This window comes from Hydractinia symbiolongicarpus, chromosome 7 (genome assembly GCF_029227915.1).
Source record: "Hydractinia symbiolongicarpus strain clone_291-10 chromosome 7, HSymV2.1, whole genome shotgun sequence".
Taxonomy (NCBI): domain Eukaryota; kingdom Metazoa; phylum Cnidaria; class Hydrozoa; order Anthoathecata; family Hydractiniidae; genus Hydractinia; species Hydractinia symbiolongicarpus.
In genome coordinates, this window is record NC_079881.1 from 12,157,608 (window position 1) to 12,301,786 (window position 144,179).

Genomic DNA, 144,179 nt, shown 5'->3' on the forward strand with positions numbered 1-144,179 from the left:
CATACATAGAAGCTGAGTCATCATCAGACGTGCCTCAAAACATAAAATTAAGGTAAATTTTACTCAATTTGACAGGTTGTAAAGTCTTCTTTTACAAGAAACACGAATCCAACAAAAGGAAAGGACCTGGCACTGTAATAGGTCAAGATGAAAAAATTGTCTTTGTGCGACATGGAAATGTTTATGTTAGGGTATCAACCAACAGATTGATTAACGTTGGGCATGAATTTCAAGAGCCAACAGAATCAGATCCTAGCCCTGAAATAAAAGTTACCTCAGGTGAGGCGAATTACATTCGTGAATCTTCAGACGAAGAAAGCACTAATCAAAGACAGCATGACGATGCTGCTACACACGATGGAGTACAACTTGATGATGCCACCTTGGACTAAAACATGACTGACAACGTTACGGGTATGCCAAAGAAAAATGATGAAATTCGCTACAAGCAACCAGGTGACAACATTTGGAGAGAGGCAACGATAATCAGCAGAGCTGGCAAAGCAACTGGGAAGTATTCTTCCTGGTACAATGTGAAACACCCAGATGAAGAAAATCACATTTGTATAGATTTTCAGAGTATTGATAAATGGGAAAAGGTAGAAAAGGGAAGAACTGAGGAAGTAAACATTGTCTTAGTTCCACAACAACGCCATTGTGACAAAGATGTTATCACTGCCAAGGAACAAGAGATTAAGAACTGGAAGGATTTTAAGATTTTTGAAGAAGTGAGAGATTCAGGACAAAAGACAATTTCTACTACATGGGAAAATTTTTGGACCAGAAAATTGGTCTAAAAAGTTTTGTAAAAGCCAGACTCATTGCAAGAGGCTTTGAAGAGGAGCAAATTTAACAAGTTGACTCGCCCACTGCCTTGAAAACACCCTGAGAATTCTGATAGCAATCTCTAGTATAAAAGAGTGGCAATGCAAAACCACAGATATCAAAGCTGCTTTTCTTCAGGGATGCGAGATCCAGATAAATGTATTTTTTCAGCCACCAATTGAAGCAGATGACCAAGGCAACCTTTGGAAACTTAAAAAGGTTGTGTATGTATTAAATGATGCTGCATGACGCTGGTTTTTTACTGTGCAAAAAGAAATTGAAAAGCTTGGATGTGTACAATCCAAGTTCGATCCAGCTATGTTCTATTGGAAACGTGAGGATATTCTAGAAGGGCTTTTTGTCATCCATGTCGACGATTTTATTCACTCTGGAACAACATCTTTTGAGAAAGAGGTTGTTTATAAACTAAGAGATGTCTTTCGAAATGGGAAAATTGAGGAAAATTATTTTAAATATGTTGGCAAACATACAGCATAACAATGGTAACATAGAAGTGTCCTAGAATGATTTTATTGACTCGATGCAACTTATACTGCTATCTCCGAAACGTCAAGCAAATAAGTTGGAGAAACTTAATTCCACTGAAATTGCCAGTTTACGGAGTTTGGTTGGTCAAGCAAATTGGGTGGCCAGTCAGACCAGGCCTGATGTTAGTTTTGATGTTTTGCACTTTAGCATGTGTATCAACCAGAGTCCAGAAGTAAGACATCTCATTGAAGCTAACAAAATGGTAAAGAAAATTAAGTCTGATCAGTTTAAACTGATATATCCAAAAACGAATGTCAACCAGGAGCTGCGATTAGTCGTATTCACAGATGCTTCCCATGTAAATTTGCCAGATGGTGCATCTAGTGCAGGTGCACATTTCATTTTATTAGTTGGAGGAAATAACAATTGTTATATACTAAATTGGTCATCAAACAAAATTAAAAGGGTACTGAAGAGTACCACAGCCGCAGAAAGTTTAGCACTATCAAATGGATTGGACGATGCACTGTACCTATCTGAATTACTGGCGGAATTGCTAAGAAAAGTCGGAAAGAAAATCACAATAAATGCCAAGATTGATAATAAAAATCTACATTCACTTATATATTCAACGAAAGTAATTAGTGAAAAACGACTGCATATTGATATTGCAGGAATAAAAGAGATGCTAATTCGTAAAGAAATCAGTACAGTGGAATGGATACCCACCGAAAGACAATTGGCTGATTGTCAGACAAAACATGGTGCTAGTTGTCAGAGTTTACAAAATATTCTGCCGATTGGAAAACCTGATGTGTGACATTTTAAAATTGACTATTATCAAAGTGTTTCATTTTATTTTATTGTGCACACAGGTTGTGTACCTTCTTTTGTTGCAGACATTACAAACATTATGGACGTTCTACGAACTACAAGAAAAAGGGAGGCATGTGTTAGTGTTGATCATATGTTTATTATTTGTTTCTTTATAGTGTAGCATTATAACTGGTGGGTGTAATAAATATTTGTGTACATCGTTTCCCTATCCATGGTTATTATCAATTTTACACCGTACATCGCTGCTAAAGACAATCCATGATAAATATTATGTTGTTTATTTTTATGCCAAAAAACTGAAATATACATAAAAACAGAGATTTTACTTTAGATTTATAACCTGATAGCAAGGGTTTTTTTATTTGTTTGTTTGTTTGTTTAATTGCAGGAAGCAAGAGTTATTATTGGTTGAAACTAATGTTTACAAATAAAAGGAAAACAGCATTGTCAAATTAATTTTAATTCATTATTATATCGGCAATCGGAGGTTAAGACTGAGAGAGTCACTATTTCAGACACTCGGTTGTTGTGTTTGAGGTTCACGAGTTTAAACGTCCCTCACTTGTCTACACGCACATGTTTATAAAATGATTAGGGTAAGTAAAAATACGCTGATAGCATGTAGTTTATAACTACCTAAAAAAGCTGAGCTGCGGGTTATATGATGTGCGGGTTATATACCAGAAAATATGGTAACATTCACTACCTCATATTGCATCCCTGCTAAAAGGAAATTGAACCCTGGTCTCTCCTGCACTAAGTGCAAGGAGTTATAACCACCAAGCTATGGCACCACAAATATAAGTCAAATAGATGACTTGCTAGAATCTTTGTTTACATTTTATTTCGGCAGGCAAATAGTTTTTTAACCAATCAGATCTTCTAAAAAGAATTATTAGCCAATTAAATTGCTTTATTTTGCCTGCCAAAAAATAAAAACAAAAAAATTATCAAGATAGCAAGTCATCTATAATATTTTATAGTTTGGGTTCCCTTTAGGAAAAAAAATTTTACTGGGTGCAACAAGATGCAATCTCAATTTGCAACTGAAGAAGAATTCAGCAGAGCTTGATCTTTCAGAGTTTATGATTCCGCTACACAGCTATAAGAGGGTCAAGAGGTGAAGAACATCAGTGTAGAATATTGTGAACTAAAGTAATGTGCAGAATAAAAAGAAATAAAGGAAAAATGTTTTTCTCCCGACCGTGGTTCCTCTTCTTGTACTCATCCCTTCATCCCTCTTAGCAACATGTACTCTGTGTAAAAGTGCGATTGTCACTTTCAGTAAACTTCTATTGGCTGCAGAAAAAACAACATGGTTCTCAACAATTAGTGTTATATATAATGTCTTCTCTGATCTTTTTTAAAAACATTAACATTAAAATCGATTCAATACGGGCAAGTAAATGTTACCCATAGCATTCATTAAATAAAACGCTCTAAGCCATGGACATAATAGACAGGGTATATATATACCTCAATATTTGTAAAAAAATAGCTATAAAGGAAAATTGTGCTTTCATAAAAAAATAAAAAATCATAAAACGACAAAATTATAGCCAGGTAAAACAGTCGGACAAAACAAAATCAAAGTAAAATCCCTGCAAGAAACGTGATAACTTCAAACAACTATGTGTGACGTACGGAGTGTGGTTTCTATACAGAGTAATGCTCCGTATAGCTGCTATACGGAGTCTGCCAACGGCAATGACTTCATTTAGCACCGGGCTAACTGGTCCCGACACACGACGTACAACATAATTAACACCCCTTTATACTTTATCGACATAAAAAACCGACAGACGTTCATTCACACTACTCCAACCAATGGACCCGACATATGAACCCTCATTGTCCGACATTCTCTCTATCGCTACACAACAAATACGTATTTTTACTGTCAATAATCCATAACCAACATAATATCGCATAATACTGCATAATACCTTCATAATTCATAAAAAGTACATATTTTTTCTGTCGATGGCCATACCAACGTAATATCGCATAATACTGCATAATACCGTCATAATACTCTCTGTCGCTACATAAAAAATACATATTTTTTCTGTCGATGGCTATACCAACGTAATATTGCATAATACTGCATAATACCTTCATAATACTCTCTGTCGCTGCATAAAAGTACATATTTTTTCTGTCGATGGCCATACCAAATTCGATCTTTGAAAAAAACACATTTAGGAGACAATTTACCCGTATTAGGAAGCGAACCATACATATTAAATTAGCCTGATTTAACAACTTAGACCTTTTGCAAAGAAAACTTAAGAAAGTTTAATTAATCCATGCAGATGTGATTAGCTCAATTTTGTAAATTAAGCATTTACAAAACTAAGGAGAAAATTTCCACATCAAAATCCATACACGCGACATTAGCCCGATTTTAGACAAAAAGCAATCTATACACATGAAATCAGCTTACATTTGTAAACTAGGCGATTACAAAACAGAGAGAGAATTCCCAGATCAAGAAGACATTCATGCACACGAGGTTAGGCCGCTTGAAACACGCTTTTGATCGATTTCTCTAATTGAACAAGTAATCTATGACACACCAGATTAGCTTTAATTTGTAAGTTGTGCATTTTCAAAAAACAGTACTCTAAGGGTTAAAAAGAGATTTTCCACTCGTTTGTCTTGTTTCGTTGAATTTGGGGACTGATAACAAATTTTTAGAAGAAAAAGTTCCGAATCGAATACTAGACCGTGATATTATTCGTAATGGGCACTCTGTTTGTCTTGTTTCGTTGAATTTAGAAACTGAAAACAAATTTTTCGAAGAAAAAGATCTGAATCGAATACTAGACCATATTATCATTCGTAATATGCGCACTTTGTTTAGACCAAAAATTTTTCGTTGATGTTTTTAACTTAAAATACAAGTTAGTTTATTTAGATTTTGACCTGAGCTGTGGCATACGGAAATTTAATACATACAGTTTATATTTTTACTCAATGGTGCTTTAATTAGAATTTAGGAAAAAATAATTTTTTGAGGAAACTAAATTTATGCACTTCGTATTGAACTAAGAAAGGCGAGTAAAACAAAGACGTTAAAGTTCGTAGAGAAGCGTATATTTTAAATTCTACGTAAAATTACCAAATACTTGCGGTTGATTTAATCAGTTTTCGTTCCCCAGAGACGCAATTCTTTGTCGTTTTTTGAAACTATATTCTTTCGATTTGTTCCACTGGTAAATGAAAAATTGCAGATAGAACATGAAATGTGCTTGGCTCATCAATCTAACTGAACTTTTTATCTGATGGATGAAGCTATTCACAAATCGACGTAACCACGCTCGCGAAACCAAGAATGGAATTTAAGTAAAATGGAGTGGTACACTTATGAGTGTACCCCTGAAAAAAGCGCGTGTGTTGGTAGATTCCTGATTTTCTGTTCTTGACGTATTTGCTTAAAATGCACGCCTCTTCTAGATGTATATAAAAAGAAACAGGTGCATCTTTTCGGCCTTCCTTACTAGGTATGACGTGAAATCCACAGCAGTGGCCATATATTGAGTAGAACCAAAAGAACACAAACTTCATGATGTAGAAATGACTTTTGACAAACTTCAATAGGGACGTCGTCGTATTTGCTTGAGTTGCTGGAGTCGGCAGAAAATATCCTAACTTGCCGAATTTGTTTGGCACAATTTGAAGAACGATAGAGAGTATTATGAAGGTATTATGCAGTATTATGCGATGTTACCTTGATATCGCCATCGACAAAAAATATATGTATTTTTTATGTAGCGACAAAGAGTATTATGAAGGTATTATGCAGTATTATGCGATATTACGTTGGTTATGGCTATCAAAAACAAAAAATATGAATTTGTTATGGAACGATAGAGAGTATTATGAAGGTATTATGCAGTATTATGTAATATTACGTTGGTTATGGCCATCGACAAAAAGAATATGTATTTTTATGTAGCGACAGAGAGTATTATGAAGGTGTTATGCAGCATTATGCGATATTACGTTGGTTATGGCTATCGACAGAAAAATTATGTATTTTTTATGGATTATGAAGGTATTATGCAGTATTATGCGATATTACGTTGGTTATGGATTATTGACAAAAAAAATATGTATTTTTATGTAGCGACAGAGAGTATTATGAAGGTATTATGCAGTATTATGCGATATTGCGTTGGTTATGGCTATCGACAAAAAAATATGTATTTTTCATGGATTATTAAGGCATTATGCAGTATTATGCGATATTACGTTCGTATGGCCATCGACAGAAAAAATATGAATTTGTTATGGAACGATAGAGAGTATTATGAAGGTATTATGCAGTATTATGTAATATTACGTTGGTTATGGCCATCGACAAAAAGAATATGTATTTTTATGTAGCGACAGAGAGTATTATGAAGGTGTTATGCAGCATTATGCGATATTACGTTGGTTATGGCTATCGACAGAAAAATTATGTATTTTTTATGGATTATGAAGGTATTATGCAGTATTATGCGATATTACGTTGGTTATGGATTATTGACAAAAAAAATATGTATTTTTATGTAGCGACAGAGAGTATTATGAAGGTATTATGCAGTATTATGCGATATTGCGTTGGTTATGGCTATCGACAAAAAAATATGTATTTTTCATGGATTATTAAGGCATTATGCAGTATTATGCGATATTACGTTCGTATGGCCATCGACAGAAAAAATATGAATTTGTTATGGAACGATAGAGAGTATTATGAAGGCATTATGCAGTATTATGCGATATTACGTTCGTATGGCCATCGACAGAAAAAATATGAATTTGTTATGGAACGATAGAGAGTATTATGAAGGTATTATGCAGTATTATGCGATATTACGTTGGTTATGGCCATTGACAGAAAAAATATGTATTTTTTATGGATTATGAAGGTATTATGCAGTATTATGCGATATTACGTTGGTTATGGCCATTGACAGAAAAAATATGTATTTTTTATGGATTATGAAGGTATTATGCAGTATTATGCGATATTACGTTGGTTATGGCCATTGACAGAAAAAATATGTATTTTTTATGGATTATGAAGGTATTATGCAGTATTATGCGATATTACGTTGGTTATGGCCATTGACAGAAAAAATATGTATTTTTTATGGATTATGAAGGTATTATGCAGTATTATGCGATATTACGTTGGTATGGCCATCGACAGAAAAAATATGTATTTGTTATATAGAGAGGATGTTGGATAATGAAGGTTCATCCGTAGGGTCCATTTCGTTAGAGTACCCTGAATAAACGTCTGTCGGACTTTTTATTATAGATAAAGTATGAAGGGGTGGTAATTATGTTGTACGTCGTGTGTCGGGACCACTTAGCCCGGTGCTAAATGGAGTCGTTGCCCTGCCAACGAATGTTCTTAAAGTGAAATATCGCAATATATGACTGTTTAAAATTATTTCCGAAAAAATAAAAAATAATCACCATAAAGAACAAGTTAAAAAGACAAGTACGTCATTTCCTACTCTTTTATCCCAACCTCGTCCCCGGGTCTTGTGGCCACTGAGCCGTTATTATGGAGTTACCAACAATTTCGCCGATATCAATTTTATTCAACAAGGCAAAATGCCCTGGGAACGAGGTTGCTTTTATCCATCATAAGCATGCGAAGTATATTGTAGTTATACGGAGTGTGGGAACGTTAGTTTGATTGCAAAAAAAGGATTATGGCATACAGATTGTGAGATAACGAGAGTATGTTATGCAGAATTTGCTATGTGGAGTATGTAGAATGTGCTATAAGGTGTATGCCATACGGAGTATGCTATACGGATAATGTCATACGGAGTGTGACATGCTTCATATACGAAGTTTACTATACGGAGTATGACAGGTTTAGTATATGGAGTGTGTCATGCTGAGCATGCGAAGTTACATAAGAAAAAGTCATTGATTGTATGGTTAGTTTTATTGCATATGGGACATAAAAAACAAAGTTATAAAGCTTAGAATAAATATAATGGAAGCCATAAAAATAAACTTCATACAAAACGCAAATATTATACTACATCATACAGTAGACTCCCGGTAACTCGAACACCGGTTAACTCGAATTTTCATTAGCTCGAAATGTTTTCTACGTCCCTTGGATATTTCTTAAAATAAATAATTGTAATAATTGTAAATAATGGTACCTTTTTCAAGGATACACAAAGAATGTTGAACAAACCAAGAGAAGGACAGTTTAGCAATTGATATTTGTTTTTGGCGATCCTTCGTGAAATCGCTCTATCCAGCTCTACTTTGTTGCTGTCTTTCACGGCGATTAGATGCGAAACAATGTTATTGTACGTAACTTTGTCCAAAATGGCACTGTTTTTGACCGGACTTCCCCTTTAACATTGCTTTTCACCCAGCCTTCAAAAGCATTTTTTTGCTGATTTTCAGTTTCCATTCCTAAAATTTTACAATTTTTCAACATAAAAATACAACGATATACTTAGCTAGTCATCAGAACAAAAAGACAAAAAAAGAAATTCATAATTACCTTCTGATTTTGGTTAATTGCAACACCACGTAAAACAACAGAACTTCACATACTGACAATCTTCGAACGTTTTGCACCACATGCTTTGATGTACAATTCGTAAAGTCTCCCCATTTTTCTAAATTTATATTTTTTAGTTCAGACAGGAAATTTGTCTGGTGACCAACGTGTTCATTCATTGGTCCAAAAACTGCCACGTAAAAAAACACCAATTTTTGAGACTCGGTTTGTAATGTTGAAGAGGTTAATTAATTAGGTTCGTTGTTTTATCAGCTAAATACTAAGCTTGGTGGCAGTTCTTACTAAAACTAATCAGTACTCTGCATGCTTGTCTCATGCTTTAGACTTTTTTCTTCTCACACAAATTATTTGCTTGTTTTAGGCACGATTTTCTAAGCTGGAATAGCTCAGAGTAAATTTTTTAATAAGAATGCTTAGTTTTGACTTCGACGCTCATGCTGCATTCGCTAATGTCTAGCCAAACAAGTGTCGGCATTATAATACTCTCAAAGTTTTACTTCTTTTGCCTTAAGTGAACCACACTGATTAATTAGCTTTAGCGGTCCCTCTTATTTGCGGTTTATATCTGCAATAGGTTAGCGGGTCTTTAAAATACTTAGCGTTCCGGAAATTATGAATCTGTTCTTTTAATCTATTGCCACATCAATCAACTTCCAAAACAAAATTGTACACAGCACCGTCTACAGCTCGCGAGCTAGCCCTAGTTTTCAAAGTTGTGGTTGAGTTTGACAAACAGATGAGGGAAACTGTACAGCTCTCTTCAAAAATGATGTCTCCTGGTTATACGTAGCTACAACAACGGTTAAGATGGCGTGTACCCCCTTTCGTTGCACTCTTATGCATAACATGTGTACTGATAACTGTTCTCCAAAAACTATATAGCAAGAGACTCGTGTCGTTTGTTGTTTCTTAGATATAGAACAAGGATTAGGCCACTATATCGCAACTTAGAACTTTTAAATTTTATGATCTGATCATCCTTTAAAATATGCACCAATCTTAGGCTGGTAGATGTGGTCTAATTAATTTACCCCTCCTTGTCAAATTAATTCTTCTTGGTTTAAAATCTATTCACTTTCACTCTCTAATGATTTGCAACTGACTTTTCCTTTCAGGCTCCATCAGCTTTTGATATGCAACTAATTCTCATAAAGGAAGCATTTCATATTGACAACTACTGATCCTGTATTTTAAAATTGCACCCTTTTCTGTGTTTTTATGATATATATATACTTCTGTGATTTAAATTTACAACAAATTTCCTATAACAAAATATCATTTTTCCTTGCTTCCTTCTTTCTTTTTTTCTTATATAAATGTCTTCTGATGTCCTTGTGTCTGCCTTAGTTTGTATTATCCATCTTTCTTTTTAAAGTGGTGAGCACCTTTGCTTAAATTTAATGCTTTGTGTCGATCTCCTGTCACTAGTTAAGTGTTTACACAAATTTTTATTTATAAACATGTCATTATTTGTGGCAAAATTCCAATAATGCACTGTATTGTTGTATGGTTAAAACTAATATCAATGTCTATCTAAGGTAGTATGTAATATATACACATACATCTAATAAAAGTACATAATTTAAAAATTAGGCAATTATAAGTGAGTGAAGAGCTTCACATAGAATTAGTCAACAACCAACACCAACAAAAGTCAATGTAAAAGCTGGGAATATAGCTTGTTTGCTTAAAGGAGAACTAATGAAAAAACTTTCATACAGGTTCTTTAATAATAAAAACTTTTTTAAATATCCCGAAAACAACATGGCATAAAATTCTTTTATTTTTTTTATGTTTTTATGTATATACAAATTTTGTCCCTCTGAAACGATAACAAAATAAAATCACTTTCAGTACACATTATTGCAGCCCTTGAAATTAGAATTTTTTTACGTTGGCAATTAAACTGCCGACGTGAAATACATTTCAACTGATTTGCGTCAGCAATTTTTTTTGTAGTGAAATTTTTCAGCTGGCAATAACTTTCGTCATTCACCTTTTGTCATTCACCTTTTATTAGAGCTAGACCTCTCATAATTTCGATGCATCAATCTCCTAAGACAAGGGCAAATGCGAATGGACAAATGGGAATTGGCAAACCTTCCGGATGGTGAAATTCGTTAGTTTAATAGTTCACTGCCAACTGGCTTTTTAGGTTTCGAGATAAATTCATTAGGTTGTATATCGCAGAAGTTGCTGATGATATGCTTCATAAATTCTTGTCACTGGCACAATTTAACATGAAGCAAAACTGTAAAGGAGACTCAATTATTAGAGTCTTCGGAGAACATCTCTTCTCACAAAACCAAGGGCAGGGATGACTTATTGCCTGCGGTGTCATGTGGGAGAAAGAACTTTTGGACTTCTTTTAAATATGATATATATACAATCTTTTCGATTATTATTACTAAACATATTTGATTTCTGTTACCCTTTTTAACTTACTAAAACTCGAATGAAATTATTTTGTAGTTGCAATGAGTAAGTAGCTCAAACAAAACCGAAAAAATATTGTTATTTAAAAATTTCACACCAAAATTACATCAGCAATTTTTTTGCCGATGCAACTACGGTATCTTTGTGTTTTATTTCGGCAATTACGTCGGCAGTGCTGAATGCTAATTTTAAGGGCTGTTATTGTGCATAATATTTTAAAGTTTAGTTTTCAAGTCTAGCAAATTAAATGTGTTGTAGTCTTTCAACATGTTTTGTTGAAAAAATAACACAAGAAAAATTTCATAATAAAGTTAAATACACATAAAACTTATTTTTCTTAAGTGATAACTCGATTCTAAAACTCTAAAACTATATTTATATTTGTGAAACAATTATTTTATTCTGATAAAGATATTTATTTAAAAACATGATAATGTCCTAAATCGACAGTCATGGCGGCAACCTTAAGCTACTTTGATCTTAAATGTCTCGAGAACCAAAATTCACAAATAAATAAGAATTTAACAAAGTTCATATTCACACTATTTTGAACATTTTAAGCGCAAGTTGTTATCAATTGTTAGTTCTTTAAAACACAGCTTGCTTTGCTTATTGATTTTTTAGTTTGGTAAAATTTACCTGTATGTTTTTTTTCCTTATGTGTAGGCAGAGAAACTGATGTAATTTCCCTAAACCCTAAAAATTCTAATTGTCACAGAATTTACCAATTTTAAAGCATACATGTAACAACCTAATGTTATTTTTGTCCAATTCTTGATTTTTATATTATTGAGAAGCCTAAAATTCATAGAAAATTAATTTTATATAAAAAATATAATTTTTATGGAAAAAAGATGAAAGAATGAAAAATATAAAACACAATTCTTTTCCCCAGTTCTTTGCATTGAATTTCAATTTGTTTACAAAGTTTAAATCTAGATATCTCAAAACAATGGTTCTTTGATACACTCTACGTTTTAGGAGAAGTTATACAGTTATACAAACATTTTTGAATATAAAGATAGAACTAAAATATTAATGTTCTAGGCATACAAGACTCTTAAACAGTGTCTGTTTTTTTTCTTAAAAATGAATTGTTAAGGTTTTATTACATTGTAAAGATAAAAAAGTGCAATACAGAAGCATGCTAGGGTGCTTTTTATGCAATAAACCTTGAATGCTGTACCTCTTAGACTTAGGGTCAGCAACTTGAAAAAGGTGTTTAGAAATCCAAGTGTATCATTTTATGACAAAAATAGCACTATTTGATAGAGATTTTATTTGGCTTTTAGAAAATATACTTTTATATTGACACAGTATTCTCAACATGGGTAATATGTGTTAAAAACTTGGATGTATTAGTAAGGCTAGACAATCTCACCACTTTATGTGATAACCTAGAAATACACAAACATACATAAACATACTGTATTGTCAGTGTCAGTGTCAGTAGGATGTTGACTTTTCCATTCTCTCTTTTCTTGTAATATAAACATATAGCTGCAAATACATAGTGACACTGTAATGTCCTGAAACAAGATCAAAAAATAACCAAAGGTTAATAGCAAAAGGGTATCAAGATTATCTGTGTCCATTAATTCCAGTTTCCGAAGCAGGTGTTACTTTGTTGGGTCTGCAATAACTTTTGTCAATTGGTCTGCAAGTGGCATGGAAGTTTGAATCCATTTCCGGTATAAGTGTTGCACACACACAAGTCGATACTATTGCTTGGGTTCAAACAGATACGAATTAATGCCACAAATGATAGGTTTTAAACCATAAACGCTAAATAAAATACAAAACTTTACTTAAAAAAATACAAAAAGAGCGAATAATAAAAGAAAGCAAACAAGAACGCACGAACAAATTACTGAACCACTTTTACGAAACCACCACCACTAAACAACATCACATGCAAGCAATACACGCATACTAAGTAAAAACACACAAATGAATCACGCTCAACAGTTCTTTTATTCAAAATTATTTCTTTTACAGACAGCAATATCAACTCTGTGTCCGCCCTCTGCAGCAATTGTTGTCAAGTATATTTCAGAAAAGAGACTTATTATAGATAGACAGATGTGCATATTTACATAGCTAGCCTCATAAAGGGATATACTCTGTCTATTATTTCCAGGAGGGGCCATGGTTTATAGATAGGGAGTCCTAGTGTATTTAATTCTCATTACGCTATACAGGCCCAATTAGGGTCAGTGCTCTACCAAACAACTTTTTGCAACATCTAATGGTTCACACAATGTGTGCCATCTCCCCAATTTCCCTCACATGGCTTTGATGGACCTAGAGCTATGGTAACATCCACTCGCCCATATTGAATTGCTGCCAAGGGGAGTCATGCCCTGGTCTCCAACAAAAAGTTCAAGGGTTATAACCACTAGGCTATGACACCACAACAGCGCCATTATCAGTTAATTTATGAATCTGAATGTGCTTACGTTGTCTGCTTGGTGCAGAAATCATTTCAGTAAGAAATGATGTTACTTGTGTTACTGTGTTACTTGTGTTGACTTTCGATTAAATCATCAAGCTAACAATGGGTTGTCACCTTTAGCAAATCTTCTCCCTCCAGGATTCCAGCCTGAAATGAACGCAAAGGGTACAGCTAACACTCTTTTGGGGTCTAAGCATTGTACCTTGTCCACAATACTGTTTGATGTAAGATTTGTGTATGGATCATTGGGGATCAATGACAGGAAATTATCCAGCTGATTTTTGAAACAACTTGTAGTACATTGAGTGATTTATTTGATCTCTTTCGGCAATTGGTTGAATTAACGAGATCCATTGGTTCGATAGCTGGTAAATTTCAGGGATTGAATAGCTTTAGGTGCTTTTGAGGTTTTCGATTCTATATAACAGGAACGCCCTTTTCTGTTAGATGATTTTACAATTATGGACACAGAAAGGTTGGGATCTAGATTTTCAAGGATTTTCTATACATATATAATACAGTATTGTTCTCTTCTTCGTTTGAGAGAGTACAAGTGGAAGTGACATATACCATTGGTATATGATAGTCCATATGATTTTGGCAGCAAGTGTACTTTTAATATACCTTTCCTTTATTATTGGAGAGGAACACAACTTATTATCCTCCTGAACTTTGACCTGATGGGTACTTTGCCAATGATGCATCACTGCAACATACAATAGAGCAATTTTCCAATAAAAATCACCATAATAGATAGTTGATCTACTACATCCTAAATTTTGTAATGCCTCCCATATTGCAAAATACCACATGCAAGCAACAACATTTTATCGGTTGTACACCACATATGCAATAAACAAACCTTCCCCGGACTGAAAAAAGAAGCACATTGGAAGCTATTAGTCGAAAAGGACTGGCATTTTTTTCACCAACTGAAAAGCCCAATCGTAACATAACAATTGAAATCTCCACCAAATATTCTACATATAAATGAATGTTATTATATACAACTAATTTACTGCAACAATCAATCCCAATTTTCTTCTCTGATCACCCATGCCATGTCGAATTCATTCACTGTGTCTGCCTCTCCATTTCTATAACCAACATAGACGACTCTTGTTCACGACACAACTTGGTATTATGCGCTAAAACCTTTCCTATTCGCATATATACCCACAATTAGGGGGTAAAGTAAAGCGTATTTACGATTTTTTAAAAACATGTGTTGTGTCTAAAAAATATATGCGACCTAATGACGTCAACCCCTACAATGTTTTTAAATGTTTTATCAGTAAACATCATGGTGGGAGCAAAAAAGCTTCTTCCTGATATGTTTTTCAAAACTTCAGAGCATAATATCTCGTCATAAAGCTGGAATAAATATGAAGTGATGTTCTTTGTAACTACTGCAGTACTTGGAGTTGATTTTGATATACTTGTTTCGAAGAACGCTGTAAGTTTTAAATTTGCTTTTACTATCAAGCTTTTTGACAGCATTGAACATATCAGACTATTCCTGCAACATTCTGTGGGCAGCCTGTATCAAGAATCGTATAGTTAAATGCAACACCACCTGCCATATTCACATGAGATGCTTGGAATTTAATAACATCAGAGTTAACAAAAGCAACCCATGAGTGGTTTTTGGAACCATTCTGTTGCTGGTTGTCTTCCAAGCCTTGTTGTTTCTCAGATCGATGTGAGCAATCTCAAGCAAAATGTGCAATTGAACAACAAACACGACATGTTAGTGGTTTCCTATCATCATTCAGGGGGTTGCAGCAATTTTACACAACCTTATCCACTGTAACTAGTATTTGATGAATTGGTATTGTTTCCATACAACATATGTTTTATACTCATCTAGTGTGGCAAAAAAGGTCTTGTTTTGCAACACTTCCAAAATATTTCTTAAGTGCCTTTTTAGCATGTTTGTACATCACATATGGGTATGGTTCCCATCAACTTCCCTCATTGATAGTGGGAGGTTGTAATCATAAAGATTTGCACCACAAAGTAAATCAAGTCCATGAATCTGTATATCCATCCAGGCCATGTCAAAGCAATCCATTCTTACTTTATATTTCTCATAAATATTGAAGAATATATCATGTGATATATTCTTCAATATTTTTTATCTTCTTTTTTACATAAAGTACGAAAAACTTTTCATATGTCAAATGTTGAGGTGTTATAGTCCTTAATATAGAAGTTTTAATCAATTCTTTCACCTTTTTTACCTATCACCTGCCATGTCCTCTCTATCCAGGGTATTGACGACATATTTTGCTTCAATCTGAAAGATGTAATGCTAATTGTAAACCAATAATATCTTTCAATCAAGCTACACTAGATGTGGCAACTTTTCATGCCTTGGCTTCTCGGTGTCATAATGAAAATTATTTGTTTTCCTCACCTCACTGTGGTGGGTTTAAAAATCCACTAGCCATTGTCAAACTACAAACCAGATTCTAATTAGTAAGAATGTTAAAAGGACAAACTCAGCAATACAGAACTTTAACAATTATTAAGAACGGTCTCCACCATTTTTTTATATTTTATATGAATTGAAACAATCATTTCGTTTTAAGATAGTATCATTATTTTTTAAAATTGTTTACAGATTGTTTCATGAACCAAAAGTGTAGCGATTTAGAAACGATTATAATTTATTTTATTTTTTAAGCTCAAAATTGATAAAGTGGAAGCAAATAGAAAACGATTGGGAATTGATTTTGAAACAATTTTAAAAGGAATCTAGAAACAAAATTTGAGACTAATTACAGAGCGAATTCTAAAAAAATGGTTTTCCTAAAGCTATTAAAAACAAAAACTAATAAATTTATTACGTAAAATTATATTTAGACATTCCTTTCTCACTATAACAGATATGATAAAAATTTACACAAGGTTACTTTATTTGAAAGGACTAACAAAGAGGAGTATTTATAGTTTCGATTTAAAGCAAAATTTTTGATCTCTACAATCCAGTTTTTGAATGATCTACAACGATCCCTTCGCTTTCTCTGATCCTGTTTTCATGATTTTTAAACGATCCATGGCGATCTTTTTTTTCTTTGATCTTGTTTTGTTATTTTTTCGACAAAGAATGCAGATATTTACATAATTTAATAGTTCTTTATAAATCAGCGATATGTGATATACATGCAGTCTTTTTCAGGAATATTTGAGTAGGTGTGTGATGATTCGCATGTGTAAATCAAGTAACACGTGCGATGTAAAGCGCACGTGCAAAGAATGTTACGCATACGACACGGGCTCCGAGGTTATTTTTTGTTGCGCATTCATTTTGCGGTAGAAAAGTGGGGGACGTTATAAATCGTGAACCCCAAACACGATGATCAAGCGTCTACTGGTAAAGAGACTCTCTCAATCTTAGCTTCCTTTTCTACATGTCCGAAATATTATGCATGACTATATTGTCATTTTTATATTTATTGTTCACTTTTCAGGTCATCACAAGCAAATAGGCAAAAATATGCTTTGTTTTCAAGTTAAAAAAAATCTTTATCCAAAAAATTTACACCGCACGTGGGTTTCGTTTTTACAGGAATAAAGAAAAAATCCATTAAATTCGGACCTGAAGAAATTATCTACAATTACATCCATGATGAAATGTCTATTCCGCCTGTAAGTGCAGTTTTGCAGACTTGCTTCATCCATGTTCCGTCGGCGTTCACCTCCGCATTAGTTAAGAACCGCATGGCTGGATTTCTTGTGTAAGACCTGGTTACCAACGATGAAGGGGCCAGGCAAAAGAGATTTATGTCTACGTAGTTCTTTTAACTAAGTCAGGAGTCGGTGAATTAGCTAGGATGGTCAGGTTGGCTATGAATAGGCTTGCTCGTGGATTAAAAGGACCAGGACTATTCAATAATTTCTGAGATCTAAAAGTGTCCGAACATGACAGAAATCTATCAGACGTTTAGTCTGACGAGTGTCCAAAAATTCTTTCAAGGGCTGCCATCGCACACTACAAAATGGATTTTAAAGGTTGATTTTGAAAACTCAATATTTATTTTTCAGGCGTGCGATTAATCACACGCCTGAAAGGATTTAGGTGTGTGCCAAGGCGTGCGCGTGCGATCGCACGCCTCTCCTGAAAAAGACTGTACGTGTGTTATATTAGAAGCTATTTGGAAAAGATTTGAACTGAAACGAGTTTAACTAAGTGTTTAAATAAATTAAAGGGATCTTGAGGTATAAAATGGGCTTATATTATAGAGCTTAAAAAGTTGGTTAACAAGTCTTTTTAAATTTTTTAAAACGCTCTTCTCGTCCTCAAGATATTCACATAAAGAATTTCAGATTTAATTATGCTGCATAGATTATAAAATTTTGATATTTTCTGTCATCAAAAGTTTTAGACTTGTTAAGGGATATTCATTCAAACTTTATCAATGCATAGATATTATAAAGTTGAATTGATTAACCAATTGGGTTAACCAATTTTTGCTGAAATAACTCTCGTTTGCTCGTCCCAGTCCCTAAAATTCCTTAAATGTGAATATCCTAAGAACAAAAAAAGCTTTTTACAAAATTTAAAAAAAACTTGTTAACCAAATTTTGAGATCTAAAATATAAGCCCAACATCATTTTATACTTCGGGTTCCCTTTAATTTTTTTTTCTGAAACAATTGGGAAACGGTTATGAAACAATTTTCAATTCAACGAAACAATACGAAACTGTTTAGAAACAAATGATGTTTTTAAAATTTCTTTTAAAATCTTTAGAGATTGTTTCAAATGAAATATACGAATTGAAATGATTATTTTTAAAAAGATTGTGGAGTCAAGTCCTAAGTATGATACATTTGTTCCAAGAAAAAAGCAAATTACAAATGCATTTGCAAGTTGTCAATTGCATAATAATTAAAAAGATCAATATCTAAAAGCATTTAGAAGTAAAATTACAGGAGTAACCATGGGTAAATAATTTCAAAACAATATTTCTAATTAAATTTTGTTTTAGACAATAGTGTAATAAATGTTTTTGCTTATAGCTCTTCCATATTGCAATAATGTTGATCCTCATTGCCTATGCAGCCTCAATATCTTTTCGGATAGGAAAAAAAACATTAGTTTTGCACTGCAATATATGTGTATATTTTTATATTCCATTAGGGCTATATATGAAAATGTTTGTATGTAGCAAGTTTTAAGTTTCTATGCTGTTTACTTAAAATATGGGTGCTGCCGATAGCAAGTTGAATTTCAGACAGGCTGTTGTGCAGTTGACAAGCAAGAAAACGGTAGGAATTTTCTGTATGTAATTTTTTATGTTATGTGTTTTACCGATAAGTTAAGAAGTGGTTTAATTCTCAGAGTAAATTTTGTGAGTGGTTGTTATTTGTGAATAAAAACATTGCATGTTCACATTTTTATTTTATTCTTTCCAATTTGAATCAGTAAAATGTAATTGTCCTCATTAAACCCTTTAGATGATTTTCTTTAAATCCTAATTTAAGGTGTGAAATTGTTATTCTCTTGTTTCAGCCTGTGGAAGTTAATGATGAAGCATTCTGGGAACAATTCTGGATGGATTCTATAACAAATGTGAATGACATATTTGCACTAATTCCTGCTGCAGAAATAAGAACATTGCGTGAAGAATGTCCATCCAATCTTGCTACATTATGCTATAAGGTATCAAACACTACTGCATTTTTTCTTTTACTCTGTTATATATTTTTAATGTCAAACAGTATTTCAAAATAAGTTGTATGTATATGTATATGTATGTGTATTTCTTCAGTTAGTTACACTAACTATTAAAAAAAAAACTAATACAATGTTAAAAACATTTTCAAATACATGCATCTTTACCAACAAATATAGGACTGACAATATATGCTCGTGTTACCTAACAATGCTTTAAACTCATTCAAATAATAGGACACATTTTTTATGGAAACAGACACGTGGTTCCATGCCTGTGCCACTCTGACATGGAAAGAATTTAGACCATAATTGTTGCGGACCCTAGGGATTGTAACACTGACTCCTCTTCTGAGCTTATAAGGATGGGATACTTTATCAAAATTAGACCACATTAAGCAGAGGTTTTTCTGGTGAGTGAGTCCTGATTTAATGGAGTCAAATAGTCAGAGTTTTTAAGAGAGAATTCAATGTATCTCACTGATAAAGCCCAACGGTGAATACTTGTAAGGAGTTGATGAGAGTTTTTATTACAAAACATGCACACAAGAGGGCAATAGTTAAATAGTGACAGAATATATGCATTAAATAAACGATTGACTTGCAGCGGATTAAGAAAATTATGTATACGTGCAAAAGCTTTCGTTTTTTGCGAAACTTTTTCGCACACTTCTAAAAAGTTTGACGCTATCAGAATTCAAAATATCAACCATTCCTACAGAAAGAGATATACTTTCAGGTTAGTGTTGTGATTGTTGATTGATGATTGTTTAAAATTTGTTAGGATTTGCAACCATTCCATGCTGACCAAACCATTCAATAATACTCTTTACATCAAGATTTAGCTTTCTAAATACATTACCTATAGTTATGTAACAAACATATAGGGTGTTGTCATTTGCAAAATTACAAAGTGAAGAGTGAGAAACAATAAAACATATGTCGTTGATGAAAATATGAAACAAAATAGGGCCTAGTAAAGAACCTTGAGGAACTCCTGAAGGAACTTTAAGCTAATCACTAAAAAGACTCCCCGTTTTCAGTCTTTGTTTCCTATTTTGTAAATAAGAAAAGAGAAATCTAACACTATCTACGCCTAGACCATACGCTTCAAGTTTGGCAATCAGTAGGTCATGAGAAAGACAATCAAAAGCTTTTGAGAGGTCCATAAGAACACCACCAACCTTACCAGAGCTGTCCAAGCAACTTTCCCAACTTCATAACATATTGAGCAAAGCATATTGAGTACTGTGTCCATTTCTAAATCCATAGAGGAATTTAGAAAGCCGAGGTTCCATAAATTTAATGCCTCGTTGAAGCAGTTTGTTAACACATAAACATAATCATTACAGGTAGTTTTAAAATTTTAATTGGAAGTGGACCACTCACTTTTTCATCACTCAAGTTTCAAAATCTCTTTGCGCACTACAGTGCGTCTAAAGTAAACTGAGAAAACCCGAATTTATTATCACCCAGAGCACATTTTTCTTATACTGGGATGAGAAGAGAAACTTTCTAGGATATTCAGTAATGTGGTGCTATTTGTGGACTTTGATTTTGGCACTGAAGGAATATTAAGACTGTGAGTAATGATGTTAAAATATTCATTAAATATATTAGAGATGGTCACTTCATCTTCGACAATTTCACTATCTTCAAGCAACTGCAGCCTTTCCAGCAATAGCTGATTTATCTGAGAAAAAAGGCTTACATGCCTTCCCTATACTGCACAACAGAAAGTACAGTCAATTCATTATAACAAGTAAACTAAAAAAACAATGTTATTAAAATTACAGAGTTCCAATTAGAAATATATAGTCAGTTGGCAAAAATTTGCTAGATTGTAGAAAAGAAAGCCCATTTGCAGCATTATATTGTTATTTTTAAATTTTGATTTACGTAGACAAATATTATTATTAAGCTCAATGTAAGTTCGAAGGGGTATGACACATATAACAAAAGTTACATTTCAGATCAGATTAAGAAACACTTTTATTCTATGTTTTAGTGTGTGGAAAAGTTGGTGAATGCAGCTTCAACAGGATGCTCTGGGCAGTCTGAACATTTAGCAGGTATGTATGTGTTCAATTTGTCGAATTAACTTCCTTAAGTGTTAATAATGAGTACAGCTGTAATAACGATAAAACTTTATGAAATTCTGTAATGATAAGTTAACTCACAAAAAATTGCATCATGGTTTGGCCAAACTTAACCATTTTATATTTTAGGCAAATTAGGATTCTAAAACTGCTTGCTTTTTGAACTAAAAACTACGAATTGTACTATATGTAGGGAAAACAGGAAGGGTATTTGGCTGTAATCAATAGCTAGTTACTTATATTGTACAGCCACATACAGATTTACCATATTGTTATATAGATACTTAAACTGCACAAGGTTGTGTGTGTATTTGTGCTAACTAAAAGGTTCAGAAATTATTTTGATTTTACCAAATAAAATATTGTAATCAATTCTGATTTTTTTAATCAACTAACCTTCATTACTATGAAAGCTTGTCATTTTGTATTTCTTTTTTATGTTACGTTATTTATTTAATTTTTTTTTAGTGTTAAACTGCTGCAGATTATTAACCCGTGTCATGCCGTATATTTTTGAAGATCCAGATTGGCGTGGGTTTTTTTGGTCAACAGTTCCAGGCCAGGTAAATCCAAAATAGACCATATTTTTTGATAATGACAATGACGTTAGTTTGAAAATGTCCTTGCAATTATATAAAAAAGAATGACATTTTAAGTATTTTCATGACTGATGGTAAAAAATCACGTGGTAACCATGTAATATTTTGCATTTGTTTTTTTTATTGCAGGGTGAGGCTGAAAGGAGCACAGAGGTATCAATAATTTTAGTTAGAGTTGTCCAAAACAACCCTTTATGAAAATTCAGGCATGTGTCTGCATATTTTTTCTTATACTTTTAGAGTCAAGAAGAAACTGCCACACCATTGGCACAATCTTTAGTTGCTGCAGTTTGTGTAAGTGTCATGTGAGTTGTCAGATGAGAGTACAGTGGAAAATTAAGGGTCTTTTTGTTGCATTTGAAAAAGCCTGAAGATTTATTATGAAGAGTTTTTAAATACTACTCTTAAAATTGTCATACAATCTGTTTTGATTTGACAATCAGCTGTTGAAAGCCTATAGCAAAATTTTATGTTTAATACAAACTTTTTGTTGTTGGCAATATGCTGGAAGGAATCTTGACTAGTTTTGATGCTGAAATTCTGAAAGCAGTGACTACTGCATATTTAACATTGTTTATTTGGTTTTTGACATCCTATTGCCTGTGGAGTATTGGCCAGATGATGCTATTGATCAAATTTTAATAAATTATCAAATCTTAAGGGTTTCCATTATTTGTTATAACGTTAAGGGTGACAAAACCTTATGGCAAAGAAAACAATGCATCAAGTAAAAATTGAATCCACCTTCTCATTAATGTATACCAAACATTTTTATTGTGCAATATCATGTGTGTTTGTTTTTAGGACCTTTTATTTTGTCCTGATTTTACTGTTTTTGCGAAACGATCTGGTCCAGTGAGTATATTTCTATATTTAGAAGTACTGTCATAATGTATTTTTGAACAGAAACCATTGTCTATCTAAGTGACAGAAAAAGTATTTTTAAGAAATTTTTCTTTTTTTATCCCTATTCTTGATGGCTATTTGGAGACTTTAAAATACTGTAAGGTCAGAGGTAATTCAGCTCTTATGTAATTTTATTGGTAAAACTTACCACAAGTATTTTGACCCTTGAGTAACAAACTATGAAAAAAAATCAACTTTTTTGTCAATGACATTATTGATTTTAAAGTTCTTACAATATTTATATAATTGCTTGAAATTTAGTCACAGTAATATGAAAAATGGCATAAAAAATGGCTAAAAAAAAGTTTGGTAACAAAATTTAAAGGTGTAATTGTGAACACAAGCTGAATAAGCCCTTTTAATGAATAGGCTTTATACATGACAAAAGCAAGTTAATAGCAGTGCTGAAATTGAAGGACGTTTTAATAGTGTTGCTTTGTTATTTGAAAATACTTTCCAATGTTTTAGGATAATCCAGAGGACCTTGCTAATATTGATAGCTGTGCATATATTTGGTACGTTTATAATGTTAACAAATCTGTTTAACAATTCAGTTAACAAGCCTGCATTGTATTAAGGTCAATAAAAAAATTATTATGTAAGATTGAATTAGGCAGATTAAACTATTACTAAGGTACTTCTGTCATTTTGTTTAAACGTTAGCAACTTTAAGTCTCCCTCTTATGGAGCTAATCTGTCGCAAGCTGGTTTTTTTTTCATTTAAACCTTCATATTGAACTGGTGTATATTGCTTTTGTTTACAACAACTTCATATGTCTGTGACTAAAAGAGTCCAAGATGTATGCTTAACTTTTTTATTTTTCAATAGGGAAGCTGGAGTTGGTTTTGCGTCATCTCCCCCACACGTAGCTGCACACGACCTAAACAGGGCAGAATTGTTGAAATTACTTTTGACATGTTTTTCAGAAGCTATGTATCTTCCGCCTGCAGGTAAAAACTTTCTTATGGGTCAACAATTATTTCATTTCTTTTCTGTTACATGTGTCTTATTGTTTTTTGTTTTTTTTTTGCATTATGCATTGTATGCATCAACTTTGTCATTTCCAAAATATTTGTTATTACCATGTTTTTATGTCGACTAAGTAAGACAACCAGAAAGTTAAAAAAAATTAACAAAACTATTGTTTTTGTAGTTTAATAGAATGCTATTTGTTTACATTAAAAACTTTTAATTTTTTTTATTTCAGAAGCACCTAATACACCAAATAAATGGCTGCAGTACTTCGCTTCATCTGAAAACAGGTAGAAGACCATGACATTTTACCGCTGTAATAATCTTGCTTTAAAAGAACTTTCTAAATATTCAGTGTTTTTAATTCTAAAAGAGAACTATTATTTTTGTTCTTTTACAACAAATTGTTTTCTGTGAATTAAAACAGTTATTTTCTTGTTTTCATTTAAAGAAGGAGGTTTTCTTTGCATATTTCTATTTTAGGCATGCCTTGCCACTATTTACATCCTTACTGAATGTTGTATGCTCTTATGATCCCGTTGGATATGGAATACCGTAAGTTTAATTCCTGAACTTGCTAATCAAACCATATTGGACTTACATATAATTTCCTCAAAAATTGTTGTAAATTGAATGTATGTTAAATCTGCTCTATGTACATTTGTTGACCAGAATGAGTAGAGTAAATACTGTTGCTGCATTTAGGTATAACCATGTCATGTTTAACGATACACGTGAACCTTTAATCGAAGTGGCGCTTCAGTTGTTGATCGTTGTCCTGGACTATGATATGGAACAACAACAAATTTTAGAAAATATAAACAACCCAGACCAGTCTTTCGAGGTATTCAAAGTGTGACTATTGTATTTATAATGCTTTTAACCAAATTTTTTGACCCTGTCTAAAAACAAACTGTTCTGTTAAATTTTAATAGGGTACTGGCCCAGAAAATTTGTTTTGTAATTACTTGACAAGAATACACAGAGAAGAGGTAAAAGTCATATTGTGTTTCTCTTGCCATTTCTTTTTCGCAGTCATCAAAACAAATCAATAAAAAATATTAAATAAAAAAAACAGCGTCAGTATAGCATGGTTAAAAGATTTTTGCATTTTCAATTTTGAGTTTGGGCAAGCACAAGTTTGGTGAGAAAGGTGAGAAATTTTGATTAATTTTTCAGGATTTTCATTTCATCCTTCGTGGCATTACACAACTGTTGCAGAATCCTTTAATTCAGGTACCCAATTTTAAAATAGGCACCCAATGTAGTTTAATACAGGTACCCAATGTAGTTTAATACAGGTACCCAATGTAGTTTAATACAGGTACCCAATGTAGTTTAATACAGGTACCCAATGTAGTTTAATACAGGTACCCAATGTAGTTTAATACAGGTACCCAGTGTAGTTTAATACAGGTACCCAATGTAGTTTAATACAGGTACCCAATGTAGTTTAATACAGGTACCCAATGTAGTTTAATACAGGTACCCAGTGTAGTTTAATACAGGTACCCAATGTAGTTTAATACAGGTACCCAGTGTAGTTTAATACAGGTACCCAATGTAGTTTGATACAGGTACCCAATGTAGTTTAATACAGGTACCCGATGTAGTTAATACAGGTACCCTATGTAGTTTAATACAGGTACCCAATGTAGTTTAATACAGGTACCCAATGTAGTTTAATACAGGTACCCAGTGTAGTTTAATACAGGTACTCAGTGTAGTTTAATACAGGTACCCAATGTAGTTTAATACAGGTACCCAATGTAGTTTGGTGAAAATCCAGATCCAATTTATATAGGTGAAATCCCCCTTTTATATAAATTTGTTGCTATGTGTGATTTATTGCAGACCTACTTACCAAATTCATGCAAAAAAATTGGATTCCATCAAGAATTACTGGTATTGTTTTGGAAGTTGTGCGATTTAAATAAGGTCAGCGTTTTAATTTTTTTTAAGTTACTATTTTGTTTTTTTAGTCCTAAAAGCAGAAGCCTTTTCTGCTCAATATTGCTACAGACTTGACTAACTAATACTAGTACTATATTAGTGGCTAATATAGTACTGATTTTCCAATTGATTTTTTATCCATAATCCATAATTTGGCCGAAAAGTAAAATTACTCTGCTTCCAGTCTGTCGGAAAGTTTTTGTTTACAATATTGTAAGTGTGAAAAAATTGATACAATGGTCAACTCTTAGTCACTTCACTTGTCAATATATATTTGGTTCAATATGAGAAATCATCTAGAGCAAATGAATTGTGTATAAGACAGATTTCTGATATGCAGGTGTTTGTATTTTAGAAATTCTTGTTCTATGTGTTGAAAAGTAGCGATGTCTTAAACGTGCTAGTGCCGATACTCTACCACCTGAACGACTCAAGAGGAGACCCTTGTATGTATTCATTTATTTTAACTAAATATGTCTGAGTAAGTATGCTAGGTATACCGTAATAACATTTGAAATTTACACAACATCATCTTTTTCTTAAAATTTTGTAGCTTGTCACATTGTTTTCCCCTAGCTCGTATTGGTTTGATGCATATTGGTGTCTTCATTCTTCTTCTGTTAAGCGGCGAAAGAAATTTTGGTAAAGAAAATATTTTTACCAGCTCGATAAGAGTTGTTAACTTTTGCTATGCATTTTTTTATTTGGATTCCTCAGCTTAAACCTGAATATACCGATCTTGAATTACTTGCAAGCAGTTTTTCTACATACTAAACCTTTTGTAAATCATTTACATTTCTTTTATTTTCAGGTGTTCGACTGAACAAACCATATTCTGTACGCATACCGATGGACATACCCGTTTTTAACGGAACACATTCTGACCTGCTTATTATAGTAAGTACTGACACACAGCTTAATGTTTTTCTCCATTTTTATCAGCCAGAGTTACCTTCATAAAAGACAAATCAATGTCAACAAGGAAATAAAATCTAAATTTGTTGGTGCTTTAGGTTTTCCACAAAATAATAACAACGGGTCACCAAAGACTACACCCCTTATTTGACTGTTTACTGACCATCATTGTGAACGGTGAGTTGCAACTTATGGTTAGCTTACAAACATAACACATGTTTTTGCATAAGAGCTAAGAAACAGCATAAAAGGGATATATACCTTAGATTCATATAAACAACTCTATTTTCCGCCTTCTATTGTCTGCGTTAGTTGTTAAGGGCAAAAATTTTGACTTCAGCCTCATAGTTAGAAATTGATCTACTAAACAGTTCATTCTTTTAAAGAACTGTTTTATTGATTGCTTGGTAGATTATCCTGGTTGCGTAATTTTCCCATTTTCAGCCCTGCAAGTTGCTTAGGAACTGCTCATGTTTGACCCAATTCTCGACCTCAGCCCTTAGCATGTACTGTGATTGTGACAAATTTACTACTTTCAGTGTCGCCATATTTGAAATCACTGTCCATGGTGGCAGCAAACAAACTTCTTCATCTGCTGGAGGTAAATTTTTGTTTGTTTAGGCAAACTCATTTTCGAACATTCTGAACATTCTTCTTTTTTTTTTGGTCTGCATTTTTTGAATTGTTTTTTGTTTGTGTTTATAACTAATTAAAGCCTGTTTTAAATGCGCGATTATTAATACAGACTTCCTGATTTTCTGTAGGCTTTCTCAACACCATGGTTTTTGTTCGCAAACTCCACGAATCATCATTTAGTGTTTTTCCTGTTGGAAACTTTCAACAACATCATACAGTATCAGTTCGATGGTTTGTTTGTTTTAGCATTTAAAACTGCAAAATGTTTTTGTTGTGTATGTATGCGTGTTAATGTCTAAATCCTGTTTTTGTGGCAACGACAGATTAGGCTACAGTTTAATTACGTTAGTGATTTAAGCGACAATATCTCCAAAATTCTTTCTTATTCACCAGGGAACGCGCATTTAGTTTATGCCATCATTCGTAAGCGTAATGTTTTTCATCAATTGGCTAACTTACCCACTGATCCAAGCGGTATAAAAAAACCTGGAAAACATGAAAGGAAATCCTCAGAATCCTCAGTCGATGAAGGGTATGTCTAAACAGTGCATATATGTGTTTTTTTACTTGTGGTTAGGTAATGAAGTTGTTACCCAGCATCTTGCTTTAAAAGCTGCAATGATTCGGCAATTTGTACGCAAAGAACTAATTAATTGTGATCAGAAGTGTGTCCAGTAAGAATTTTATTACCGAATGCAGTTACTTTGATTCTAAAAAATACTGTTTTTTTAGGAACATTGTTCAACCAACGTTGGCCAATATACCTACAACGACTAAAACAGGTAAACCATGACTTATTTATCTCACTTTTCTTGGTTAATGAAACCATAGAGGTTTAAAATTAAAATCATGAAATACTTATTTTGCTTTACGTCGGTCACATCGAAATATAAAACGTGGTGTATTTATTGTGTGTAAATATCATGTTAAGTGCAAAACCCGAATGCAGCCGAAGAAGCGACAACTAGTCAGAAAGAACAAGACGAGACTATTGACGCATCTTACGACGTTACAGCACCTGTTAACAGAGAAGGCAACATGCGAAGAGCAAACATTGGAGAGAAAGGCGTAGGCGGTGGCTTTGCACCAACTTCAGAATGGGTATGTTTGTATCTTGTATTTTATTACAAAGTTTGTAAACGGAAGAAACATGGTTTGTGAATAGTGAACGTTGTACTCTATGGAGAGTTGATGATTCGTGAAGAACATATTAAAAACATTCCCAACTTGAATATCTTGAATGTAATGTAAAATGTGCTATGCTTGTCTTAATCGGAAACACAGTTGTTATCATACGTTATATGTAATTGTAAACCCCGTCCAACTGTTATAGACAGCCCATGTTATACTGCCAGCCAGTTGTGTTTGAATAGCACGTAGGTTTTATGTAAAGCTCTCTCGCTAGTTATACAAACTTTTAAGGCCTTATAGTGTGTTTTCTAACGGTTCACTATAAAAAGCAAAATGAAAATGTCCCTCATGTTTCAATGCAGGTTCATTCGTGGAAGCAGAAATTACCGCTGCAGACAATCATGAGACTGCTGCAAGTTTTGGTGCCACAAGTGGAGAAAATTTGTATTGACAAGTAGGTCTACTTTGTAACTTATAGTTTTATCCCCTTATTCAGTTAGTAAAGAAGGATTTATTAAGTATATGCATAGATACGGACATGTATTTTAAGAAATCCTGCCATGTGTTGTTAAACGTTTTGTTTGATTGTTATTTTCTGTTTTAGAGGTTTAACTGATGAATCAGAGATTATCAAATTTCTTCAACATGGTACCTTGGTCGGGTTATTGCCTGTACCGCATCCTATACTAATACGAAAGTACCAGGTAAGTAAACATGTGGAAATTAGAAACCCGAAAAAGAAACATCGGTGAATTTGTTAAACTACTATCCGTTGTATTTGCTTCTCGCTCTCTGCGATCAAAAATTTCAGGTCAAAAGAGTGTAGAAAATTTAAAAGTTTTTGTCATGTTATAAACGTGTATGTAATTTCTTTTTGTAGGCGAACAGTGGAACCCAGCTTTGGTTTCGTACATACATGTGGGGCATTATATACTTAAGGTTCGTTAAGTTTTCATCGTATTAAGTAGGTGGTTACGCGTTCAAGTTAACCTTATCTAGTAAACCCTTGCTTTACTTGTAGTAAATTACTTTTCGACAGCGAGTTCGTTCCAACATGTATTCACACGAATGTTTTTCTTATAATACGTATAACGCTATTACATGAATTTAACGCAAACTGTCATACTTGATAATTAATTTTTTGCCACTAAGTTTATCGGTGTTCATAATATTACTACTAGTACTCGTATGTAAATTAAAAGAGACAATGAAACCTTTGAAACTTATCCGTTGAACCTGATGCCAAATGTGTTTGAACCTAAAAGTTGGTTAAAAAAAATTATTATATATGATATTTTTGTCGTTACCCAAATTTTTTGCTGTTGCTACCCCTTTAATGTGAATTTGCTGAAAGTTTATTCCCTTTATTACTAAGTTGTTAATAAGGATGAAACGTTTCGAGAAAAATTTACGTTTGTTCTTCTTGCTAACAGCGCAACTTCGAATAAATACATTTTTTTATAAGAATACCAAATCTCTAATCAGGCTGATCAATCATTATTCTTATTTCTTTAATTTTCTAAACAATAGACTTATTGTTTTTAACCTGAAATCCCAACATGATATTCTTATAAATCATATTCTTATAAAAGAAAAAAGATCTTTACTACTATCATACAATTTCTGTGTTTTCGTGTTCTCATTAGAAACATTGATCCACCGATATGGTATGATACAGACGTCAGGCTATTTGAAATTCAAAGAGTATGAAAATTCTGACAAGAGAAAGAGTGATTTACGTCGGTAAAAAGTTCTTATTCCTCTACTTTCTGGTAATATGTTCTTAAAAATATGTTTGAAGGATGTAAAGTGGAAAAAAACTTTTTCCATCTTGTCAAGCTTGTGTTAAATATAAAGCAGAAATAATTAATGATTATGAGAGCATATAATTTATCATTTGTGCAACAATTTGGAAACTTTTTCGTACTTTAAGGCGGCTACGAATGTCTTTGCTACTCTCTATCAGAAAGACTTGACACTGTTAGCTTTTTGACCGCCCGTGTGCATCAAATTTCATGTTGGCCACTAATGATGAAAAGTAAAGCCACATTTCGTAGCCGCTTTATTACTTTATTCAGATAGTAATTATTACAAAGTATAAAAAATAGTATTTTAGCAAAAGCAGGGGAAAGAGCGGCTTAGAATTTTGAAGCTTAACCTTATATTTTAAAGAAATCGTAGAATTGTTTCTTCGAAGAAGCCTGTGTTGATAGAAGCCGTAGCTAAAAAACGTCTACTTTTTCGTTGTTAAATGTGTTGTTTTTTACTTAATTACTGTTTTTTTCTAAAACTTAATTCTAAATGGTCAATTAACTTTTAAAGCATTTTTGTACCCGCGTAAATTCGTAAAAGCGCTTCTCCATTAGGCGGAATATTCTGAGCCTAATAACTTTGAGCTTTAAAATCTCCACTGCTGGGAGTAGAATTCTTTTGGCGACACAGTATGTTACCTCAGTCAATTAGAATGCCGACCAGAATATTTTGGCTAGTGGAGACGAGCCTTAAACAGGATTTCGTTTGTCTACCAACTTTAAAATCATTCTCGCTTCGTAGACAACTTGGATTAACAAAAAATCGTATTAAGAAGCCTTAACGCTCATTTCCATTCGACTGCGTTTTCCACAAAAAGCTCACGTGTTTGTTCTTTTTAGGGCGTGCGCAGTTACACATCTCCCGCGATAAAAAAAAAAGACTCGTGAACTTATTTGCACTATAGTGTAAAATGCAGTCAAATGGAAACAAGCCCTTACGGTGTTATTTAAACAACCCTGCATATTATTCCTTATTTCTGGAAATATATCCTTATTATACAGTCGTTAATGATTTTGGCCTAAATAGCCTAACCAAAAACTTCCACGCTTTATGTGGCTGGCCTAATTCTTAAACACAGTTCGATGAGATAGCTGTCGTGGGTTCACACAATATGTCAGGTTTAGCATTCTGAAAATAGTTTTAATTTTAGTGATTCGAATTTTCTTAACAACGAAGTTTCGTTCTGTGGCCGAGTTTTTTAGATTTTTTTGTTCTTTGTGTGTTTGAGTAATTTTCTGAGTTTATTTAAAAAAGGGGAAAGTTATTAGCAATTTCTTTTTTTCATTTTTATTAAGAAATGTAATTATTTATTAGTAGTATTTATTTAAAGGGAAGAATAATTATAAAACTTATTTCCTTCGTTTTTTTTTCTTAATATATCCTCTCTCTTTCACAAAGCATGTAATACGAACACGAAGTACTTATGGCTTATTGTGTTTATAAGAACAAGTTTACAAGAACACGAGAACAAAACTGCCTGAGGCTAAAATCATTTATTTCATAACTAAAATCAGCTCGAGTATAAGAGTTGCTATAAAATGAGAACAAATAAGCTCTGTACAACTCTTTATCTTTCTGTCTTTCTCAGTCTCTCGAGCTACCGATATTTGTTATACATTGCGAACGTTTCTTACCTCATTTACAATAACTACGAAATAATACTCATTGGCGTTATGGCAGGCATTTATGAAGCTGTATCACCAACAATAACACCCAAATTTCTCACATAAATGCTTAAATGTCGGAGAACTTTATAGGAATATCCATAAATAAGGCTGAAAGAGGCTAAAAAATAGAAGCCTCGGGTCAGATTTTACTGGTTCCTGTAAAAAACCGTGTATTTTTTTCAGTAAAGAAGTCAGTAAAACTAAATTCGGTAAAATAGTCACTTGTCTAAAATGTATCACTCTTTCACAACTACGTTAGTAAAACGTCCTTTTTTTAAAGCAAGCACGGGGTGAAATAAAAATTCTTTTTTTATTATTCAACAATTTTAACTCAAAAAACAAGAAGCCCGATGGCTTGAAGATTTCCGCCATTAGCATAGATAATAATAGTGCCAGACTATCCTCAAAGAACAAAAACGCAATGCATATTATCTGCAACGAAAGTTTAACAAGTTGAAAACAAAAAGAAAACAATAAAGTCAACCCAGCGTAAATATCTTTCGTTCTGAGGACGAAATTGATTTAAAGTAGCCCTTTTAGAAGATTTTGTAAACATCATGTTAGAGAAAGTTTAAGCCTGACTGCGTCATGATCACTGAAATATACATTTTTGACGAGCGTATCGACTTCTAACGTGTTGAGGACATTCTCATGGACATAGATGTGGTCAATAAGTGAACCGGATATATGAGTTGGAGAGGTTACAACTTGTTTATATTCAGTGAGAAAATCAAGGAAATAGTTTCCGTCACTAAATGCATTTACATTAAAATCTCCGAGTATAACATCAACGATTTCGTTTCCCAAAAAATGTTGAATAAGGTTAAGAGAATTTTTACGATATAGAATTAGAAAACTAACAGCATTCTTTTGAAACGTTTTCTTCGTCATTTTAAAAAATATTGCACCTGGAATTTTCACAATATCAAACAATTCTATAGTTTCATTATGACCAACCAAAAGACTAGAAAACCTATCTATATTGTTGTTTGGGATTAAAGTAAAGTAATCTAGTTTTGTGTCGCAGTATGAATTAAATGGTATCTGAGTTTCTGTTAGGCATAATAAATCACTTTCCATGAGAACGCGGTCGGACTTAATATCATTTTTATGTTTGTTGTAGGATCTTGTATTAAGCAAAGTTACTATTATAGAATTTTCACTAATTACGCCAGTATCTTTTGATGTCAATTTTGAGTGTTCTCGCATATAATTGTATTGCTCGGTTGCTCGTGTGTCTGATTTAATAGCTGATCTGGAAAATGTCCCCGTCAGGTATAAACCCTCTAAGCTTGTGACTCGACTTAATGCAACATAGATCTGTCCTGAGTTAAAAGCTCGTTGCTTTATTAAATCAAAACAAACAACAATTTTATCAAACGTTTTTCCTTGAACCTTGTGAACAGTACAGGCCTATGACAGCATTAGTGGGAATTGCATTCGTTTCATAGTAGGTGAAGTTAGATTCTGTTTATTAAATTTGATTTCCTTTTCTATTCTGCTTATTGGAATAACATTTTCTTGCATAGCATAAGAATCTGTTCTCATAGCTTTAACTCCTGTACTTTTGTCTTCCATTCTCAAATATATTTTTGTTACTTTTCCTAATCCATCGGTTTTTATGCGATGAACAGTCCCAATCTGTTCATTAATAAGTTTATCTGATATGTCGATATTTGATGTTAACATGACTCTCGCGTTGAGTTTTAAAAGAAGGTTTTGAGCTAGTCCACCTGTCTCCATTTGAGTGCGGCTATGGAGTTTTTGCACCATTGACACAGGAATATTTTTTGGAATTTTGTCAATGGCCTCGATATTTATTTCATCCGATGCTATACTGTTTAGCATCTTTTTATTGTGTTCAGAAGCAGGTTGGTTTTCAGCAAAAATATGAATCGCGTCTTTGGGGTAGTTTGGGTCATTTTGAAAAATAAATTTAGATTTTAGTAAATCTTCGTATCGCGTTTCTAAGTTTCCCACTCTGATATTGTTTAATAATTCAATCAAACATTGATCACCACGCTGCCTCATAACCTCTGTCAGTTCAGCAATCTTAAAATATTTCCACCAATGCGAAAGATTTAGCAATACATCTTTGTAGTCTGCATAAATTGGTCTTCCTTGAATTGGTGGAAGTTGGTAGAAATCCCCACATGCTATAACAGATATTCCCGCAAATGGAATGTCCTCTGAGCATCCAAATATCTCAGTTAGCCGTTGGTGAATGTGCAACAGCAGCTTGTTTGAAACCATTGAGATTTCGTCTATTACGATAATGCTTAGCTCTGAATACTTATTTCGCAACATGCATCTCTTTTTATCACTCAACTTAGAAATGTTTTTACTAAAACTTCTATCAACTGGTATACCTAAAGCTGAATGTATTGTATTTCCCTCTACATTGATAGCAGCAACACCAGTTGGCGCCAGAATGAGAATCTTATCTTTTTCTAAGTTCCCTGCACGAAAAGAAAGTGCTTTATTTAGCATGTCAGAAATTGTTTTTATCAAATGTGACTTTCCACAACCTGCACTTCCTGTTAGAAAGATGTGAATTGGCTCAATTTTGTGGTGTGCGTTACATGCCAAGCCTTTTGTGTAAGTTCTAACCCAATCATTTACGACTTCAAAAATTCGCCTTTGAGTTTTGTTTAATGTTCGAATTTTTTCATGGAGTTCGCCATCAGAAATTCCAGGTTTACTAACCGATGAAATATTATTCCCAATAACTATGACGTTTTCGGTTTCATTTGGAACTTTGTCATTGCAATGGTAATTTATATTGCTCATATTATCAAAAACATCGTCATTTTCTTGTTCAGCGAAGGAATCAAGATTATTTACATTCGTGTGAAACTTTATCATTGCTTCTTCAACAAGTTCACCGAATGGTTCGCATATTCTTTTATTTGTATTTATAATTTCTAACACACCGTTTTCTAATAATTTCTCTGAGTAAGTACCTGAGTTTTTGCTTAGCAATTCTCCTTCCTGGCGAAAAGGATAAAACATAAAGAGCAAATGATGTGCATAACCTTCTGGATTTTTCTCTCGACTAGGCACATGGTACCTTAGAACGCACTTTTCTTTTCGTAAAGACAACATTTCTTTTGAGGACATAAGAGGTAGATTTTTCGGATAAGGAGATTCCATGTGAGTATCAGCTATTATTTCTTCAAGTACTTCTGGTTGACTGTCATTTTTATCTTCTGGTTTCGGTTTTATTTTCATAGAGTAGCTTGACAAGAACTCAGCATAACACATTTGTTCCAACATAGGGTATTTCCTTTTTTTAAATTCAGGATTTGGTCTATCCATGTATCTATCCAACATATTTCGTTTAAAAATATCAGTACTGTCTGGTGGCAAACTTAAAATCTCTTCTTCGTTACGACATACCCTATATCTCTTCTCAGGAATGTTACTGTTTGCAAAAACTACAACAGGAAATGTCTTTCGTAACCATATTTCTGGCATTATAATAGCAAATGCTTCTTGAACTGACATTTCACGATGATTTCGATACGCATTTGCAATTGATTTTATTTGTAAAAATAACGAGTCGCCAGTTTCTAATGCTTGTGATGCCGCTTTTTTCATCGCTTCTGAAGATTCGTCTTCAGCTTTAGATGAATAAGCACACATGTAAGACACTGCTTTATAATAACCAAGAACAGGTTGAATGTCTATGTTGGCTTCCCATGCCATCGAGCCTTCGGTAAAATAATTATTTATAAAACAGGAATCTGGAAGCCTTCGAAAGTGAATTTGAAATCCACTATCAGGAGATATGCTCAGTGCATTTTCATGCTCTTCTTTCGTAATGGCTAAACTTTGAAGAATTTTTTCAATTGTACCTGGTTGGGTATAATTAGGTACATCAGGATGCAGAATATTGTTTAATCTTGGATTCAAATTTGAATCTATGTAAGTTTTTACTTTTTCTAGTATAGTCTTCCTTTCCTTTAGTTGTGTTTCCCTTTCTTCCTTAGAGATGTTGTCAGCGACAATTGTATGGTCTGTAAAAAATTTCCCGAAAGAGTATCGACAATTCTTGTTTTTATACTTTCGACAAGATTTGGAATGAGAATGTGTTTGATATGTCGAAACTAGTTTGTGTAGAACTGGGTTGCTTTCTTTATTAGGAAGCTGGCATTTAACTATGTTATCCACAAAGGCAATATATTCTTTCTTATTATCGCTACGTAAAATTGGTGCATTAACAACCCATAATAAAAAGTGGATGTGTGGACTACCTCTTACCTGAAATTCAACTCTAATGGCGTAGTAGTTTACTATACCTAACGGTCCGTTGACAACTATGATTTTAAAAAAGATCTCAACTCGGTATTGGAAATGTCTTGCTAAAAGAACTGGATTACTGTTAAGAATCTCGGTTCGTTGATAGTAATTTAGATTGTCGATTTCTTCTTCGGATATGTCATTTCCTTGTAATTTAGTGATGATTTTAACCAGTTCATTCTATCTTAAATCTGCACAAGACAAAGTCATAAAAAACGTTGGAAGTCCTAGCTGTTTTTCCATAGCCAAAACTTCAAAAAGAAATCGCTTCCAATATGCACGAGTTCCTTTCAACGTGTTCATAAACGTGAAAGCGTCGTCACTGGCTAAAAACGACTTAACTCTTTCTTTAAAATTTAAAGACATCATTCCTGCTGTAAGACCGTCCGCTTTAATTTTTTGCATAGCTATATTTATGCGACTATTCAAATTGTGATGTTGTGTCACTGCATGAGCAAAAAATATGTAGTCACTATCAGAGGCAAACTTCTGTCTATAATTCAATAATCTTTGGTTGAAATACTTTGTCGGTGAAAATGGTACTTCTCTTTTCGTGTGATATCCGTATTTACCTGTTGGAAATAGATAAGGGTGGGAAAGTTCTTCACAATGCTCATCAGAAATTATTTGTATGGAAAATTTATTCTCGCCTGGATCAATAACAATATTTCCATCGTCAATTTGTTCATGTGGAATAGTTGGAACAAAAGACGTTTCTTGGCAAGGCAAGCGATATTTGTTTAACGGATTTTCATTCTCTTCTCCGCTATCGTGCGAGTAATCCTTATTCTTGGTTTTTACGTCACTGATATTAGTACTTGGTGTCGATTCTATTGCAAAGTCAATGTTCATTTCATTTTCACTTTCTCTAGTTTTATGTTCAGATGTTAAATTAATCCAAGAAGGTGGTATGTTTGTGAGATTAATTTCAATGTTTGCATAAAGAGGGTTAACTAGTTTTAGATAATAAAGGACTTCTCGAATAACATCCGGCCTTACAGACTCTAAGTACACGTTAGATTTGAAATTGAGTTTCTTTTTTAACGCAACTTGCACTACACCATTATTGTCCATTCCTCTTGGCAAGACATTGCTTATTTCATCAGCTTTTATTGGAACATTACAGATAGCCCCTTTTATTTTGGGACACTGACCCTTGGGCATTATTGCAATTCGTTTAAATAAAATTCTTTTGGATATAACGATTTTTTCCAATCGTCGTAATGTGCTCATTGATTCTGGGAGATCAAATATTTGAAGATTATTAGATACAGCTTGGGAAGGAATTTTTCCTTTCGTAAGTTTCAAATGGCATGTTGTACATATATATTCTTTGCCATCAAAACTTTGTATTCTGAAACGAAAGTGCTCTTCCGAAATGGCAGTATAATCGACATGGCGAAACAATTTAATTGACCGCTTATACAAAGAACGATTACATATGACACAAATATAAAATGGTCCATTCTCAATGCATTTCTTAAATTGGTTTATTTTCTCATTAGAATCGGGCAAATTGTTAACATGCTTACGTTTGGTTGCTTTACCTTCTTGGGCTGCATGTCGTTTCTTTGCAGTTTTTTGCATTTGTTGGCCCTGCTCAGTGTCACGATATTTAGTAATGGACTCTCTTTGCCTCGCTTGGCCCTGTTCGGTTTTTTATATTTGCTTATCGACGCTTTTAGTTTAGCTTGGCCCTGGTCTGTTTTTTGATAATTGCATATCCACTCTTTTAGCTTAGCTTGGCCATGTTCTGTTTTTCTATAAGTGTTTGTTGACTCTTTTTGCTTTATTCGGCCTCTCTCGGATTTACGGTACTTTTGTTCTGATCTAGTTTTCTCTTTCTACGAATGGAAAGCATAATGTTGTCGGTCATCTGTTCAGTTGTCGGTATTTTAAAATATTGAGTTTCGAGACACCTTCCTTGACCAGGGGACACATATATTTCGCGTATGTAGTTTTCAACTTGTTGTAATGAATCAAATTTTAAAAGGACTAATGTACCACATTCTGTTATTTGTCCAAAACTATTTCGGCTATGAGGATCAAATAAATAAATTTGTGGATGACCCCAAATTATAGCAAAACTAACGCCGCTTATAATGCCCAGTATTCCTTGTCCTTTATCGGAATGTGATGAATTATGAAATGTACGTAAAGTAGTGCTATTATCTGTAACAATATGAGAAATATTTTCTAAACTTTGTATTTGTATGACCTCGTTTTCAACAGTCAAACTATTTGGGAGGTCACTTGCACTCAAGTACTGGTTTGTGTAACCTAGGCTCGTGTACAACTTTGTTCCTTCGCAGAGGATATGATCAAGATCACCTGGGTTCCAAAAAGAAACCTTTTTAATAACCGACCAAACGATCGCAAACAGGGAATTACACATACATTGTGTGCCAAAAAAAGTTCCAAGCCTGACATCCCCTTGATGAAAAGATCCCTGTACCGACTTTAAAATAGAGTAAGGCCCAGGATTAGTTTCAACATCACCGGAAAGAAAAAAAACCATGCGGCGGCAGTTTCTATACGCGGGGTTCACAATATTAGTGGAGATGTGTGACCAAGAAAAACAACCTTCAAAAACTAGAGAAACCTCTGTCGTATTATTTAAAAAACACATAGTTTTGCAGTAGGTCTAATAAATTCAGTAAGTTCACCAATAAGTAACCAATAGGTTTACCAAATAATTCTGAATATCTGATAAGTCTGAATATCTGATTGTCTAAATATCTAGCTTTTATACTCTGTCGAGTTTCTTTTTTTTAATACTCTGCCGAGTGTTGGTTGTCAATGTCGAACCTAAAAATAAGAAAAAGAGATTCATTGCGTGCATTTCTTCATGGCTAAATATTTATGCGGCTATTTTTGATTTCCGCCGGCGAAGGTGAAATCATTAAAATCGGGAGATAGAGACAGGCCAGAGCCTAGACGCTTAAATCTAAGCTAAAGCTTAAATCCTCGTTTTGACAGATTTCTTTCTGAGAACGAGGCTAAAATGAGTTTTAAGCCAATAAGAATCCTGACAGGGCAACAAAATGTTTTATTATCCAATGAACATTACTTTATTTTAGAGTTTATATGCTATCGAAAGTTAAAGCTCGAGCAGTGTAGCATAATGAAGATAATGCGCCATCTTTGATGTTATTGACGTTTTCTTTAATAATTACGTCATTTGCTTCTGTACAATTTCGCAAGCACGTAGACTAAAGCTACATTGAGCAGAAATAATTAATTATTCATGAGTTTTAATTCAAAGAGGAATTGTTGAGGCTGGATATTTTTGGTGAAAGATAATGTATTATGGCTATAAAATCGTGAAAAGTATGTCACGAATGGCGAAAATCTTTAAGCCGCAGGGCTTCTTGTATATTCCTAACAATCGCTGCACACACAAATTTAAATTCAGATGAAACTATGATTGCATTGTAATAGCTTTATTACTTTAAATTTAAACTATTGGTGTTAAATATATACGTTATTTACGTTGCGACATTTAACTTCACGATTAACATGAGACATTTTTTGGTGACTTCAAAAATAATATTCACTTTACCCGGCACAGACGGACACAACTTTCGTAATATTATATAGACTAGTCGGTGGATAAATCCACAGGTTTTCCTGTCCTTTATTTACCACATTTTGTGTATCTCACTACTACAGCTACCCTTTTGGGTGACAGACAGACGTATACGGGTATTATATCATAGATTAGGTTTTCCTTAAAAACTTATTCGTTTACCGTTTTCTGAACAACCTACAATTTCCTGCGGACTGCAAAAAGTTTGACGCAATACTTTTCAACATTCTGTTTATATTTCCAGTACTTCACCGATCTACGACCCAAAGTGTTAAACTGTACTGATTCAAATTATTTTTCTCTAAAGTAGAAGTATAGCTAAATAAAAATGTTAACGAAAACAACAGAGCACGCTGCAATAACGCACTTTAAGCAGCCGCCATATTTGTTTATAATGATCGGTATTAATTGATTGTATTTATGTTCATGTGTTTTAATTTAGTAAAGATGGTTCCAATGTTTGGTGTGACTGTTGTGTAGCACTCAGCTGCAAAAACATTAGTCTATTTTAAAAACAAGTTATTAAAGTTTCATGAAAGTCAAAGTAACATTTCAACTGACAACATCTTCTGATAATAGCATCAGTCCATAATTAAATATATTAAGCCCTAGCATACCTGTCGCCCCAGTTTATTGCTTTCTTGTTGGTCTAGAAATATTTGGTTTCCATCTGGTGTTAATTCGCGATAAGCATGCACACTAATTGGAGTTAATTTTTTAACACATAATGAAAACATCAAAATATCAATTTAATTTGATATCTTATAACGTTAGCCGGTGCAACGTTTACATTACGCTTGCCCTCAAAGCTGCAATAAAATTATGAGTCGAGAAACGGCAAGCGAACAATTGAACAAAAAAAAATTTGGTGTATATATTGTACTTGCGTCACTTTTTCTCTACCATATTTAAAAGGTTATATATATATATAATCACTCAAAAATACTAGTGCTATAGCTAGTTAAGTGTGATATTTAGTTGTTTTGAAGTAGCAGGTAAGCTTTAAAAAGAGAAGCTAATTTGCCCTATGTTGTACTCCATTTTTGCCTCTCTTATATGCACGCACAAATTCCATAGCTAACTTTGTAAACATTAAAAACATCTAGCTATCTCATCTATATAGCTATAGCCCTATAGCTATGCTTAAAATACTGTTAAATGGAAAAAATATATACTGTATATAGCTAGCTATAGCTAAAGCTAGCTACAGGGAAATTTAAGTTAAAATATTTATTACTTAAGCAAGTTCAATCACCCCAATCGAATTTTCTGTAAAGATGTATTCTGGAGGTAAATATATATTCTGGAAGGTTTTCCAGAAAGCAACGCAATATCTTTTAACAGCTAACAATATCAGCTATCAATATCTTTTAACAGCTATGTTTAGTCCTTTCAGGAGCTTTTTAACAATAACCAGCAGGAGAAGAGAACTGTTTTAAGACTCTCAAGAACGATATCTAAACACGAGGTTGAATATTACCGTTTGCCTGCAAACCATGCCATGCGATAAAGTGAGAGTAGACAGTATCTGTACCGCCGTAGATTAGTGGTTATAGCTCTCGTACTCTGTGCGGGAGACCGGGGTTCGATTCCTCTTGACGGCGATTCAACATGGGCGAGTGAATGTTACCATAGCCCCGGGTTAACCCAAGCCATGTGAGGGAAATTGGGAAGATGGCACACTGTGTGGGCCGTTGGATGTTGCCGGGAGTTGTCTAGTAGAGCGCGTGCTCTAATTGGGTCTGCGTAGCTTAAAATGAGCATTAAATACTCTAGGACTCTCCATCTACGCCATGGGCCCTCCTGGAAATAATAGACAGGGTATATCCCTCGATATTTGTGAGGCTAATCTATCTATCTATCTATCTATCTATCTATCTATCTATCTATCTATCTATCTATCTATCTATCTATCTATCTATCTATCTATCTATCTATCTATCTATCTATCTATCTATCTATCTATCTATCTATCTATCTATCTATCTATCTATCTATCTATCTATCTATCTATCTATCTATCTATCTATCTATCTATCTATCTATCTATCTATCTATCTATCTATCTATCTATCTATCTATCTATCTATCTATCTATCTATCTATCTATCTATCTATCTATCTATCTATCTATCTATCTATCTATCTATCTATCTATCTATCTATCTATCTATCTATCTATCTATCTATCTATCTATCTATCTATCTATCTATCTATCTATCTATCTATCTATCTATCTATCTATCTATCTATCTATCTATCTATCTATCTATCTATCTATCTATCTATCTATCTATCTATCTATCTATCTATCTATCTATCTATCTATCTATCTATCTATCTATCTATCTATCTATCTATCTATCTATCTATCTATCTATCTATCTATCTATCTATCTATCTATCTATCTATCTATCTATCTATCTATCTATCTATCTATCTATCTATCTATCTATCTATCTATCTATCTATCTATCTATCTATCTATCTATCTATCTATCTATCTATCTATCTATCTATCTATCTATCTATCTATCTATCTATCTATCTATCTATCTATCTATCTATCTATCTATCTATCTATCTATCTATCTATCTATCTATCTATCTATCTATCTATCTATCTATCTATCTATCTATCTATCTATCTATCTATCTATCTATCTATCTATCTATCTATCTATCTATCTATCTATCTATCTATCTATCTATCTATCTATCTATCTATCTATCTATCTATCTATCTATCTATCTATCTATCTATCTATCTATCTATCTATCTATCTATCTATCTATCTATCTATCTATCTATCTATCTATCTATCTATCTATCTATCTATCTATCTATCTATCTATCTATCTATCTATCTATCTATCTATCTATCTATCTATCTATCTATCTATCTATCTATCTATCTATCTATCTATCTATCTATCTATCTATCTATCTATCTATCTATCTATCTATCTATCTATCTACCACCAACTGTGCAGCGTCCAGGCTCTGTGCTGTCTCTAGATAATCTATCTTCCATCTGGCGATTTTAAAGATTTCACCCCGCGTGGAAATCAATAAACCGATATATCAACCCTAGCAGTGGGGCGCTATCCATTAGTCGCCGGTTCAAACCCCGCTATTGGCCTGGAAAAGAGGTTGAGATTGTAATTAAACTTAGTGTCTTTGTCAACTGCCTAATATACTGCTGCTTTATATCGCTGCAAAAAGGGATAAATAAAAAAATTGTATTCTTTGATAAAATACACATAAATATACCCGCTTTTTCCTGAAAATTAACGATTTCAAAAAAGTTCAAAGGATTAGGTAGTCATTTAATTATTTTTCTTAGCTTTTTTGACAATTTCTGGTCTTGAAATCTGGCGATGACGTCACATAAATATTATCACCCCTGCTCACCGTTTTGGGATGGTCTATAATGGCGTTTGTCGAAGCTTGTGGTTGTCTCGTAAAGCGTTATTTTTAAGGATAATAAGGAAATAAAATCCAGTGGCAAATTATTAGTGATAAAAAATAAATTTTATTGCATAAAAATATGAGCTTAATACTGAAAATTTTAAAAATATATAAAATAAATTTTATTGCATAGAATTATGATCTCAATACTGAAAATTGTAAAAACTAAAAATGAAATTAACTTCATTGGATAGATATATTATCTCAAGCACCGACGCGCTTCTGTTGCTACAAAATGTATTTAGAACTGCAAATTGTTTTTCTGCCAATCTTGATAAGATTAGTCGTTCCCTTCTAAAAAACTCATATTTCAAGTTACTATAGATCGAACCTTAAAATCTTATAAACTAAAATAAGCTCAATCTCGTTCCCAAGTTCTTCTCTGCGTTAAAGTTTAGTTGCTGCTCAGACCTGTCAACTGATAATGCCGAAGGAATGTGTTTTCAGCCACAACAACATCAATATCGAAAAAGTTCTTCACAAACGGCCCAAAACCAAATATGGCGTACATACTTGCGAATGATTTCTGATAGATTTTTAGTCTCACCGAACGAAGCGACTTATGTGGCATTTCACAACAATGCGTGCACGAACTTTTAATTTTGATTGTCCGGCTTCCTTTATTATCTGCAATCATTTGAAGTTTTTCCATTCGCTTGATAAAAATTTTCCAGTTTTGTTCACTCTTCTAAAATATTGTTAAAAATGAATAGAAATAAACTGTTCAACATTCTTGTCTAAATTTATATGTTGAAAACTTGGCTGCATAAAACTTAGCATTGTTACGCCAGTGTTGTACAAAATTACAGTTTTGAAAAACGTACCAACACAAGACTAAAAGTTTAGAAATTAATTAAAAATAAAAACCCCCTACTGACCCTCATCCAAATTCTTCAGCTTAAATTTTTTAGCAATAAGTTAAGCTAAGGGTCAATTTTCCCTTTTTATTAACGTAAGCTTTAAAAATAGCAACTAACAGTACGAGCGCTTAATAAAACTCACATACGACAAACTGCATTTTCACCACAAAGTATAGGTGAAAAAGCTGTTTTAGAAACATATCAAAAACGCACTCGACACAGATTTGTCTAGCTAGCTATGATTAATAGTTTGATTCTAATTGAGTAATTGAATTAGTTGATTAACTGATAATGAGAATGGCTGAAAAAACAAACAAACAACCAAAAGGGAAAAATTTCCAATTTTCGCGGAATCATTTCTGCGAGTTTGCAAAACTTAAATAATGCATTAAGAATAAAAAAATGCTTAAAATAAAGACAAAAAAGAGAGCAAAGAAATAAAACAATTTGATTTGGTGTTTTATTTAATAGCAAACCACCTGATCATCTTACCCTGTTCACCACACAGTTTTTCGAATCCTTGCTTTCACGGAATTTGATCTCCATCGTTGTGTCTTTATTTTCTTTCATTGATAAGTTTAAGTCAAAAGTTGTGTCATCTTGAGCCAAAGAGAGCAGTACATCTCTTGATTTTAATCCTAATATCTTCCCTCTTGCTTTGATTGTCATACCTTGTTTGATTCTATCTTGCATGTAGTATCTAGCAAGTTTGAAGTGTGATTGAAGGTATTTGGATGTTGGAAGAAGAACTCCGTCAGTTGCGAATGTAAAATCAACCTAAACGCAACATAGCAATCTACTTGTGATTTGTGATTATCTGCACAGTTTTTCTTGTTATCGGTTTAAAAAGACATATTGCAAACGATACATATATTTCAACGCAGTTTTAAAGCGGAGACCAAATGACGAATTTAATGTTTACCTTTTGCATATCAAAACCGTGTTCCCATTTTTTACTCAGCAATGGGATTGATGCAATCTGCGATGAAGTCAAAAATATATTTAACAATTGTGACAATTTTAACTTCATTGACATTCGTAAAACCCAAAACGCACGCTCCTGTCCGACTATGAATTCAGTTTGTACATTGTTAATCGATTTTTTCCCCAGTTCGATCGACGAGTGTCCTTTAAACGCCGCTACTCTACCACTTGCTGACCATACTACGTCCCATGTTGGTTTATGGATAATTAAAGTGCGGATTAGTCTAAATCTTTGAGTTAAAATTTCTTCTAGATCACTTGGAAAGCTTTTTAATGGATGTGACAATTCTATCAAACTCATTGGTAAAGATTGGGTTGATGTAGCATGCAGTCTAATCACTTTGCTTTCCTCTGGTTGTATAGTGTAATTGAAAAACACACCGCATAGATTGTAAGTACCACTACCTCGTATAAAAACATTGTGATTCTCCTTTACAAGAGAAATGAAAACTTTTCGAAGTCTTAAATATTTATCCGGGGTGTACACCTTCAAGATTCCCAATGGTACGTGTATGCATTCATAAGCGTTTCTATTTGTGTTGTAAATGTAACAATATGATTGTATCAGACGAGATTCCAAATGGGCAATGTCAAGATTTCTTAGTTGAAATACTGTTTTTAAGTCGGAATGTCGTAGAAGATATGATACATGTTGTTTTCTCTGAACGCAAACAAGTTTTTTACCAACTGAAGACTCATGGTGATGGATTTGTTGCATATTTAACCGTTCGGAGAAGTTTACGATGGCTGCATTGCGCATGCTTAGTTTAGATGTGCGTGTTTCTAACAAAATCATATGATCACATTATTTATATACTACCTTGAAGTAAACAAAGGTGGGAATTTAAATCAACAGTAAAAAGATTTTTGTGCACTTTAGTTAACTTTTAAGGTGGTAGTTACAAAAGGTTATTTTCAGACTATATATCCATAATTTTTTCTGTTATAACACACTTGTCACGATTTTATGGCTAAAATACTATTATCTTTCACCAAAAATATTTAGCATCAACAATTTCTCTTTAAAATAAATCATGAATAATTAATTAGTTCTGGCCGAATATAGTTAAGCCTACGCGCTTGCGAAAATGTACAGAAAAAAATGACGTAATTATTAAAAAAAAAACGTTAATAACAACAAAGATGGCGCATTATGTAGAAATTTAAGACGATCTTCCTTATGCTACACTGCATGAGCTATAACTTTCGATAGCATTTTCGTTTTACTTTAAAATTTTCAGACATGCTTGTTGAACCATGCAGCCATGATACGGAAATCTTTTTATTTGTAATATTTTTCTTTTAACAGTGTTCGATGCAGCAGGGGATGCTAACAAAGAATCTTTTGAAAAAAACAAAAGGCTATTGTTAAAAAAATAAGAATAAACAAAAAAAAACCGCACACCGTTTTAGCAGGGTTAACCCAAGGTTCATTTAAAACCAGAAGCTGATGAAAAATAACGAGATTGTAAAACGTAGAAGCTGATTGTTTTCTTGTTTATGATACATTTTTAAATAGAGATTTCTACTGACTCTGACTATTAAGGCCTATATTTTTAGGAAATAGTAAAAGAAATGGTATAAATAAAACACTGAGTAAACAATTCAGCTATTTGGACAGCTAAAAAAGGGTTACTGCCACCTTAAGTACGATCTCGAGTGAGCACCGCCCCTCAAATTATCATCAACCCTTCTTTGTTTAAAAATATTTAATGAGCGCCTTTCTAAATTAACTGCTTTTAAAATAAAGTTGCTTATTTAATAAAATAGTATTTGGCGAGTATTTCATAAGACAAAACATTGCAACCAAATTAGTGTTTTTTGTATTTTAATTCTTTAATCGTGTAAAATTGGATGTATGTTTGCATATATGTAATGACCAAAGAGTACACCGCCCTCGAATGAGCGCGTATAAATATGCTATCTTGATGAACAATACAATCATCACGAGATCAGACTAAAATTCAAAAGAAAAACAAAAATGTTGCAAATCTGCCCAAATTTGTGTCCGAAAGCGACATGTTAAGTTTGAAGTCCATTGGCATTGTTTAACACAAAGTCAGACGAATATGTGTTTCGTTACTGTCCTCTAAATTTGTTTGAAAGTGCTACTTAATCCATCTCTTCATGGAGATGATGTCTCGATAATCTCTATAAAGTGCCACCTGAAAAAGTAAAAACAGTTAACTTTATCTTACCTTGTCCCAGGTGATCGAGCAAACACGAATCTTCAATAGCAGTTTTATTGGCTGAAATTAATTGGAGTAGAATGAAAATTAAATCTATGACTTAAAAGCTGAACGTATCAAAACTTTATGTTTTAGCTTTCAACTATTTTACTGACGATGTTTTTAAATTAAGTATAAATTGAATGTTTTATAAGAACTGAGAGAAATATCTTTGGTGGCAAAATCAATATCTAAACGATTCTGTTTTTTGAGGGGGTGGCGGTGGTTGGGTTAATAAGCTAAACGTGTCCTTTTGGTACGTCATCCTTTACCAGCCTTAAAAAACCTTATACCCTCTCAGAACTGAATGATTTTTCATCATAGTATGTATCATAGATTTGAGAGGCTAAATGTGGTTCAAAATTTGGTTGATAAAAATAAAAAATGAGCGAAAATCATTGAATCTAATGTTAGTACGAATTCTAAGTTTATTTATTTTGTTAATAGGAGGCAGTGCCTGTTCTTGTGCTTGTTCTTGTATTTGAAATGCAGAAAAACCTACTTGGCACAAGCAACTCAAGACATTTTGATTGTCGTAAGTTACTACAACTGTCTCCCATCAATTCTTTTAATATCGATACATTTCTTAAATGAGTCATACACAACGATTCCTTTGCTTGATTGCAATCATTTCTGCAAATATTCATCACGTAGAAAGGACGACCATGCTCACGTTTGCAGACAGGATAGTAGCGGTAACACAACACCTGTCGAAGAAAAACAAAACACGAAGAATAAGGATGGTTGGATAATTTCGACAACAAATATGTGAGCTTCTTTTCTTTTTCTTTCTGTGTTGTTTTTCCATCGTTATATATTAAGATCTTTTTGTTTCTTTCATCATAGTCAGTTTGGTCACAGATATCCCCCTTATAGACTTCGCAATAGCTGGTGTCAGCCACACCTAATTAAAAAATAAACTTCAGCTTGTTATCTTCATAAAAAACAGACGCTTGTTAAGTCGTAAGAGAAGTAGTTTTTGGAACTCATTCTCGTAAAAATTTTTCTCGCCGAATATACAAAATTAGTCATTCGCCAAAAAGAATGCTTGCGAAAACAAATTGAAACTATTGTCCGTACAGGGATGGAAAGATATCATAAAAGATAGACACAAATGCAAAAAGACTCTTCACTCTAATCACCAATTGTAATCACACTAACTACACTGCACACATTTTGCTACTAGTATTTGTTTTGCTAGTTCTTTTTCTTTCTTCACAATTGCGAGAATTAATTCCCAAGAAAAATTCTTCTTAGGATTGGATGGATTAACGCGTATCCCGCTAGGGGCTATCGGTTTTCACCTCAAAAATAAAAGCGGGTTTACTAAAGGCGCGGAAATAAGGCGGGATTCTTGTTTTAAAGCATTTAAATCGTATTAGCATTATTCTTAGATTGGAACGAAAGAAGTTCAGCAAGTTTTTAAAAGAAGACAACTGTTGAAATTCTAATATGAATAGATTCGAAATTGTTGTAAGATTCTTCTCACACTATTAAAAAGAATTGAAACGACATGAAGCATTGATCAGTCGAGTGTCAGATTCGAAAATATTACCCTATTTCGTAGACCGCTTAAACTTCACTAAAACGTTAAGTTAAAATAACAAACATGGCTGCGCTACTGATTCTTAGCAAGGATTTCAACTCTCATGCGGAATACATGACTGCGCCATGACTCTACGAAAGAAATTCAACTCTCATGCGGAATACATGACTGCGCTACTGATTCTTAGCAAGAATTTCAACTCTCATGCGTAATCTTAATATCCACCTTTGCATTTATCGTAATAATTTTTTAAATGCATCACAAATAATCTTACTTGTAGAACTCACTGCAACTGATGACCACAACAATAGCACCAATACAATGTTCATCATTCTTTTTTAACTAAAAAAGAGTACATTAAAATATATGGTATGCACGAACATGTAGTCAAAGGTTAAAAGAAATATTTATTTGGGCACGATAGGTTTTTGACAGTGTAAAAATAGAGGACGACCTTCGCATCTCATTTTTACGGTTACAACACACGAAAACTTCACAGCTTTAACTTCAGTAACACAAATCTTCTTTTGTGCTAAACAAGATAAAAAGGATTTAATACACGTGTCTCTCAAAAAAATACAAATATAATGTGAGGATAAACTTACAAAAACACAAGGTACCATTTGCTCAAGCGGTGTTACACTGAAGTAACACTAAAATTACGAAGGTGAAAAATTTAAACAAAAGTGAGTTATACAACCCAGGGCCCTGCAGACTTTTTGCACCCTATAATGATAAGTATCTGTTATTAGCCGTTATGCTTTAGAACCACTGTGTTAAACCTCTTTTAAATAGCTGAACGCAGACCAAGTCAAAAATAAACTTTAAAAATTTCCCCAACGAGACTTACTTTAAGTTGAAGTTTGTTGATAATTTTATCAATATATCTTGGAAAAACATACAATCTAATTAAAAGAGAACAAATATCTAAGGTTGTAAAAAGTAATACTTTAAACTCATACCTGTTGACAAAGGATTTTTGAATCTATGAAAAAATTTGGAGCTGTGTTGAAATGTATCTTTGGAGAGCAAACATTTGTGTTGTTTTTTTTTCTCTCACAATTTAAACCGCAAGTATCTAAAGACGGATTGACAAGTTACTGTAATGCAACACCATCAATATATGTACACGAAGGTTTTAAACATACAATAATACAGCTCTTTTACAAAAATGCCACACAAGTTAAAAAGAATTTTCCTTGTTTACTAGTTACTGTTTTTGGCACGACATAGTGAAATTAATTCTCAAACAGTTAAAAATTTAGAGTGTGTAATGACATAGGATGTCTGATGTTGTCAATCAACCTCGTCCCCAGGGCATCTTGTATCTTTATCGCCGTCTCAGGGTCAGAAAAGATACAAGATGCCCTGGGGACGATGTTGATTGTCAATTCATGTTGGCGTCATGGTGGTACATATTTTTCACGTTGCAGAAATTTATAAATCGGACAGTATTATTGTTATTTTTCAGCTGCCTTATTCACACTAATTTTCGTGCAGTGAAAAAAAATGTTTCGCGCGTGATAATTTTCGCGCAATAGCAAAATGAACGAATTCGCGCAAATTAATTTTTGCGCAAGTTAAATTTATCCACAACTAGCATGGAGAATCAACAGCAGAATTTAGTCAAAATGCAGTCTGTCTAAAACACCTTTTATTAATTAATTATGCTTATTCGTTTTCGATTTTTTTATATTTAAATTAACGATATAACGAATAACGGTAATTGAAACTTTAGCTGCAGCTATTCAGTTCTTGTACACACGTACCAGTTCTTTTTCGCACGTACAGCTATTCAGTCCTTTTACATACGTACAGCTATTTTTACATTCTTTTACTTGCAAGTCGCTATTCACACTACGCGTAATGTTTCCACAATGGGCCTGTGGTGTATTTTTTTTTAAATTATGCGCCACAAGAACTAAGTATCTTAAGTGGCTATGGAAAGAGAATTTTTAATCAATCTCTGCATCTTTTAAATGTCTATCGATCTTCGAATGATTAGTTACAGAGAGATATAAATGAGTTGAGGAAAAAGTATGGACACCCTTGATCCTATAAATACTGAAAGTAAAGATAGAGATTTAGGTATTTATTTATCCAAAGTAAAATCAAACATAACGCACATAGAAGGTATTTTATTTTGCTTACAGCGATGTTTTCCGATTTTAAAGATTCCGGAAAACGAAGTTTTTTTTTCGGATTCTGCACTGCAAGCCAAGTACACAAGTTACGCGCATGCGCTTCCTAATAAAACAAATTCAATAGCTTAACACTGGGTAAGATTGAGGAAGGTGCTTTTTGCGTTTTTTAGGAAGATGTGAAAACAAGATAGGAGTAATATATCTCGTATATGTTTAAATTTACCAGGCCACGGGGAGAGTTGGACTTCTACCATCGTCCTGAATTATTAACTGTTATTGGACAAAAGAGCCATTCATGAAAGTGGCCGTCCAATCCTAAAGGCTTCGGTAAAGTTCTCTATTTTTATCCATCTAATAAAAAGGTGCAATAAATGGATGGTAAGGATAAATATTCTCTTAATTTAAATGTTAAAAAGTGCCTGCATTTTTAAAAAGTAAGAAATTATATCAAACAGTCGAAACGGTTGGTTCGTTTCTTTCGACTGTGTGAATGGTAGCATAAAGAATCTATATTTTTATCAAAAGGAAGCGTTAGGTACATGAAACGAAAACTGAAAAAGAAGAAAAGAAATGAACTCAAGGCTTTTAAGGGCGGTTTTTACTTAGCGCATAAAGTCCCATTTTAAAAATACATTAAAGCCAATATGAGGAAAACCAAGCAGGGACAGGTCCATATATTAGCCAGTCTTATGCTAAGATTTAACCCGGTTTACTTAAAAAGACATGTTTTATTAAAGGCGCGTAATCACTCTTATCGAAAAAAAATAACATATACATTTTATTTATTTATTTCAGTCGACAGTCGACTATACGGGCCAAGCGCGGGATTTACGGGAAATCGCGGGTTTTCGTTTGCCGGCGATTAAACTGCTTTCATTCGGCGTCTCATCAAAAATGAAAACATTTTTGAAAACTACAAGTCTAATGCGTCTTTAGTGGTGACAAAATAATTTTAAAAATCGTTCGGGAAATGACGGAGTTATGACTTTCCTGAAAGTTTGAGGATGTAAAACGTACTAGAAATGGAAATAATGGTACTTTAATATCTTGAATTTATTGTTTGTTTTTTCCAGCAGCCATATTTAACGGTCTTGTTGATCTCTTATTCTTGTCTAATAAGCAGGCCGTCGCAAGATGTTCGTGTGAAACCGTAGGTAAACAAACGGCCTTAACTTTAAATGAGCTCTGAGATGGAGTTTGATAAAATCGCCAATATGGTTAGGCTTCGTTCACCATGCTGTTCTTTTTGGTTTGCTTTATCTTTGCAAAACTTGGCATCAAAAAGTGGAAAGAAATTTAGGTTCTGTTTAAAAAAGTGGCCGCGCGTAAAAACATCCGTATCACTTTCTTCACTTAAATTTAATTACAAGCTCGTGAGGTTGTGTTCGAATCTCATCTTGGTAACTATTTTTACTTTTTTTTTCTTTTTTCTTTTTTAAAAAGATAAGACAAGTGTTCAAAACACTTGATTAACTAACTAGTAAAGTAAAGGTGTTTCCACCAAACTTTTTAAAAGTGAATGTAGGCAGAATTAACTGAATTAATGAATTTCGCAAATTTTGGGGTTTGTGGGTTTGTGGTCTTTCTTCTTCCTGTCAGTCGGTTCACCCAAGACGGACCCATCGAAAATTAAAATTTCGAGGAATTTTCTGTTCAGGAAGATCTCACAAATCAATTTTGAAAAGTAACTGCGTAGTGTGTAACAAATATTATTGCGTATCTGAATAGTAAAATATGTCGTGTCTAACTTCGTAACAAAAATCCCAATTTGATAGACAGCTTTTTGTAAACTTTATTCGCGAGGTTGTTTGCGTATATCATACGTCTTGTTTTCTTCTATTCTATTTGTCATTGTTTTTGGAGACCAGACAAAACAAAACAGAAAGAAGAAATCACAGCATTGCCTCGTGGTTATAAATTAGGATAATTAATGCTTATCACGCTTTCTTTTTTATATTAGCTTGACAGGGATTACTGCATATTATAAGCCAAAATACCCAACGGGGGAGAATGCTCATTGTGATAGTTGAAGATAGTTGCAGCACTATGGAGATAATTAAATTTAGAGCATGAAAGGGGAAATTCTCAAAATTTAGATATTCTAATTGTCTAGATCTGATACCGTCTCGAAAAAGTAGCGACTAGCTGTTTGAACAAAGTAAAATAATCAAAAAGTAAGACAGCTAGCGAGGCGAAGCTGTCTTCAGAAACAACAACAAGAAGTGATCAGTGTTGCAAAGAAGTCTGATTTCAGTAAGTTAAAACGTTTAAATAATAAAGAATAACACAGAAACTTCGATTGATTTATCTGATTTATCATGTTCGAAACTTTGTGGATACATTTATAAAAGCATTACGATGGAAACACAGCTACTCCCCCTCATTCCTTATTTTTTCCGTAATGGAATGAATCCAGCAACCATGCGATCGATTTTGCCGTGCGTTTATTATCGCATAATTCGTGCAATGAAATTTAATGGCGGTTCTGTAGGCTAAGAGAAATTGCGGTGAGTTTGCTATTTCTATGAAAGATTTGAACATGTTCTGGTTGTCAGTTTTCAATAAAATTTTTAGGATAATGTTTTCTCATGTATATCTTTCAAATTTTACAATAAAATAGGTACCTCAAAAAAAGTTGCCCATAGGGTGATTACGCGCCTTTAAGTGACCAGTTTGCACACCGTTTATATATTAGCCAGTTTTATACTGAGATTTAAGCCGGTTTACTTAAAATGACATGCTTCATAAAGTGACCGGTTTGCACACAACCTCGAACCCAGGGCCTGTAGCGTTTTTTGATATGAGGATGAAACCGCTACAGGCCCTGGGTTCGAGGTTGGTTTGCACACCGTCTAAAAATATAGGCCAGTTGAATTACTGAGATTTAAGCCGGTTTACTTAAAATGACGTTTCATAAAGTGACCAGTTTGCACACCGCGTTGAGGTTAAAATTTTAAAATAAACTGCACGCTTTAAAAAGGCATATCGGAAGAGTGGGACGCGGGACGCGGGACGACCCTGTTGAGTCGGGATGCGGGACTCGGGACCTGGGACGCGGGACGCAGGACTCGGGACGCGGGACCCTGGAAAATGTATATTTTAAGAGTTTCGCGGGACTGTGTATCGGATGTGTAAAATCAGGACCGTTTGGATGGAAAATATGATAAGTCGATGGTAGTCATTCCCAATGTGTGTTATATACACGTTTGAACAAAGAATGAACAGAAATTCTAAAAAAAGATGTAAAATAAAAATCATACACAAGGGGTATTTCAAAAATATAAACACGTTGAAACAAAGAATAAAACAGAAACTGTAAAAAAGAATATAAAAAATGGTAAAAACTAAGAAAGGTAAAATCGAAATCATACACAAAGCGTTGTCTCGTTTTACGCACCATCAAAAAATGTCTCATGAATCATGAACACCATTTTTTAAGCGAAGATGAGAATATGAATGTAGTATTTTTTGTTGATATCACACTGGCAAACGGTGTTAGGGTTTTTATAAAGTTAAAGTTCTTCATCTTGTGAACAAAAGAGTGTAAAGTATATGTATAAAAAGTATAACAAAAGAGTTTAAAGTATCAATATAAAAATTTCTAAAGTATAACAAAAGATTTTAAAGTTTAAATGTAATAATATCTAAAGTGTGCCGATTGATTTCAAAAGTTTTGTGCCTTGCAGTTAGATGTGCCGTTAAGTCATCCGGCACTAATATTGACGAAAGTGAAAAAAATTATCATATTTCGAAAGACAAGACTGTTTTAGATGATAATACACGCGAGTGAAGTCGGGCGACTGAGTTAACTCCTTCGACTTCGGACTAACATATATGCGTTTTGTCTTTGATGCCACAATCAAATCATTTGGTTCTTCAGGCTTTCCGTGTCGCCCACCACAACCATAACAACATGTTACGTTCCTGTGACAACATTTTAGCAATGTCAGCTGGTAACAGTGTGGAGCAGAATCTGGTTGAGAAGGCTGATTTACTAAATTCTTTGTTATACCTGTAGTTGGAGGTGTATTAGTACTCGCAGATGTTTTCGCTGCTGTAGGAATAGATGTGGTAGTTGCTGAAGTTGCAGTTGTAGTAGTTGTTGTTGTTGATGCGCCACCATTAGTAGTTGAATTTACTCGCACTGGATTGACGTAAAACTGCACTGGCGTTGATTTCAAGTTAGCAGGACCCTTTCTTCTTTGAGTAGATTTTGATTTCTTCCGTCCCGCATTAGCTTCTTTGTTAAAATCTGCTAGGAGATTTATTTTTGCTTTTTTGCTGTTGCAACTTTGTACAAATACTTTGATGATTCCCAAATACGTTGCAACAGCAAGCGAATGAGCACAAATTCCATAACATTTACACTGATGACATTTAGAGTTGGTACATTTCAAGCTTGGCTTCTTAACACATCATTACGTACATAGTACGACGAACCAAACCCCTTTAAAATAAGATTTCCTGTTACCAATTCGCACGCCTTTTGTTTTATCTCTTGGACGATGGATTTCGGAATGTTTTGAATATCCACAGTGAGAACATCGTTGTTAGCACTTTTCTTTTTTTGGACAGCTACACTCACTTTCGTCTTTTCAGGTAAAACGAAGTCGTTGAATTTCTTCACAGCTGCGATTCTTTGAGCAGCTGACATAACATAGTATTTCTTGTCACCAATAAGAAACTTATCTTTGTATTCTTCTGCGATTCTCCAGTCACCTACACCGAATAGAATTAGAACGGTTAGTCAAGATAATTACATTTTTCTATATAGACACGGATTACAATTGGAGCAAGAGAATGCTATGATATTTAAACCAAAACAAAACTACTACAAACCTTTTCCAACAAGAGCAAGCTTTAGTTTTTCTTCTTGCTTATTGACTTCGTCCTGCACCAGCTTGATTGTTTCTTTTAGGGAAAGCTTGCCAACACCTTTACTTCTTTTCAACATCGAGTTGATAGATTCATTACCGTTCTGCGTGTAGTCGGTTGGAGGATTACCTAATCCACACCCAATTCTGACTGATGCTAGCATACATTATTTTATGTCTTCTTTTTTGTAGGCGTCCATGTATTTCACAAACTCACCACCACATTTTCTTCTTAACCATAAACTTTTCAACTGTTCGTAAGTTTCGTCAAATTCTTTTTCATCACAGTCCATTAATCCTTTCACTTTTGTGTTTCCGACCTTTTTGCCAAATATTTCAATTATGTAGAGATCGCTTGCAATTCCGAGATCTGCACATTTTTTCAAAATATTATCCTTCATATGTATTGCACAAAGAAGATGTTTTGCTTCTTTGAAGGTGGACTTAAGTGATTCGTACACATTTTTCTCTCCATCGGTTCCAAACGCTTTTAAATGTGCTAAACTTGGCTTAAGTCGAACTAAATTTGATGGTAGTGTATAATACGAGTCAAATGTTTTATGCGAATGAATTAACGTAGGACCCAACATAACAGGATGCTCTTCAGTACCATTTTTGACTAACAGAGGGTGTTTATACGTCGTAACGGTGACATTGAAGTCGCAAATGTTGAATGTAGGATCAGCACCCAAAATACACCAACAATCTTTTTCGCAGCAAAATCTTCCTAAATCATTTAATTGGTTGATTGATGCCAAAAAAATAGATTTTTCTGGCGCTGTTCGCACATCCCTAAGGAATGCAGAAGATGATCCAGCTTGACCTTTGCACAGACGTCGCTTTACTGCTTTTTCTGATGACGTCATAAATATGTTTGTACGAGTTTGGCAAATCAGTAATGGTTCGTGCTTGTTCAAACCCTCGTGCTTTTAACACTTTATGAAAGTTTTTTTTACCATTATTTCTGATATTTTTAGAGGCCTTTATGCTCTTTCGCGTAGAGAACGATGTCTTTGAGAAATTCCTGTTATCCCCAGCCTCTGGGATAACGTGTTCACCATTTTCAAAATAATACTGCACGTATACAAGTTTATTCATTTTATCGCATCTATCTGTAACCGTTATAATTACTTTGTGGAAATCAGCGAACTGTTTATGAGTATATACAAAGCGTGTTGCTTTGTATTCATAGTCACTCTTGGTACCTCCCTCGACTTTGTCATCAAAAGTGCGGAAATAAATGGTTTTCGTACCATTACGACACATTCCGATCATCATGTCATGTTTGACGTCTCTCCAGTCTCCAAGAGCGCTTGTGTCAACTATAAATTCGACATTGTGTGTCACGTACACTGGTGTAGCTGTACTGAACGTTCTTGAGGTATGTTTTGCTCAAGTAGCATTGACAAGATATCATTTGTTTCCGATGCTTTTCCTTTGCCTTGTGCGAATATAGGAAGCGTCAAGTCGTTGTTATAGTAAATGAAGTCTGAAAATAGGACACAAAAGACAATTTAAAAAAAATTCCTAAATTATAGGTTATGGGAATGAGGTTGTTATGTTAAAATACTTTTTCTCGCATTTAGTTTTAAAGGAGATCAAAACATTCACCAATTACCTGTTTCTAATAGGTTGCATGTTAATCGATTATTTGATACTGGATCGTCATCATCATTATCACTGGAATCTAAATTTTAAAAGAAAACCAGCCTCAGATTTTGCCAAAAAGTATGTTTGTTATAAAAAACGTATAGTAAAAAAATTCTACCTATCACTATCACTTTATTTTTATCTTTGTTGGTATATTCAGCTTGCTTTTCTAAACAATACATTTTTCATAAATTTCGTTACCAGTTCTCATTATTTTTTCGTGAAAAAACCTGCAAGCTCCACATAAAATTACAAATAGAATCAATTGTTTCGAACTTCGTTCGCGGAACGCTTTCGGCAACCGGCAGTGCACAAGATAAACAAACGATATCGTAGAGTACAGACGCTAAGAAGGCAGCTGAGAAAGCAGAATGCAATACGACAAATACGTGGTCGAAAAGTGAGAAAATGACAGTCTCTTTTTTAACGATTTTTCTTATATTTTTGATTATGTTCAGAACTAAAGTTTTATTTTGTTCATTGTATAGGTAATCGAACTTGCCAAGCCAAGAGAGTCTCATGTTTGATTATACATTTCCACAAATTTGTTTTCTATCTGTATGATCCACAAAACATTCGATTACTAACTACACTTGATGTATCGCAAAGCCGATTATAAGATCAACTGAATATCCGAATTTATTGAATTTATATATGTACTTAATTCACTGTTAATGTTACGCAAGAACACTGTCCAAATCGCCATCTTAAAAAAATCACGAGGAAGCCATAATTTTGAAGCGACTTCGTAGCTTCAATTAGCACTGTAGACCAATAAACGCTACTTTGGGGCTATTTCGGACCGGCCAGCTATAAACTGCGGACCCGCCCCAAAAATGAGCACCACAGAAAACGATGTACCCGATCAGTCGAATGCGAAAAGGGAACGCATACAAGCTAAAAGAACTTACACAAGACAAGCTAACAACTTACGAAAATCTCTTGAAAATAACGCTATTCTCGCCACTATTAAAAATAGATTTTCAGATCTCAGACAAGCTTGGATAGTGGTGCAGGAGAAGCACGATCAATTTGTTTCGATCTTGGCATCGGAACAGCAAGAAACGGAAGATAATTGGATAGAGGAACTAAATAACGTCTATTGTGAATTGGAAGAAAAAACTAATTGGTTTATTCAGAAATCAGAGGCTGAGGAACACGCAAAAAAGGAGTTAGAACGTGACAAAGAAAGGGAGCTAACGCTGAAATTACGAAGGGAGTTTGAATTGACCAGACTGTCAGAATGCATGGAATCTATGGCAAAACTTTTGGTGTCAAGAAGCAGCGACCACACTGAGGATGAATTTGTGATAATGAAGGAGGTAGAGAATACGGTAAATCAAAGGATGAAAGTTTGTGAAGAAGTGCAACAAGAATACATGTCGACATTAAAAGATGAGGAAGCAACCCGAGAAGAGAGTGAGCGCTTCCTTGATGCATGGAGACGCTGTAATGAACTTCGATCAGAGGCCCGTGTTTTCCTTGGGGGGCATAGGCAACAAACACATGCTTCTTCGTCAGGATTGCGTTTGGAGAGACTAAAATTTCAATCATTCAGCGGGAACTTAAGAAAGTATCCTAAATTCAAAAGCGATTTTGTCAAATATATACTCCCCGCATACAAGACCGATCAAGCCGCGTTTGTTCTAAAATCTTACTTAAATGATAACGTTAAAGAACAGGTCGAGTCGTTAGATGACATCAATGAAATTTGGGCGCGATTAGACAAGAAATATGGCGATGAAGGTAAGCATGTCGACGCAATAATGGCAGACATTAAAGAAATGTCGAAGTGTGAGGATTCCGATGTGGAGAGCACTTTAAACCTGATTAACACCGTTGAGAGAGCACACAGAGAACTTGCACGACTGGGAAGGGAACAAGAGATAAACAACGCTACTATTGTTTCGGTTATTGAGGAAAGACTATCGGATGAAGTCCAGAAGGAGTGGATAAAGACAGCGACTGGAGAACAGAGGGTAGAGATATCGCGAAACAAATTCCCAGCACTATTGAAATTACTCTTAACGTATCGCGAGAGAATTGAATACAAGTGCTCCAATATCAGATCATGTGATGAATTTCGGGGAAATGTTAATCTAAGCGACTCCCGAGATCCCCGAAATAGACTTGAGAATACATCGAAGCAGCACTGCTGGTTGCACCAAGTTAACGGGGACCATCCTATCTGGCGATGCAGACTCTTTCAAAGCAAATCTCCGGAAGAAAGAGTTGATCTAACCAAAAAGTATAACGCTTGTTTTGCATGTCTTGAAGTAGGACATGTGGCTAACAATTGCAAGAGAGGATTCAAATGTCGCGAAGAAAAGTGTGGACTGCCCCATCACCAACTTCTACATGAAGCGCACGCTTCTGGAGCTGTATTTCATGGTCGCTCATTCGCATAAAAAAGAGAGGTCATTCTTCAAGTCCAGGAAGTAAGATGTTACAGTAGAGGCAGTAACAAAAATAAAATAAATGTCCTGTGGGATGGAGGAAGCACTATTTCACTAATTACTTTCGACGCAGCCAGAAGACTAAATTTGAGCGGAAGGAGTACAAGACTGGAGATAACAAAAGTCGGTGGAGAAGTTTCTCTTATCGAATCTATGAAATACAATGTTACGCTCATTGATGAGAACAATCGGCATGTTTGAATTAATGTCTTAGGGATTGACGTTATTTCTAATGACATTACTGGAGTGCACACGAATGACCATCCTGAACTGACAGCAGACATTCCACATACCAGTATTAACAGACCGCAAGTTGGAGGTCGTATAGATTGTCTCATTGGATACGACTACGCAGCTTTCCATCCAGTGCCGATAAAAGTTGCAGGACATTTACTTGTACTTCAGAATAGATTTGGTCGCCTAGTAGGTGGTTGCCAGCCAGTGAGAAAAGGTGTATTTACTAAAAGAGTGGAAAATGCACAGGTCTGCCACGTTCAAGGGCATCTAAACGAATTCTTTTCTATTGAAAGCTTAGGAATTCAGTGTACACCTAGATGTGGTTCTTGCAAATGTGGAAACTGTCATCCAGGGGGAAAGGATATGACATTGAAGGAAGAGAGAGAATACAGGCTAATTGAAGATAACTTAAAATATGATGAAACCGAGAAAAGGTGGAAGGCGGCTTATCCATGGATAAAGGACCCCCATGAACTTCCAAACAATAGATCGGTTGTGCTAGCAAGATTACAGTCAACCGAAAAACGCTTACTAAAGAACTTAGAACATGCTGATACTTACAATCGACAAATTCAAGACATGATTAAAAGGGGAGCTTCCAGAATAGTCAGTACGGAAGAATTGAATCAGTATCGCGGACCAATTCATTACATTTCCCACCATGCCGTCCTTAAGCCGGATTCTAAAAGTACACCGTGTAGAATCGTATTTAACAGCAGTGCCAACTTCCACGGCCATGTCCTCAACGAATATTATGCTAAAGGCCCAGATATGTTGAACACGTTGCTGGGGGTCTTGCTGAGATTCAGAGAAAATCGTGTAGCCCTTCTTGGCGATATATCAAAAATGTTTCACGCTATAAAAATACCAATTCGTGATCAGATGACACACTTGTTCTTATGGCGAGATCTTCAGACAGATAAAGAACCAAACACATATGCGATGACAGCTGTAAATTTTGGAGACAAACCTTCCGCGACTATGGCTATGGTCGCCCTACGAAAGACGGCAGAAAAGCAAAGGCAGAACTACCCCATAGCGTGTAAAGCAATTATAGACAACAGTTACATGGACGACATCACAGACAACGCTGATAACGCAGAGGAAGCAATTCAGCGAACTCGGGAGATCGATATCATTCTTGCAACGGGTGGTTTTAAGATTAAGGAATGGACGATATCTGGGTTAGAGAAACCAGGTAGTGATGGAACTCATCCAATTGGTGAATTAGATAATGAGAATACGGAGAAAGTGCTTGGAATGAAATGGCAATTTAAAGTTGACCACTTACTTTTTGATATCAACAAGCAAAGTCAACGCCTCTACCGATTCCAACAGACTTCAGAGCCATCAAGATTCACAAGAAGAGAGATATTATCAGTTGTCAACGGTATATACGATCCCTTAGGACTTCTTTCACCCTACACCGTACAAGCCAAAATCATGATGAGAAAACTATGGACAAAGGATCGACAAATATCGTGGGATGACCCACTGCCGGAAAATCTAGCGGATGAATGGCGTGAATTCTTTCAAGTGCTACCTGAATTACAAAGGATTTCTTACCCGCGAGCCATCAAACCGGAAAAAGCTGTTGGAGAACCTACATTGGTCATATTTTCTGATGCATCTGGAACAGCATATGGTGCCGTGGCTTACGCCAGATGGGAACTGATTGACGGGTCATTTGGAAGTAGAATCATTGTGGCTAAGAATCGAGTCGCACCCATAAGGATAATTGACATTGTGCGCTTGGAGTTAATTGCTGCTGTTTTAAGTAAGCGCATCAGATGCTTTATCGAAAAGGAGACTAAATTGAAGTTCTCAAAAGTGTATCACATAGTTGATAGTGAAATAGTCAAAGCGATGATCTCGAAGGAAAGTTATGGTTTCAACACATTTGCTGCAAACAGAATTGGCGAAATACAACACTTTACCAGCCCATCAGAATGGTTTTGGGTGAAGGGCTCTCTAAACATAGCTGATTGGATCACCAGGGGAAAACATCCAAAAGATCTCGACAGGGAGAGCATTTGGCAGACCGGACAACGATTTTTGTCTCGATGCGTTGATAACTGGCCCGTTCAAAGTACAACCACCATAAAAGAATTACCAGAATGTCCAAAGATTTCCTTTGTCGCTGTGTCCGATGGTCAGTTTGTGGAAACATTAGCTGAGAGGATCGATATTGAGCGCTTCAGCAAACTCGAGCTACTTAGAAATACGACAGCAAGAATCCTAAGATTATACAAAAGATTCCTGTCGACCAACCAAGGTAGAGAAATAGGCAAAGGCGAGCTGACAATAGAGGACCGGCAATATGCAGACAATTTTTGGATCAAGGAAGCTCAGAGAACTATCGAGGACGAAGTTAAGAAGGGAAAGTATATTAAGCTGTGTCCGAAGTATGAAGATGAAATTCTGGTGGTGGGTGGTCGGACAGAGCGATGGATGGAGGCGACGTGGAACAAGCAAAAGTTCATCCTCTTACCAGGAAATCACAGGCTATCCTATCTTATTGCCTCAACAGAGCATAAGTTGAGTGGACACTTGGGGATATCAGCGACGATATCAAGAATTAGGTCGCACTACTGGATCATTGGAGTGAGAGCCTTAGTGAAAGGAATGCTGTCGCGATGTGTTATCTGTATAAGGAAACGCAAGGAAAAGAGTCTTCAAGTCATGAGTAGCCTCCCTGTTGAGAGACTTCGCCCGTCGCCACCGTTTAGTTCAACCAGTTTGGATTTCTTTGGACCATACCTCATTCGTGGCGAAGTTCAAAAACGAGTCAGAGGAAAGTGTTATGGTGTAATAATGACATGTATGGTGTCAAGAGCAGTTTACATCGATTTAAGCCACGACTACTCGACAGATGCTTTTCTTCAAGTGCTACGACGATTTTCTAGTTTACGGGGTTAGCCGCACAGGATCTACAGCGATCCAGGTTCACAGCTTGTGGGGGCATCTAACGAACTAAAGACTGCAATTCAAGGTATGAGCCAGTCGTCGATTCAGCGATATGGTCTAAAATACAACACGACGTGGAGGTTTTCTCCAGCCGATGGCCCATGGTTCAATGGTGTGACAGAAGCTTTAGTGAAATCAGTGAAACGAGTACTAAATGCAACAATCGGAGAGCAAATTATGACGTTTAGCGAGCTACAAACCGTCATGTTTGAAGTGGCCCAAATTCTTAATCAACGGCCAATCGGTTCGCACCCAACGACACCGGACGATGGCTCTTATCTATGCCCCAACGATCTTATTTTAGGGCGGGCTTCTAACAAATCGCCGCAAGGGCCATTTAAAGAAAGAATTAGCAACAAACATAGGCTCGACTTTATTGAAGCTGTAGTTAACTCATTTTGGAAGAAGTGGTCCCGTGATGTCTTTCCCAACATGGTCATGCAACCCAAATGGCATGTTGCGAGGCGTAACGTGCAAAAAGATGACGTTGTACTTATCCAGGACAGTAACGCTATCCGAGGAGAATGGAAAATGGGAGTGGTCACAGAGACACATCCTGGAGACGACGGAAAGGTGAGACGTGTAACTGTATCTTACAAAAACATTCGCGACGAGAACGACGCTAACAGCTACGGAGGTATTCGATATACGAGAATAGAACGACCAGTTCAAAGACTAATAGTGCTTATTCCGGCCGAAGAGAGACAAACTATAGGCTAAGTATTTTGCGGTGGGGAGTGTTTCGAACTTCGTTCGCGGAACGCTTTCGGCAACCGGCAGTGCACAAGATAAACAAACGATATCGTAGAGTACAGACGCTAAGAAGGCAGCTGAGAAAGCAGAATGCAATACGACAAATACGTGGTCGAAAAGTGAGAAAATGACAGTCTCTTTTTTAACGATTTTTCTTATATTTTTGATTATGTTCAGAACTAAAGTTTTATTTTGTTCATTGTATAGGTAATCGAACTTGCCAAGCCAAGAGAGTCTCATGTTTGATTATACATTTCCACAAATTTGTTTTCTATCTGTATGATCCACAAAACATCAATGACACTTACTTCCTTTCTCACTCTCTTCAATTTTTACCCAACCGTCACCCGCCTCATCACTTTCAATTGTTTGGTTTAATGTGACTGCAACAACCATAAAATAAAAAGCAATAAAGCATAATATACAACCTCGTTCCCAGGTTTTTATAATTTTACGTTCGTGTTTCATTTTTGATTTTCTGCTTGATAAAAGTTCTAGAATCTAGATTGCAGAAAATATTCAAAGAACTTACCAAATTCTAAAAAATCATAGTGACCTCTAGATTTCAAAATGTTGATGATCTCATTTGACTGCGTTCTCCTTGGCACTATTTTATTTAAGTTCATTAGAACATATTTCTCGCCTTACTTTACGTAAACATTGATTGGTAAACGTAAGCAGTTACTTGCAGCATGTAGAACCATGTCCACAATATCACTATCGTAGCGTTTTTGGTGCGCATATTCATTAAACTGATGTAATATGTCGATATCTCCGATGAATTCAGCGTAGAAATCGATATTTTTCAATAGTTCAAATCGGATCATATCAATTATTCCTTGTATGGATGGAATGGCGGGCATTCCTTTCATCTGCATCGCAAATTCTATGGCATACAACAGGCAATGTCCATCCCCTTTCATCGCGTGTACCTTAACGTCGTCCTCTTTGATCGCATTCACGACGAAAGAACTAAAAGTGGAAAATGAAAAAAAATGTCATTTTTTTAAAGGAAAACGAGGCTGCGAATGGTTGAAAAATAGGAACAAAATAGGAACAATACACCGTTTTAAGATCATCTTAAGAACACAAATAAAGAAGTTCAGTTTAAATATATGCATTAAAAATTGAACTTCTAATAAAATTGTGTGCATCATAAAAATTTCTTACTTGGAATAAAAAGTTGAGACTATAAAATGTATTCTTATAAGTAAATTCTTATAAAATTGCGTGTACACGCTTCTTTTTATAACAAAAGCGGATCAAAAAATAAGAATATCCTAATTAAGAAAATATTCTAAGAATATGTCAAGGCTCTACTTTTTGCATATCAAGTAAACTAAACTTCTTTATCCGCAACAACGAAATGTGTCCGTTACACGTAGTAAAATATACTCCACAAAATTATAGCAATTTTATTATATCAAGGCTGATTATATTTTTTTATGTGTAGTCATGCTAAGGATATTATTAAGAATATATGAGGTTGATATTGGTAAAAAATTAAGAATATTGAGGCTGAAACGAAAAAACACTATTCTTACAAAAAAAGCGTGTATTTATTTTACCACCTCATCCTGGTATGAAAAAATAACTGTGCTTACACGTGTTTTTCTTTTGATTTCATCGCGGGTGGAAATAAACTAGTGTTTTTTGCATGAAAAAATTTCAGCCTTGCCATCATTCCCGACCCCTGGGGACGAGAATGCCTTGCCATTGTTCTTATTCTGTTCGTATTTTTTTCAAAAAATTTCGGCCTCATTGTTGTTATATAATTGTTATGATAAAAAAAGGATATGTAAAACACACACCGTGACATTTTTTCTTTAATTTAAATGTTCGCTATTAATAACTCTAAAACAATCTCTGTAATCCGCTACAACCCAACTAACTTGGAAACTTAACACACCTGGATTCATAGCTCAAAAAAGTCATTTGATTGTTTCAACACCTTGAATAATAGAGACACGTGTATGTGAAAAATACCCTGGGGAGATATATAGCTGGTGCAGCAAAATGTCGGCTCGTGACATAACGGTGCTAATAGATATTCATCTCTTTCATCTTTTTTTTTTCTTAAAATATCTTACTTCTTAAGCATTTTAAAGATCTACAATATGTATATCATCTTGTAAATGTTAGGTGTTTTTAAATCACCTTTTCGCAGCACCCACACTCACAGTAGGAATACTTTTTATAGAACAAAAATTATAAAAAATGGTCACTTTATGATCTTTTTTATTATAGCATGGGTCAGTATTTTGTATCATCTAAATTTTGCCGCATTGCGTCCCACGTCTCGATATCAGGATCCCGCGTCCCGGGTCCCGAGTCCCGCGTCTCGAGTCCCTCGTCCTGACTCAACAGGGTCCCGCGGCCCGCGTCCCACTTTTCCGATATGCCCTTTTAAAAAAATCTGGAGTATTTTAACCCTCTATCCAGGGGGCTATTTTTAAGAACTACAAATTTTTGTATACTGCATGGCTTACTTACGCCGGAGATAGATTTTCAATAGATTTTGGGTGACCAGCCGAACAAGAGTACCGTTTTACAAAAGCGCGCGTGAGAAAAAAAAAGCAGAATAAAATTTATACAAGACAACATAAAATTATATTTTAAAAAATATAAATTACATTTTTATGTGAATAAGCCATTTTCCGTTTTTATATAACTAACACAATTTTATAGCTCAGTGATTTTTTATTTTACTAGTTCAAAAATAGTACGAAATTTTTTCTGCACAATTTATCTACATTCTAACTAGCTAAAAACACATTAGAAACATTACAAAATCTACTTTTACCTAAACACCATCCATCGATAAACGAAGTTCACCAGAAAATAGGCACAACAACTTAACCAAGATAGAGGAAACCGTTAATAAAAAAACATCCGTTTTCTTACTAGCTACGGCTTCAAAGTTTCATAATCAGTTCAGCATGGAAATCTCTTCACAAGTCGGTCGCAATAAATTTATCAGGGGGTAGTTGTACAATTTTTGTCAAGTTGTTATATCTTTGCTGTTTTATGACCTTGATAAATCTTCAAAAGTAAATATGTTGTTTATTATTTTATTTTTGTTGTGAAAAACTATTGTGCGACGAAGTAAAGCATCATTATTTGCTTTGTTTTTGACGGTTTTAACGGTAACCCCTTAACGAATTTTCTCGCCTTATTTGACCTACAGTGGAACCTCTAATAGCGGCCACTTTAGGGGACCCAGCTTAGTGGCCGTTGCATTAGAGGTTTTATATAAATATACTTTATTTGTCAAAACGTCTGGTCGGGAGAGGGGCTCAAAGAATGATTCATGATCAAAGCAAGGGGAAATGTGAGAGCGTTAAAGTGGCTAGAGCAAGTTATGAAAAAGATCCTTTCACATGCTACTGACCTCAGTACAAAATTTCAAAAAAATAATTGTTTTTATTTTTCCTTTCATTTGCTGGCACAAAGATTTTTTTGACCGTTAATAGAGGTGAAATTAGACATTGGGACAATAGAAAGTGGCCGTTTGGCCGTTGATTGAAGGTGACCGATGTATGGAGGGTTTTTTATAAGAGTTTGACCATGAATTTGACAGGGATTTTCTTTTCTGGCCGCTTATCAGGAGGTGACCGATGTATGGAGTTGACCGTTAGAGGTTCCACTATACTTATGTTAAAATTACGGGGTTGACTTACGGTTACATTTTACCATTATTTATATTTTTCACCCCCTGATACAACAAGTAAGTCGAAGTACAGCGAGATTAAATTAGGAGGTATACACTACAATTTTTACAGTGAATTAAAAACCAAATAACTGAATTTTGTGCCCCCTAATAAAACAACATGCGAAGTTACTCGCAGGATAATTAAGCAGCTTCTTACGTACTACGCCACATCATTGATATGCGCTCAACTATATAATACATGCATGTGTGCATTATGTGTAGAAATTCTGTAGAAATTCAACCCAGAGCATAGCACGAAAGCCACCCTGGAAGATTTTTGTGCTTAAGCGAAATACTTTTTTGAAATTGCAACAAGCCTTTTGACGAAAATTAAGTACGTCCACCTGACTAGCTTGACATACCCTAAATCCGCCACTGGGTAGCGGGATATTATGTCGCGTTATTTTGTTTTTGGTATTTTAACCCCCTGAATATTTCAACTTGTAATGTTGTAAGGTATAGCTAATAATAATCAGTAACATATATTTACATAATTTTTTCAATATAGTTGTATAAGCATTATGTCTAGACTTTTAGAAGAGAGTGATCAAGAATAACTTAGAATTTTCCAAAAATCACAAAATCACAAAATGTCCCACACATTTTTTGAAAGTGCAAAACCGCCGGACTTCTTTTTTTTTTAATTGTTCGCAAGAGCCTTTCTTTGATTTAGCCAGATATTGAATTTAAAATCAGAATCATCAGTCTTTATTTTTATTTTCATCACTTGCATCGTCATCATTTTGAAAATCGACACACCCACACATATTAGTAACGTACACCAGTCCATTAACAAGTGCAGATATCATTACACTTGTGACTACAAAACAGTAATTCCAATGAAAACCAAGCAGAAATAAACTAAATTTTTTTTGTTGAAACCAAAGAATTATTTTTTATGTTTAATGAAGAGTTCTACCAACTGATCAATGGGGTTGCAATGGGCTCACACCTAGGACCAACCCGTATGTTATTTAAACGTTATGTTGATGACATATTTCTACTATTTTCATCAGCTGATCATGTTGTACTATATTCAAAAATTGAATGAACACAAAGCATCCAAAAATAAATTTTACTTTTGAAATAGAGGAAGATGAATTTTTTTCTTTTTTTAATAAAAAAAATAATAGATTTGTAAGATACGAATGCTACAAATATGGCTTAGCCTTTTCATCATTGTTCCGATGTTTTACCATTGTTTCGAATTTTTCTAAGTTTCATGTTAGGGAAGATCTTGTCCAAAAATTGTTATCCTAGTTCGCTTCTTGACTTGTGTATTAAAAAGTTTATTAATATATTCACCACCTATTGCTCGTTTGTCTTATGATGTACTATGTTAGTTGTATTGCCATAATTAGTTGATGTGGTTGCTAGTGTGACAGTTGCGTTGTTTGCTGCGGTTGTTGTCACTCGTTGTATGACTCGTCTTTTTATTTTCAAATGCTAAAATTAAAAAATTAACTTTTTTCACTCTAGCGGTCATCATATCAAAGTTTATACAAAAATGATAAAGTTTCGATAAGCAAGTAGTAATGACTTTTCTTCAATAATCTTTCTTTGAGCTGGACCAACACGTTTAAATCTTTCTCAAAACAATTTCACGATTAATTTAGACACCAAAGATCCATTTATATTATGTCTTTTACGAAATATGGACATGCAACCACGTCTTAAGATTTTCAAAGCAAGCTGCTATTCGAGAGTAATCAGACTTTGAAAAGTTCTACAATGTGATGGTATAATTAAAATAAGAAATAGAACCAACCCACACTGATTATCTCGGCATAACAAATCTACTTTCGCACATGTTTATGGAAAATTTATGAAGATATTCAGATATATGAAAAACAAATAAACATGTTTTAGAAACGGATCATGCAGAATTATTTAATTATGCTTTCCTGATATTCTCCTAAAGTACTGGTCGTAGAAATATCCATTGCTTTTAAAAAAATGACTTGTCATCTCATGGTCTATTTAGTTTATTCAAAAATAGCAACGAAAAGAAAAGTTTTTTTTTTGTTTATTATTTCTCAACACAACAAATACGAAAGACGCACGATGGCACAAAAATATCGTGACGGAATACAAACTTAAGTTCTCAAGATGTAAATGGCAGCTGTCAACTTTTGGAGGTCGAGTGCATGGCAAAGCTTCCTTTAACTTAATTTGTACCAGGGCGTATGGAATGTGGGGAGCTTGTGGACCAGTGAACTGCAAGTGAGAAGGGGTGTTTAGGACTTTAAACAAAATATAAAGTGTTACCTTCATAGCATTTCTTCGCCAGTATATAACCATTTTAAAAAATTATTACGTTAGAAGGATCCATTTAGGTAAGCGTTAATTACACACTATCATAAGAAAGGCGTTTTTTCTTTTGATCGCAAGACTAACTATGTTTCGTATGTTGTTTTCATAGAAATAACAAGAGCATTCAAAGATATTGTTGTGTACGCAAATAACTGATACTTGTCGTTTTAAACGGTGTACCTCGTATTTATATATAGGGACGTTATATATACATAAAACTGCATGACGAATCCTAAACTTCAAGCGATCAGTACAAACAAAAAAGGATAAAATTTTATTCATTGAATGTATGAGATACATGTGATTAACATAAACTATAGTTTTTGATAACTAATTTGAACAGTTTTTTTAAAAATTGGTACCACCTTTTAATGTTAAGCGTTTTAAAAATTATTATTTGCCGTCGGATTTTGATATGCAAACACTTTAGTTGTTTACCTAACGGCTAGCGGATTATGTAACACGAACGGAGTGACGGAATTTAAATTTTTTTCATTCTTTTTGTCTGAAAACACAACTTTATCTGACACCTATTCAAGAAGGAAAGGCTTGTTGTCCTCAAACAAAATGAGATAAAAGTTCAAGAAAAATGTTTTTGTTTTGTCGCATTTTTTTACATATCGCTACGCTTTAAATAATACAAGATTATATAAGGGCTAAGGGCCGTCCAAAATTATGTCGCGCTAAAATCTTTTTTGACCCCTCACCCCAACCCCCACGCTCTGTTACTTTGGTTCACAAGCTTGCATTAAGTCACGTTCAGTACAAAATATAGAGTGTTGCCTCGCTCCATAAATAAATTTAAATGAAACAAGTTCGTACAAATTCTTAAATGTTCAACTCGATCCCCAACACTTACACTTAATGAAAATTTTCAAATGAAATATAAAAATCTCAGTACCCGCACATCTCATGTCAAAACTGCGACCACATCTAACAACAAAAGCTGCCGAATCTATTTACAAGAGCATCAAAGTGCCAATATTCACCTACAGCAGAACCGTCGATTTAAAAGTGACCAAAACCGAAACTGTAAAACTCGATCAAACTCGTCGTAGAACCGTAACAATTATAAATAGAAACGACAAGTAGAATTCAAAAATAAGTCCGCTTACAACCCTCGTTAAACGGCCAGCTGGTTCGAAAATGTATTAAAGAAAAATTGACACTATCTTTGCACAAGTATTTCGAAATTATGTCTCACACAAAATCTACGAGAAACAACGGGATTTCGGTAAAGTTCCAAACGTTAGAACAAAAGAAGCTCAAAATAGTTTTTTTTTTTAACCTACTGAAGAACATAAAAATAATTTCTTACAGAAACTACATGAATTTGTATTTTAAAACATTAACTCTGCACCTACCATGAGGTTTGAACATTTCAAGTTTTTTAGGCTTCGATTAATCTTCTTGACACATAGACACAAAATTGTTTTAGACGCTTTTATTTTGTACAAAGTAAAAATGGAACTCGTTTGGTAAGCATTTAATTTATTATACCGAAACGACAATTATATATTTTAAATAAAATTAAATAAAAATAAGTAAATAAATAAACGCTTTTTGTATTAAATAAGGGGAAAACAGATGACAGTTACAGTTATATATATAACTATAACTGTCATCTGTTTTCCCCTTAAGAAACTCTAAAGCTTTGTTTCCGCTGGTGACTTTAAACATAGTTTGTTACTTCATGTTAGTCGACAAGAAATAACGTGGAATTGACATCAAAATTTTGTGATACCAAGTTCACGTTTATTTTATGAAATAAGGAAACATCAAAGGAAAACCGATATTTTCATGCAAAATGTGAATTGCACAACATGCAGTGCGAGAATTTGTAAGATAAAGACGTTTCAAAAATTCGTTTTAGGGTTAAAAAAAGAAATTTCATTGATCGCCTTTTTTATCACTTAAATAAATCTCCTGATTTCACTTTTTTGGGCGATGGGCGAAAATGCCTGTATGTATGTTTTTTCCAGGTCGAAAGCGTATTAGGCAAGATACCAAATGATTGGCCACTCTTTATTGAATTTTCCTTTCTCCTTTATACTTTGTCTCTAGCTTTTGATCTACTAACGAGAAGTAAGATGCAGTTCATCATCTGTCAAACGCAATTTCATCAAAAAATCAAAACAATCGAACTAAAATTTGAATTTCGAAATTAAACATTTGAGCGTATTAACGGTTAGTTTACACTCCGAAAGTTCGAATTATAGATCTCGTAGATTTTAGCGAGGGAAATTTGTTCGAATTATAGAGGTTATGAATTATAAGAGTTTCTTAGGGAAAATTGACGGTGACTTTGAATTCGTTCAAATTATAGAAAGATTCGAAAAATAGAGATTCGAATTAGAGAGAGTCAAGTAGGCTGCTTATGTAGCTACGAACATTGTACTGCACAGAATATAATTTCGATATGAGCTTTGTGTTTGTTCAAGTAAGAGAAGTTTTAAAATATTAGAAGCTTTAGAAAAAAGGGGTAAGTGGAACAAAAAAAGTTTATTTTATTAAGAAGTTTTAATTTAGAAGATTTAAAAAAAAAGGAATCACAACAATCGCTAATATTTTTGCATACTTTCTCTTTAAATATTCTATAACCTATACCTAGCGAAAGTGGGGTATTTCGAGACTAGCCCACAAGAAGAAGAAACGTTCTTCTAAAAAGTAAGAAATTTTTTATTTAAGACAAGGTAGTCAAGCAAAAATTATAAAATTACCAATTATGGGAAATTTTATATTTTCTGTTATTGTTGTTAAGTGCGCTATTTATGGTCTACAATAGGTGCCTTATTACAAGCTCGTGAGCATGTATTAAAACGCAAATATGTCCCACAAGAATGGAAATTTTTGCCTCTCTGAGCACCGAAACGGGAGTAGTCATGTGTTCGAATCTCATTTTGGTAACTATTTTTTCTTTCTTTTTTCTTTGCTGTTATAAATTTTATTTCTTAAAAAGATAAGATTAGTGTTCAAAAACATTATTTAACTAACTGGTAAAGTAAAGGTGCTTCCACCAAAGTTTACAAAAGTGAATCCTGGAGAGTAGTCTGCAAAAAATAAAATTCCACAACATTACGTAAGAGAGAAACGAAGACGCTCATTTATCAAATACATAAATTTTACAAAATTTAACTTTATGTTGATCTATATAAATATGGATGGCTATGGGGAGATCGATAACGAAGAAAAGTGAAAATTTAAGTAAAAAGATTTATATCGTATAAGTAGCTGTATAAGTGGCTAATTATACTGTACGCACCCTATATATAATTATTCTGCATAGATAAATAGAATGTCTGTATATTTTATATGGCTAGCGTTACAAATCCGGTCTATTATTTCCAGGAAAGGCCATAGCTTAGATAAGGAGTCCTAGAGTATTTAATGCTCATTTTGAGCTATGCAGACCCAATTAGGGTCCCTGCTCTACCAGCCAACTCCCTGTAGAATCCAACAGCCCACATAGTGTGTCATCTCCCCAATTTCTCTCACATGGCTTGGGTTAACCCAGAGCTATGGTAGCACTCACCAATATTGAATTTCCGCCAAGGGAAATCAAACCCCGTTCTCCCGCACAAAGTGTCAGAGTTATAACCACCAAGCTATGGCGCCATTGAAAACGGCTAACTATTCTGTTACTGGCTAATTATCAGTTCTCCTTGTGCCTAATTTGTTTGAAAATCTTTTTTTAACTCACCCTCTCTTTAACTCAAGTATCACAAAAACATTTTTCTAAGATTTCTTAGAACTGACTTGATTTTTAAAAATCTCACGAAAAGGACCCTCGATTTTTCAAATCCACAAATTTATTGTGTGTGTACCCTTTTATGTTTCAACTTGTTGGATTCAATTTGTCAATTTGTCAAACAAAACAATGACCAATCAGTTTCCTCAAAATGAAAACCTGCAACTAATACGACTTCCGAAAGAAATTCAAATTGGAGAATATGAATCAAAAAAGAATAATGAGCAATCAGTTAAATTCAATAAATCAATTTCAACAAAATAAATCCTGTATTGTCCACAGGTTTCAAAATCATGTGTGATACATGATTTTGAAACCTGCTTAATATGTTACTTGTTTAACAAAAATATCAAAAGCCGGCCTGATTAAATTTATATACATATTTATATATAAATATACCTGTGCATCACATCGCATGGGTTTGTATCTTGTATTAAATTCCCTTTTTAAACCAAAGAGGCAAAGAGAGGTTAAAGAGACAATAATTAAACAACCTGATTTTAATGCAGTTTATGGTGAAATTGTATTCTTGTTTCTTGTTATTTTAAACGTTTTTTTTTTTTAGATCAGCTGTTATCAGACCATGTACCATCATCATTTTCAAAAAAATTTTCAACAAGAGAGTAAAGTTTGAAGCCCTAATGCTGAAATATTCAAATGCTAATATGTATTTATTACTGAATTAATAAACAATGAACTACTTCATCATTCAAATTGAGCTCGTTCAGAAGTTATTATATTCGAATCGTCAAGTTTCTACATAGCAAGATTTGTATTCTGGAATTTCCAGAATTTTCCTGATTACTTTTAAAAATATCCAAAGTTTTAACTGTTATTTTAGAATACTTTATATAGCCTAAATTTTTATTTTTTGTTTATTGAGTTGTATTTTAACATTGCAGGTTAGTTACAAAAATAGTTAAGAATTGTGACACTCGTGATTTGTTTACCCCATAATTCTCCGTTTTCAAGGTCTATTTTAAATTTCAAAATCCTTTAGGCTAATGACGGAAAATCTTAAAGCCGCAGGGCTTCTTGTTTTATTTTGCTCTCTCTCCCTCACTCACTCTCTCTCTCTCTCTCTCTCTCTCTCTCTCTCTCTCTCTCTACGTCTACTTATTTTCTGAATTTCTCAAATATTAGCTGGGGTTTGTGGTCTTTCTTCTTCCTGTTAGTCAGTTTACCCCAGACTGACCCATTTAAAATTAAAATTTCGAGGAATTTTCCGTTTAAGAAGATCTTCCAAATCAATTTTAAAAAATAACTGCATAGTGTGTAGCAAATATTATTGCCTATCTGAATAGCAAAATATGTCGTGTCTAACTTCATAACAGAAATCAGAATCTTATAAATTTTTGTAAACTTTATTCGCGAGGTTGTTTACGTATATCATACGTACTGTATATTATTATGGTATATACTAGGTGGGCCTACTTCCCTTTACTGACCAACAATACTGTGCACCGTTAGTTAGCATCATTTAGATTGATTTAGCTACAATGTTCTCCCCTATTTTTTGCTTATAGTTGTTTAAGTATCGATAACACACCATATTGTTTTCCTTATACTTGCTAACTTGGTTTGTGTTTTTCAGTCCATAACATTAAGCTACAAGAAAACCGAAAAAATGGCAGGAGACGCTCGCTATTCACCTAGTTTTTTCTAGTTTTTTACGCGGTACAAAATTTTTAAGTGTGATTTAGTATTTATTACTTTGTATTTATATGCTAAACTATATATTACAGACAATTGTTTTAAAAACACTTAGCACGATAAAACACGATAATTATTTTCGATGCTCAATTTCTTGAAAACTGAGTGGTTAACAGTTTGGTAACATTTATTTTTGAATTCAGCATACTTAAAATCGCTATTATATGTACCCTGTCCCGAGATTTGGAATACAAAACATTTTTTTAAGAGTTTGAGAAGGGAAGTTTATCTTTAAAACAAAACACGACAGACAATCTCAAAGACGGATTAAAAATAACTTGCAAGAAACAACTGTGCAACTGTTATGTTTTAAGACGTCTTCTGGACTGTAATGAGGCCGAATCTAAATAAAGAAATATGATAAGAACCTTCTTTTTAGGTACATCATAGTTAGATACAACAACTCTAGGTGTGCGTACCTTTTTTAAAAAAACACACGTGTCAATAATATTACGTGGATAACTATTCCCAGATATAATATCCTTTAGAGAATTTACTTCAATGTAAAACAACGAAATATTAAAAAGACAATGGTATAAATCTGAGAAAGTTTTTACAAATAGACAATTGGAAGAAAAGTTTTGTTTTGATATTTTATTTACTAAAATAATAATTTACTAAGTACATATTTCTTGCTATAATATCTTAGGAAGTCTTTCTTTGAGAATACTGATGTACTTTTCTTCTGCTGTGAAAATTAAACGTGACACAATACCTTCATTCCCAAACCATCTTTTTTGTTTACCGCTTTACCAAGGACCACTACTTTGCATTTGTTTTCTTTGTCAGCTTTTAGAAAATAAAAAATTTGTCTTTGCAAACTTCCCTGATTCTCCTATGACCTTCTATTTTCCTTCTTGAAAAATTGCCACAACCTATGGACCAGGGGGTTATCAGAGCACTCAAAGCTAAGTATCGTTCTCTTCAGTTAAGAACCAATTTGATAAAGAGAAAGGATTGCAACTGCCGAAGTTTCAAATCTTAACAGCAATGACAATGCTCAACAGGGATGGATGTCGAAGAAGGGTCATCATCATCGTTTAAAGCCTTCTCAACATACTCTTCAGAAATACCGGATTTTTTGAAACAGTTCAAGAAAGTCTGATATTGTATCCGACGTAGATAACATTGTCCAAGTGAGTGGGCATGATGACAATAATGATAGTGAGGATGATGATCGCGACAACGAAGAACCCACCAAAACGTTGACCAAGCCAGATTTTAAAGATGCCACGAATGCAATTTCCATCCCCGAAGAATACAGCAAGTTTGCGAAATTTGGAGACGAGTTGAGGAAAGCCCTTAGCGACGTGAGTCGTGCGTTTAGAAAATCTAACTAACAAGAAACAATTAAAAATTTAACACTTTTTCAGCAATTAGTGTGTACTAGATCTTGAAAGTTAAGAAAAGAAAAAAAGAATCAAGGAAAAATCGATCATTCTTTGTTATTTTTCATATTTATGATTCTTTTCAATTTTAGAGAAATTCCGATTTCTCTCTCTAATTCGAATTTTCACCCTTCAAACCTGAATACTTGAACAAAGAGACTTTCTACTATTCGAATCACTCTATAATTCGAACAAAAAATATTTTCCCTTGGGATTCGAAATAGATAGAGTCAACTGTACTATCTTGAGAACCTGAACGAAATTTTTAAGGCTTGGTTTGATTGTCAAGGAAAACTCGGACATTTCCGCAATTAAAAATTGCTTTATACACGTGATTTTATTTGGCAAATCTCTTTATTCTTATCACTTGATTGCAAAACGTGAACAAACAAAACTTGCACCTTTTCTCGACAAAGAAGACGTACTGCTACTGCTATTTTTAAAAGGCAAAAAAATTTGTCGAAGTCAACAGAATCCCACTAATGTACAAAATATATTTATTTAAAAATTTGTTTACTCCCTTCCTCTTTGTGTAGACCCTTCCCAAGACGAATTGGTAAACCCACCTTAAGGAAATTTATCCTATTTTGACCATTACTTACCCACGCAGGAGACGATGTCATTTATTTCCACCCATTACTGAGTCATATTAAATTTGGACTGCAATGGCTTCACTAACTTTAAAAATACAGACAGACAGACAGACAGACAGACAGACAGACAGACAGACAGACAGACAGACAGACAGACAGACAGACAGACAGACAGACAGACAGACAGACAGACAGACAGACAGACAGACAGACAGACAGACAGACAGACAGACAGACAGACAGACAGACAGACAGACAGACAGACAGACAGACAGACAGACAGACAGACAGACAGACAGACAGACAGACAGACAGACAGACAGACAGACAGACAGACAGACAGACAGACAGACAGACAGACAGACAGACAGACAGACAGACAGACAGACAGACAGACAGACAGACAGACAGACAGAAAGACAGACAGACAGACAGACAGACAGACAGACAGACAGACAGACAGACAGACAGACAGACAGACAGACAGACAGACAGACAGACAGACAGACAGACAGACAGACAGACAGACAGACAGACAGACAGACAGACAGACAGACAGACAGACAGACAGACAGACAGACAGACAGACAGACAGACAGACAGACAGACAGACAGACAGACAGACAGACAGACAGACAGACAGACAGACAGACAGACAGACAGACAGACAGACAGACAGACAGACAGACAGACAGACAGACAGACAGACAGACAGACAGACAGACAGACAGACAGACAGACAGACAGACAGACAGACAGACAGACAGACAGACAGACAGACAGACAGACAGACAGACAGACAGACAGACAGACAGACAGACAGACAGACAGACAGACAGACAGACAGACAGACAGACAGACAGACAGACAGACAGACAGACAGACAGACAGACAGACAGACAGACAGACAGACAGACAGACAGACAGACAGACAGACAGACAGACAGACAGACAGACAGACAGACAGACAGACAGACAGACAGAAAGACAGACAGACAGACAGACAGACAGACAGACAGACAGACAGACAGACAGACAGACAGACAGACAGACAGACAGACAGACAGACAGACAGACAGACAGACAGACAGACAGACAGACAGAACATCAGCAAAGACATGTCAGTAAACAATTTTTTTATAAAAAAATATTGTTTACCCGTTGTCAAAAAAATTATATGGGATCCTGTGCTTTTAACGAACGGTTGATGAAATATCAAGGTTTAAAGTTTCTGAAAAAATGTTAGCTGGGGAAAAAAACCTTTTCTACCCTAGTTTCAACGGTCCTGGATCAAATTTAAAAGTTAGGGACCATCCCTACCGCACGGTTTGAAATTACACGCATAAACAAAGCATGCTGTTTCACAGGTTTTTAGCATTGTCCTCACCTGTTTTTAACATCGTCCTCACATGTTTTTAGCATCGTCTTCACATGTTTTTCACATCGTCCTCACATATTTTTAGAATCGTCCTCACATGTTCTTAACATCGTCGTCACATGTTTTTAGCATCGTCTTCATATGTTTTTAACATCATCTTTACATGTTTTTAACATCGTCTTCACATGTTTTTAACATCGCCTTTACATGTTTTTAACATGTCCTCACGTTTTAAGCATCGATATTACAGGTTTTAAGCTTTTCGACAACGAGGCGAATGGTGCAGAATCCTGGTCAATTTTGAGACACAAGTCATGTTTCATGTAAGAACTTTTAACAAAAATAGATCTTAGTGCAGAAACACCAGAATTTAAATCTCAGTCAGCAAAATTAGAGTAAGCGATGAGCAGTGAACTCAAATTTCATTTCGTGAAATCTTCATAAGATCTACAGATTAATAGCGTATTTGCAAATCTACTCAGTATTTAGCGCTCGGTACCAGACCTATAATGGCCTCTTCAAATCTGCTCGCTCGACAAACCGGACGTGTATTTTTGCAGCTTCATATATTTGATATATCTATATCTATACTTATCTTTTTAATACTTCCTCTACTATGAGTGATGCCTCGAGTGTTGACGGCGAGAATATCGGTGACCAAGAAAAACAGGATGTGAGTCCAACAGGAAAAAAAGACGTAAGTCCTACAACTAAGAAGGACGTGAGTCCAGGTACACAAAAGTGTGAACTTAGAAAAAAGTAGTGGGAACCATAGCCGTAAGAGGGGTAAGGAAGACGAGGTTCTTTCTAAAAATCGTGAAAAATCAAAGAAAAGGAAGAAGAGGAACAGTAAGAAGAAAAAAGAGATCTCATTTTTCTTTACGCAACTCTTCGAGCTCATCAAGCTCATTCTTATCATCCAGTAGCGCATCATCTTCCGACGATTCTGATGATTCAGATTCTGAAGAACCAAGTAATAAAAAACCAAGATATGACCGATTCAGGCCAGAAAAAGAGGAGAAGCATTGGAAGCTTCCCAAAGATATGAAAAACTATGTTAATGATGCTTTGATATCCCACGTGGATAACAAGGTTCTAAAGGATTTTTTTATAGCTGAATCCCCAGTCCCCGAAAACATCACGGAACCAAAAAAACTGGATTCCTACATAAAGGATATCCTTTTTGGAAGGGGATTGGGGCCTGTGATCAAGTAGGACAAGGGCCTTAATAACTGGCAGCACAAGGTGTTGAACGTCTTGGGCCCACTAACTAGTGTTTGGGCCGAAATTGACAGTGCAAGGAACAATCCAGAGGAAAGTAAACTGGTTCTGCAAGATATGCTTCGAAAAATAGAACATTGTATTACTCTGCTTGGGACAAGCTTCCAGGGCCTTACATACATGCGTCAATTTAATGTATTGCAGTCATTATACAAAAAACCTAAGAAGGTGAATCCGTGTTGGAAGACAATAAGAAGACCTTGTCAGAGAATAGCGCATTGTTTGGGAAACATTTCGAGAAACGCCTCAGCGCTTCATTAAAACTATTGCGACAAAGTAACAATGTGTTTCAACAGCAACCCTTTCGAAGGAACCCTGGGCCTAGTGGTTCTAACCAACGGGGACATTTCTACCAATCCAATCTCTCTTCTAAGTCCAGAGGATACACCAACAACAACAACATCAGAAGAGATAACTATCGACTTCCAACACAGAGAGGTGAGCATTTTATCTCATTTGTTTCCAAAAAGACAGTGTCACTTCCTCCATCTGACAAATGTACATCCAGGGATAAAAAATTTATTCGATTTATCAGTGGGGATAACCAGAAATGCAATAGGAGGGAGGTTAACATATTTTTTTAAAAAAAATTGGGAAGTGATAAAAAAACACCAAAACATCTTGGATGTGGTCCGGGGTCACAGTATACCTCTGAATCAAAGTCCACCACAACAAAGCAAAGAGAAACAGACTCCATTCTCTGGACCAACAGAAATTAGTGCAAGAGGAAGTGAATTAGCTACTATTAAAAGGGGCGATTCAGGAGGCTGTCAATACCAGAGGACAATTTGTAAGCCCGTTATTCCTGGTAGAAAAAAAGTCTGGGGGGAACAGACCTGTCATGAAACCTGAAGGATCTGAATTTTTATTTGCCATATGAGCACTTCAAAATGGAAGGTTTATACCTTTGAAAGAGATCATGCAACCAGGCAAGTTAGATCTGAAAGATACCTATCTTTGCGTCCCCCTGGACAAAAATCCCAGGAAATTTGTACGTTTCAGATGGTCAGGGAACTTATACGAATTCATCTGCCTATGTTTCGGATTAGGCCCAGCTCCCCGTATCTTCACCAAATTGTTGAAAATTTCCATATCTATTTTACGGAAAATAAACATCAGGGTTATAGTGTATCTGGACGATTTTCTTGTTGTAGGGAAAACATTAGAGGAATTATTAATAAGTTGAGACACATTAATTTTCATGTTACAAAATCTCGGGTTTGTAATAAACCGGGAAAAATCTCAATTAGTCCACAGCAGGAACTGGAGAGTTTTTTGGCTTGGTTATAAACACAGTGACAATGACCATATCTCTCCCAGAGGACAAACTAAAAAACATAATAGAAATGTGTCAACGAGTTTTGAACAAGCCAGCAAATATGGTTATAGGCAAGGGCATGTCATACCAATCCATGATAAATCTGAACCCTGCAGCAAAGCAGGGATTACAGTGGTGGATCGAAAACATAAGGCTGAACAATGGGAAATGCCTCATACGAGTCAACCCAGATCTCATAATAGCAACAGATGCATCATCGAAGGTGGGCTGGGGAGCTCATTGTCAGGGAATGAGAATAAAGGGCTTTTTGTCTCCCCAGGAAAAGAAGGAGCACATAAATGTTTTAGAGTTACCTATAATAAAATTTGCACTCCTCACCTTTTGCAAATTTAAAGAAAACTTGAGTGTCTATATCCAAACAGACAACAAAACAGCTTTAGCATATATTCAGAAAAGGGGCGGAACCAAAAATGGGACCATAATACAAATAGCAAAAGAAATTTGGGAGTTTTGTCTATCCAATCAATATTCCTAACAGTGGAGTACTTGCCAGGGAAGGATAATATAAGAATTTGTCCTGTTGTCCTGAATTTGATTATTCAGTTACGTCAATGACTCCCTTAAGGAGCCATTAAGTTGATTTATATTTAGAATATATCATTATGTAAAAAACGAGCTTTAATTCCATTAGGGAATTCATTTTTCTTTGTATATATATACCGTAACGTTTTATTCACTTGCGAGTTGCGTTAGTGGAAGGAATCACAATTTGTAATTGTTAAAAGAGACACATCGCAAATAAATCTTCTTCACTGCGCAAACAATCCAAACAGATAATCACATAGCAGACTAGGAGCCACGGCATGTTGATCTAAGCCAGAAATGGAAACTACGCAAGTGAGTTTCTTGGTGTGGTGAACAACAAATTGATCCCACTGACGCACCTTTGAATGTTATTTTATCTTATTTAGGTCATTTGTTTGATAGGGGCCTAGAATATCGTACCATTAATGTACACAGGTCTACCTTATCCGCGTATCATAAACACATTGACGGTAAAGCAGTTGGCCAGCATCCGAAAATAGTACAGCTCGTTTCAGGCGAGTTCAATACTAGACCGCCACAACCAAAATAATGGTTCATATGGGATGTAAACACTGTCCTGGATTATATCAAACAGGAATGGGCAGATAACAAATTGCTTTCTGTTAATATTTTGACTCAGAAACTAGCGATGTTACTCGCACTAACCTCGGCAGGGAGGTCGCATGGAATATGTTATTTGGATACAAAATTTATGATCAAAACTGACGAAAGTTACATATTTCATTTCAGCAGACTTACTAAAATTTGGAAAAAGGGTCAGCGTCCTCCTGTTATTGAATTTAAAAAATGTGACCTTGATAAATCTCTATGCATATATCAGTGTCTAACTGACTATCTTAATATTTCAGGGCCGTGGAGAACAGTGGATAAATCACAATTATTATTAGGTATCATCAAACCACATAACCCAGTTGTATCTTGTTCTGTTGCACGTTGGTTAAAATATGTACTAAGTCAGGTAGGAATAAATATCAACATTTTTTCAGCTCATTCAACGCGATCTGCTGGCACTTCAACTGTGAATATGAGTGGTTTATCTGTGAAGGTTATACTATAACGGGGAAGATGGTCTAGCGAAAATACGTTCACTAATTTCTATAATAAACTGATCATCACAAAGAACAATAAAAACGCCTTCGAGGCAATAGTGCTTCAACAAAAGAAGCTTTGAACATACGATATTAATCTGTAGATCTTATGAAGATTTCATGAAATGAAATTAAAGAATTTCATAAGGGCGCGAAGCGCCCGAAATGGAATTCTGATTTCATGAGTAGCCGTGGTGGTACAAGACATTGACGTGCATATATTTCTGTAATTTTTATTATGAGTACTGTACGTTAGTTTGTTTTAAAATAACTTTCAAAATCAAAAACAACTTTCTTGTTTTTTTTTTATTCTTGACTTAACTTGCATGATATCCAGATGTGGTATCACTCCCATATTTGAAGAGGCCATTATAGGTCTGGTACCGAGCTTTAAAATGCTGAGTAGATTTGCAAATACGATTTTAATCTGTAGATCTTATGAAGATTTCACGAAATAAAATTGGAATTCCATTTCATGCGCTTCGCGCCCTTATGAAATTCTTCAATTTTCAACAATCCGTCCTGTTTATTGTAAATAGCTTTTGTTCTAGAGGAGACGTATAGGCTAGAAATTTAATGACTTTTACTTTTTATCACAATATGTGGAAAGTTTACTAAATTACTAAAACAAGGGTAGGATTTTTTTTATATTTTATCAGAGCTGGCTGGAAAAAAATTGGAAAATATAACATATCAAAATATAAAACAACACTTCAGACATTTTAATTAATTACTGTTTCACGTTTCAGAGTCATGGCATTGGTCCTTCCTTAAATTCAATGATGTTGATAAATTGTGTTATCACATTGTACATAATTCTTCATCTTGCCAAGTACAATTCCATTATTTGTCAAAACAAAAGTGTCCTTACTTGGAATTTCCATGTCGCTAATTGGAAATGTTTTCCCCCTCTAGGTATTTGTTGTTGTACCTAAACAATCGAAGGTTCCTGTGATCATCGAATATTTTAACAACAAGTTGTGAAACAAAGTGGAATTTTTTGAAAGATAACAACCTCTATATGCTGCAATATTATGCCATCGCATTTAAGCACGAATAACAAAGAGAAACACCTCAAATTTAAGCCGAAATTTACAAACAAAGACGAGTTGATCCCTGTCGTTGTGGCAGCATCAATAAAAAGACTTCAAGTTGATCTAGTGCACTTTCTGCATCAAAATCCAGTTTCAATGGTAGAACCTTCTCATATGTTCTAGCAGCTATGGATATCTTTTCCCGATTTCTCTTTCTATTAACTTTTGTGAAAATAACCTGACAGGAATAGGGGGCACGTTTAACATATCTTTCGTGTGTTTGACCGTCTAAATTATATACAGACAGTTCAAAGAAAGGTACCCTTGTTTTCGTTTGTTTGTGATTCATTTCAAAGATTTGTGTTCTAACTTAATGTTGAAGAACCTGACATCTGAGCAAAAAGTAACTCTGAAATACTGAAACAAGTCCTCATGGCAAAGGATTACGCTTAGTAGAAGTAGAGGGTGATGGTAACTGTCTTTTCCCAGTAATTACCGCCAAATTTAAGGCGATAGCGAACTTCACATTCGGCAAGAGTCAGAGCAGTTGAGCAAATGGTAAGAAATCCAACTTTATTCAACCAATTTGTAGAAGAAGGCCAGTTCATTGAATATATATCTCCTCGCTATCAACAAATCGTGAATGGGCCAATAATTTGTCTACACAAGCAGTCATACGCAGAAAACGAAACTCTCTTTATTTGCTTATATTATCCTTTATCTTTAATCCTCCATATAAATTTTGTACAGAGTAAAGCAACACGGATAGAGAAAGCAGTTCAAACCTTTTTAAACATTTGATCACACTGAAAACAATGCTCTGAACATACATGCATAAATTGATTTCTTTTCGTTTGAGTTAATTTCCAACTAAGGACATATTCCCACTTAACGAGACGAACACTCCTCCCCTTTAATCTCCATTGACTACGAAAAACAAATACCATTGCGACAATTATACATTATGCTAGATAAAAAAAAGTAGGTGAAATTTTTATATTAATTTATATATACACATACAGAAGTCATTATCTTTTGAATTTTACGTTGGAAAACAAACGTCAATGTTAAATAATTAGTATAAATTATAGTACAAATAATAGTGCATGGTCACACGCGTCTTGATAAACTTAGATATTTATGCATGTTTTTATATCTCAAAATCCTACACTTTTGTGAGTTCCTCTTTTACCACACCGTTCATCTTTTTAGCCACGGTCACGTCATCAAAATATAACAAATTGACACAATTGACAAATTTATTGACCGTCACGTCCATCTCCTCCTCATCAAAGGTGTCATCCAATAAAAAGCTTGTGTCACGATTTAAAACATCGGTATTCTTCCACGCTTTCGAACCCATTAAGCCTCTACTGGAATACCTCCTTTTCGACGACGATTTTCTGGAACGCAACGATGAGCGACTGGCGTTTCTTAATTCCATACGTCGTGACATCACGGTTGTGCGAATGCTTACTTCACTGTCGTGCTCATTCGGTCGATCTTCAACCCAAGCATCTTCAACTGCTTTGTCTCGATTTTTAACTCCAAGACCAATCCAACCTGGGTGAGAATAGAAAATATTATTTCAGACAATTCAGGACAGTTTTTTTTAAAACCTAACTGAATGAAAGGTATCAAAATATCTGAAAATATTTAGACGTCGAGGGGGGAAATTGTTGGCTTGTATTAGATAACAAGACGCAAATTTATCTGGCAAAGCTAGTGAATCTAAAAACTAGTAAATCTTGAAAGAACCACTTAATTTCCGACACGCCCGCATTTATACCAAAGAAAACGGGTAAAAGAAATAATAATAAATATAATAAAAATAATAAGTAATTACTTTTGATATGATCCGTCATAAAGTCCAACATTTCATATTCATTGTCTTGAAGATCGATGTCAGCTTGAACATCTGCGAAAACATCATTCAGGATGGAGATGAACATATTCATCACTATCCAATTCACCATTACATTAAAAGAAAAGAAAAAGATTGGCCCGAGTACACCATTGGTCGATTCGAATTGATGATAACTGAATTTTCCTAACAACAAACTGATGATGGAGGCAATAGTTTTCAAATTGTTTCGATACCCATACAATGATGTTCCAAATATAATGGAGGTGGAAGAAACAACAGCAGCGACGATGATAAAAAATAAGATGCCAAACATAGCTAACGGATACCATGCTTTTCTTAGTGTGGAAGACAACATGGAAATGCGTTTATTGAAGCGTAGTAGCTTAATAAACTTTAAGGTAACAAAGAAACAGATAAGCGCGACGATATAGGTAAACACCAAATCCCAGTAAGCAGCAAATTGAAAATTGATGAATACATTAGGAGATTTATCGGGCAATCGAGACAAAAGATCACGGGCCATTGTGTCACGATAAAAATAGAACACAACAGCAAGTACAGAGAGAATAAAATTACTCAGCTCCACCAGATTCCAAAACTCCTTAAAGTACGGTAGACCAGTACGATATAATAATCGAGTTTCTCGAATGAGAAACAACAACATAAAAAGAAGAAACAAAACTTCACAAATAATCGTGAAGAATGCGTATCCACTGGTGTATCGGTATAATTTGAACGTTACAATCGATTGATAATGAATAATTCCACCAGACGGAGGGAACTCGAATACAATCGTAACTGCGTCAAAATAATTTGTGCCGGCATTATAAAGCGCGAATTCTGCAATAACTGCACGACTATGCCGGTCAATCCACCTTTTTTTTTTCAACTGATCGAGCATAGCTTTGTTGTTCCATTTTGGAAAAAGTTCCACCACATATCCACCGCCGTAGTAGGTTTCAAGTTCTGCCCATATTGGGTAAGCATCCAAGTCTTGCCAGGTTTGATAACGCCATGGCTTGTTACTAGGATTGATATTTTCTTTGAATGTGGTGGGTTTAGTCCAGTTGTAATTAAAATCTCTCTTTTCTTCATCTGCTGCTCCATACGAATCAGCACAGTCAATCGTCATGATATTTTTGACATAGTCTGGCATAACACACGATTCTAAAAAAGTAAGAAAGAAGTTCAAAACTCTGTAAACCAAGATTTGATTTTGTCGAAATGTAACTCAGACTTGAAAATATCAATCTTCAAGGGAACAACTTTAGGTTACACTTTCACTTGTGGCGAGAATCCGATTAATTTCATTTAAGGGGCCATTCAATAATTGCGTTTCACCTAAATTCGCCATTTTTTACTACAAAACTGAAAATTAAAGAGCTTAAAAATAATTTTTGAAATAAGTTGGAAAATTTTTAATCAAGATTTTCATATCGTGACTTGACGGGGACGCGAGGCAATTTATTCAGCGGATAGTAATAAATTTACCGAAGTTTTACAGTTTATCGAAAAATTGACTTAGTTCCTTCAGTATGTTATTCAAAAAATGTGACAATTTACAAAACTAAATGTGTCGCTATATCCTGTAAAAATCGTCTCGAGTAAGTGACAACGATTTAAGCAAGCTGCATACGACGCACCTGTTTTTACTCTGACCTGTCGCAATCGTACTCCATTCACAATCTTTGAGCTTAAATCGTTCAAATACAGCTTTCCTGGGAAATCTTCATTCGTTGTGTTCTCATAGAGCAAAGATAAGTTGTACCATTTGGCTGGGTAAATCTCTTGAAGCAACATTTCGTCCACCCACGGCCAAAAGTCTTGATATGAACGCACCTAAAGTGAAAAACAAGCACATTCTTGAATACTTGAAAATTACCCGCAAGAGACTTTTTATTTTAAATCGCGAAAGTTGGGAACCGCAAAAACTTTTAAAAAATTTATTTTCTCAACAAAAGTTAATTTATTCTTCAATTTCTTTTCATAAAAATTACGACACGTTTTATTTTTAACATGTTTCGACTTTACCAAAGTCATCTTCAGAATATAATCTTTTGTGATAAATTTTTTTTTGCTTGATATCACTTATATCTTTGTTTAATTTCAAACTGTAACTACACACACGCCTTCTTGAAAATATAACAATCAACACCTATGCCTTCGCGAATGTTAATTCTCCCTCAAAAAAAATCATTGAAATGATTATTTCTTCAAAGTCTGTACTGACCCTTTTGAAACTTTTCCTGCCCCTCGTACGCTGACCGTGAGCCCAATTGATGAGCCCTGACCTTTGCTACCTGTTTGCTGTGTAAATAAAAGACGCTTGGGAGAGGTGTAATCATACCCTTCTCTCATTTTTTTCCCCGTCATTTTGACTATTCCTCCTCTCCCATACGTACGTTTTTATGAAAAGCGTTATTCTCGTACGAGCCAAAACTTTTTCACCTAAAGAGTACAACGACGTAAATATATACGATTTGATATCAGAAATTGAAGAAATACTAGTCCCGTGAAAAGTCGAAAGTCCTGGCGCTACAGTCCTGCAGCTACCATGTTTGGCTTACTGATGAAAAGTTGGGTGTTATAATATAGATTTGCACCCCCTCAACGCCGCTTATTCAAAAAGGAAATTCATTAATATATTAATAGCTTTAATCTCACCTCGCTAAACACTGTGGTGTTAGGGAATGTGGATTCTGGACGAACTTTTACACGTAACAGTTCCTCGATATCACGTGTCTGGTGGTAGGCAAAGTGATCACGTGTCAAAAAACCAATCAAAAACACAACAACTGTGAAAACTAGATAAAGGACCAGCTCTCTTGAGATGGCATACATTTTTGCTTCTTTAAGGCGCAAACTTCGCATGCTTTGAAGAGTACCTGCATCCGGAGGTTCTAAAGATGTCGTATCTACTCTATCAAACAGACTGGTTTCTTTTGTCAGTTTGTGCAACCACTTTTCATTTTGGGCAAGCGTTTTGACTTGTTTTTCAATTTCACTTTTCTCTTCTTCGTCCAACTTTTTGACAACCAATGCAATAAACAATGCCATGACAAACACTTTTATTGGTTGAAGAAGGAGCACGTCTTGCACCTATACAACAAATACAAACAAAAGAAACAGTGATGAGAAGCAATTAACACGCCCAAGTAATTGGTTGTCAATAGCAACTGAAAACGATAACTTCAAATATCGTTAAAAAAACCATACCAAAGAAATGGTAATGGAGGCCAACCAATCCAACGATTTGGCATTTCCAAACGCCATACCATACCACACCACCATAAAACCACAACCCAATATGACCAGTACGCACAGTATCCATGCAGGGTAGATAAACCAATGTGGTAGGTAGAAGGGCTTCTTCTTTTTCTTCTTCTTACTTTTGCCACTTTCATCATCATCTTCATCATCATCGAGTGGCGGCGTCGGTGGTGGTGCTTTCATATTGATGTGTGTGCTAGATTTCTTTCTTGTGACGTCGCCTAAAGTTTGGAACAAACTGATGTAAAAATATCGACCATTCACTTCTTCAACAAAACACTTTCCGGTCAGTAAGGATCTTGTCCGATCTACCATAACGATACTAATTTTTCACAGGTATTAATTCGTTTAAAATATAATCTTTTTTTAAAGAAAATAATACGGGATAACGTTTTTACGTCTATCGCGGAAATTGAAGCTCACATATTTTTTGCCCGTAAAATATAATATTTTCAATCTGTAAATTTATTCACCCGCGAAAGTTAACACCATCGAGGTTCTAAAAATCTAAGCTCTCTTAAAATTAAACCTTTTTGCATAGACATAGAAGGAAATAAGGAGGAACTAGAATAAAATATAATACAGAATTGCTAAGGCTAGTAACAGTTGCATTACAATTAATGTACAGGGCATTAATTTTTATAAGAGAAAAAAATGGTACCATTGATCAGCTTTTCGTTAGTGGGAGAAGGCTGCATCTCGTAGCTGTCATCATTGATGCTCTCTTCAGATGAAACTTCGAATAAACTTGGATCAGGTCGAGCTGGCCGAACAGAACGAAAAATACCAACAAGAAGAAGGTTAACAGGAACAGTAATGGCTGTGCTGACCAACGCTATGAAGACCTAAAAAGAATTCCCCGTTTAAGTTTTAAACAAGTTTCCTCAAGTCGGTGTGTATGATGGTGTATCATTCCTACTGAATAAGTTTAAGTGGTAAATACAATAATGAAATACGTTTATAGTGAACTCATTATTCAGCTTATTTTGTAATTCATAGAAATTGCCTATAAATTGGCGCCATTGTATGGTGAGTTTACTAAGCCATTACAATTCGGATGTTTTTCATTATTCGAAAATGTGAAGGGAAAATGCAGCTTTAACGCACATTTCGTTGATAATTAAAGATGCTGGGATAAAAAACTTGTTCTAAATCTCTCAATATCCATCTCTTACAGTACGTCTTTCGCAAATATGATCGAAAATGAAGAAAAAAAAGCTCGCCCGTGTAAACTTCATTTAGCAATTCGGCAATTATCTCTTTTATAGCAAAATATATCTCTCTTATAACAAATTTGTTAGAATCATGCAGAAAATGTTAAATCTTCTCGTTTTTTTCTATCTGGAAAAGAAAAAAAAAACGATAACTAACAAGATTATCACCTGTGACCATTTGAAAGTAAAGGCACCCATTTTGTTCTCATCGGCAGGTTTTCCATCAGGCACTGCGCCATAAAACATAACACTAGCAACCATTGAACACAACAACAAAGAAATAGCAACGGATAATCTTTGACATCGAGTAAAAGGACTTCTAGGTGGCCGAGCATACACGGAAAACCAGAGGTGTGCATCGGAAAAATCCCTTCGAGTTTTGTTGGTAAACAAATAATTGAAGTCTGTTAGCTCTTCCTTTGTTGAGACTGGCAACAAACAGTCAGTCAGGCCATCGTTTTGATCAACAGATAACCAGCGTGACGCTATGAAAATGTACGTTTCTTCGGTTTGAAGGTCAATAATTTCCATGCTCCTACAAAAGAAAATTAACGGTGATGTTTACAAAATAGAAGACCACAAGATAAGTTAACAAAACCGCGTCAAAAGTTTTATTTCAAAAATAAAAAAATAATTCAAAACTGTATCTAATAAAAAACCAACCAATTAGATTGTATTATATCTGTTTACGTTTCGCAGAAAAAAGTTATATGTAAAAGTTTGAAGCAAGTGAACAAGAAGCAGTTCAATATAAAAGTAAAAACGAACAGTTCTGTTCTCTAAAAACAGCTAAATCGAAATACTAAGTCGAGTTTCCATGAGGAGTGTAAACATACCTTAAATACCAGCCTCCTCCACTGTTGTCATGCCATACACGAATGTAAGATATATCCCCGAGACTTGTTGCTGCACTCATAATAAAAACGTCTGAACTGGAGCGTTGAAATGTTTGACGTTCCTTGTCTTTCAATCTCCGTATTCCTGACTCACTGTGCTCTCCTATGACACATACACATACAAATTTCACCCTGGCTCATTTTCTGAATAAAATGCTTGAAATACATTGACTGTGTTTATACCTGTAGCGTTAAAGAAAACATTCGATTTTGTCCCAGCATATCTTCTACTGCCAGTATTCACAGTAATCTCGTATAGGTAGGTGTCTTCAGGCTTGTTGTCCAGTAATGGGCACACGCCAATCTAAAAGATGAAAGTAGGTCTTCCTTAGCTTCACTTTGTGTGAAAAATATTTTGTTGTAAAAACGGAAAATTCGATGAGACTTTCATTGTTTTAGTTCTTTAGCTAGAAAACATTTACGCCTTTTTTATGTTTAATAAAAAGAGTTGGGTATAAGGTGGGTTGAAAAAGTACAAGTGTTTGATATAATTATTCTTTAGCCCATTGGAGATCACCCACGCGATATACCCGTCGGGATAACCCCCAGGAATTTGCCTACCGCTACTCGCAGCTACTATATTCTCTTAGACGGAAAGTTAGGTGTTATGAAATAAAATTTTGTTGAAAATTAAAATAAACAAAATCTGATGTTTAATAAAAACAAACACAGTGAGAATTAATACCTTCGTTGCGTCTCTCCTGTCTGCTCTCCTTGCAAATAACAAGCCGACAACGTAAAGCAAAAGTACACTACCCACAGCAACTAATAGCACGTAACCTTCTTTAAGCAATGCAAGAGATGGTGTTGGAAGAGGATTTGGAGCAACATAAAAGCCACCAAACGCTGTCAAATGGTTACACATACACCCAGTGGTTTCCAATGATGTTGAGTTCAAGTCAAGCTAGGGAACAGTGAAACGCAAAACTTTAAATATTTAAAACGTTATATACTCCACGTATCAACAATCAACAAGTACCAAAATAAGTCAATAAAACTAAAAGTTGCGCAGGTGATTAATATTTTTACCGCTTTTTTATGCCGACATTTTTTACGGATAGGGTATAGAGGAATTGAAAATAGATTAAAAACTTCTATTAACTTACCTTGCAACCTTCTGTAGACCATTCCTCCTCAACTACATCCCAGTACCTACATTCACTACAGAACGTCTTCATGGAAAAGTTAAACGCACCTCGAGATTCTACAATGTCATAAGTATAAAGATTGGTCGTTCTTACAAGATCCGGCATGGGCCCTTCGTAGGAAAATGCAAAGTATAACCTTCTGTTGTTTAAATAAGCATGTGTTGAACTGTTAAAACCCCACATCAGAAAAGTGTTGTCATCCAAGATACGAATGTTGGATTTTCTCTCTCGTGACATACCCTCCCCATTGGTTGAATTGTCACCTGTTATGTTAACAAACCCTGATTTTTTGGTCAATGCTATTCCATCGCTGTATGAAATATTCAACATGACATCGTGATCCTTTTTTGTAGGTCGCTTGCCATATTGTACGTACAAGGTAAGTATCGTTACGTTACGATAATCGTTTAATGCGCGCACATTGAACAAAAAGTTACACGATGTTGATGGTAACGATATACCTTCCATTGCAATCATCCCTGGCATATAAAGACTAACATTCTTGCTGTCAAAATTTTCAAGTTGGTTTTTCATCTTGATTTTGATAGGTTTCGAAGTGGATTTAACCGGCAGTTCACCATCTTCAGACTTGAAAGCTAATGCACTAACTTCAGACTTTATATAACGCGAGTTATTTAAATCCCATGAAAACACGTTGTTTGCGTATTGAACATTCTAGTAAAAAAACAATAACAAGGAAATTATATTCCGATTATGCATAGCCCATTGTTCTAAAACAATGGTAAAACAAACTTTTAAATTTATGTTAAAATATTAAAGGCTAAAAATTAATACTGCACCAGATCAAATATACGCACTTGCACTTCAACTTCAAGTCCTTGAGAAGAAACGTTGAACATATCCTCACTATCTGGAAGTTCAAACCCATATGAAATTCCCGTACCATCAGGGTCAGCTTGAGTTGTCACATTAAGTGAAGACAGGTCTGTCGCCTTCACCTTGTTCAAATAGAAATCGAAAGCATCTGTTTTACCAATGCTAGCCTGCTCGCCTTCCAATTTGTTTTTGCTCACCACATTGAAATAGGTTTCGAGACTACCGACCAGGTTAACAATGTTTTCTTTGCTTATCTGGGCCTAAAATAAACCGCAACTAGCTGGGGTAACGTCGTTAATAACCAAAGTGAAACAAAGTGTAATGAAAAAATGAAAACATATGATTGTATCGCGGCTTCCCAAGAAATTTTATAATGTATGGTTTACGATTGAGACATTATAATTACTTTTGTTGTTTTAAATAACTTTTGCAAAAAATAAAAAAATAACGAGCGGATTCGGAGAAAAGCTGTGACAGACCAATCCTAATTCATAGGTCACTTCACTATCGCATGTGACTGGAAAGATAGGAAACGAATGCAACAATGAAATTACTTGATTTTTAGTTGCAGTACTATGTGAATCTGCCGTCGTTGTGATAGAAACAGTCGGTGCATTTTTGTCGACAGTTATGTCTAAAGTAAAAAAAAACATATTACATTAGTAACCAGTAAAAAGCATAACTTAACGACAAAAATACTGCGTCACAGTTGTTTCAGGTTAAAAAGAGTTGATTTTATAAATTTTTGCGATTGCGTTCTTTGCCCTTATGTTTGGGGGATAAACGTTTGCGATTTAGATCTTTTTTCTCTACTTTTAGAATTATTGCAATTTCTCTTTTCTGTGTCAGCTTTTAAATCTGTAAAAAATTTTGATTCTAAAGTAATTAAAATTAAAAAGGTATGCTACCGAAAACATAACGAAACCGACATAATTGAAACTGAAAATCTTGAATGTGCATATACTATAGGGCGCTGTGTTAAATTCGCATTAAAACATGCTTTCAAAATACTTGTTTTAAATGAAAATTAAAAAATTGTAACATTCACCTCCCATAGGTTGTACTTTATCTGCAGCAGTGAAGTCTGACTTCATTAGATTGGATATAGAAGATAGCATAGATTTTGTTGATTGTTCCAAATAGGACACCCCAACGTCCTGTTCCGCAATCAATTTTAAAGCATCTGCAAGCTTTGAAACAACGTCTATAGCTTTTTTCTATAAAAATCAAGTGAACTTACTCAGGATAGTTTTGTAACGAAACGTATTTCTTTACCGCAACAGTATATATAACCAACACCGATGGCTTTTTTGTACTTAGTTAACAAAATGTCAAAATTAGTTCTTGCGAGAAACAACGAAGATATAAAAAACTGTCTGCGGGAAATTTTGTTGGTTAACTTGCAGTAACAAGAAGGTTAACAAAGTAAGATGTTTAAAATTTGCGACACACTGTAAAATATAAAACAAATTTTATAATACATCCTTTTAATCTAAATTGCACTTGCAATCAACCCCAGGTCATATCATACCAAATACATATAACTGTTAGTCAATGTATATTAATTCTAATTCTAATTATTAAAGTTATTAATCAAGCTTTTTTATAGTAAAATGATATCATTTCCGCAGGCCGTATATATTTGTATTTTGAAATGTTACTTAAGAATTATTCATGGGATTATTTCAAGCTGGTAAAGTCGAACAATAGTGCTAGCCTTTCAAACATAACCACAGCTTTAACACATCAGTATCAACAACTAAACCAAAAAAGATGATAAAGTAAAAATGCAATAATGAGACCGTCATTTCATTTGATATTTCGTCGCCAGTTTGTGTCGTGGATGTTAGCGCATCTCCGATTACTTTAACATCTTGGATATTTTTAACTGGTGCTATCTGTAAGTACTCAACCATTTCCTGCCTAATCTAAAGCAAACAAAACAGGACAACGTAAACCAACACACAGAATTAACTACAGAATTAATTAAAAAAAGACAAACAACAGAGATTTTAAAAACAGCAATAGATAGACAGCAAGTAGATAGACATCAAGTAGATAGACAGCAAGTAGATAGAAAGCAAGTAGATACACAGCAAGTAGATACTCAGCAAGTAGATAAAAAGCAAGTAAATAAAAAGCAAGTAGATACACAGCAAGTAGATAGGCAACAAGTAGATAGACAGCAAGTAGATAGGCAACAAGTAGATAGATCGTAAGTAGATAGACAGCAAGTAGATAGACAGCAAGTAGATAGACAGCAAGTAGATAGACAACAAGTAGATAGGCAGCAAGTAGATAGGCAACAAGTAGATAGATCGTAAGTAGATAGACAGCAAGTAGATAGACAGCAAGTAGATAGACAACAAGTAGATAGGCAGCAAGTAGATAGGCAACAAGTAGATAGATCGTAAGTAGATAGATAGCAAGTAGATAGACAGCAAGTAGATAGGCAGCAAGTAGATAGATCGTAAGTAGATAGATAGCAAGTAGATAGATAGCAAGTAGATAGGCAGCAAGTAGATAGGCAACAAGTAGATAGATCGTAAGTAGATAGATAGCAAGTAGATAGACAGCAAGTAGATAGACCGCAAGTAGATAGACAGCAAGTAGATAGACAGCAAGTAGATAGACAGCAAGTAGATAGACAGCAAGTAGATAGGCAGCAAGTAGATACACAGCAAGTAGATAAAAAGCAAGTAGATACACAGCAAGTAGATAGACAACAAGTAGATAGGCAGCAAGTAGATACACAGCAAGTAGATAGACAACAAGTAGATAGGCAGCAAGTAGATAGACAGCAAGTAGATAGACAACAAGTAGATAGACAGCAAGTAGATACACAGCAAGTAGATAGACAGCAAGTAGATAGACAGCAAGTAGATAGACAACAAGTAGATAGACAACAAGTAGATAGACAGCAAGTAGATAGACAACAAGTAGATAGACAACAAGTAGATAAAAAGCAAGTAGATAGACAACAAGTAGATAAAAAGCAAGTAGATAGACAGCAAGTAGATAGACAACAAGTAGATAGGCAGCAAGTAGATAGACAGCAAGTAGATAGACAGCAAGTAGATAGACAGCAAGTAGATAGACAACAAGTAGATAGACAGCAAGTAGATAGACAGCAAGTAGATAGACAACAAGTAGATAGACAACAAGTAGATAGGCAGCAAGTAGATAGACAACAAGTAGATAGGCAGCAAGTAGATAAAAAGCAAGTAGATAGGCAGCAAGTAGATAAAAAGCAAGTAGATAGGCAACAAGTAGATACACAGCAAGTAGATAGGCAACAAGTAGATAGACAGCAAGTAGATAGACAACAAGTAGATAGACAGCAAGTAGATAGACAGCAAGTAGATAGGCAACAAGTAGATAGACAGCAAGTAGATAGACAGCAAGTAGATAGGCAACAAGTAGATAGGCAGCAAGTAGATAGACAGCAAGTAGATAGACAGCAAGTAGATAGACAACAAGTAGATAGACAGCAAGTGGATAGATAACAAGTAGATAGGCAGCAAGTAGATAAAAAGCAAGTAGATAGACAACAAGTAGATAGACAACAAGTAGATAAAAAGCAAGTAGATAAAAAGCAAGTAGATACACAGCAAGTAGATAGGCAACAAGTAGATAGACAGCAAGTAGATAGACAGCAAGTAGATAGACTGCAAGTAGATAGACAGCAAGTAGATAGACAGCAAGTAGATAGGCAACAAGCAAGCAGGCATTAGTTAAGCCTGTAAAATACAGAAATTAAGGACATATCGAGCCTCAGTGAAGATCTTTTGTTGCTTATGAAAAAGCCTGTATTTAAACTTAAACGTTGGTTAGACAAAAATAATGTTACCTGCAGACTGAAGAATATCTTACCCTATCTATTATAAAATTATATTTTAGGTGTAAACATAAATATAGTACTTTTTCTCGTTGTTTCTTTTGTTCTTCTATGATTTTTTTCCTTTTATCTTCTGCCTCTACATCAGGTAAACCAGTATACTCAGAAACAATTGGTTCAGTTTCTTCTGGTGTTAAAACTGACTCCATGTCAACAAGAGATATAGTCGATTTTACAAACGCAGCTAACGTTTGTGAATCATTACTTTTTGGTTTCGTAGCAAAAATATCATTCAAGCGAGTGGAAGAATTCCCTGTCAATGCCGGTGGCTTGACCTAAAAAACAAAATGTTTTGGATTAAAAAATATTTATCCTACACATAACACATTTTAAGAAAATAAATCTCACCACTACAGCTAAGTGATCAAGAGTCGCATATGCGCCATATTTGTTGATGATTCGCAACTTCAAGTTGATTGTGTAATTTTGTGATTCCAGTCCCAATGGTAGCAAAATGTTAGACAATTCTGGCTGGTCTAGAGAATTTGAATTTAGCAGTGGATAATCAGCCTCTACAGCTGAACTGAGAGATGCAACAGGCTTTGCACCGGTATCATAGCGAAATTCATAGGTTGTTGGTTGATCGTCATTTTTCCAACCTGAACATCTGATTTTGAAATAATCTGTGGCAGAACCTTCGTTTCGGCTAAAACCCAAAAATACAGCATAGGCTTTGACCGATATTTATAAAAAGTTTCCTAAGCACTATTTTTGGTTAGTAATATAGTTGGTATAAAATTCATGTTAAGGTGGCAGTAACCCTTTAAATCTGGAAGTTTTTAAACATGCTCTGTTGCTAAATGTTGTCAAGATGACAGCTATATAATATTAACTTTCATCAAAAATATCCAGGTCCAACGATTCTTCTTTAATCTTAAAACATTGTGAATAATTAATTAAGTCTGCCAATATAAATATTGAAGAAGAACTACTTTGCTTATTACTAACATACTGCCTGGCAGTCAGCGGAAATCGATCTGCGGTTCCCAGAACTGGGAACTGCAGGCGAGCCCACTAGACTACGTGCGGCAAAGTGTTAGTGATGAACTCAGATAGTTTATCCGCATGGTGTGTATACATAGATGAATCTTTCTCATGGCACATCCGTATTCTCTGTTGAGAATGAAAAATACGGATGCGCCATGATAAAGATTCACATATGTCTGTCAATATAGCTTTAGCACTACAAGTATTGATTTTGATGCTACATCAAACGTTATTAAAACTCTTCCAACCCATTTTACAGCCAAGAACTTACAGAAAACCTCATAAAATGGTGACCCAACCCTTAATTTAATAAAAAAGTAAGAAAAATGCTCAAAGCAGTATTTTATTATCTACAAAAGATGTTGTGTGTTCAAAACTGATAAATATTTTAGATAACCATTGCACAAGTTAATTTCACTAAAAATAAAATTTGACAAATTTGACAAGAACTTTGCCAAAATTCTTAACATCTAGATTTTTTTTAAATAGTGTGAGGAAACATTTGCAACATATATCAAGTCTAACAAACCTTACCCGAATCGCATGATATTTAATTTGAACTCAAATAAGTAAAAAGATACTCACTCTACAGTACAATTACCCCCGTAAGGTTTCGAAGATGTTGGAATAGCAAGAATGTACTGAGAAACTACAGTGGAGCCTTCAAAATTTACTTTCAACATGAATGTATGATTGACAGCTACATTCAAAATGTTGCCATTTATCACAAGACTTGTTTTATCAACACCAGTGGAGGAGAATTTTAAATTGTTTTCAAACTGATCAGTTATATCAACATCTTCACGTTTTATCATCCATCTTGTAACAAGCCTAAATAAAGATGACTTTTGTCTTAAATGGTTGATTCAGCACCCCTTTTGTAAACGCGGAGCTAATACTATCCAAAATAAGATAATAATTATTAATATTAATTAATTAATATTAATTAATTAATATTAATTAATTTTATTAATTTTAATAATTTTCTGTAATGTCATCAGAAGCTTTGTTCAATTTTTGTTCAAATCCATTTAGCTACTTCAGTTTTAGGACAAAATTTACCATTCTGTTCAAATATTATTAATATTATAATATGTTTTATTACTTACGATGAAGCGCCAAAGATTACGGAAAATTTCCAGATTTTGAGGAAAAACAAGTCAAAATTAGGTGCTAGTTTAACAATTCAAATTGAAGTAATTATGTAACTATTGCAAAACAAACAAAAAAAAAAACAAAAAAAACTAACATGTGTTTAAACTTTTGTCACATAAAAGGTAATCATATAAAATCACATTTTTAAATGTGGTCATCATACAATAGTATATTCATAGTAATTGAAGCCGCTTACTGGAAAAAACTGGATGATTATTCCTTAGATTCTGCTGGCTGGTGATCACACCTTTTCGCGTAATAAGGACTTTGTAGAAATTTAAGTTCTACTTCAGTGTTCAAATGTAGTAGGGTGTTCAAATGTAGTAGGGTGTTCAAATGTAGCAGGGTGTTCAAATGTAGTAGGGTGTTCAAATGTAGCAGGGTGTTCAAATGTAGTAGGGTGTTCAAATGTAGTAGGGTGTTCAAATGTACCCACCTTTCATTTGATGGACATTCAACACAGCGCAATCTGAGAGCAAACTTCTCCATTGGATTAATTTTATTTTTACAGTTAAATACACAACTAAAATATAATAAGTTCATAAAAAAATATTAAAAATTGTGGATTAATCTGACTCCTAGACTTGTTTGAAAAAATGCTTTTAACATCATTTTGGTGTAACTGCAGTATTTAAAAGGTTATTTGTTGGTCCCCTTTTTAAATGTCAATTTTTTTAAAATTAAATAAAACCTTTTAACTTAGAGAAACAAAGTTGGTGTATGCTTTTATTATTACTACAATACAATTATAATGACGACACCTATGTTGTTTTCTCTCCCAATGTGGTACTGGAGTTGTGATTTCATAATTATATGTTAACTAGTTGATAAGGCCTGTGGAAAAATCCACTTAGGCAGAGAAAAAAATAAAAAAGAGCCATATTAAAATTTTGATGGCGTCAGCAGTGTCCTTTTTGCATGCATAAAATTATTCTCAGAATTTTGTTAATTTTAGCACCTATTGTGAGGAGCTTCAAACTCTGATCAAAATAATGTGGATGAACATGTATATTTAACAAACAGATAAGGAAATGTATGCGTGTAAAAATTTTGCTGACGTCAGAAAGTCCCCCAGTTAAAAAAAATAATAGTATACCCGTTGCCTGCATCGTATAGAACTTGACACACTGATCAAGAAAATGTATAAGATCGTGTGCTTTCAACAAATAGTTGTAGAGATATTGAGGTTCAAGGGTTTTTTGATGAAGTCATCACCTCGTTTCTTAGTTATTTGACCTCAAAGTTTTAAGATATTGATGTTATATTACTGTTATTAACGTCGTGCTGTAACGTCAGAAAATTTAACATGTCAGACATATTTTTTTCAGTTACATAAAAGAAAAATTAACACATCCATTTTGCCTGTTAAAGACTGTCAGACAAACATACACACATACCCTGCGTATTTTTTCACGGGCCTTATCAACTAATACTAATATAAACAAGTATGACTATTGGTCAAAAAAACACAATTTTGATAATAAATTAACATAATATGCAGTTATGATAACAAAAACATTTTGTCTGTCATTATGTGATTATTTATGGTGAAGCTACGACTGTACTATAGCACATAAGTGCACATAAGGAGAAAGGACACAATTGAACAGAAAATCTTCATTTTCCCAAACATTTGCAAATAAAGTTCTAAATCTTCAAATAGTACTACTACTGCTCAATATCATCCTATGCGTATGTACGTGTCAACATGTTTTTCAAGTTAATGGCCCAACCATGAGAATGAGGTGTTTATTTTTACTGTCTTTGCTTTTTGCTATCACACTTCTAATAATAAAGGAAATTTACTTACTTTACAGTAACCATAGGTGGAGCTCCTGCTGTTATCATCACTTTCTGAGTAAATGAAGCTTCTCTATTGCCTTTCTTCATTTTTACTACAAATTGGTATTCAACACCCTCCAGAAACATTTCTGTATTGAAACGAATAAGTCCTAATTCATCTTTGTGTATGCCTACAACCTCCACAATGGTGAGTGTTTCATTAAGGCACATATTCGGTTTGTATTTCACGATAGTTGTATTCTCTGCTGCTTCACGGGCTTTGGTTGAATCTATGACAACAGATCTGTTACTTAGTACTTTACAATACCAAATGAAATTGGAGCCATTAATGCCATTACTTCTATCGTCTGGATCATAACTAATACTGGCATCCAGAGTGAAATTGAAGTACGTTGTGTTCTGTGTTTGATTATTTGCAATGTTAACTTCTGCTATTCTCCTTTTTAATGGAATACTCTGGAAATTTCCATTAACAATACCAGCAATCAATGGTGATTCCAAAATTTTAATATATGCTCTGTATGCAAATACATCACTTACATGTGTCATTGTCAATGTTAAAATATAATCACCTGCTGGCAGAATTTGCTTCTCAATTGTGTAGGAGCACTTTTTATTTTCTCTATCAAAACCACTTGTGTTATTCATTTTTGTACCATTGGAGTTCTCTAACAACCAATCTCGTAATAGAAATTTTTTTTTAAGGGAGTCCTCACACTTAGCACTAAATTCCCATGTTGCAACAAATTCCCTTCTATCCCCACGAGTAAATGTGAATGGCTCTTGTGGAGTTCCATATGTAAAGTTAACAGGAGGAATAGCACATTTCTTTACTTTCAGTTTGATATCTCTTCCATATATTTCTTGAATACTGTTTGAGACAACAGTTTTGATTGTATATTCTCCAATAGACTTATATTTATGAGATGTTGTGAAACGTTTTGCATGTGCTAAGTCACTATGGTTTACTATGGTATTGGAGCTATTATCCCCCCAACTGATGTTATATAATGGAAAAGAGCCAGAATTAAGATCAACAGCAAGATCAATGGTTTTGTTAACTTCAAGGAGAAGCATCCCACTGAGAGGTTTAACAGGTACAGTTGAGAGGTCTACATATGTTAAAGGACATAAAACAATAACATCAATGGTATCCTTGTGTGGATGAGGAAATTTTTCCCAGCTTGCTTGAGTAATATTATTCCTTACTTTAGCGGTGATGGTGAATTTTTCACAGGACTTATATCTAAAAAAAATTAGCCATTTTTCATATTTCCTTATAAACCTACTGGTGAGACTAGTCTGTATGTTAACATTATATTAATATAATGTTAGCTGATAACTAACTTTTAGTCCATCTCAACTAATAAAAGACAGGATTCAAAAATTATATTTTAATAACAACAAACAAAAATAATATAGATGTTTACGTGTATGTGAGATTATGAAAGACACCGTCAGCTCCTCTGGCATCGTCAATGATTTGTTTTTGTACTGGTGATCCATCTCCAAAATCTACTTCTAGTGTAACACCAGTTCCATTGATCACCTTGACATATACCATCATCGACTCATTCATGGAAACCAATGAATTTGATACATAAATATTTTGCCCTTTTATTTTGTCAAGTATAGAAAATTGTACAGATGCATTTTCGGAGTTGATAAGATTAGATGCTGTAACATTGACAGTGAATATTCCTATATTTGATATAATTTAATTGAGTAAACAAGTATTAGCATAATACATTGAATCAGACTCGCAACTCAGTTAGGAAATTTAGTTAACTTACCAACTTGATCAATTTTGAAGACTACATTTTTTGCAGTAGAGTTTTTTGTTAAATTTAATTCAGGAATAGTAAACTGATAAAATATATGAGAACCACTGTCGGTCAGAGTATCCATTTCATACCAAGGGAAATCAGATTTATAAGATCCTGTATCTGCTGGTATAGGTTTTTTTATGTCGAACTTAAGACCAGAGATGCGCTCCTAAATGAAAGAAAATTCAGTATTATTGCAGTTCAATATTAATGTAAATATCCCAATAATTAAGCTTTTTTTTAATTAAAATACTTAATGCATACAGTCATTCCATGTGTGAGAACTATTCTATTTCCAAGGAGATGACATTTTTTTTAAAAAAAAAGTGCTCACACATAGAATTGCGTTTAAAAAAGTTTAACTTTTTATACCGAAAATTTTTTTTATTTTTTAACTAAACGAATAATAAGGAAAAACTTAAAAAACATTTGTATACTTTAGGTGCCAAAGTAAATGAGGATAACTGTTCAACAAACCCAGCATAAGAGAGAGTTACAGAGTTGTGTTAACAAGAGCTACGAATGCTTATTTATCTTTTTTACTTATTTGTAAGTTATTGTCCCAAGAATTTAAAAATAAGATGTCTAAGAAAAAACTATATTTATGTAAGATAACAAAAACAAGCATAAACATTACATACATTTACTTAAGAACAAGGTTATAAACATAACACTGGAATTACAGAATAGCAACAAGAAAATTCTCATAATTTATTGATAAATTGCTGTGTATACTTGTTTTACACAAGCTGAGTGGGTATATAATTTTAATCAAAAATTAACATCGCAGATAATTCATTAGCTTATTTTAGTGTTTTTAATCTGCTTAACCTTTTTAAAACACTTTAAAATTTTCTTGACAAACTTTAATCAGAGCATTTGACCAATATTTACTGATAAATTTTTAACATAAGAAAACTACGAAAATGTCATGATGATTTCGACGGAATAAACTTCATGTTGTTTTTTTAAAGAACATTAAAAGCATATGAAGTCTTTTTTAATAATGCTGAAAAAATAATTTTAGGAATAATAAAGGATAAATTTTACTTAACGAAACTCTACACTTTCTTTTTGCCATTCTATTTTTCAAGTTTATTTTTCAGACTGTAGACTATATTGATTATTGAGTGCATAAATGGTTACATTGGTACATATGGTTGACAACGTTTACTATTTATGTTTCATAATACTGCTTACTTTGTGTGCTCATTAATTTCTGTTCATTTCTTCTACTTTTTTACAATTTAGTGGTTTTTTATGTTTAAATACTATTTATCTTAAAAATAAAGATTTAGAGCATTTTTTAATCAATTTTAAAATTTTTTATCAATTTATTATTTTTGAGATAAAAATTATGAATTAACTGTGAGGATTTCAATTCTTGGACTTCTGACTAAAGGTTAAGTTTTAAAATCAAATTTTCTAATAAATTCAAACAACTGATATAAATAATGTCTTATACATTGTCTGAGATTTAAAACTTGTTTATAAATTTTCAATGGATTTTTCTTTCAAGTTCGTAAAAATAAGGAAAAAAATTATAACCTGATCACCCACAACAAAAATACAAACCTGAACTGGAACAGTCTTGTTTACAACAAGTGGGAAACCTAAATGATTCGAAATATGAGCTTGCAACTCAATTTCACCAATATCAGTTGGGGAAACTGTTGGTAATTGAAATACAACAGCCTTGGCTAAGTAGACCTTCATCAGTGGCACTTGATTTAATACGCTTGCATGACCGTTTAAATCAAATTCCTCTCCAGGAAATACATCATTGCCACCTCTGTCATAGACATAACTTGATGATGAGCTTGAAGTATACATCAAATTAGTATAAGAATCAGAGGACATGTATGCGAACATATCACCCTTTTTGACAGCTATTTTATGACTGTGAATTTCCAGTAATTGGTGTCCTGTAGATGACACATTAACCAATATATCTAAATCATAAAGTATTTTGATCAGCTTTAATACCTTAGCTAAAAAAACATTAAAGTACTTCTATCATACTTGAGATCCATGTTATTAAGTAATGGCATCAATTATGTAAATGAACAAGTGTGTAATTAGTAAAAGCTTTCGGCCATAATTTCGACCATCTTCAGTCATAATACAACGTAAAACATATAAACACTTAATTTATAGAAAACTAGTCGATAAGGCCTGTGGAAAAATCCGCATAGGCAGAAAAACAATAGAAAAGGTGTCATTTGAATTTTGATGACGTCAACAATTCGTTCACAAAAAAAATAGAAACTTGTTTCAACGTTGCCCCTATTGTGTAGAGCTTAAACTGCTGATCAAGAACAAGTATATGATCATGTGCTTTTGATGAGTGGTTAATGAGAGTTTAAAAATTTTGCTGACGTCAGCAATGGCTCGTCAAAACAAATTTTTTTTTAAAAAAAATGTGTACACCTGTTGCCTTCATCGTATAGATCTTGAAATGATTATCAAGGAAATGTATAGGATCATGCACTTTTGACAATCGGTTACGGAAATATTGTGGTTTAAATGGTTTTTGATGACGTCATCAACCCGTTCATTCTGAATCGCATTCGGAGACCCAGGCTATTGAGATTTACCCAGATTGGTCATCAGTGGTCCCTAGTTACCTCGTTTTCAAGTTATTTGGCCTCACAAATTTAAGTGCAATGCAATGGGATTCACTAATGGTAATATACTTTCCTTTGACATCTATTATTTTAACATCAAAGTTTGGTAAATTACAGAACAAATTTTTGGTGAAGTTTTATAGACTTTATCAAAGAAAATTGTGAAGAATATAATCCAGTTTGAAAAAGTCACACACAGACACTCGGAAGCTTCGTATTATTATAGATGTATCGTAAAATGATTTCCTAATATGGACAAGTCATTATCACACCTCAGTATACACACGAATGATGTATAGATATATGTTGATTTTTCGTTTTCTTTACATATCCTGAATATGTGCACTTGTTTAAAAAATATATAAACAGTCAGCATGTCAACATGTCTTTCACGTCTGAAATTGAAAATAATGGTTCTCTAGTGCCACGTAAGTTATTTGGTGAGCTATGAGAAAATTAGGTATGGATGAGTGGCTAGTTACGGTGGTACAATCTATGTACAGCAATGCTGAAAGTCGTGTCAGGATTAACGATTCACTTAGTGATGAATTTACTGTAAATGTTGGTGTACATTAGGGTTCTGTAATTACTCCTTTGTTGTTTGTTCTAGTCCTAGAAGCGCTGTCGATGGAGTTCAGAACAGGTTGTCCATGGGAGTTATTGTATGCAGATGATTTGGTTCTCATAGCAGAGTCGATGGAAGATTTAGTTGAAAAGTTTGAGAAGCAGAAGAAAGGACTAGAAGAGAAAGGGCTAAGGGTGAACACAGCAAAGTCTAAAGTCATGATTAGTAGCATTGCAGCCAAGTGTGACCTTGTAGTTGGAAAGTGGCCTTGTGGAGTTTGCAGGAAAGGGGTTGGTAGTAACTTAATTTTTTGTCAGACTTGCAAACATTGGGTACATAAGTAATGCAGTAGTATTGGTGGAAGGTTAAGAGCTGACATTCAGTTTGTATGCAAGCGTTGCAAAGGTAAGATTATAGAGGATGAAATATTTCCAGCTTCAATGATGAACAAAAGTGGCTCGTTAGATATAGTTGAGAACTTCTGTTACTTAGGTGATATGTTGGGCAGTGAAGGGGGTGTTGGAAGAAGTGTAACTTGCAGGATAGGTTCTGCTTGGAAAATGTTCAGAGAGTTACTTCCTTTGTTGACTAGCAGAGTCTTGTCAATTGAGTTAAAAGGTAGGTTGTATGAGGCCTGTGTAAGAAGTGTTACGTTGTACGGTAGTGATGCATGGGCAGTGAAGCAGGAAGATCTTGACCGTTTAGAAAGGAATGATATGAGAATGGTTAGGTGGATGTGTAACGCCAGTCTGAGAGACAGAAAGAGTTCAGATGAGCTAAGAAGCAGGCAAAGTATCCGTAGAATTAAAGATGTTATCCAGATAAGAAGATTGAATTGGCTGGGGCACTTTGAAAGAATGGAGGGGGATAATTGGGTAAGAAAGTGTAGGGACTTGATAGTTCCTGGCGCAAAGCCCAGAGGGGGACCAAGAAAGACTTGGCAGGAGGTTAAAAGGACAGACTTGATACAGAGGAAGTTGAGTTTAGATCTAACACAGTCTAAATCAGATTGGAAGAGGGTCATTAATATACCCCGTCCAACCCATGCTAGCATGGAAAACGGACGTTAAGGCGAAAATGATGATAATGATAACATTTTTTTATGTTGATAATCGACATGATGGGGATACATTTGTTACTTCAGTTCTTAAAAAGCCGACATTTAGTGACGTTTAATCTAACTTTAACAACTTTATTGCTGTTAAATATAAACATGGCCTTACATGTATATTTTGTATTTGTTCTAATTTTGAGATTACTTAAGGATGTTTTACGTAGTAACCGATATCTTGATGGCTATATTGACAAGTGTATTAAAACATTTTTAGATAAAATCTTTCTTCCTATTCGGGTTACTTTAGAAAAGCAACAATTATTTTTATATTTACCATATTTAGATACATTATCTCTACAACTTCAAACTAGACTGGTTAACTCCTTTAACAAATCTCTTCCAGCCTGCAGTCTTAAAGTGATTTTTACATCACCAGTTCGCTTGTCATCGTTCTTTAAATTCAAAGATTGTGTTACTAAACCCTTCTAGGGAATGTCATTTATCATTTAAGTGTGGTACTTGCAATGCCTATTATTTTGGCAAAACTAATCAACTTTTTAAAGTGAGAGCTTCTGAACACTTAGGAGTGTCACCAGTTACGGGTAAGCATGTTAATAGCACCCAGTCTACAGCTGTTAAAGATCATCTATTCTTGTGGTAAGGCGTCGTTTAACGATTTCAGTGTCATAAAATCGGCACAAAACAATTTACTTTTGGAAAATAAGGAGTCTTGATGATCTATGATCTAAAGAGGTAAACCAGCTCTTAATAGGAATATATCATCAGCTCCATTGTACTTATTTGATAAGTATCATTAATCATTCTTCTAGGAATACATCATTCATGTTTATTCTGAAGTGTGATTGACCTGTCCATATTAGGAAATCATTTTACGTTACAATTTCTCTAAGATACGTGTTTATATGTTAACAACTTTGTATTATGACTAAAGATGGTTGAAATAACGGCCGAAAGCTTTCACTAAATTAAATTTGACGACTTGCTTATATTTTTCAGTGTCTATTTTTTACACGAGTCATATTTTTCATCAAGTGTGTAATTATAATTATTATATAACACCTCTTAAATTGTGAAGTTCAATAAAAATGATGTGCAATAAGATAAGCTTACTTTGAATAACTTCAACATCAACACTTCCGATACCAGTAAAAGAATATGTAGCCAAAGATTCATTGCCAAATAAGGTTATTTTATCAACACAGCCACAATTCATGCTTGAGAAACAAAACTTGCATTTCGGCCTAAGAACCTAAGACCGAAATACAAAAAAATTTAATGACACTTTACAGTTAATATTGAAATATTTACAAAATTCTAAACTTATTTTGTATATATTGTTTTTAGTTGCTTGGTTATAGTTCAATGTTCTAACCAATAGTGTGTTATTAAAGAAAACATTACGAAGTTGTAGCAGCCACAATAAAGTGATGACTTTACGTTATATAATTTCATTTAGAATTATTCGGAATTTTTGTTTGCTACAGTTTGTGTATTACTTCTTCCATGATATTGTTTTTTGTCAATTTATAGAAAAGCTGAACGTTGCAATTTTATTTTGTCACTTTGTTAACAGGCATACTTAGAAATAAAATTTCATAATTATCCCTAAATATTATATAATAAAATAATAACTATAACAGCACATGTTGTGTAAGAATTTTAATAAAAATTGCTTATTTTTTTATTTTTCCTTCCTTGAACATATTCTAATGTCATCTTCTGTCTAAATATTTTACAGGTAAAAAAGCCATTATATTTTTAAATTTTTTTACCATTAGGTTAATCTTTTAATAATTGTTTGTAAATATTAGCTCTTGTTTATTATTTCATTGTACCAAAATATTCTAAAGCTTTATGCGAAATATTTAGACTGAAATTGACATTAAAATATGTTGAAACATGATAAATAAAACATTATAAACATCATAAATTATGTGATTAAAAAGACTGCAAGATTTTATACATGAAATTATGAAGATACAGGATATCACAACTTAAACTATATTGGATTTACTATTATGAGCTTTCATAAGAAATGAAAACAAGTTTGAAATTTAAAACTTTTACTTACCAAGAAAAGCATAGTACCTGCTGTTTCTGAAATAATCTCAAGAGCAGTAACCGAGCCAGATTCTTTGAACGTAAGGGACGGCGTTATTATAATTTTTGGTTTCATAACAGAAGCTGGTACAGCAGTGGCTGTGCTTATCTCATATGAAGACAGGCCAACCATGACCACTGGTACATCTAATTAAAAAATTTTTTACAGATATATATATACCTAATTTGTATGAAGTATTTGTGATTCTTGTGATTTTAGAGCTTCTTTTCTTCGTTGGTATTTCTAGAACTTCCACAAGGCTTTTAAAAAATTGTTTCTACAATTTAGCAGGATAATCAATAACAGACAAGTAAAAAAACTTTTCTCACAGAGGTTTCAAGTAGACGCTTAATATATATATATATATATATATATATTAATATATATATTAATCTCATGCAACTTTTTAACAACACAAATATTTTTCTCTCTTTTTTTCCATATATATCATAGAAGCATATAAGTTTTCATTTTAACTAAAAAGGGAGAAGAAAAATATTAGGCAGGTGGCTGTCTTATAATGGCAAATTCTTGCATCATTATATGTCTTGGAATTGAAGGTAGCAAGTGTTTAGAGTTATAAAAATTTACACAAAAATTTTGTTATAGAAACCTGACCATTTAGAAAGGTATTTTTTGTAAAAAATTGGCTGTGTTACATAAAGTACAGTCCAGATGTAAGCGTACGCATACACTTGCAAAATTGCCTAGTAGCATTTTTGCTATAAAATGCATGGAGTTCAATTGTATAGCTATGGATATCTTATATATGATCGGGAAGGCTTGAGTGTATTCAGTTACTACAATGAAAGCCTTTTTTGTTATCCGCTGTTCTTGCGTGTTTTTTAATGTCAAAGTTCCAATATTTTTTATTTATTTTTTTGAAACTTGACTCTTGTAGGGAATTTTAGCCAAAGAATTTATATACTGTAGGCATTAACAGAAACTTGGATGGTCTGCTGGGAAACCTGTCGAAAATTGCACTAACACAAGGTGAGAGTTTGCTTATAATATAAAACAGGATCAGGGAGGTTGAATATAACTGGTATAAAATTTTAGAGTTTGTGTTGGATGATCATAACTAAGAAAGTAATGGCAAGCTTTTTTGGGACTTTAGGTTTGAACACCTCAACTGAAGGAGTTAAAGGTTTTTATGACTTAAAAGACAAACTGAACTATACAAAAGCGAATATTCCTACAAAAATACAACATGGCTGAATAAATCATAATCCTCCTAACTGTAGGGTTTCAAAATCTCCAATATTTTTTGTATGGTCAAAAACGGTTCTTATGATTTTTTTTTTATATAGGTTAAGACTTTTAAAAAAAAAAAAAAAAAAATCACTTTAAGACAAGACAAAACACAAAACAGAACTTGTATATTACTGAAGGTTATAAAAATTACCTGATTCAAGGTTAAACTGATGTGTTTGTGTTGCTTCTTTGAATGTAATATTGATGGTTAAATTACTCCCATCAACAATAATTAAGTTTGTTTCGATTATAGCATCCTTCTCATATACTATTGGTACATCAAAGTAAGCTGTGGAAATATTTGAAACAACATTAGCAATCTTTTCCTGCAATATTGGTTCTGATAAAAGGTTCTTTGCCTCAACTTTAACCATGTAATAGCCAGGTGCAAAAAGTGTGATATTTGGCAATGGTGACTGATAGGCACTCCAAACATTTGTTTCATATTGGTATCTATACACAGCAGGGTTTGCTAAAATAAACCAAAACATTATACATATATAGTTATCACTTTTGTGTCTATTATTTAGCAACAGCTATTTTTAGTAATTTCGTGAATCAAAAACTTTCTGCAAGGTGGAGAGCTACCCTGTTCTGGAAAAGACATAACCCAACATCAACTAAATCGTTCCACAACTAGTTGCTGGCAGTTTATTTTCCGTTTATTGAAAGTATGTGTTTTTTTCTATTGATGGATTATTTCTGACATTGTTAAAATTTAAATGACGGATCTTTTCCATTATTTTTCTGCCTAAGTGGATTTTTTCACAGGCTTATGGACCAATCTTGAATAATGTATTTAAACATCTCATATAGAAGGTTGGTCATCTAGAGGGAAAACCTTGAATACAACTTTCTAAGTGGGAAAGGCACTCCATTATATTTACACAGCAGTTTTTAAATAAAGATGTGTAACTTTGGTAACAATAGTTATATATAGTCATAGTCATTGTATTGGAACATTAATTTCTATTGTGTACTCTCTCTCAAAATATTAAAAAAAAAATAACTTAATAATATTAAGGAAATCTCGAGTTGTAGTGTTCAGTAGTTGCGAAGGAAGAGTTGCTAAATTTTATGGTAACGAAGGTAAAAGTTGTATTTAGTCATTACTGTAGAGTATAGTTTTGACATGCGACGCACAAAATTTTGCGTTGGGGATACTACAACACTAAATGATACTCACTTCTAATGAAAAACTTATGTTATCAAAAGAATCTAGGACCCAGGTGTTAACAAAACCAAGATTAAATAACACAGTTAAATCTATGCCTTTAGAATAATTTTGATATTTATATATATTGTTACAATTTTATTCCTGTTTACATTTAGTATTTTATCTCAATTGTTTAAAAGTTTAGAATTAGTGTGAACATGCCGACCTGGGTGTTGGGAAAGGTTATGAGAATGTGGTAGGAAAATTTTTTTTAGGATTTGGATTTAAATTATTGAGTGTAGATTGATGCCTTCTGATTTATTTGAATTTATTTAAAAGCCGTAATACGTTTGTGTGGCAAAATGGACTAAAAATAACTTTGCTTCACCCAGCGCCTGCATCTTTTTTTCAGCCATGCAGATACCAGAGCGAAAAAAGATTTTCATGTTGAAAATGTACACTTAGAAATTCATCTATTGGTTCGATAAAATGTGTTAACCCTATTCGGTCCGGGGTTTTTCGAACATACTATGACCGGGGGGGGGGGCGGATTCCGCCCCCCCCTCAATAACTTTTCATAGGGTTGTTCAAATTGAATCAAACTTGGCACACTTATATTACGTCATAAAAGGAACAAAATGGCGCCAAAAAAATTTGCTTGAGTCAGCACATTTTTTGTGACGTCATCAAAAGCTTGAAAATTGTTTAAAATGCCACTATCAGCTTAAAATATAATTACTTTAGTTCTAGAGCGAATTTTTACATTCTGTTTGAAGTTTCTGAAAGCTAAATGAAAGTTATTTAACATATCTTCCGGTTTTTACATGGATCGGATGAAAAATTGCCAAAAATTGCCCGAAAATCCGTTTTTTTTCGATTTTCGGGTAAAATCCGACAAAATCGGGAAATCGGATTAGTCACGTGTTCAAATTATTCAAAATGATTCTTCTTAATGAAACAAAGTTGTGTTGCAAGTTTCAAGTTCTAAGGATAATCCTAACAGGAGTTATTATATTTTCCCCATTATAAGGATTTCATAGAGATTTTTAGGGGTAGTTTCGAGTAATGGCCAATATCAAAGCCTCTGAAAGGTATGGGACCTAAAAAATTAGCATGCAGGTGTCTAATAGATAAATGTTGAAACTCTTTAAATATCATAGCCATATAACAAAGCAATCAGGAGTTATTAAAAAAAAACCGTCAGGGGAGGGGCGGAATCCGCCCCCCCCCGGACCGAATAGGGTTAAGCTAAAAAAATCATTGCAAAACCCCAATGGCAACAAAAAACATGTTAGTAGCCTAATTAGGAGTGCATATTGCCTTAACTGGCTAATTGATGCCGTTTGCTTATGTCTGGAAGGAGCGAAGGAGCTGAAATCAGATCGGATCATCTTCAAACCACTGTTTCCAGGGTTACAGCTATCTTCTTACGCTGAACGTCTTATAATGTAGCAAACTAGTGTAAGTATTTACAACACAGGGTTAACTCATTGCATACGAAATTAAAAACCGCTCTGCCCGGAATTAATTTTTTTACGATATCAATTTTTCTATGGGTATATATATTAAAAATTTCCATAACTAAAGAAGTATTATGTTTCAGATAATAGTAAAAAAGATAACAGTAAAAATGAACCGTTATTTAAATTTTGATGACGTCAGCAAGGATCTTTCAAGAGACATTTTTTCTTGGAAATTTGTTTTCACGTTACCTTTACTGTGTAGAGCTTAAACTGCTGATCAAGAAAATGTATATGATCATGTGGTTTTGATGAGCGGTTAATGAGATATAAGCGTTTAAAAATTTTGCTGACGCCAGCAATGGCCCTGTCCAAACCAAAATTTTTTTTAAAAAAAAATTTGTATACCTGTTGCCTTCATCGTATAGATCCCTAGTTACTCACGCGGTGAAAAAACATTGACGTCACCAACTCGTTTCCAAGTTATTTGGCCTCAAAATTTTAGGTGCACTGTAATGGCTTCACTACTCTTAATTAACTTTCCTTTGACGTCAATACTATTTTAACGTTAAAGTTTGGTAAATTACAGAACAATTTTATAGGCAATGTTTTACAGAATTTGTTAAAGAAAATTGTGAAGAATATAATCCACTTTGCAAAAGTCACAGACAGACAGACAGACAGAACTGGCGTATTATTATATAGATAGTTTTTCGATAAAATATATCTTAGAAAACGGCCTTCGCGACTTCGGCGCAGCGGCGAAAGGTAATGCGCTGCGCAATGTTTCGCAACCTAACCCTAACACTAACCCTAACCCTAACCCTCAGCGCAACGTTACGCTGTGCAATAGTTTCGTCGCTGCGCCGAAGTTACAAAGCGCTGTAAGTTACTAGTAAAAAAGTTATTAGTGCGCAACGATGCTCAGCGGCGAAATATTTGTGCAAATCGCCGACTCTGTGTATTGTAGTAGAAAGCACGTGAGGTCACGCATTCCTGTCAATCCATACGTACAAGAACCCAGACCAGTGAGGGTCAACTTGTCATCCCGTGTGCACAGACTTATTAGAAGCAAAATTTCGATTATAATGAATTCATTAGATGGTAAATTTGCAAAAAAAAACTATGGTGGCATTTTTAGATACGCTCCTAATTGGAAATTGATGATGTCAGCAGTTTTACAGTCAGCAAAATAAAAAATTCAATATTTTTTAAACATTTTAATACCAATCAATAAATAATTTTAATCGGAACAAAAATGTATAAAACCAATATGTTCAAAATGTACGGTTCGCAATTTATAGTAATTTTAAATTATGTAAAATACAGACCGGAAACTCGCAGACCAGTATCTCAAATCTGCAAATAACTCGATAATGACAGGTGATTAAAGCTTCAAATTTGGTTTGTTGGTAGATTCTATCAATTGCTGGTGTGATACTTTGAACGAGGCATAATGAATACCATAATGGCAGAATTCAACAAAACACTGACGAGAAATTCACAGTCCAGTTCCTTAAATTTGCCATATTTTGTAAATAAAAATTGATTGTGGTTTCAAACTCAGTATTTTGGTTAATTCTAATAATCACTAGTACGTGGTACAAAGATTAATACAGTATATAATTGCACATTGTATTTGCAATGTTGAATGTCTTGGGGAAATACATTTATGGCAGCAGACTGGATAAATTGTTCACAGAAGCAGGATTATATGGTAGCACTACAATGGGACAGATTGTAGAAGGAATGCAGAATGAAAAGAGGTGTGGAAGCACATATGACAATGTATCTAGCACACGTATATATTTAATAGATTGGTACAAAAAACATGAAGACGATATTTCTGTAGATGTTAATGAAATACAACAACACTTATCAGGTTTTCCAAGTCACGCTTCTGAAAATACTGAGAAGATAAAAACATCAGTGATCAAGTGTTTCAGATCATAGAAGATTCGAAAATCTTGGAAAAGTTACAGAGCTTTGGTGACTCCCTTACTAATCGAGGTAAATTTCTAAGAAATTATATAGACATGTGCGAATACCTTCTTCTTTTCATACGCTCATCAAGACAGGGACTTTAGAATCTCCATCTTTCTTCCTTGAACACATTTGAAAAATACTTCTTTGAGCATGATCAAATTAATTATGCTATATTGGGTTTGGAATTGAAAAATAAAAAAATGTGGGACTACTTGAAACAAAATTTATGTGTCAATAAGAACAACATACCATTTACAGCGATCGGATCAGGCGATGCGATGGAACAAAAGAATAAAAAATAGGAATGTTTCTGGAGGAACTTACCGTATCACACTTGACTAGACTAGACTGTGTGGAAACACCAAAAAGTTAGTCGAGACAATGGAACCTTTCAGTTTGAATTTCAATGATAGGGGCTGTGTTTTCAATGATGTATCAAAAGAGTTCTATCAGATTTCATTGCAAACGAAGTTTTAAACAATAATGTCATTGGTGCTAGCATGTACAAAGAGTTTACCGATGAGGAGTTGAAGTGTGAATTTGGTCATCTACGAAAGAAAGAGAACTGAAGACATTCAAAATGCAAGGAAAGGTAATGAAGTCAAAAGTGGCAGATAAAGGAAGAAAAGGTCTTATTGTCACGATTTCTCAAAGCAACACATAAATATCCTGATTTAGACATGGAGTACTGTCTAGGAAACTTAGAATTTTCAGTTGTACCAAAAGCCTTGTTTTCAACAGATGGTGAGCCATTAATGTATGCAGACAAGTCAAAAATACTACATCACAACGAAGATCTTGGTATGCTTTAACAGCAGCATGAATTGGAGACATCAGACACATTTAAGACATCAGTGTTAGTAATCGATGGTATGACTGTGTTGAATCAGATTACCAAAACAAGTAACATAAAAACGTGCAAGGTTGGTTTTTGATGTTTTTTTTATAACAAAAATAACTTCGTGACATTTTAATTCAGATTCTGTAATTGCATCTTTCAGGGTGTTAGAATGAAGATAAATATACTTGGCTATGATTTAGTATGATATACATTATTCTATACGCCATGTTTTCTGACATTAGGATCTTGCAACAGCCTTTGCCAGAAGAATCATTACATTCACCTGACGAGCAAAATAGGTTCGGTTGGTATTCGATCACTGCATGTAGAAATCATTGAAAGCTTGTACACTAACTAATCGTACATCTGGACACGAGATTCGCTACAAATTGGAGAAATGACTAACATTGCAGATATTGGTGCAAATAAAGAAAACGCACTGTTAGGATTCACTCACTGCATGCAACCAAACTGGCAGGTTTAGTGGGAAATCAAAATTGTTTTGGTAAAACAGTTTCTAGATGTTGATGATGATATATTGAATGCATTGTCGAAACTAGGTTTGTGTCCTTGTCTTTCTGTTATTAAGCAAATGCACGTATTTCGATCGAATGATATCATTTATTTTTCAGATGAAGGCGAGCATCTGCCATCACTAAAAGTATTATAGAACCTCTAGAGCGCTGGATTGTTATATCATATGGTGGTTAAAAGCGACCAGAAAGTATCAAGACCATTCCTTAGTTTCGATGGTACCTGTTTTCAAAATTGCAACTTGAAGCTGAAAAACTGCCTCCGACTATGGCAGCACTTAAATACAAAGTATTTCGCAGTTACTTCATCACGATGATTCTCAAAAGATCTTTACAACCATTGCAAGCGCGACCTTCGCCTTTAAACTATGTTTTAATTTTGACAGACGAACTTCCTGCACCTCTTGCGGTTGTAAAACGAATTGCTGTTTCAAAAGATGTAAATGTTACAAAAACCAAATGAATTGTACGGACATGTGCAAATTTGTTAGATGTGAAAACGATGACGGGGATAAAATCAACTATTATAGAGATGAGGAGGACAGCAGTGAAGAAATTATGATAATTTTTAGATATTCAACATTTTTAAATATATTTTTATTGCTTTTCAATTTTGAACAGCAGGTCTGGCAATTTCTGGTCTGTATTTTTATGCATTCGACAATATCAATATACTGGTGACTATTAAAATCAACCAAAATACTGAGGTAGAAACTACAATCAATTTTTACTTACAAAATATGGCAAATTTAAGGAACTAGACTGTGAATAATAAGATCTACCAACAAACCAAGTTTGAAGCTTTAATCACCTGTCATTCTCGAGTTATTGCAGATTTGAGATACTGGTCTGCTAAATGCCGGTCTGTACTTTACATAAATCTTGTTCATCCTGTACTTATTAGTTATTTTGTTTGCCGTCTTATATAAACGTCAAAGAAACCGGTTACGAGCGTGGGGAGTGGGTTTAGTAAAGAAATGCCCCCATATTGTTGCTAAGAGAAACGTTCATGGAGATCGTGTAACCCACGCTATCTTACATTTCTCCTTCCTATATAAAAAAAATTGTTTATGTTTAAAATACTGATCATAAATAAAGTTGAAAAAGAAATCTTAATTTTGCACACTAGATAGTAAACCAAGATGTATCACTTACTGGAAACCAATTTGGGTGAAAGCGAAAGTGTCTGTTTTGTAATTATTTCATCTGGTATACTAAATGTCAGTCCTTTAACACCTTGAGAAGTTGAAGTGATCTCGAATGTTTCAAATGAACATGTATCTTCTGTTGCATTACATGTAGATGGAGTGGGGCACGATGTTGTAACATATGCTGATGTGCTTGTATTGCGACAGAAACAGTAAGAGTTTGACAGGACAGCACTTTGTTCGGAATTTAAATAAGGAAATAAGTTGCATGCTGTCACGCAAGCAGTAGAATTCAATTCGAATCCAGTAAAGCTGACATCGCTAAAGTAATCAGGGTCAGGAGTTATGCATGTCTGAAGCTTTGCCTCATCTACAAAAACAAACATATATTCCACTTAGTAAAAATTGAAGAAAGTTATTTGGGTTTTTTTTGGAACAAATTGTGAGCGAGTGCTGATTTAGCCAATACTCTTCAATTCATAATTTAAGGCGAATTTTCACCTGAAAACGGCCAATTGTGATTTCTTGAGTCCGATTGGTTGATGAAATTTTCCACCCCAATCTCAATTAAGGTACCAGTAACCCTTTTAAAAGAGATTATTTTAGACTATTTATCCATATTTTTTCTGTTATAACACACTTGCCACGATAGCTAAAATACTATTATCTTTCACCAAAAATATTCAGACTTAAGAATTACTCTTTAAAACAAAATTGGTAAATAATTGATTAGTTCTGCCTAATATAGTTTAAGTCTACGCCCTTGCAAAATTGTACAGAAAGAATTGACGTAGTTATTAAAGAGAAACGTTAATAACAAATTTAAGACGATTTTCATTATGCTACACTGCACGAGCTTTAACTTTCGATAGCATTTTCGTTTTACTTTAAAATATTCAGACAGGCTTGGTGAACCATGCAGCCATGATACAGTGTGCGAAAATCTTTTTATTTGGAATACTTTTCTTTTAACAGCGTTCGATGCAGTAGGGGATGCTAACAAAGATTCTTTTGAAAAAAAAACAAAAGGCTATTGATCAAAAAATATGAATGAACGAAAAAACTCCGCACACCGTGATTGTAAAAAGTTGGAGCTCGTAGAAGCCGAATTTTTTCTTGTTTATGATACATTTTTATATGGAAATTTATGCTGGCTCAGCAAATTTGGTGTTAAAGTAAAATCATGTCATTATGTAAAAAAAAAATGGTATAAATAAAACACTGAGTAAATAATTCAGCTATATTGACAGCTAAAAAAGGGTTACTGCCACCTTAAACGTTGAGACCTTTTTTTTAACTTTCTTGCGGACAGGAGCGGAAAAATTATAAAAAACAAAAGAGAATAATTAGCAGATCAAATTTAAGTATATTTCTTGCTCCGTTCCGTTTTTGCTGTTGAGTGGAAATCATCTGTATAATAGGCTGAATTAATTATTGCATTTTCATAACAAATTTATCAGCAGTAGTTTCAAATGCGAATTCTGTACAACCCTAATGATTAGGGGTAAATGCAATTATTTTTAATGGGTACACACTTTTTATAAGCAACACAAAAGATTTACCTAAGTGTCATTTTGTATAAAGAGGTTATCTTAGAAAATGATATTTTTTTAAACGCCTGATTTAAAGTATGCTCTTAACAAGTCATTTCTGTCGATGGACAGTATAAACTAAATTTTAAACGCTAATCTTTGCCAAGGATATATCACTAAAAATGTTAAAGGTATTATCACTTAACGTCAATTTTTATTTTACAAAAAATTTCCTAATTTAAAAAAAAATTGCGTAGATACAAAATAAAACCTACGTATTGATAGAGCAACCACCAATAAAATTATCACGCCAGACATCTCGTCAAAAAAACCTGTAAAAAATAAAATAAAATTAATATATGTCTTACAATATAACATCTACTGCGCATGCGCAGTATTGAGACAATTTATTCAACTTTTATCAAATTCTACAATCACGTAACGTAATGAATTCGGTGATTGACATCATGTAAAACTTGCTTGCATCAAATATTTTACTCCCTTTAAATTATTTAAAGTTAAATTATATTATATAGAGTTGTTAATATATATGTGAAAGCTGGTTTCCAGGGTTTTTTTCTTTGTTTTGCGCAAGTCTTCTCTTCTTAAGATATCAGAGAAAGAAGCTTGTGAAATATAAAATGTATTTTATATTACACAGGTTATAAAAATTAACCAGTGATGTGAAGTGTCCATTTTGAAACTTAACCAGTCATACCTTACGCTGAGTCATAAGGTATTGTGATTTTGCGTAAAAGCTGCGGAGACCCTGTGGTCGTTAAGTGTAACACAATTACGTAAATACAGCTTGTTGAGTTACTCCAGACTATGACATAATGACCCCCCCCCTTGCGATTGCAAATTTTTGAATTAAATTTGTAAATTAATTTTATTTCCAACCTCCTCCCACCCTGCGCGTATTTTAACCCATTCGTATATTAATTTATTGAGATGAGCAAAGTAACAACTTATTTAAAAATATTAGCTATTTAATTTTGTTGTAATCAACAACGTGTCAGGAGGTTAAAAGAAAGTTGAAAAGGGAAATAAAGAAAAATGTTGCACAGATCATGGAAGCTTTCTCTTGAGATTTATGTTTCTTTGTTTTTCACCCCCTCCCCCAAAGGTTGTTCAAACCCTAATGACTATTTTTCAATACAATTTCAATTATCCAACACCCTTTTCCCTTTTATTTGGCGCTGTGTACACAGCCCTGTGCTGTGTACGACAATTGAATAATGTCGAAGTAAAAATAATGATCCTACCTCGAAATTTAACTTTTGTTTCTTTTTTCATTGAACGAACTTTTCTCGATGAAATTATTTTTATTTTGAAGGAAAAAAATAATAGCTGTTTGCTAGTTGTAATATTCTCGTTTATTATGAAATGAATATATTTACGCGATTGTTATGAATGCATATTCATGCTCAATTTGGTAAACGTGATGCATGCAAATAGGTTTTAATTCAAGCATACATATTCACTTAACTATAAACTTAGCGTAGTTCATAAACCAGTTTTTTAATAATTGAAATTTACATTTACGTATCTAGTAGCGCTAAAATAAATTCGTGCAGTTTTTAGATCAAAATACTCATTTTTTTAACAGTTGCCATGGAAGAATGTGATAAATATTGCTGAACCTTTTATGAATACAGGTTTGACTGACCAGGGTGTTATCACATTTAAAAGTTTCATTCTTCCTAAATTTACAGACCAAAGTTTTGCAAACCGAATTATTTAAATTATCCTTAATTAAAATAAATGTGGTTTTTAGGGTTTTTTCTGGAGCTTTTTGTATTTTTAGAAATCATTAAATAAAAAATTTGAAAAAAGAAGCTTCGCGTTATTATTTTCCTTCTTCAGCTTTTTCAACTCCTTACTATGTGTTCTGATAAGATTAAGCGATAACTAGCAAATATTTCCTCCGATTACACTTCACGTTATCGTGTTCAAAGTTTTTGCATTTGTTTACGAAGTTTATTTGTTTACTTATTTGATACTATCTTTCTTTATCTTCAATTTGTTAAATAAATTTAACCAAGAGAAATGTCGTAAAAATTATTTGTCGTTTTTGTTTTGAACTTTTCATCTCGTGAAATAAAATTGTTGCCTAGTAACAGCACTATCTATATCTTAATTCGTCTTGTGTGTGTGCGCGTACACGGTTAGGCTACGCAACAATAATAGGGATTGCTTTTTTACGTCCGTTAGTTACTTCAAGGAGAGCCTGATTGCACAGTGAAACTTTTAAGTTTGAGGCCAAATAACTTTGAAATAGCTATGAGAAATTGACATCTTTTTCCACGTGAGCTGGTGGGCACCCTGAGATAAAATTGTTCAAGTTTCAAAAAGGTAGGCCAACTTTCCCGTTTCCAAATTATCGGGTTGTTAACGCAACAAAAACATATGAACCGTAATATCCCCTTACCATTTGTCTGAAGCTACCAGCGTTTCAAACTATACCCAAATAAGGTAACAGAAAAAAATTATGACGTCATCACGAGGGTTAGGCGGTTCATAAATTTTAATTAATGATAAACGTTTTATCTCTCTAAACCCTTTCCATGGGTTATTAGGATCGCCAACATTGTCTTATAGTTCTGGTGTTCTTGTATTGAATCCCCCAAAGTTTTACAGGCAATAAACGATTTGAGTAAACCATTGCTTGGTTGGTACACAGGGATGAGTCATGTTAAACCAACGCCTTTACTCTTCAAGAGCTGGTGGATAACGCGGGTTACAAATTACGAAATAGAATAAACATGAAGGGGGTGATTTATACAGAACCATGGCTTTATGGCTAAATCGAGAGTTCGCAAAGAGATAAAAAAATCGTTATTACATTGACGAATAGGGGTAAAATTTCAATAAGCTACTCTACAAGTATTTCGATTTATTCATTCTACATTCAGGCTAAAGTTATTCCAATCTTTTTCTTTTAATTGCCGTCTCCACACCCGTTTTAATAATTCACTTTTGCGAGAAAATTTTAGCACTCATACAACTGTTTTTGCGAGAAAATCTTAGCACTCATACAATTGTTGTCATATCGCAAGAAGTACGTTTTAAAATGCGTTATATAGAAATTTCTCTCGGGTAAAAAAATTCTTTAAATGCACTGATTGCAAAGATGAACCTTGTATTTGGGTGTTAGTTAAGTTATAAAAAGGGGAATGTCTTAAATATGATCCAATGTTTAATTTAACGCTTCATCAATACTTCAATATCTATCAACGTTTTAGCAACTTCGTCTGTAGACCCTTACTTCTAAAAAGTTGATATTCTAATACTGTATAGCTGAATATATTTCATATTTTATCTTATTTCGTGACAGAATATAAATAATTAATCAAAGCAAAATTTTCAACGTATGTAATTGTTAACATTGTTCTCGTTATGAAGTTCTAAAGACGTTTCTGACGAGTTCTGAAATGTTCTTCGGTAACGTGTTTTACGATACCGGTTACCGTGTTGTTTACAAAAAAAACACTTATTTTCACGTTTTCGTGAATTCTGTGAAAAATTCCAGAGGGGTTTGTGAAACTAACAAAAAGTTTTTCTGTCCAACTGGAGGTTCCGTAAAAAAGGGGGAAGGTTATATTTTTAAAAATGCTTTGAAAATTACCATATAAATGTTTGTTGTAATAAATGTCGAATTATTATGAGAAAATTATTGCGTTGTTAAAATATATAAAAAGTATTTGGGCGTGCTTTCTTTTTCTCTGATCCCACAAGATCGGCATATTATTTGGCAAAAAAGAAAGGGAATTTAAATGAATTAAAAATCATGTAGTTTTCACCACATTAGTAACACTCTTATGCACATTGTCTTAAGCTTTAATGAATTTAGTTTGTTTCGCTAGAATTAAAAAATCTAACACTGGGTAAGGCTTACTTTGTCTTAAAGCTCAAATTAAAAACAGATTCGCAAAAAGAATTTTTCTACTCAGTAGAGATACTTTTAACTGTTCGTAAATTATTCAACGTGACACATGAAACAGAAATACTGATATCCGCGCTGGAAACCGAAAATATGCCCTGGGATGAGACTGAGGAGTGACAAAAATGTTGGGAATTTGCAATACTTTAAAATTGTTTCATTTTCATCTCATTTTCTATGTTTTTATATCATGAGATTTGTGATTATTATAAATTGCTTGACTAAGATAAAAGATATATTGCAAAGTGGATGTTTTTTAATTGCTGTAATTTGTTTTTTTAACTTCCCTCTAAATTTTATATTCTGATTTTAACCAACATATGAATATTTCACATCATATTAAAATCTATTTATTGTCAACCTTATTTTGTTTCAACTAACCAAAGGGAAACGTTTTGAACTCCAGCCTGACTCTTTAGTTTCGAATGGTCGATTTAAAATATAACTAAAGTTCTGGAATATAGTTTTCAAGGAAAAGCAACGTCAGATATTGTTCGTAAAAATGTGGGCAAGGACACTCAGTATTGTTGCTTAATACATGTCTCCCAGAAAGGTTAACATTTTTAATACTTTTCTAATTATCAAATTTTCCCATTTTCTAAGTATGTATTTAACTATTTACTTACTTTACGGCTATACTTTGGTTTGGTCGCAGTTTGGTTATATCACATTTCTTTTCTTTTTTCTTCTTTTTTTGATTTCTTCTCTTTTTTTTCTTCTTCTTCTTCTTCTTCTTCTTCTTCTTCTTCTTCTTAACTTTAAACTATTTCATATGTATTTATTTTTTTCTTTGTTATAACGTTATTAATAATAACATATCGACTCTTCAAAAGATAATAAAGAACGACAATAGAGGTTTCAGTAAAGTAATTAAGAAGTGTTGGCTGGGTGGTATTTTGTCAAAGAAAAGAAAATATGATGTGAATGTATGTTCCACAATATTTTAATAGGAAAGTGTATATACGTGTACAAAACTATAAGCAGTTTATTTATTTGAATGTTTTCTCAGAACTTTCGCTGGTAACCTTGTTCGATTCTCTACTGAATATTTTTTCTTTAATATTTTTGGTAATTTAAAATTTTTACTAAAAGATTTATAAATATTTAATAATCGCTAAAATATTAATCAGGTTATTTCTTTATTTGAATAGATTGAAGGTAATATATTAATTAATTGTTCCTAAAAGAAGATTTTTCGATGAGGAACTTTTAATTATTAAAAAGTTCAATCTTTAAACGAAAAAACGAAAGAAAAGCATGTTGGCCAAGTTGAAGTTGATAACGTGATTACAATTGCTTAAACCATTCCATTTAGTTTCACGTATTTCTGTTTTATGATTTCTAACATTTAGTAGCTATTTTGCTTAAAAAAAGGTTGAGAGATGTTTTAACTAATTTACATAATTTGAGTAGAACTATGCAAATCACTCCACCAAGCAAAACGAAAATTCAAGAAAAAGAAAAAGAAAAAAGAAAGCAAACAAATAACCGAGAGAACCAAAGAGAAAAGAGAAAAATTTCTTGTCGGTATCTCACGCAGAAGTTTTCTACCATGATATCACTATGGAAACGCGGTCGATAGCAATTTCAAAAGATAGAATTTGATATCTTTGCATCCATAATCTATGTTGCAACTTATGATTGATGATACAACATGTGGTTTGCCTTGGATACGCTATGTTTGTACCTTGTACGTCACGTTAATAAGAACACGCTGACAAAACACCAAAGGCATCCCTGTTAATCCCGGTCACCATTTTAGGAGAAAAAGTTAACTAAAAGAAGCAGAAAAGGGCCTTCTAAAAACATTTTTAAAAACAAAAATACTCACTGTAAGAATTTTATTTCAATTAAAAAGAATACTTTGTTGCGACTTCCAAGCCTCGGTAAAATTTTTACTGGCAAACCCGATGATTTTTCAACTACATTTTTTTATTAATTTTATATTCCTTATGGCCATTTTGTAGCCGTCATACAGATAACGTCAGGCGTATTTAGGGATTTGATTTTCACATTGAAAGAAATCATATAAGCGAGTATGTGTCCTGAAAAAAAAAAGAAAAAAATACAGCTGTTTAAAGTATTCTTGAACAGCTTTCTAATTTAGTTCTGGCTTCTAAAATTTACTTCGCAAATAAGACAAAGTTAGTAAAATATTATTCTTTTATGAAACTGTTTTTTTACACCTTAAAATTAAAAAAATCATCTTTATCATTGCAGGTTTATCATTGCAGGCTTATCATTGCAGGTTTATCATTGCAGGTTTCAACCTCGTTCCCAGGGCAATTTTTCGCTTTTTTGATCCGTCCGAGATTGTCGGAAAGAGAAACATGGGCATGGGGACGAGGTTGTGCTGGTTTATCATTGCAGATTTCAGCACTTCGGCTTTTATGCTTTTGAGATAAAGTTGTCGATATGGATGTATAAATCACTAAAAGTAGGCTTTCTGTGTACCTGAGTAATTTAATTCGAAGTTATGATTGCTGCATGTAATCTTAAAGTAAAGGTCTAATGTAACACCGCCAAAATAAAAAAAGACCTCACGCAAGACATGCGAAAATACATTTTTTTGGCTAAATTCATGATTATTATTATGTAAGAACAGAGAAGTGTTATTTTAAAAAAAAAACACACTGTATAATACATAAACATTAAATTTATATGTAGAGAGTATTTGTGTTTTATACTGTGATTTCTCTTTGTCATGACAACGAGCTAATTTCTTCCATTATTTTAAAGTTCTTGGTTTTCGTACTGACTAAAAGCTTGAATTTTTGTTAAACATCTACTGTCACTTTCCTTTCGTCCAACATTTAGAATACACGAATTTCAGAGTTTTTCTGCAAAACATTAACATTTAATGGGGTATTCCATTGACCGGAGAAATAAAATTTTGAAAAAAAACTCTTTTAGACTTGTTTGTGTTAAACAACTCTTGAAATTTTCTGTGCGTCATTTTACGCACAAATCTTTAAGTGCAGCTAGCTATACCACTTTTCCAATCACCTTGACCATAGATTTCAATTTTTTTATTTATTTTTGAGTGAGTAGAGCAAATGTGATAAATTATGTAGCTAGATAAATTAGTTTGGTTATGGGAGCATTAATCATAACAAGTTTTCATAATATGTTGTTCCCAAAACAAACTTCTCTGAGTATATCACATAACATTTTACACGCCTTTATGTCCCTTTAAACTTTATTTTCGTTAATTATGAAAAAAAAATTTTCATGCTACTAAATTAATAACATCTGACGAAATCCTGAAGTTCTAATTGTGAAACTTCACAAAAGGATGTAGGATACATTACTGCAACCACTTCTAGTTTGGTTGTATTTCGTTAATTAGTAAACAACACTTTCAACCCTCCACAAGCTTCACAATGGCGATTTTCAATACCTCCACATTATTGTTTTTCATGTGATTTGTCAATGTACCAAGATACAAGTAATATTTTAAGCAAAAAAGACTCAGGCGAGCAAGACGAATCTATAATTCCATTGTTATTAAAAGCAATACAGAATTCGAACAGAATTTGAATGGCTTCGAAATAAAATGTTTCTCCTTCTCTATTTTTGTTCTTCTAGGTTTTAAGGATTCTTTTTTTCTTTAAGGCTTTTCTTTTAAATTAATTAGAGTGTTAAAAATTAAATTGGGATGAAAATAACAAACTTTTCTAAACATAAGGGACTTTACTCTCAAACAGAAATTATACAAAATGAAGAGGCTGCCTCACATTGCATCCTTAGAAATATGAAGTATCTTTCAAGGCAGTGAAAAAATTTCAAGTAAGTCTTTAGCACTATAAAAAAAATTGTTTTGTTAATGATGATTTTAAGAAAAAGAACTTGAAAACGTACACGGAAAAAGAAACGGCGCTGGGTTCGCACAATTTTTAATGACCGCAAGAAAAAGGGGAGTTTTTTATTGCTGGTTAAAGATATGTTTTTGTTCGACAGTGAATATTTTTTAAAAAATTTCGTATGTCGTGTCAAAAATTAGAGCTTTTGCTCTCTTGGGTTGGTCCGTTTATTTCAAAGTCATTAAAAATTCACCCAACCACAACACCTGCTGAGCGCCTGTGCATTACTCTACGTTATCTTGCTACTGGGGATTCTTAATTCACTATAGCACCAAGTTATCGTGTAAGTGTGCAGGATAATTCGAGAGACACAATGAACATTATATGGGTTGTTCTGTGTGAGGCTACATGCGTGCACCTAATTCACCAAAAGAATGGTTGCAAATTTATGGAACTATGGAACTTTCCCCACTGCCTTGGAGCCATAGATGGCAAGCGTGTGGTCATCCAAGCTCCAAGTGCAAGTGGGTCCTTGTTTTTTAACTATAAAAAGTCGTTCAGTATTTTAATATCGGGAAAATAGGTTAAATAAGAACACGTGTTTACAATATATCTCTGTTTATCTCTATAACTCTCGTGTCATCTAAAAATGATTTGTCATCAAAAGCCCAAGTCCTCTCCATCGTATTGTCTTACTAGCTACGTGTATCGTCAAATATGAATTTATTCTTGTGGATATTGGAGACGCTGGACGCAAAAGTGACAGTGGCATATATAAAAACAGTCCACTTGGACAAGCAATAGAAGAAAATCTTTTGGGATTTCCAGAGGAGGCTCTTATTCCTGACTAGAATAATGACATCAAGTTTCCGTACATTTTTGTTACTAATGAAGGATTTGCAATTAAGGAGAACATGATGAGACCTTAACTTGAGTGAATTTATTTTAGTTAGTTTCACCATTTTTACTCATATGACGGTGCTTGAAACACGATGTTCGATATTGAGGTTGAACTAGAATCGGAATCATCAGATAGAAATTTTAGCTGATCATAAAAATTACAGCAAGGTAGGCGAGTTGCTTTCGAGCCTGATTGTGTCATTTTTGATTCGGTTAGCTTTGCAAGGCATGTAACCATCTCTAATATTCTTCCTAGTATGCCTTATCTCTTTAACTATAAAAATTAAAATTGTTATGACAAAAAGCTAGGTTGCGACTTTCAGAGCTACTAAAAATATCAACTCAACATCTAAACTTACCGGTAAAGGTTTCTCAAAAGCTTCTGTATATGTTTTGCCACGTTAATTTCTTCGCATTATAGACAATTAATTCTGATATATATCACAACCAAATCTGGGTATACCGAGGGCTTTCCTTTGTTACGTGGTGTCATTCGTAAAGAGTGAGCCAATGACTTAAATTTTTAGAACTTACGTAGAGGGCACTTTGGTTACACTCGTAAGCGCAAGAAATGAACACATAGAATTTGGTACTTATTAAGCTCGGTTCCCACTGTGGTTTAAGTGTAAATATAAAACCTTAGATCAAAAAATTTTGATATTGTGGTTTAAAGTTCAAAGGCGCCGACAAATGCCGAAGGAGTTTTCAACGATTTTAGGGCACATTTTGCGTATTTTAAGACAGAAGAAAGAGAATAAAAAATGACAGAAAAAAACTAAGTTTGGTACAGGAAGAGAATCTTAGCGTACTTATACGCCAGTATCCAGTGATTTTTGATAAATCACACAAAGGCTACCAAGAGAGAAACGCTACATGTTTTGCTTTTAAAACACAGTGGGAATGCTCAGGTTTTATTTTAATTTTTAAAACACATTTAAAACCTTTTAGGTTTTATATTTAAACCCAAGTTAAACCACAGTGTGAACCAAGCTTTACAAAAATACCAATGGGTTTGTTTACAAAAGAGAACAGCCTCGATGTTGTTTGATGTTGTTCTTACAGGTAGCTTAGCTACTACTTAGTTACATTTAGGATTAAACTAGCATTTATTACTTAATACTCAGTAAAATAGGCCAAGTTTGAATATTAAACTTTTTCGCTATAGCTAGCTAGACTAAGTATGAAAGGACAAAGCTGAGCTTTTTAGCTGGGTTAAAAGTCAAAACTTAAAGAGGAAAATTACATCACATTTTTTAAGATTATACTACACATATTTGAGAACACCTGCAGGAAAATGCATTGTTCATCAATTTACCCCATATGGCTAATATGGAAGATTTCTTCATAAAAAGCATCAGAAACTTTATTTCATATGGATTACTTTTACATTAACAAAAATTAAAAATTTGAAGATAAACTTTTGCGATTTTGTCATTCATTAGTTTTCAAATTTCCCGCTGGAAATTTTTCAGGTTTAAAACCCATGTCTCACAGCAACTTTTTCGTCCTTATCCTAATGTTAATACATAAGCTATGCAAGAACTTTTGCAGGAAAATAAGAACACATCAGGAGAAAAAGTTTGTTATTAAAATATTATAAATTAATTTCAAACCGATTAGTCCCTGCAGTCATTTTGGTGTCAGCGGTATGAAAAACTATGCTAAAACTATACTAAGTAAAAGTCCTATTACTTCAGTAAAAATTGAAATAATGACTTGAAACTTAGTATTACCTGTTTTTAGACCAGTTTGATGAAATGAACCCAAATTTTTTTTTTATTATCATAGTTTCTGAGTTCTTAATTTTGCCATTTTTGGAAACGCCGATAAACTTTTTTTGACAGAATGTCAATTTTGACAAGCCATGTGTACAGGATTAAAAATAATTCAAACAGATAAAATGTGTCCCAAGTTTAGGACCAAATACCTTATCCAGCTCAGAGAAAGTGGGAATGTGCTTCTAAAGCACAGTGCTAAATACATAATCTAAATTTTATATCGTATAAATACAAACTGGTTAGAAAGTTATTTTTTGTCCACCTGGATCTGCAACACGTTTACTTTGCACTAATTGCCCAGTCTGGTGCCACTCACAATTAATTTTTGAATATCCACAGGAACTTTTTATGCAAAATGAAAAATGCTAAACAACTGTATTTGCTTTACAGAAATAACAATAGGCTTCATCATAAGTCCTGTGAATGTTGGTTTATGAAAAAGATATTATACCCTTAATGTTATAAGCGCTCCACTGGATTTGTAACACATTACACTAAGTGTCCTCCGTGTGAAACAGTTTACGCTTTACTAAGTCTTAACCTGAAGACTTTAGGTCTTCCCACTTCAAGCGAATACTACTTCTGGCTATACTTTCCCAAATTTTGTTATTTCATAAAAGAAAACTGAAAATCTACAAAATTATTTATATATGCAGAAATTTATTTATGAAATATAGGTTTCAGTTTGTCGTGGAAACATGTTTACCAACATGCAATGTCTTGCATACCTAACTAGCTATATACTCAAGTCTTGAATGTTCACTGTTATGGGAGGTCCAAAAAACTACCTAGCTATTTTTAATTGAAATGACAGAATGCCTTGAAAAATCTTTTGTGCAGCTAGCTACATTAAAGTAATATATTTAGCTCTTGTACTTTATCACTTAATTATTTAATAACAAATTTGCCCTGGAATGCTGGCATGGTACTGGCTAGGTAGCTTAAAATCACAAAATAAATATTATCCAGATGTGACCATCCCTCATCATCAGACATCAGAAAGGCGTTTCTGTTCTTTACTTCTCATTGTGGGGTACCTCAAATTCTTGTAAATCCAGTGAAAAAAAATTACTTAAGAATTCCTCTTCTTTCCCTTGCACTACTCATGGCATTTCCACCAAATCATTGGATATTTTCTAACTTTATTTATTAACATTTCTTTATCCAAACTGATGTTTTCATTTTGTTTTTGCGGCAGCTGTTCTCGTTCTGACGACAATTGGTTATCATAGTTCTCCGCATGTTCTTTAGAGCTCTCGACTGCATTGAAACTATTCCTTTCTGTCTCTATTTGTTTTCTAAATTTTCCAACTACATCCAAGTTTTCCATGTTTTCCATGTTTGCCATGTTGTTTTGAGAAATGTTTCTTCGTCATTCTTAGACGTTATTCTGAAACCCAAGTCTGCTAAGCAAACTATTGTTTCCTTTAGATTTGTTAATTCTGCCTCCGTAAACACGCTCTCTCGACCTTGCTTTTTTCTCTCTCCATCACTAACATGTCTCAAAACAGTTCCTTCCCAACTCTTGATTGGTTTTGGATTATAATTACGGAGCATGTTTTTTACTAAAGTTTACTAATAAATGAAATAAAATACTACGGAAGATGCCACTCGTTCTGCATGCATAAGAGAATGAATAGTCTAATGTAAACAAATTCGCGCCGTTCCCGTAAGGTACCTAAATGCAAATATGTGCCTTAATGAAATAATGATGTGTTCGGTAATTGCCCCAAAATTTGGTTGTTACGGTTGTTACCTGTTACGAGGTAAAGATGGGACGCGTTTTTCTCGCAAGCGACGAGGGTTCATGGGACTTGGTTTTATACGACTGGATAGGAGGCTGGTTTGCCTGTCTCGATCACCCAAGCAGTATGGCAAGCGTCTTTTTGTTTCCTCAATTTTAATTCGAGAAAAGTAGCTTCTAGGTTAGCGAAATCGTGTTTTCTTGTCAGGTAATTAGAAATGGCTGGCGCGGAAGGTCTATAAAGGTTGAGACCACAACTTTTACGATTCCTGCAGCGTAAGTACTTACTCTTTAAATTGTAAATAGTGTTCTAGATGCATTTGTATTTTTCTTGTTGTTTTGGCTTGTCTCGATTTTACCCCAGAATTTTAGGTGTCTCAGTATTACCCCGTTTGACTATACTTGTTTTTGTTGAGTCATCAAAAATTCTCGTTTACGATTGGCTGAAATTCCAAGCGTGCCTTGCGCGGAAAAAAAAAGTTCAAAATTTTCAACCTTTTTATGTGTCTTTTTCCGCTTCTCTCCTCTTTGTACAAGATATTTTTAGAATCAAGTGACGTCATAGAGTCTGCGGTTTTAACATTCAGTAGGTTGCCTAATTATTGTCTCCTCACTTCTCTTTGTCTCTTTGATTTAAAAAAGTAATTCATTAAAAGGATGCAAATCAATGTCATGCGATGCAGGTTTTTATATATTTTTAATCCAGCTGGCTTTTGATAAAAAATACTTAAAATAACCTACGTAAAAAAGCTAAATATTATATAATGAATACTTGCAAAAGATAAATAAAGGTTTAAAAGTACTGGCCTTCATTGTTCAATCTGTGTAATATAAATGTTTTACTTTGTTTTTGTTTACTTTGTTTCAGATATTTGAACCACGTTATGAAAACAGACTTGCCTTAGCTTTCCTGTATGGTACTGACCAAATGACCTGGTTGAAGATTTACTTTTTCTTACTTGAAACATGTTAGAAATTATGGGGGGGGGGGGGGGTACAGACTTATTTTTCATTTTATACATAAAGCATACGTTTTGAAAAATATTTATCTGGAAAATATTTAGAGCTTTTACAGACCGTAGTGGTGGTTTGCTATGCGTAAATTTGTCATGGAAAAGAATAGTCCTTACAGCGTGTTTTTGACGTTTAGATATCGATTCAAGTTTAGATTAATTAGTGCTGCCCCAAACTATATTTGCGTAATTTATATGACTATGTACGAATGAATAATATAAATTTATCAGACAATGTGTATTTAAGAGATGTCGAGCTTTATAGGGTGTGTTTTGTATTAGGTAACGCCAGACGTCAAAAAATAAAATTCGCATAAAAGGATAAGTTAGCTCATTATAGACATTATATTTTCCGGGTTTTAGCGTAAAATTTATTAATTATGAATTAACTTCATTATACTGACCCTACACCACTCTAACTATTGTTTTTCGACTGTCGGACGTACGCAGTTCTTAACGTCAGTCCAGACTCATGAAAATGTTATTGCAAAATCACTTTGACGTTTTAACTTTTATTTCCTTAATAAAGTCATTTTGCCACTGTTTCTAGTAAATTTAAATCTGATATTTGTCAAATATGCGCTAACAAATAAAGTAAACGTACCTCCGACAGTAAATTCTTTCTTGAAAATAAGATTTCAGTGAGTAGAATTGTTTTCAAAACATGAGAAGTAGTCAAGTATCAATGAATAACATAAAGATGATGTTTTCATTTAAACTCGTCATAAAAACATAGCGATTCAGGTAAACGATGATATAATTAAAAAGCGTACGTCCGACAGTTTTTGATTCAACGTACTTTTTGCCCTGTTTTTTTTTTAACAAGATTCATTAAAACAACACAACTAACAACCAGATAACATCCTTGTACCTACGTTAACAATATCTGAAGTCATTGCAGTGCTAATTTTTTCTTTTTTGTTCGTTAAATTTTCATTAATACTTGTCGGACGTACGTTGTAGAAACATGTTTATATATTTTTTAATCCAAAAAGAAAAGAAGAATTTTGCTTTCTTTTATGTAAATCCAAGTCTAGCTCACAGAAAGTATCTTTTATTTTCCTATGGTGTGAACTTTTAGGAGATTTCTTGATTTGATCAGAAAGCTGTCGGACGTACGCATCCGTTTTATAATCAATATAAGAAGAATGAGGGTCAAAAATCTATTTAATTTGAATTCAATCCAAAAGTTTACCTTTAGCCTAAATCTTGAACGGCAAAAATCTTTTTAAAATTGAAGTGAATATATCGACATCAAAAGCGTACGTCCAACAGCGTACGTCCGACAGCATAACTCTTACTCAACATTTAAGAATACTGTAGTCAAAAATATTACTGAAAGTTCTAATTATGGTATTTTCTGTTAGCTGACATACATGAAATCATAAATTAATTTAATTTTCAACACTGAAATCGATACATTCGATAAAAAATTTAAAGTATTTCTAAAGATTTTTGTCGTCAGTTTTATCGTGTACGTCCGACAGTGCACATCATTTGCCATTTTCTCAAACCGAACAATATTGTTTTAAATTTTAACTGTTGTACAATTTAGTTCCCTTCAATATTGAAAAAACAAAAAACATTTTTGGGATCAATTTCTTTGAGTTCAAAAGTTATTACCATCCAAAGTATCGATCGTACGTCCGACAGTTTTTTCTAATTCAAAACAAACCCTATAACAAACACCAATAGATTTTGAAAGTTTATACTTACAGTTTTTCTGTGTGTTCGCTAGGTAACCTTTTCATCAAGTATGACTCCCAGGAACTTCGTTTCTAATTTTGAAAATATTACCACTCATCTGTTCAGTCATTCTAGGCTACGTTTCGACAGCTATTTATTATTATTTGAAGAGATAATTAGAGGATTGAAATCAACCAATCAGATCACAGCAATTAAAGTAATTAACTCTTTCACGGACCCAGATGGAAGCAATAGATTGATTAAAATCTTTCCTTTTTTTCTAAAAGTTCGCTTTTGGTTACGTTTTTTTTTTCTAAAAGTTCGCTTTTTGTTACGTACGAAAAAGAAATGTAACGTAAAGCGAACTTTCTCTACAAAAAAAACGAGTCTAATTAGTAGATTTAGTAATAGAGTCTAATTAGTTGCAATTTTTAATTTCAAAGAAACTGATTGGTTAATGTTTTCTTTGACAAATTCAAAAATTTTTAAAAACTTTTGAAATCACAAATTTAAGAAATTGAAAAAGGATAAATTGATAAGTTTTTTCGAGAGACATTTTAAAAGAGGGAAATAAGATCTTTTTAAAGGAAATTGTGATATCCCGACAACTGTTGTAACTGTTCGTCGTGAAAGTTGTCTAGAATGATGGTGCAAATTGGTGTAAATTGTAAGAGCTACAGGATTTTTTGTGGGGGATTAAAGATTTTTAAAAATCAAGTAATTTCTAACAAATCTTAGAACAATATTTTGATATTTTGAGAATACAGATGACTTTAAGAAAATTTTTCAAAGAAATTAGGCACTCAAGGAGAACTGATAATTAACCTGTAACATGATAGCGGCTAATTATACTGTACGTACCAAATAATTATTCTGCATCGCGGCTAACTATTCTCTTATGACCATTTGATTATCAGTTTACCCTGACTGTCAACAACAGACTTTTGTCAGGCTTCTACAATTTTTCTGCCAAAAATTTAAAAAAAATATGTAATGCATATCTTTTTATTCGATAAAAAAAGCCACACAAAGTGTCATTTGAAAGTTACCCCCTTATTTATAAAGAGGTAGGGTTGGGTGTCCATACCTCACGAAAAAGTTATGCAAAGCAGAACCAAAGGTTTTTGTTGCTGGCTTCTTAGGAAAAAGTCAAAACAATGATTACATGAACTTGTTTAGATTTAAGGAAACAAGATTCTTTTTATTTTCTCGCATTGCTACCTGTTTATACTTTTAAATACGGCAAAGTCATCATCTCTGTATAAGCCAATGTAAATTCATCTCTCCTAGTTGTTTAAGCATATATATATACCAACTAGTTCACACACTTCTGTCCCGTCATATCTCATCATATCTCGTATATATTCGTCATATATATACGTCTGAAAACAAGAAGAAAAATCAATGCCACCCAAAATAATAAAAATTTCAAACTATGCGTTCTATTTATTATTATTACGTAAAGGGTCGAAATTTACACCATCTACGAAAGACTCTCCGCCCGAAGTCAGGTATTAAAGCATTTACTCGATGTTTGACAATAAAAAAGAAATTTGGACATTTAACAAATGATGATCAATCTTTAGTTCGAAATCCTTCTAAAATGGATTTTAAACATGAGAATCAAGAATTAGCAACCTCGATAATACAGACCCTGAATTTGTATCGTATAATGACAATATGACACCTCGGGAAAGAGATGCAATGAATGATTTAAAGAATAGTCATGACAACATTCCAAAGAAAGCAGACAAAGGTGGTAACTAGGTGATTATGATACCGAATTCTAATTTAACAAAATTGTAATGGAAGGAAATTTGTTTACAACATTGTATTCTCGAATAGATAAAAATTGCGATATAAAAGTGATGAAAGAACTTAAAAAACACATTTTTAACTATCAGAACTGGCTTACAAACATATTGATCATAATCTATCAATTTCACACCTTACCAATCACAAACAAATTGAAAAAGACGATGTCAGATTACATAAAGTTACCCCAACCACTTGACTTAAAGGGCCGACTAATTGTTGCAGAATGCAATTCATCTACACCATTAATTCCATTTGTGAAAACCTACCGTCAAAATAATTAGGCTATTTTAAGACTGATACCACAGAGTTTGAACTATACCGAGGTTACCTTTCACAGTGTTGACGTATCTAGTTTATATATTATATATTTGTGGTAGGCACTTACTGGGAATTGACGCAGTAAGATACTAGATACGTAAATATAGGAATAAAATACCGACACGATTCACAGAGAATTTCATCATAGACAGTTCATTTTCATCAGAATGATGGTACTGCTATGGGAACAAAAATAGCTCCATCGTACTTATGTTTGACCGTTGCATATCAAGAAATAAATTTACTTCTCGAAATTTTATCAAGACACTTTACGTCCAGTCAATGCAAATGGATTAAAAATAGTCTGAAGATATATAGATGATGTTTTTCATAGCTTTCTTAAACACAATTAATTTTTCAACGCACAGGAACTGTCTAAACAGCATGCATCCACTCACTGCAGAAAAATCATAAGTTAATACTTTGAAAAACGTTAGAGCAGAAAAGTTAAAGTTCCTGGATGTCTCCGTTTTGCTGTATGAAAACAATAGCATCGACACAAATGTTTTCTACAAATCTACCAGTTTACACGATTATCTGAAATATGAATTATGAGAGCAGTCGCCTAAGACACACTAAAAGCAATGTACCATTTGACTTGGCGATTATTTGTTTTGTGTTAAACGAGAAAGCAGTACAAGAGAGACTGACTAAAGTGACAACTCTCTTACGCAATTGCAACTATCCTGAAAATGTCATAGAGAAAGTTATCTTCAATGCAAAACTTCAGGGTCCTGCCCCACAAAAAACGATATGACATATTGCTCCAACTTAAAAGTTGATATAGTCATTCGCAAAACCAACCTACGCATAAACAACACACCAAATACCGATTTGAAGAGAAAAATTCGCAGATTATTATTTCATTTGTTAAGATTACAATCATCCTCTCAATTTCCACTGCCGAAGTTTAGCGCGTCTAACATATGTACGTATATCTAAATGTAACGACAAGCAATCTTGTCCTAAAATCGTCCCGAAGATTTTTAAAGTGCTTTCCAAATTTCCTCCTAAAAATGTGGATGCTATTGGGATCGAGATCTACCTTAGTAACTTTTTGAGAAAAGAATTAATCTCTTTAATAATAGCCGTATTTTGTCTGTCCCTGCACGGATCCCCCGCTGAGTTAGAATCCACTTTGCCTGTTACAAACAAACAGACAGACACAGTATTATTATTATAAGAGACTAGTCGATAAAGCCCGTGGAAAAATCCACTGAGGCAGGATAAATATGAAAAATAAGCGTCATTCGAATTTTGATGACATCAGCAACTCATTCACAAAATAAAAGAACCTTGTTTTCACGTTGCCTCTATTGTGTAGACCTTAAACTGCTGATCATGAAAATGTATATGATCATGTGCTATTGACGAACGGTTAAAAAGATATAAAGGTTTAAAAATTTTGCTGACGTCAGCAATAGCACGTCAAGACCTTAAAATTTTTTGTAAAAAATTTGTATACCTGTTGCCTTCATCGTATAGATCTTAAAACGCTGAGCAAGAAAATGTATAGGATCATGTACTTTTGACAAACGGATGTAGAGATATTAGAGTTTAAAGGTTTTTTGATGACGTCATCAACCCGTCCATTCCGAAACGGATTCGGGGACCCAGGTTCAGGAAAATTACCCAAGTTGGTCCTAGGTGGTCCCTAGTTACCCACGCGGTGAAAAATCATAGACGTCACCACCTCGTTTCCAAGTTATTTGGCCTCAAAATTTTAGGTGCACTGTAATGGCTTCATCAATTTAATATACGATACTAGTCGTTAGCCCGTGGAAAAATCCACGGGTTCGCCCGTCCTTTATATTTACCTGTCGCAGCAAAGTGGATAAAAATATATCGCATTTGATATTCGTGTTTCCGCAAAATCATTTTCTAACTCAGCGGGGTCCGCGCATAGACAGACAGACGACGGGTATTATTATAGGGATTGACATTAAAGTAGTGTTATTTTTGTCGCACCGTAACGTCAGAAAATTTGACATATTTGAGATGCATTTTTCGGCAACATCAAAGGAAAATGAAGACATCCACTTTGCCTGTCACAGACACACAAACAGACACACTTAGCGTATTATTATATAGATTAGTCGATAAGGCCCGTGGAGAAACCCGCTTAAACATAAGGGCAATGGAAAAATAGGTTGTTTTGATGTTTAGCTGACGTCAGCAGTTCAGATAAAAAAAAATTGCGAAGTTTAGTTCATTCTTTTCCTGTAATGTGTAGAACTTGAAACGCTGATGGGAAAAATGTATGTGATCATGTGCTTTTAATAAACGGTTAAAGAGGTATAAGGGTTTAAAAATTTTGCTGACGTCAGCAATGGCCCGTCAAAAACCAAAATTTCTCTTTTAGGAATTTGGTATACATTGTATAGATCTTAAAACGCTGATCAAGAGAATGTCTAGGATCATGTACTTTTGACAAACGTTTGCAGAGATATTAGGGTTTGAAGGTTTTTTGGTGACGTCATCAACCCGTCTATTCAAAAACGGATTTGTGGACCAAAGTTTAGGAAACTTACCCAAATCGGTCCCAGGTGGCCCCTAGTTACCTACGCAGTGAAAAATTATTGCCGTCACCACCTTGTTTCTAAGTTATTTGGCCTCAAAGTTTTAATTGCATTGTGATGGCTTCATTAGTTTAATATAATTTCCTTTGACCTCAATACTATTTTATGGTAAAGTTTGGTAAATTACAGAACAATATTACAGGCGATGCTTTATAGAATTTGTCAAAGAAAATTGTGAAGAATATAATCCACTTTGCAAAAGTGACAGACAGACACACGGAACTGGCGTATTATTATATAGATACCCGTATACGTCTGTCTGTCTGGCAAATCCCTATTAATCACTGCTTAGCCATGGTTATTCCCTATTAGACATCAATGAGTAGAGACATATCCCTAATAATCAGCGCAATGTAGTGACGTCCTCTGTAGAATGGATCAAAAATCCAACGCAAGCGCAGTAAAGAGGGAAATTCCCTAATCGCATTAAAAACGGGAAATAACTGTGTTAGTTTTGACCGTTATGAAATTTCCCGACAGTGTTAAAATTCTATATAATAAAAGGAGAAATGGATTCATAAATTCGTAAAACTGCTACGAGATATGGCAAGAACACGTGGATTAACAGGGTATTATAAGCTACGCAAGACCGAATTGATTTCCTTATTGGATGATGTGCCACAGAGGCCACCCAGAACGGCCGGACAGCGAAAGCCGATCAAGCCTGTAACTATATTACCAACGCCAGAGGTCATGCATATGTTTGAGAAACAGGAGCTGTCGAAAAATCGCTCTATCGTGAAAACTAAAATGCGGGGATGGTACAACTGGCTTGTGGACGCTGTCTCCAAACCTATAAAGGAGGAGCTCCAGAGGACCTATGCAGCCTTTAAACGTACGGTTATAACGGGTGCCTGGTACGGAACAGACACTGCATGACGAAGTCAAACAAGAGGCTGAGGAAGAGTAATTGGAAGATATCCAAAATTTATATGAACAGTCCGGCCAAGATTTCACACCACAGGAACATGAGCATGCTCTCCACAGGACCTTCCGAAGTTTCCGAATTCCTGGTATAGGAGGGGCTGACGTTGATGGGTATATAGGGATAGTGTGACCAAACGTGACAAACTTGGTTGGGACGCAGGTAGAAGATATGAGGTCGGCAAAGGTACAGCTATCCATGTGGATCATGTGGAAGAAGCCTTCAAATATAGAGGAGGCTAACGATGACTACATTGAGGTGAACAAGGTCTTTCATAGCAATATGGCCTCGGTATTCCAGAGTAGCGACGTTGATGACGTGCTGGATGGGATGTTTGCCCAAATCAAAACAGGTGTGGAAAATCCGATACTGCCCCGGAATGGCTTTACAATATCTAAAATCCTACACCTCGACGTAGACTTCCACAAAATGAGGCTAACGAGAGGCTCATTATTATATACAAGCACCTAAGTTGATAGCCTCCAAGAAGGCCATTATTAACCCGTTGAATGAAGACGAGGAGTGTTTCAAGTGGAGTATAATAACATAGGAGATAGGAAAGAACCCAAATCGAATATCTGAGATAAAACTTTACGTAGGCTATACGTATACTATAATTGGGAGGGTATAGAGTTCCCTACAAGCATCAATGGCATAAACAAATTTGAGGATAACAACAAGGAGATTGCAGTAAACGTCCTCTATATAGATGGAAAGAAGATCAATATCCTACGTAGATCAGTTCACAACGGGCGTAAGAAGCAGGTGAATCTACTCCTCCTTACAGATGACAAGAAGACCCACTATACGGCGGTTAAAAGTCTATCGAGGCTCCTGGGCAAGGAGACCTCCAAGAATAGGAATGCAATGCACTTTTGGCTAAACTGCCTACAGGCCTCTCCCATGGTTGAATCGAGGGACAAGCACTATAGGTACTGCATCGATCATGAGGCTGTTAAAGTTACGATGACAAATGAGGCTGAAAAATGGCTATACTATAGGGATGGACAGCAGCAATTCAAGGTACCCTTTACCATCTATGCAGACTATGAGAGTCTGCTAGTCCTGGTAGAAGATGCAAGGCATACCAAGACGAAAAGGCTGAGTAAGCACGTACCGCCCGGCTGGTGTACCTATAGTACCTTTGCTTATGGGAACGTACCAGATCCCTTAAAAGTCTACAGGGGTGAGGACTGCGTCACCCGCTTCATGAGCCACCTAGAGGATTAGGTAAAACGTCTCTATGACACCTACCTGCAGCTACCCATGACCCAACTAACAGAGGTCCTTAAAAGGGAACCTGACGAGGCCACGCACTGCCATATCTGCCTGAAACCCTTTAATAACTATGAGAATAACCGTAAGATCAGGGACCACTGCCACTATACAGGTCTGTATAGAGGCGCAGCGCACGCAATATGCAACCTCAAATAAAAGATACCCAGCCTTATCCCAGTGATTTTCCATAACCTTTCGGGGTATGATGCCCATCTCTTCATACGGGAATTGGGCGAGGAGAGCGACACCCAGGACATTGGCATAGCCGAGAATACCGAAAAATATATAAGTTCCCCTTGGAGGTATGGAATATGGTGATGGTGAGAAGTACAAGACCATAGAGATACGATTCATCGATAGTTGTCGATGTATGCATCATCGCTAGACAAATTGGCAAGCAACCTGGGCGATGAACAGTGTAAACGTCCTGCTATTGGCCGACGTCTTCGAGACGTTTCGAGACGTCTGCTTGGACAAATACAGCCTTAATCCCACCCATTTTTACTCGGCACCCGGTTTGGCATGGAAGGGTGCACTCAAATTTACGGGGATTAAGTTGGAGCTTCTCACCGATCCCGACATGCTCCTGATGTTTGAGAAGGGTATAAGAGGAGGCATAACCCAGGCCGTACACCAGTATGCCAAAGCTAACAATAAGTACATGAGAGAGCAGTATATCCCGGACGAGGAGTCCTCCTACCTGCATTATCTGGATGCGAACAACCTCTATGGCTGGGCGATGCGTCAAGACCTGCCCACGGACGGTTTCAAATGGGTGCGGAATGTTGAGGAATTCACTGAAAGGCGGATCGAGAAGCTCGTTGAGGATAATAAGCATGGGTACATCTTAGCGGTTGATATCGATTACCCCAGGAAGCTACACGATAAACATAACGAGCTGCCGTTCCTACCCAAACGCAAGATAGTCCATAGGGTAAAGAAATTGGTACCGAATTTGGAAAGCAAGCGGAAATATGTGGTACATATAAGGGCAATAAATGAGGCTATAAAACATGGGCTTAAATTGAAGAGGGTACGCAGAGTGATCCGGTTCAATCAGAAGCCCCGGCTTGAAGGGTACATCGATCACAACACGAGGTTGAGAACGGCTGCCAAAAACGAGTTCGAGAAGGATTTTTACAAGCTGATGAACCTCTCGGTATTCGGTAAGACCATGGAGAATATCCGAAACCACCACAACATCCAACCGGTCACATGAAACCAAATTTCAAGGGTGGAAGCAGGTTCAGCGAGCATCTGACAGGCGTTGAAATGGTCAAGACCGAGGTCAAGATGAATAAGCCGGTGTGTATAGGCCGGGCCATCCTAGATATGTCAAAGCTAGTCACGAACGAGTTCCACTACGACTACATGCAGGACAAATATGCTTCTAAAATACAGCTCTGTTACATGGAGACGGACCCGTTCGTATACCACATTCGAACCCACGACTTTTACAAAGATATAGCCAATGATGTTGAGAGACGTTTTGATACAAGTGCCTATAATCGCGATAATGGAAGGCTCCTCCCTATAGGGAAAAACAAGAAGGTGGTAGGTGAAAGACGAATTAGGTGGCAAAATCATGACCGAATTTGTCACCCTAAGGGCCAAGCTATATGCTTACAAGAGCCTTACAAGAAAGAAGATCACCACGATCGCAAAGCGAAGAGCGTCAAAAGATGCGTAACCAATAAGTCGATAACCTTTGACGATTACAGGCAGTGTCTGGAAAAGGGCGTAGACATACATAGGAGCCAGATCTTGATCTAAAACAAGGGCCATCAGATATACACGCAAGAGGTTAACAAGTTTGCACTCAACAGGGAAGATGACAAACGTATCGTACAACCGGAACAGATTACGACTCTTGTCAGAGGCCATTCCCGCCTGACGTCTACAGGGGAATAAAATGGAGGCATGCTTGTATATCGCTATTATCCTACCCTATATCATGGTAGCTTACGTACTTTTTCGTTATGAACGACTACTAATAAAGATGTCGGATATCGCACGAGTATTCGACGAAGCCACCTCTTTAGAATATGAAAATATAGAGAAACCCACCGATAAACGCCAAATTTTAAAGGAGGCCTTACGTAAGGGCAAGGGACACCTCCTGCCGAAGAAGTGTACGGATGGCTTTGTCGAGAAGGCTCCGGACGAGGAGGTAGAAAAGGTTCATGCAGAGTATGTACAACGTGAATTGCAAGAGAAGGGGGAGAAGACTGCTAGACCACTGTCTACCCATGTTATAAGCTTATATGCCGGTATGGTCTCGAACTTTGTAGATATTGACAGTGTTGATGACCTACGCAGGGATATCGAGAAAGATTCTATTATCCGGGATAGCATGACGGATCTAGGAATCCTCGTATATTGCACTATTCGGAGGTGTTTAGCCCCGCTGCTTATAGCGGGTCATACGGCTAGGTAATAGGAGAAGGAGGTGAAGGAGGCGGAGACCGTGTTATAATAAAATGAGCGAAGAAGTTCATAAGAAACAAGAGGAGAGGGCTATAACAAAACCACCGAAGAACGAGGGTCGTGTGGCAGCCGTCAAGAGACTTGCCGAATGGAATAGGAAGAACAAGGCCGACTTAAAGAAGAACGTGAGCAAAGAACCTTCACATGATGATCAAGAATCTGTCGCAACCCCTAGCAAGTCAACGGATGTATATCTTTATGGGTCGGAACTTTAGCCATATTGGTGATAGGTGTCGGGGTTTGGTATGCCTTTAGCAGGGGTAAAAATGAATTTCAAAACCCCGCACCAGAGCCTCGGCAACAAGGCAAAGCCCAGCCAAATATCGATATTTTCAAAATGCAGTAATAATACATGAGTGCAAGCAACGCAACACCGAAGGGAAAGGAGATTTTGGACATGCTCTATGAGACAATTGTAGACCTTGGTTTCACCTTTGCCTATGCCATGGCAGGTAAGAAATTTTTGGACATATGAAGGCCATCTACAAAAATGGACACTAACGACGTTCTCAAAATGGTTGCATACTTCGCGGCAGGGAGAGCAAGTCATGAAA

General features: G+C 34.3%; 6 protein-coding genes across 9 annotated transcripts; 3 read left to right on the forward strand and 3 right to left on the reverse strand.

Annotated features, from left to right (window-relative positions):
- The first annotated feature begins 18,730 nt into the window (after positions 1 to 18,730).
- Positions 18,731 to 31,662, forward strand: LOC130648751 (protein HID1-like). 3 transcript variants are annotated; one of them, XM_057454834.1, is made up of 29 exons: positions 18,731 to 18,880; positions 19,125 to 19,274; positions 21,295 to 21,358; positions 21,854 to 21,948; positions 22,114 to 22,137; positions 22,225 to 22,278; positions 22,789 to 22,839; positions 23,359 to 23,405; positions 23,720 to 23,841; positions 24,099 to 24,153; positions 24,347 to 24,418; positions 24,569 to 24,707; positions 24,799 to 24,855; positions 25,043 to 25,099; positions 25,718 to 25,801; positions 26,172 to 26,262; positions 26,393 to 26,458; positions 26,628 to 26,713; positions 26,830 to 26,908; positions 27,271 to 27,332; positions 27,496 to 27,598; positions 27,761 to 27,899; positions 28,100 to 28,149; positions 28,299 to 28,468; positions 28,861 to 28,952; positions 29,103 to 29,202; positions 29,379 to 29,437; positions 30,145 to 30,241; positions 31,150 to 31,662. In XM_057454834.1, the coding sequence occupies exons 1-28, from the start codon at positions 18,815 to 18,817 to the stop codon at positions 30,206 to 30,208; spliced, it is 2,298 nt and encodes a 765-aa protein (XP_057310817.1). In that variant the 5' UTR covers positions 18,731 to 18,814; the 3' UTR covers positions 30,209 to 30,241; positions 31,150 to 31,662. The 3 variants fall into 3 exon arrangements, with proteins under 3 accessions (XP_057310817.1, XP_057310816.1, XP_057310818.1); XM_057454833.1 differs by having other exon boundaries at positions 30,145 to 31,662; XM_057454835.1 differs by lacking the exon at positions 24,799 to 24,855 and having other exon boundaries at positions 30,145 to 31,662.
- Positions 31,663 to 31,994: 332 nt separating this feature from the next.
- On the reverse strand, positions 31,995 to 36,458 carry LOC130648500 (uncharacterized). The gene is made up of 4 exons (XM_057454551.1): positions 36,451 to 36,458; positions 33,493 to 36,358; positions 32,886 to 33,390; positions 31,995 to 32,095 (listed from the first exon to the last, which is right to left on the reverse strand). The coding sequence occupies exons 1-4, from the start codon at positions 36,456 to 36,458 to the stop codon at positions 31,995 to 31,997; spliced, it is 3,480 nt and encodes a 1,159-aa protein (XP_057310534.1).
- A 19,552-nt stretch (positions 36,459 to 56,010) lies between these two features.
- Positions 56,011 to 57,193, reverse strand: LOC130649165 (uncharacterized). The gene has a single exon (XM_057455396.1). The coding sequence runs from the start codon at positions 56,842 to 56,844 to the stop codon at positions 56,146 to 56,148; it is 699 nt and encodes a 232-aa protein (XP_057311379.1). The 5' UTR covers positions 56,845 to 57,193; the 3' UTR covers positions 56,011 to 56,145.
- A 2,878-nt stretch (positions 57,194 to 60,071) lies between these two features.
- On the forward strand, positions 60,072 to 63,240 carry LOC130648501 (uncharacterized). The gene is made up of 3 exons (XM_057454552.1): positions 60,072 to 60,079; positions 60,158 to 60,207; positions 60,299 to 63,240. The coding sequence occupies exons 1-3, from the start codon at positions 60,072 to 60,074 to the stop codon at positions 63,238 to 63,240; spliced, it is 3,000 nt and encodes a 999-aa protein (XP_057310535.1).
- Positions 63,241 to 63,315: 75 nt separating this feature from the next.
- Positions 63,316 to 64,008, forward strand: LOC130648502 (uncharacterized). The gene has a single exon (XM_057454555.1). It carries the CDS (start codon positions 63,316 to 63,318, stop codon positions 64,006 to 64,008), a length of 693 nt encoding a protein of 230 aa, XP_057310538.1.
- A 21,148-nt stretch (positions 64,009 to 85,156) lies between these two features.
- On the reverse strand, positions 85,157 to 124,348 carry LOC130649660 (uncharacterized). Of its 2 annotated transcripts, none has more exons than XM_057455998.1 (29): positions 123,923 to 124,348; positions 119,629 to 119,685; positions 117,829 to 118,191; positions 110,849 to 111,169; positions 109,414 to 109,589; positions 108,453 to 108,591; positions 104,651 to 105,027; positions 103,043 to 103,244; positions 102,680 to 102,950; positions 101,257 to 102,495; positions 99,883 to 99,969; positions 98,877 to 99,122; positions 97,653 to 97,950; positions 97,328 to 97,579; positions 95,209 to 95,334; positions 94,455 to 94,623; positions 93,961 to 94,040; positions 93,388 to 93,666; positions 92,528 to 93,244; positions 92,107 to 92,325; positions 91,605 to 91,725; positions 91,362 to 91,524; positions 90,694 to 91,060; positions 89,973 to 90,156; positions 89,258 to 89,532; positions 88,706 to 89,140; positions 87,685 to 87,880; positions 86,021 to 87,208; positions 85,157 to 85,737 (listed from the first exon to the last, which is right to left on the reverse strand). In XM_057455998.1, the coding sequence occupies exons 2-29, from the start codon at positions 119,669 to 119,671 to the stop codon at positions 85,340 to 85,342; spliced, it is 8,931 nt and encodes a 2,976-aa protein (XP_057311981.1). In that variant the 5' UTR covers positions 119,672 to 119,685; positions 123,923 to 124,348; the 3' UTR covers positions 85,157 to 85,339. The 2 variants fall into 2 exon arrangements, with proteins under 2 accessions (XP_057311981.1, XP_057311980.1); XM_057455997.1 differs by lacking the exon at positions 123,923 to 124,348 and adding an exon at positions 120,619 to 121,001.
- Positions 124,349 to 144,179: the final 19,831 nt, after the last annotated feature.

Excerpts from the sequence above, each read along its gene's own strand:
- LOC130648751 (XM_057454833.1), top strand. The coding sequence starts at position 18,815 with ATGGGTGCTGCCGATAGCAAGTTGAATTTCAGACAGGCTGTTGTGCAG. Across the intron at positions 24,708-24,798 it reads ACCCAGACCAGTCTTTCGAG|GGTACTGGCCCAGAAAATTT; the intron begins GTATTCAAAGTG and ends AAATTTTAATAG. Across the intron at positions 25,802-26,171 it reads AGTTGTGCGATTTAAATAAG|AAATTCTTGTTCTATGTGTT; the intron begins GTCAGCGTTTTA and ends TTTGTATTTTAG.
- LOC130648500 (XM_057454551.1), bottom strand. Across the intron at positions 33,391-33,492 it reads CTTATGCTATGCAAGAAAAT|GCCTGTACTGTTCACAAGGT; the intron begins GTTATTCCAATA and ends ATGCTGTCATAG. Across the intron at positions 32,096-32,885 it reads TGATATTGTGAAAATTCCAG|CCTCTTTCAGCCTTATTTAT; the intron begins GTGCAATATTTT and ends TCTATTTTTTAG.
- LOC130649165 (XM_057455396.1), bottom strand. The coding sequence starts at position 56,844 with ATGACGTCATCAGAAAAAGCAGTAAAGCGACGTCTGTGCAAAGGTCAA.
- LOC130648501 (XM_057454552.1), top strand. Across the intron at positions 60,208-60,298 it reads CAAGACTGGAGATAACAAAA|GGATTGACGTTATTTCTAAT; the intron begins GTCGGTGGAGAA and ends TTAATGTCTTAG.
- LOC130648502 (XM_057454555.1), top strand. The coding sequence starts at position 63,316 with ATGAGCCAGTCGTCGATTCAGCGATATGGTCTAAAATACAACACGACG.
- LOC130649660 (XM_057455997.1), bottom strand. The coding sequence starts at position 120,649 with ATGAAAAAAGAAACAAAAGTTAAATTTCGAG. Across the intron at positions 111,170-117,828 it reads TTCACCCAAATTGGTTTCCA|CAAACCCTGCTGTGTATAGA; the intron begins GTAAGTGATACA and ends GGTTTATTTTAG. Across the intron at positions 109,590-110,848 it reads TCAGTTTAACCTTGAATCAG|ATGTACCAGTGGTCATGGTT; the intron begins GTAATTTTTATA and ends TTTTTTAATTAG.